This window comes from Monodon monoceros, unplaced genomic scaffold (genome assembly GCF_005190385.1).
Source record: "Monodon monoceros isolate NGI ecotype Baffin Bay Population unplaced genomic scaffold, NGI_Narwhal_1 Super_Scaffold_3, whole genome shotgun sequence".
In the NCBI taxonomy this organism is placed as follows: Eukaryota; Metazoa; Chordata; class Mammalia; order Artiodactyla; family Monodontidae; genus Monodon; species Monodon monoceros.
Genome location: NW_021703780.1, coordinates 65970247 through 66081270, shown reverse-complemented (window position 1 = coordinate 66081270; position 111024 = coordinate 65970247). Strand labels below are relative to the sequence as shown.

At 43.0% G+C, this 111024-nt stretch overlaps 4 protein-coding genes across 5 annotated transcripts in view; 2 read left to right on the top strand and 2 right to left on the bottom strand.

Annotated features, from left to right (window-relative positions):
• The first annotated feature begins 1198 nt into the window (after positions 1 to 1198).
• LOC114907921 (IQ domain-containing protein F5) lies at positions 1199 to 3337 on the top strand. Its single transcript, XM_029244032.1, has 2 exons — positions 1199 to 1459; positions 2880 to 3337. The coding sequence occupies exons 1-2, from the start codon at positions 1456 to 1458 to the stop codon at positions 3323 to 3325; spliced, it is 450 nt and encodes a 149-aa protein (XP_029099865.1). The 5' UTR covers positions 1199 to 1455; the 3' UTR covers positions 3326 to 3337.
• A 785-nt stretch (positions 3338 to 4122) lies between these two features.
• On the bottom strand, positions 4123 to 96084 carry LOC114907918 (IQ domain-containing protein F2-like). Its single transcript, XM_029244029.1, is given in 7 exon segments — positions 4123 to 4944; positions 12293 to 12424; positions 12669 to 13108; positions 13864 to 13961; positions 29677 to 29999; positions 61830 to 62110; positions 95922 to 96084. Coding segments are annotated over 4 exon segments (882 nt in total). The 5' UTR covers positions 61907 to 62110; positions 95922 to 96084; the 3' UTR covers positions 4123 to 4944; positions 12293 to 12424; positions 12669 to 12724.
• IQCF6 (IQ motif containing F6) lies at positions 56705 to 57366 on the top strand. Of its 2 annotated transcripts, none has more exons than XM_029244033.1 (2): positions 56705 to 56726; positions 56939 to 57366. In XM_029244033.1, the coding sequence occupies exons 1-2, from the start codon at positions 56712 to 56714 to the stop codon at positions 57305 to 57307; spliced, it is 384 nt and encodes a 127-aa protein (XP_029099866.1). In that variant the 5' UTR covers positions 56705 to 56711; the 3' UTR covers positions 57308 to 57366. The 2 variants fall into 2 exon arrangements, with proteins under 2 accessions (XP_029099866.1, XP_029099867.1); XM_029244034.1 differs by lacking the exon at positions 56705 to 56726 and adding an exon at positions 56811 to 56829 and having other exon boundaries at positions 56934 to 57360.
• A 7557-nt stretch (positions 96085 to 103641) lies between the features above and the next one.
• GRM2 (glutamate metabotropic receptor 2) overlaps positions 103642 to 111024 on the bottom strand; it is an 11409-nt gene continuing 4026 nt past the window's right edge. Inside the window, exons 3-6 of the mRNA XM_029243048.1 lie at positions 109223 to 110060; positions 106631 to 107706; positions 104452 to 104632; positions 103642 to 104206 (exon numbers count right to left, since the gene is read on the bottom strand). Of these exons, the coding sequence (XP_029098881.1) occupies positions 104133 to 104206; positions 104452 to 104632; positions 106631 to 107706; positions 109223 to 110060 (2169 nt within the window). The 3' untranslated portion in view covers positions 103642 to 104132. The remainder of the gene's footprint in view (positions 104207 to 104451; positions 104633 to 106630; positions 107707 to 109222; positions 110061 to 111024) is intronic.

Here is a 111024-nt window from a genome sequence, read left to right as displayed (position 1 = left end):
ATTCTCCAATTTACTCTTATCCTTTCCACTCTCCCATCCCATTAACTTCACATTGACACCCCCCTCCAGCCTTAAATGGCCTCCTCCTCTTCTCTACATCTGCTCTTCCCCTAGCCCCACACTGACTTCCTCCATACTCACTCTACACATTGCAAATGCATTTCTCAGTGACCCCTGGGGCTGCGACCCTGAGAGGGGACCAGGGCCTCACGACAGCCCGGTAGGTTTTCAGAGGCCAGGAGCAGGCAAGAGGTGGGGTCCTGCTTGTGCAGCGGCTGACCTTCACCCATCTCCTCACTGTGACCTTGAGGCCTCAGGGGAAGAAGACAGGAGAGTGCTTGAGTCCACTTGAGCCTGAGATGGGGGTCCTGGGCTGGTCCTGGGGGCTTATGGGCTTTCTGGCCTGTGTGGGTCTTGCTCTCCCAGGGGCCTGATAACTAGATGACTTACAGATAGGCAAGACATAGGAGGTTTAGCCACAGCAAGGGAGTTTACTCTGTTCTCCCAACCCTGATATCCTCATCAGAGATGCTCATTGTTAATTTTTGTGGATATCTTCCTAATTTCCACCACCTTTTAAAAGAATGACTTTATACGACATGTGTGTAAATCTATGCTTATATTTAGTTGATCTTGATTTGATGAACTTGCTAATCTTGCTAAATCTTGTACATGCTTCTATATTAGTAGATAGAGAACACACCCATTCTTCTAATTGTTATTTGGTATACCATTATTTAAATGAATTGAAATCCATCATACTAAGTAACGTAAGTCAGAAAGAGAAAGACAAGCACCATATGATATCACTTATATGTGGAATCTAAAATATGACACAAATGAACTTATTGATGAAACAGAAACAGACTCACATAGATAACAGACTTGTGGTTGTCAAGAGGGGGCAGGGGGGAGAGATGGACTGCGATTTTGGGATCAGCAGATGCAAACTACTATATATATAGAATGGATAAACAACAAGGTCCTATTGTATAGCACAGGATATTCTATAACCTGTGATAAACCATAATGGAAAAGAATATGAAAAAGTACATATATATATATATATATATATATATCTGAATCACTTCGCTGTACAGCAGAAATTAACACAACACTGTAAATCAATTATACTTCAATAAAATAAATGTAAAAAGATAAATGAATTGAAATCCATTTAATGAATACCAGCCAGGCTTTAATGAGTATCACTATACACATTTGTGTCAATGGGTCAGTATTTGAGGTATTCTTCTTTGTAGCCATTTACATAGGAAAGAAAGGACAGGTCCTCTAGGTTTTCCTTAGAAGGGGCTCAGCTATTGGGAGCCATCCTGGTGCCTGAGTCATAGGTGCCCTTATGACATCACGGCTCTCTCCCCTCCTCTTCCCTTCTTGCCACAGCAGTGGCTGGAGAACAGACTTGAGAGCGATGGGAACATCTAGACCCTAACCATGGGTAATTGAGTGTAGATCTGAGGGGATTTGACCATCCCCCAAAGCCATCGGCATTTAATGTTTTATAAGAGACAGTCAGATTTACCCAAGCTTTCTGGAGGGCAGTACATTTCCCATAGTTTCCTCAGGAGGGGATCCCTTCTCATGTTTGAGATCCCAGGGAAGTCCAGGAAGCCTAGTGTGTGGGTGACTTGGCACTTAGTGGTGGGAAGAGCACCCTTACTTTCATGTTTTTCTCTCTAAACTCTGATAAGGACAGCAAACCTTCCAAATTATAATCAAAGATAATGATGAAGTCGCATTGATAGAAGAGAGCTTGAAGGAGCAAAGGAGAGGAGAGCAAGGGACTCCACCTCCAACTGCCTACCCACACCACTGCCTCTGCCTTCCCACCCCTCCCTGCGTAGATGGATCCAGGCTGTACTGTGTTGGAGAGAGCCTTGACTTGTGACATCTCTGACCCTTGTGGTCCAGTGGAGTGACCCAAAGGTCTGTGACCATGCAACTTATTGTCCAAAGAGAAATGCTTCAGGGAGTTAAAGAGACACTTATCAAAATTATACCAGGACAATAGGCATAAACCCAGGGTGTGCCAGGCAAACTGGGATGAATGGCCACCATACACAGAGCAGAAAATGAACAGGGATCCACTCCTCCTTGGCTGTCCTTTCCCCCTATTTTCTCCTTAGGCTAAGAGCTGTGAGTCCAGCCAAGGTGTGTGCCAAGGAGGAGCGTAAAGAGTTTGAGCCCAGACCACACATGGTTGAGAGCTACAAAGTGGGGATTGTGGTTGGGGAATGCAAAGGCCAAGGTACAGGAAGACTGGATCGTGTGTGCGTGTGCGCATGTGTGCACACGTATCTTTGTGCATGCGCATACATCTTTGTGCGTGTGCGCATATGTGCACATGTATCTTTGTGTGTGCATGCATGCGTGCGGAAGCAGGACATTTACTTGATCTCTGAGGTCCAGCTGCTGCCCACAACAGCTCTCCTGCCACACCTTAGGGCCGAAATGTATGTTTCTTTTTTTAAAAATAAATCTATTTATTTATTTATTTTTGGCTGCATTGGGTCTTCGCTGCTGTCTGCAGGCTTTCTCTAGTTGCAGTGAGTGGGGGTTACTCTTTGTTGTGGTGCGCGGGCTTCTCATTGTGGTGGCTTCTCATTTTGTGGAGCACGGGCTATAGGCACGTGGGCTTCAGTAGTTGTGGCACTCGGGCTCAGTAGTTGTGGCTCGCGGGCTCTAGAACGCAGTCTCAGTAGTTGTGGTGCAGGGGCTTAGTTGCTCCATGGCATGTGAGATCTTCCCAGACCAGGGCTCAAACCCATGTCTCCTGCATTGGCAGGCGTATTCTTAACTACTGAGCCACCAGGGAAGTCCCTGTATGAGTTTAAGTGTCCCCTGTTTTCTCTTGCAAGGCCCCAAAGTAAGACTCATGATGATGCAAGAACAGAAAGCGGCTGTTTTCATCCAAGCCTGGTGGCGGGGCACCCTGGTGCGCAGGACTCTGCTGCACGCGGCTCTCAGAGTGTGGATCATTCAACGCTGGTGGAAACAGAAGCTGGTGAAGCTGCAGGAGAAGAGGCGGCGGACGTCTCTAGAATTCTACGCGCGGCAAGAATGGGCAGCTGTCAAGCTACAATCCTGGTTCCGCATGTGGTGCATCCGCCTTCGTTACTGCCGTTTGCTCCACGCTGTCCGCATCATTCAGGTCTATTGGCGCTGGCATAGTTGCCATACCCGTGGCTTTATTCAGGGCCATTACGACCTCAAAGAAAACCAACTGAATCTTCAACTTGAAATCTCTTTGGGCTCGCAAGCTTGTAGAGTACAACAGTGCATAGCCCTTCCAATAAAGGAATGACCAGGTCTGCTATATGTGTCCCCAGCTCTTTGTCAGACATACTTCAAGGAGGTCATTGAGGTAATGATGGCAAATACTTGGCATCTCATAAATCAGCTCTAAGGAAGTGGCAGGGGTTGCCTGGGGTCCAGTGTGGAGGATTCTGAGAGTCTGGTGCTCTATGAGCAGGGCCTGTAATTGATTAGCAATGTGTGCCATGGGTAGGAGAGTTGGGGTTGCAAGGCCAAGTCTTCCAACTCCAGGGAGATTCTTTCACAGTGTGGTCTATGTAAATGGTGCCCCGATGTAGTTGTGCAACGTGAAGTCCTGTGTCATCTTTTGCTCTTTCCCCCAAAGTCTTTAAAAAATACTATTTAAAAATTGTGGTAAATACACATAACATAAAATTTACCATTTTAACCATTTTTGAGTAAACAGCTCAGTAAAATTAAGCATATTCAAATTGTTGTGCAGCTATCACCTCCATCCATCTCCAGAACTTCATTTATCTTGCAAAATTTAAACTCTGTACACATTGAACAATAATTCTTCATTCTCCCCTTCCCCAGCCTCTGGCAACCACTATTCTATTTTCTGTCTCTATGAATTCGATTACTCTAAATGCCTTATATGAGTGGAATCATACAATATTTGTCCTTTTATGACTGACTTATTTCACTTAACAGAAGGTCTTCAAGGTTTAGTTGTTTTAGAGTATTTTTACATTAAGTCCACCACCTTGTCTTTCTCAGGGACAGTTTCTGTTGATTTACTTTTTTCCTTTGAATGGGCCATAATTTTCCTCTTTCTTTGTATGCTTTGTATTTTTTTGTTGTTGTTGAAGATTGGACATTTGAATCTCATAATGTGGTTATTCTAGAGGTCAATTTTTCACTCTTTCCCTGATTTTGCTGTTGTTGTTGGTTCGTTGTAGGGTGTCTCTGTGCTGGGGATCAGTATAGGTATAAACTTAAGGTCTTCTCCAGTCTTTTCTGGGCCTCCACCTTTCCCTGGGCATACATGGTGACTTTTAAAATTTCCTTGTATATGTGGTTACTTTTTTTTTTTTTTGCGGTACGCAGGCCTCTCACTGTTGTGGCCTCTCCCATTGCAGAGCACAGGCTCCGGACGCACAGGCTCAGAGGCCATGGCTCACGGGCCCAGCCGCTCCGTGGCATGTGGGATCTTCCTGGACCGGGTCACGAACCTGTGTTCCCTGCATCGGCAGGTGGACTCTCAACCACTGCGCCACCAGGGAAGCCCTATGTGGTTACTTTTAAGTGTCCTAGTCCTTAAGGGTCTGGCTCCCAAAAAGGGAAAAAGAGAAAAGGGGTGGGGGAGGAAGGAGAGGTCCCATCTCTTTAAATCCCCTGTAAGCCACTTCAGCTGGAAGGGGAGGGTGTTGCAACAACTGTGGTGGGGATTGCAACAATGGCTCCTGCCTCTGTTTCTGCACCTCTGTGATCACAAGTAGTCATCAGCAAAATGAGCACAGATCCGTAATATTTGAAGGACAGATTTTTTATTGCTCACCTTGGATTCTGCAAGCTTCATACAAATTTCTCCAGAACTCATTCACGGATGCCTGGAATAGCGCTGGGGGCTAGGGTGTCAGGGATGGATAGCCAGTACCATAAAAGCTGAAATTAACCAAAATTAATGACAGTTTACTGTCCAAATTTCTGGAACGATGCCTTCAATTAGACCCTAAAGACTCTACCAATAAACTGTTTGAACTAATAAACAAATTCAGTAAAGTTGCAGGATACAAAATCAACATACAAAAATCAGTTGCATTTCTATATAATAAAAATAAGCTATCTGAAAAAAGATATTTTAAAAAGTCTCATTTACAACAGCTTCAAAAACAATAAAATACCTAGGAATAAATTTAACCAAGGAGGTGAAAGATCTATACATTGAAAACTAAAGAAATTGAAGAAGATACAAATAAATGGAAAGATATCCCACGTTCAGGGTTCAGAAGAGTTAACACTGTTAAAATATCCTTACCAGCCAAAGCAATCTATAGATTCAGTGTAATCCCTATGATAATTCCAATGGCATTTTTCACAGAAATAGAAAAATTCCTAAAATTTGTATATAACTGTAAAAGACCCTAAATACCTAAAGTATTCTTGAGAAAAAAAGAACAAAGCTGGAGGAATCACACTTCCTGATTATAAAATATATTACAAAGCTATAGTAATCAGAACAGTATGGAACTGACATAAAAACAGACACAGACCAACTGGACAGAATTGAGAGCCCAGTAATAAACACATACATATATGTAGGGTGAAGTAATATTTGACAAGGGAGCCAAGAATATACAATTGGTAAAGAATGGTCTCTTCAATAACTGGTGGGAAAACTGTATATCCACATGCAAAAGAATGAAATTGGACCCTTCCCTTACACCATATGCAAAAATCAACTCAAAGTGGATCAAAGACTTAAGTGCAAGACCTAAAACCACAAAACTTCTAGAAGAAAATGGGAAATACTGCTTGACATTGGTCTTGGCAATGATTTTTTTGGATATGACCTCAAAAGCACAGGCAACAGGGCTTCCCTGGTGGCGCAGTGCTTGAGAGTCTGCCTGCTGATGCAGGGGACACGGGTTCGTGCCCCGGTCCGGGAAGATCCCACATGCCGCGGAGCGGCTGGGCCCGTGAGCCATGGCCGCTGAGCCTGCGACCCTGTGCTCCGCAACATGAGAGGCCACAACAGTGAGAGGCCTGCGTACCGCAAAAAAAAAAAAAAAAAGCACAGGCAACAAAAGCAAAAATAAACAAGTGAGACTACAGCAAATTAAAAACTTCTGCACAGCAAAGGAAACAATCAGCAATATAAAAAAGCACCCTACGGCACAAGAGAAAATATTTGTAAAATGTGTGTCTGATAAGGGGTTAATTGCCAAAATATACCAGGAACTCATATAATCCAATAATGAAGAAAAACAAAAACAAACAATAACAAAAACAAAACCAAACCTAATTAAAAAATGGCCAGTGACCTGAATAGACATTTTTCCCAAGAATACATACAAATGGCCAACAGGTAGATGAAAAAATTACTCACCACCACTAATAATGGAAATGCAAGTCAAAACCACATGTGATATAACCTCACACCTGTTAGAATCGCTATTATCAAAAGACAAATGATAACAAGTGTTGGCGAGGGTGCTGAGATAAGGGAATCCTTGTATACAGTGCTGGTGGGATATAAGTTGGTACAATCATTATGTTAATCAGTATGGAGGTTCCTCAATACATTCAAAATAAAACTACCATATGATCTAGCAATCCTACTTCTGGGTATATATCCAAAGGAAATAAAATCACTTTATCAAAGAGATATCTGCATTCTCATGTTTACTGTAGCATTATTCATAATAGCCAAGCTATGGAAATACCCTCTTTCTATCAAAGGATGAATGGATACACATATAAAATGAAATATTTTTCAGCCATAAAAAGAGAAAGAAATCCTTACATTTGTGACAACATAGATGAACCTGGAGGACCTTATGGAGGACATAAGTAAAATAAGCCCAACAGAGAAAGACAAATACTGTACAATCTCACAAAGTGGAATCTAACAGAGTTGAACAGTGGTTACTAGGGGCTGGGAGGTGGGGAAAATGGGGGGCTGTTTATTAAATGGTAAAAACTTTCAGTTATATGGTAAGTTTGGGGATCTAATGGACAGCATGGTGAATATAATAATAATATTGAACTGTATACTTGAAATTTGCTGAGAGTGGTTTTTAAGGGTTCTTGTTTTAAAGAAAAGGTAACTGTGAGGTAATGGATGCGTTAACTTGATTGTGGTAATCATTTCACAATGTATACATATATCAAACCATCATGTTGTACATCTTAAATATATACAATTTTTATTTGTAATTATACCTCAATAAAACTGGAAAAATGATAAAAATATATTCTAGATACAAGTCCATCAAATATGTGGTTTGCAAATATTTTCCCCTCTCACCCAACTTGTCTTTTCATTCTCTTAACAGCGTCTTTCATAGAGCAAAAGTTTTAAATTTGACCAAGTCTAATGTATCAATTTTCCTTTTGTGGATTGTATGTTTGCAGTCAAGTCTAAGAACTTTTTGCCTAGACTTTCTCCCATTCCCCCCACTATAGATCTGGCAGCCATTAAAAGCATAAGGGAACAGAGAAATGCAAATCAAAACTACAAGGAGGTATCACCTCACACCAATCAGAATGGCCATCATCAGAAAATCTACAAACAACAAACGCTGGAGAGGGGGTGGAGAAAAGGGAACCCTCTTGCACTGTTGGTGGGAATGTAAATTGATACAGCCACTAAGAAGAACAGTATGGAGGTTCCTTAAAAAACTAAAAATAGAATTACCATATGACCCAGTAATCCCACTACTGGGCATATACCCAGAGAAAACCATAATTCAAAGAGTCATGTACACAATGTTCACTGCAGCACTATTTACAATAGCCAGGCCATGGAAGCAACCTAAATGCCCATCGACAGACGAATGGATAAAGAAGATGTGGTACATATATACAATGGAATATTACTCAGCCATAAAAAGGAACGAAATTGGGTCATTTGTAGAGACGTTGATGGACACAGAGACTGTCATACAGAGTGAAGTAAGTCAGGAAGAGAAAAACAAATATCGTATATTAACGCATATATGTGGAATCTAGAAAAATGTTACAGATGAACTGGTTTGCAAGGCAGAAATAGAGACAAAGATGTACAGAACAAATGTATGGAACCAAGGGGGGAAATTGGGGTGGTGGTGGTGGTGGTGGTGGGATGAACTGGGAGATTGGGATTGACATATATACACTAATATGTATAAAATGGATAACTAATAAAAACCTGCTGTATTAAAAAATAAAATAAAATATTAAAAAAAGCATAAGGAAACACACTATGAGTAACTTTATTCTCATAAATTCAACAACTTAAAAGAAATTGATCAACTGTTTGAAAGTTACACAGTACCAACCCAATCAGATGAAACAGATAGCTGGGTCCCTTGGCCATTAAAGAAATTGAATTTGTAATTTAAAAGTTCTCTAAAAAGAGATCTCCAGGCCCAGATGGCTTCACTAAAGAATTTTTACAAAATATTTAAAGAAGAATTTTCACACCAATTTTACATAATATCTTCCAGGAAACAGAAAAGGAGAGAATGCTCCCAATTTTTATGAGGTCAGTATTACCTTGATATCAAAATCAGACAAAGGGAATTTTTTAAAAAGTGTACATTAGTATCTCTCAGGAACGTAGAGGTAAAAATCAAACCCAACAAGGTACAAAAGAAATTATACACCAGCACCGAGTATAAATTTATCCCAGGTAAGTGAGGCTACTTCAAACATTCAAAAATTAATCAATCCACCATATCAACAGGCTAAAGAAGAAAAATCATATGACTATATATAGTCAGAAACAGAAAAACCATTTGACAAAATCCAACACCCATTCATGATAAAAACGAAACTCTTAGCAAATTAGGAATAGAGGGAACTACCTAACTTTAACTTGATAAAGAGAATCCACATCTAACATCATACTTTTATTGGTTCTTGGTATGATGAGTGATTTTCTATTGTATGCTGGACATTTTAGATATTATATTAGGAGGCTCTCAATGCCATTTAAATCTTCTATTCTAGAAGGCAGCATCCTATTTAGGTTTAGTATGTAGATGCTGGCCTATTTTGTGGGCCCTGTTTCCAACGAGAATTTTCTTTTCTGGGCTCTTTCAATGCAATTCTGGTCTGCTTTGTTCTTTTGGTTCCACTGGATCCCTTCTGGTGCCACCTACAAGGTAGAAGCCATTTTCCTGGGTTCCCTCTTGCCATTAGATGGAAGGTTTAGGATGTTGGACTTCTGAGGTAGAGAGCAATATCCTGGCCTGTTCACTGGCCACCTGGTGTCAGTGGGTTTCCCACTCTGTCTCTGCTGGTGCCACTGGAGGAGAGAAGGGCTACCTGGACTGCATTTTGCTGTTGGGTGGAGAGACAGGAAGTTCCTGTTCTGGATCTTCTTCTGTGGCTGGCTGGATGGCCAGGGGCTGCTAGGTCTGGATTGCCTCTGCCACTGACTGGAAGGCCAGGAGATACTAGGCTTGTTGGAGCTGAGGTACAGGAGGATCCCCTCTCTCCTCCCATTTACTTTGGGGTAGGAGATGGGTTGATCTGCTCAGGTTCTGCTGTTGCTGCTGTGGGTAGATCAAGCCTGCTTCTGTTAGCAGATGATAAATGAAGTGTGTTGGCCCACATGCGTTCTGCTTTTACTGCTGCTGAGGACAGACTGGGTCACCACTGCTAATGGATGTGGGGTGTGGAGTGGGTGGATAAGCCTGGGTTCCACTGTTGCTGCTGTTGTGAGCAGATCATGCCTGTTGCTGCCAGTGCATGTGGGGCATGGGATGGGTTGGCTTATAAGGGTACCGTAGGCAATTCAGTCTGCTGTTGCCACTAGGCGTGGGTCTCCCTGCTTAGTCTCTGCTGGGCTTCCCCTTCTTTTGACCAGAGAGCATGCTTTTCTTGTTTTGTTTGTTTTGTTTAGCTTTCCCTATGCCTGTTGTTGGTTTTAGGTTGCAGACATATCTGGTGTCCAGTCTGAGATGTATGACAGATAAAACAAGAATTCATCTAGGTGTACCTTTTAAAATCTTGAGAATCCTAGATGATCCGCCATCTCTCCATATTTCAGAGTCCTTTTATGATTGCTGAATTATTTTCAGAGTATTTACTTTGTATTTAGAGGGGAGGAGAAGGGAAAATTAGTTGACACCATCTTGTACCAAAATTGGAAGCTCTCACTCCTAGGTTTTTAATCAAATAAAGTGCAAAACTTAGGTTCACACAAAAAAACACACATATACATAACAGATTAATTTGTAATCACCCCAAACTGGAAACAACTCCAAGACCCTTCAACTGGTAAAAATTTCTGATAACATCCATACAATGGAATACCACTCAGCAATTAAAACAAATGAGTACCCACAACACCACAGGTCTCAGACACATTATGCTAAATGAAAGAAGCCAGATTCAAAAGGCTACAAATTATTATTCCTTCTACATGACATTCTGGAAAAGGGAAAACAATTCGTACATATTACAGACCAGTGGTTGCTAGGGTTTGGTGGAGAGTAGTGGGTGACCCCAAAGGGGCACAGGGGAATTCTACTTTATGTATCTTGAAGCTCAGTTATTAGGTACATATATATTCTATGATATTAAGATATATGATATTACATATATATTCTATGAATTACTGTGACTGTTGATAGATATGATAATATTGAGGTTATATTTTTACAAAGGTCTCATCTATTAAAGATATATATTAAAGTATTGTGGATTAAGTGGTATGATTTTTGTTGTTTGCCTTTAAAAAATTATGTATTTCAATAAGAAGGGAGTAATTAACTCTGTAGCCTAATGTAGAGAGAATGCATAAGAACAGAGAAATAACCAATGGATTTGGTCAGTTGCAATGTTGGTGATGTTGATGAGTGCAGTGTCAGTGAAGTAAGAGGGGTAGAAGCCTGATTGGAATGGGCTGAAGAGAAAATAGTAGCAACAGAAGTGGAAACAGTAATGGCATGATTTGCTACGAGGAGAAACAGAGAACTGGAAAAGAAACTGATTAAGATCGTATTTTTTAAAGATGGAAGAGGTAGACATTGATAATTTGGATAGTGGGGTTATGAATGCAGGATCAAACACCTTGAGATGGCAGCAGGATAATGGAGGAGTTAACCTTTGATGGGATCAAAGACCCTTCATTTATTTCACTTGGAGGGAAGGCAGCAAGTGTGGTCCGGATGGAGCTGGGATGGAGAATGAGGTGGTAGGAAGATGGAGGTCCAGTCTGCTCCCGTTTCTTCCGTTAAGTGTGTGGTGACATATATCATCATTATGGAGTTCAAGGGGAGAAGTAGAATTGGGCATTTGGAGAGGAGGTGGTATGAATTATTCAATTCAGACAAAAGAAATGCAAACACACCAGACAAATTTATTGGGAAATTTGTCCAATGGAGATTTGCAGTCATGAATATGAACCGAGACCATGCCTCATGGGTGTTTTGCTCTAGCCATGCCACTCTTCTGCAGGCACAGAGCAGGTAGATAATTAAGTTCATCCCACATACGTTTGCAGAGAGAGGGCCAAGGGAAGTCAAGTTGTTCAGGGGAGAGATTACAATAATTAAGTATAGAATCTGAACTGGGTAAAGAGAGATACAAGGGTTTGTCAGGGTGATGGCTGTAAAAAAAATTGGTAGGGTCAATAGATTGGAAGACTTTATCACATCTGAAGAAACATTCTACTAGGGGTATTTGAAAGGTGAACTGGAAGGAGAGAATAAAATAAAAAGAGAATGAAACTCCAGAAAAAGCAATTTGGGCAACAGTACACTGATTGGTAATGGTAAGGTCCAGAGCCACACTATTCAATGGAATAGCCACTAGCCATATGTGGCTATTTAAACATAAATTAATTTAAATAAAATTTAAAAGTCAATTCTTTAGTTGCACCAGGGACATTTCAAGTGCTCCACAACCATGTGTGGCTAGTGGCTACCACACTGGACAGCACTGATACAGAACATTTCCATCATCACAGAAATTGCTACTGAGTATAGCACTGCTTTAGTATGACCATGGGAGTGAGAATGGAGACAAGGGTAGGGATGGGGGTAATATCAGGGGGAGCCCTGTTTGCTACACAGCCCTCAGGGAGAGGAGTTCTGGTAAGGGAATTGTGAAGATGGAGTTGAACTGCCATGAACTCCTGTTTTCTACCAGTCCCCAGGGTCATCACCTGCTCGTCAGCATGCCCAGTCACATCTATCACTAAGGCCAGCCTCCTGTCCTTTACCTGGGGCTGCACTGCACTTCTACCAGAAGAGTCAGCCACATGCTGACCTTTTCACTAGGTGATTGCCGAAGATACCTTGTCTGAGGCATCTGAGATCCCAGTCAATCCCCAACTGCAGGCGGACAGAGAAGACCCTCACTGTCTGTTCTCATGTGCAGAGGTACCCAAAGTCTTCAGGAAGATGTAGCTCACCTGTCTCGCAGATTCCTGGCAAGAAGAAAGGAATGGGGCTGGGGATGGGAGCTGGGATTTCTGGCTCTGTTATATTAAACTAGGACCTGGGTTTCTGTTTTGACAACTAAGTAAGTAGCATATGGAACTGTCAGTCCAGAACAGGGTTCATGGGCACGAAGGAAAAACCTCACTAAAGTTCTTTCCCAGGGAGAAGAGGAGGCAGCATGGCTTAAGTCCTAAAATTTCCATTAGCTGGTGGGGAGACCATGAGACATACCAGATCGGGTTAGACCTTTACTGAGGACAGGAGACAGTGCCGCTTCTTGCCATCCCTTAGGGGTTGATGATTTCAATGTGGAACTGCAGGTGAGTGGCTGTGACTACACAGTGGCCCCGGAGAAGAGCACAGGTCTGGTAGTTGTGGCCTTGCCAGTGGTACTGGATCATGTAGATGGCGTTGAGCACCTGGCAGTATCACCAGTGGATGTGCCACATACGGACCAAAGACTGGAGCTTGACCACTGCCCTCTCTGTGTGTGCGTAGGAAATCAGGGCTGCCCTCCGCTTCTTCTGCTGCAGCCTGTCCATTGTCAGTCTCCACCAGCACTGAATGATCCAGGCCTTGAGGGCTGCGTGTAACAATGTCTGGCATACCGGGGTTCCACGCAACCAGGCCTGGATCTTCTTGGCTGCTTTTATTCTTTCTTTTATATTTTTCTAGGCAGAGATAAGAGAGACCACTCAGGGAACTTCCTGCCACCAACTTCTAGGATATTCCTGGAAAGGGCCTTGATTCTTTTAATAGTCAGCCCTTCTTTGGAGACTTCAGGGGAGTTAGCAGGACACTGAGAGGCAGAAGTCCTGGGTGGTGAGTCCTCCTCTGCCAACATGGACACATCACCTTACCCTCAGAGTCATAGCATCCTCCTCTTGACTACCTCACAGGTACATGGATCAAGAGAAAAACCATTAGTAACTAGGAGGGTGCATTAAGAATGTGAGGGACTTAGTTGTACTCTACCTCTTCAGTGCTTATTGGGTTTGGGAGGTTTGGCCTCATAATGCTTTTGCCTGGTATTCTCTGCTAATTCTAGTCCCATTGGCTGATTTCTTTCTGCCACAACACTGTATTTCAATATGGCGGTGAGTTTTTAACACCGTCATCACATATTCTACTCCCAGACTCCCCATACTGTGAACATTCTACTTTCTAATTCAGAGTCCTCACATCCTCATCTCCCAGCTCATGCATTTCTTGATGGCTTTCCTTCTCGCCATTCACTCTTTGTGTCACAGTCAAACCCAGAGCCAGAGAGTTCATGCTGAGAAGGAAGTGAAGGAAAAATAAGCCGGTATTGAATTGACTCCTGATTACTTTAAACTCTGGATCCCTAAGAGGCACAATTCCACACCCTCATGACACTGACATAAATGTTCTGGATATCTGTTAATTATATGGAGATTTTACCTACCTCTTTTTTCTGTTGCTCCTTCTGCTTCTGCTTCTTCTTCTGCTTCAACCTAATTTCGTCTTCAGAATCCTCAATCACAATTAAAATTAAATTGCCGTCTGTCTGTCATGAGAATTAAACAGGAAATGAATGGATGAGATAAGAGTACTGTTTCTCTCTATGGCTCTGCACAAAGATACCCCCTGCCTCAGCATCCTCTTTTTTCCCAAAAGCTGTGAAGTCCAGAGTCATTCCCACCCACCCTCAAGCCTGCCGAGTGGATCTGGCCATGTCTCTTACACAAAATCGAACCCCCATGGCTTGTCTCTAGATGGTTCCTTTATTTCTCTACTTCCCAAGGTCTGATGAGTAATATGAGTGGGAGAGCTATGAGTTAACAATCGCTTTATGACATCAGGATTAGGATATATGCCACATAAGTTGAGTCTTCCTCACAAACAAGCTCCATGGGAACTTGTATTACCTGTCCACTTCCCTTCTGTCAGAGATGTATCCGAACTCAGAGTGGAAAGATAGGGCACTTGGGTGCCGTTCCTCCAGTGAGGCCCATCCACATCCTTTCTCATTATCAGTCACACAGGAGGGCAGGAGAGACCATGGCAGGATAGCTCCATACAGCTCTCTACTGTCTCTCAGACTTAGCACTTCCTGTCTTCCCTGGATTCAAGTTTCAGTACCTCAGTGTGCCATAGGAAACTAGAGAGACTAGATGAATCTAGAAAGCAGTAAAATAAAAAAAAAGCTTAAAATTAATTAAATAGGAAACAAAAATGAGTGGTGGAAGATAAATTTAAAAGCTGATATTTTTCAAATTACTTTCAAATTACTGCCTCTGTGCTGGGTCTCAGAGCGTGTGAGATTTTTCATGAGCGCTTTAAGAACAGTCTCTGTTTCCCACAGCCCTCCAGCTTTCCCCCACACGAGCCCCGCTGGACTTCAAAGCCAGAAATTCTGGGGGCTCATCATCCCGGTGCAGGATCCCCAGGCGAAGGAGCCCTGTGTGGGGCTCAGGCCCCTCACTTCTTGGGGAGAACCTCTGTAATAATTATTATCGTTTTGTTTGTGGGTTGTCACCCTGGAGTTTGGGTCTTGACTATACTGACTCCATTCCTCCCACCCATCTCGTGTGGTTCCTTCTTCATATCTTTAGCTGTGGAAAATCGTTTCTGCTAGTCTTTAGGTCATTCTCATAGATAGTCGCTTTGTAAGTAGTTTTAATTTTGGTATTCTTGTGGGAGGAGGTGAGCTCAGGGTCTACCTACTTCACCACCTTGGTCACACCTTCAGATTAGCATTTCTTAATGTTTATTGCCTGAGTTATTTATTACTATGATTATTTCTAAGCAGAGAATTTCTTTTTAAAAATTTTTTTATTGGAGTATAGTTGATTTACAATGTTGTCTTACTTTCAGGTGTACAGCAAAGTGAATCAGTTTTATATATATATATATATATATATATATATATACCCACTCCTTTTTTTTTTTTAAGATTCTTTTCCCATATAGGCCATCACAGAGTATTGAGTAGAGTTCCCTGTGCTACACAGTAGGTCCTTATTATCTATTTTATATATAGTAGTGTGTATATGTCAATCCCAATCTCCTCCCCTCCCCCTTATCCCCAGGTAACCATAAGTTTGTTTTCTACATCCGTGACTTTTACCTCTTTTTTTTTAAGATTCCACATATATGCGATATCATATGATATTTGTCTTTCTGTGTCTGACTTACTTCACTCAGTATGACAATCTCTAGGTCCATCCATGTTGCTGCAAATGGCATTATTTTGTTCTTTTCTATGGCTCAGTAATATTCCATTGTATATATGTACTATATCTTCTTTATCCATTCCTCTGTTGATGGACATTTAGGTTGCTTCCATGTCCTGGCTATTGTAAATAGTACTGCAATGAACATTTGCGTACATGTATCTTTTTTTTTTTTTTTTTAAAGATTTTCTTGATGTGGACCATTGTTAAAGTCTTTACTGAATTTGTTACAATATTGCTTCTGTTTTATGTTTTGGTTTTTTGGCTGCAAGGCATGTGGGATCTTAGCTCCCCCACCAGGAATCAAACCCACACCCCCTACATTGGAAGGCAAAGTCTTAGCCACTCAACCACCAGGCAAGTCCCTGCATGTATCTTTTTGAACTATGGTTTTCTCCAGGTATATGCCTAGGTGTGGGATTGCTGGGTCATATGGTAGTTCTATTTCTAGTTTTTTAAGGAAAATCCATACTGTTCTCCACAGTGGCTGCACCAATTTACAGTGCCACCAAAAGTGTAGGAGGGTTCCCTTTTCTCCACACCCTCTCCAGCATTTATTGTTTGTAGATTTTTTGATGATGGCCATTCTGACTGGTGTGAGGTGATACCTCATTGTAGTTTTGATTTGCATTTCTCTAATAATTAGTGATGTTGAGCACCTTTTCATGTGCTTTTTGGCCATCCATATGTCTTCTTTGTGGAAATGTCTATTTAGATCTTCTGCCCATTTTTTGATTGGGTTACTTGTTTTTTTGACATTAAGATGCACAAGTCGTTTGTATATTTTGGAGATTAATCCCTTGTTGCTTGCTTCGTTTGCAAATATTTTCTCCCATTCTGAAGGTTGTCTTTTTGTTTTGTTTATGCTTTCCTTTGCTGTGCAAAAGCTTTGAAGTTTCATTAGATGCCATTTATTATTTTTGTTTTTTATTTTCATCACTCTAGGAGGTGGATCAAAAAAGATCTTGCTGCAATTTATGTCATAGAGTGTTCTGCCTATGTTTTCCTCTAAGAGTATTATAGTGTCCGGTCTTACATTTAGGTCTTTAATCCATTTTGAGTTTATTTTTGTGTACGGTGTAGGGAGTGTTCTAATTTCATTCTTTTACATGTAGCTGTCTTATTTTCCCAGCACCACTTACTGAAGAGACCGTCTTTTCTCCACTGTATATTCTTGCATCCTTTGTCAGAGATTAGGTGACCAAAAGTGTATGGGTTTATCTCTGGGCTTTCTATCCTGTTCCATTGATCTATATTTGTTTTTGTGCCTGTACCATACTGTTTTGATTACTGTAGCTTCATAGTATACTCTGAAGTCAGGGAGCCTGATTCCTCCAGCTCCATTTTTCTTTCTCAAGATTGCTTTGTCTATTCGGGGTCTTTTTTGTTTCCATACAAATTGTAAAATTTTTTATTCTAATTCTGTGATAAATGCCATTGGTAATTTGACAGGGGTTGCACTGAATCTGTAGATTGCTTTAGATAGTATAGTCATTTTCACAATATTGATTCTTCCAATCCAAGAACATGGTATATCTCTCCATCTATTTGTGTCATCTTTGATATCTTTCATCAGTGTCTTGCACTTTTCTGAGTACAGGTCTTTTGCCTCCTTAAGTAGGTTTATTCCTAGGTATTTTATTCGTTTTGTTGTGATGGTAAATGGGAGTGTTTCTTTATTTTTTCTAATTTTTCACTGTTAGTGTATAGGAATGCAAGAGATTTCTGTGCATTAATTTTGTATCCTGCAACTTTACCAAATTCATTGATCAGCTCTAGTAGTTTTCTGGTAGGGTCTTTAGGATTATCTATGTATAGAATCATGTCATCTGCAAACAGTGACAGTTTTACTACTTCTTTTCCAATTTGGATTCCTTTTATTTCTTTTTCTTCTCTGATTGCCGTGGCTAGGACTTCCAAAACTATGTTGAATAATAGTGGTGAGAGTGAACATCCTTGTCTTGTTCCTGATCTTAGAGGAAATGCTTTCAGTTTTTCACCATTGAGAATTATGTTTGCTGTGGGTTTGTCGTATATGGCCTTAATTATGTTGAGGTAGGTTCCCTCTATGCCCACTTTCTGGAGAGTTTTTATCATATATGGGTGTTGAATTTTGTCAAAAGCATTTTCTGCATCTATGGAGATGATCATATGGTTTTTATTCTTCAATTTGTTAATATGGTGTATCACATTGATTGATTTGCGTATATTGAAGAATCCTTGCATCCCTGGGATAAATCCCACTTGATCATGGTGTATGATCCTTTTAATGTGTTGCTGGATTCTGTTTGCTAGTATTTTCTTAAGGATTTTTGTGTCTATGTTCGTCAGTGATATTGGACTATCATTTTCTTTTTTTGTGATATCTTTGTCTGGTTTTGGTATCAGGGTGATAGTGGCCTCGTAGAATGAGCTTGGGAGTGTTCCTTTCTCTGCAATTTTTTTGGAAGAGTTTGAGAAGGATAGGTGCTAGCTCTTCTCTAAATGTTTGACAGAATTCACGTGTGAAGCCATCTGGTCCCAGACTTTTGTTGTTGGAAGATTTTTAATAACAGTTTCAATTTCCTTACTTGTGATTGGTCTATTCCTATTTTCTATTTCTTCCTGGTTCAGTCTTGGAAGGCTGTACCTTTCTAAGAATTTGTCCATTTCTTCCAGGTTATCCATTTCATTGGCATATAATTGCTTGTAGTAGTCTCTTATGAGCCTTTGTATTTCTGTGGTGTCAGTTGTAACTTCTTTTTCATTTCTAATTTTATTGATTTGAGTCCTCTCTGTTTTTTTCTTGATGAGTATGGCTAAGGGTTTATCAATTTTGTTTATCTTATGAAAGAACAAGCTTTTAGTTTCACTTTTTTTTTATTGTTTTCTTTGTCTATTTCATTTATTTCTGCTCTGACCTTTATCATTTCTTTCCTTCTACTAACTTTGGGTTTTGCTTGTTTTTCTTTCTCTAGTTCCGTTAGGTGTAAGGTTAGGTTGTTTATTTGACATTTTTCTTGTTTCTAGAGGTAAGATTGTATTGCTATAAAGTTCCCTCTTAGAACTGCTTTTGCTGCATCCCATAGGTTTTGGGTCAACGTCTTTCCGTTGTCATGTGTTTCTAGGTATTTTTTATTTCCTCCTTGATTTCTTCAGTGATCCATTGGTTACCTAGTACCATATTGTTTAGCTTCCATGTGTTTGTGCTTTTTACAGTTTTTTTTTCCCTGTAATTGATTTTTAACCTCATAGCATTGTGGTTGGAAAAGATGCATGCTATGATTTCAATTTTCTTAAATTTACTGAGACTTGATTTGTGACCCAAGATGTGATCTATCCTGGAGAATGTTCTGTGTGCACTTGAGAAGAAACTGTATTCTGCTGCTTTCGGATGGAATGCCCTATAAATATCAGTTAAGTCTATCTGGTCTAACTAAATGTAAGGCCATACACTATAAAACTCTTAGATGAAAACATAGGCAGAACACTCTATGACATAAATCACAGGAAGATCCTTTTTGACCCACTTCCTAGAGAAATGGAAATAAAAACAAAAGTAAACAAATGGGACCTAGTGAAACTTAAAACCTTTTGCAAAGCAAAGGAAAACATAAACAAGACGAAAAGACAACCCTCAGAATGGGAGAAAATATTTGCAGTTGAAGCAACTGGCAAAGGATTAATCTCCACAAGTTACAAGCAGCTCATGCAGCTCAATATCAAAAAAAACCAAACAACCCAATCCAAAAATGGGTTGGATAAATAGACATTTCTCCAGAGAAGATATACAGATTGCCAACAAATACATGAAAGGATACTCAACATCACTTATCATTAGAGAAAAGCAAATCAAAACTACAATGAGGTTATCACCTCACTCCAGTCAGAATGGCCATCATCAAAAAATCTACAAACAATACAATCCTGCAGCCTGTGGAACAAAAACCACATTCACAGAAAGATAGACAAGATGAAAAGGCAGAGGGCTATGTACCAGATAAGGAACAAGATAAAACCCCAGAAAAACACCTAAATGAAGTTGAGATAGGCAACCTTCCAGAAAAAGAATTCAGAATAATGATAGTGAAGATGATCCAGGACCTTGGAAAAAGAATGGAGGAAAAGATTGAGAAGATGCAAGAAATGTTTAATAAAGACCTAGAAGAATTAAAGAACAAACAAACAGATGAACAATACAAATAACTGAAATGAAAAATACACTAGAGAGAATCTATAGCAGAATAACTGAGGCAGAAGAAGGGATAAGTGCCCTGGAAGACAGAATGGTGGAATTCAATGCCACAGAACAGAATAAAGAAAAAAGAATGAAAAGAAATGAAGACAGCCTCAGAGACCTCTGGGACAACATTAAACACAACAACATTTGCATTATAGGGGTCTCAGAAGGAGAAGAGAGAGAGAAAGGACCAGAGAAAATATTTGAAGAGATTATAGTCAAAAACTTCCCTAACATGGGAAAGGAAATAGCCACCCAAGTCCAGGAAGCACAGAGTCCCACGCAGGAAAAACCCAAGGAGAAACACGCCGAGACACATAGTAATCAAATTGGTAAAAATTAAAGACAAAGAAAAATTATTGAAAGCAGCAAGGGAAAAACGATAAATAACATACAAGGGAACTCCCATAAGGTTAACAGTTGATTTCTCAGCAGAAACTCTACAAGCCAGAAGAGAGTGGCATGACATATTTAAAGTGATGAAAGGGAAGAACCTAAAACCAAGATTACTCTACCCTGCAAGGATCTCATTCAGATTCGATGGAGAAATCAAAAGCTTTCCAGACAAGCAAAAGCTAAGAGAATTCAGCACCACCAAACCAGCTCTACAACAAATGCTAAATGAACTTCTCTAAGTGGGAAGCATAAGAGAAGGAAAGGACTGACAAAAACAAACCCAAAACAATTAAGAAAATGGTAATAGGAACATACGTATCAAAAATTACCTTAAACGTGAAAGTATTAAATGCTCCAAACAAAAGACAGGCTCGCTGAATGGATACAAAAACAAGGCCCATATATATGCTGTCTACAAGAGACCCACCTCAGACCTAGGGACACATTCAGACTGAAAGTGAGGGGATGGAAGAAGATATTCCATGCAAATGGAAATCAAAAGAAAGCTGGAGTAGCAATACTCATATCAGATAAAATAGACTTTAAAATACAGAACGTTTCAAGAGACAAGGAAGGACACTACATAATGATCAAGGGATCAATCCAAGAAGAAGATATAACAATTATAAATATATATGTACCCAACATAGGAACACCTCAATACATAAGGCAACTGCTAACAGCTATAAAAGAGGCAATCGACAGTAACACAATAATAGAGGGGGACTTTAACACCTCACTTACACCAATGGACAGATCATCCAAACAGAAAATTCATAAGGAAACACAAGCTTTAAATGATACAATAGACCAGATAGATTTAATTGATATTTATAGGACATCCCATCCCCAAACAGCAGATTACACTTTCTTCTCAAGTGCGCACGGAACATTCTCCACGATAGATCACATCCTGGGTCACAAATCAAGTCTCAGTAAATTTACAAAAATTGAAATCATATCAAGCATCTTTTATGACCACAATGCTATGAGATTAGAAATCAATTACAGGGGAAAAAAACATAAAAAACACAAACACACGGAAGCTAAACAATATGTTACTAAATAACCAAGAGATCACTGAGGAAATCAAAAAATACCTAGAGACAAATGACAAAGAAAACACGACGATCCAAAACCTATGCGATGCAGCAAAAACAGTTCTAAGAGGGAAGTTTATAGCAATACAATCTTACCTCTAGAAACAAGAGAAATCTCAAACAATCTAACCTTACACCAAAAGGAACTAGAGAAAGAAGAACAAACAAAACCCAAAGTTAGCAGAAGGAAAGAAATCATGAAGATCAGAGCAGAAATAAACGAAACAGAAACAAAGAAAACAATAGCAAAGATCAATAAAACTAAAAGCTGGTTCTTTGAGAAGATAAACAAAATTGATAAACCATTAGCCAAACTCATCAAGAAAAAGAGGGAGAGGACCCAAATCAATAAAATTAGAAATGAAAAAGGAGAAGTTACAACAGACACCACAGAAATACAAAGCATCCTAAGAGACTACTACAAGCAACTCTATGACAATAACATGGACAACCTGGAAGAAATGGGCAAATTCTTAGAAAGGTATAACCTTCTAAGACTGAACCAGGAAGAAACAGAAAATATGAACAGACCAATCACAAGCGCTGAAATTGAAACTGTGATTAAAAATCTTCCAACAAACAAAAGTCCAGGACCAGATGGCTTCACAGGTGAATTCTATCAGACATTTACAGAAGAGTTAACACCCATCCTTCTCAAACTCTTCCAAAAAACGGCAGAGGAAGGAACACTCCCAAACTCATTCTATGAGGCTACCATCACCCTGATACCAAAACCAGTCAAAGATACTAGAAAAAAAGAAAATTACAGACCAATATCACTGATGAATATAGACGCAAAAATCCTCAATAAAATACTAGCAAAAAGAATCCAGCAACACATTAAAAGGACCATACACCATGATCAAGTGGGATTTATCCCAGGGATGCAAGGATTCTTCAATATACGCAAATCAATCAATGTGATACACCATATTAACAAATTGAAGAATAAAAACCATATGATCATCTCCATAGATGCAGAAAATGCTTTTGACAAAATTCAACACCCATATATGATAAAAACTCTCCAGAAAGTGGGCATAGAGGGAACCTACCTCAACATAATAAAGGCCATATATGACAAACGCACAGCAAACATAATTCTCAATGGTGAAAAACTGAAAGCATTTCCTCTAAGATCAGGAACAAGACAAGGATGTTCACTCTCACCACTATTATTCAACATAGTTTTGGAAGTCCTAGCCACGGCAATCAGAGAAGAAAAAGAAATAAAAGGAATCCAAATTGGAAAAGAAGTAAAACTGTCACTGTTTGCAGATGACATGATACTATATATAGAGAATCCTGAAAATGCCACCAGGAAACTACTAGAGCTAATCAATGAATTTGGCAAAGTTGCAGGATACAAAATTAATGCACAGAAATCTCTTGCATTCCTATACACTAACGATGAAAAATCTGAAAGAGAAATTAAGGAAACACTCCCATTTACCATTGCAACAAAAAGAATAAAATACCTAGGAATAAACCTACCTAGGGAGACAAAAGACCTGTATGCAAAAAACTATAAGACACTGATGAAAGAAATCAAAGATGATACAAACAAACAGATATACCATGTTCTTGGATTGGAAGAATCAATATTGTGAAAATGACTATACTACCCAAAGCAATCTACAGATTCAATGCAATCCCTATCAAATTAGCAATGGCATTTTCTTTACAGAACTAGAACAAAAAATCTTAAAATCTGTATGGAGACACAAAAGACCCCGAATAGCCAAAGCAGTCTTGAGGGGAAAAAAATGGTGCTGGAGGAATCAGACTCCCTGACTTCAGACTACAAACCTATAGTAATCAAGACAATATGGTACTGGCACAAAAAGAGAAATATAGATCAATGGAACAGGATAGAAAGCCCAGAGATAAACCCACACACCTATGGTCAACTAATCTATGACAAAGGAGGCAAGCATATATAATAGAGAAAAGACTGTCTCTTCAATAAGTGGTGCTGGGAAAACTGGACAGCTACATGTAAAATAATGAAATTAGAACACTCCCTAACACCATACACAAAAATAAACTCAAAATGGATTAGAGACCTAAATATGAGACTGGACACTATAAAACTCTTAGAGGAAAACATAGGAAGAACACTCTTTGACATAAATCACAGCAAGAACTTTTTTGATCCACCTCCTAGAGAAATGGAAATAAAAACAAAAATAAACAAATGGGACCTAATGAAACTTAAAACCTTATGCAAAGCAAAGTACAAACACGACAAAAGGACAACCCTCAGAATGGGAGAAAATATGTGCAAATGAATCAACGGACAAAGGATTAATCTCCAAAATATATAAACAGCTCATGCAGCTCAATATTAAAAAAACAAACAACCCAATCCAAAAATGGGCAGAAGATCTAAATAGATATTTCTCCAAGAAAACATACAGATGGCCAAGAAGCACATGAAAAGCTGCTCACCATCACTAATTATTAGAGAAATGCAAATTAAAACTACAATGAGATATCAACTCACACCAGTTAGAGTGGACATCATCAGAAAATCTACAAACAACAAACGCTGGAGAGGGGGTGGAGAAAAGGGAACCCTCTTGCACTGTTGGTGGGAATGTAAATTGATACAGCCACTATGGAGAACAGTATGGAGGTTCCTTAAAAAACTAGAAATAGAATTACCATATGACCCAGCAATCCCACTACTGGACATATACCGAGAGAAAACCATAATTCAAAAAGACACATGCACCCCAATGTTCATTGCAGCACCATTTACAATAGCCAGGTCATGGAAGCAACCTAAATGCCCATCGACAGATGAATGGATAAAGAAGATGTGGTACATATATACAATGGAATATTACTCAGCCATAAAAAGAATGAAATTGGGTCATTTGTAGAGATGTGGTTGAATCTAGAGATTGTCATACAGAGTAAGTCAGAAAGAGAAAAACAAATATCGTATATTAATGCATATATGTGGAACGTAGAAAAATGGTACAGATGAACCGGTTTACAGGGCAGAAATTGAGACACAGATGTAGAGGACAAATGTATGGACACCAAGTGGGGAAAGCGGTGCGGGGTGGTGGTGGTGGTGGTGTGATGAATTGGGAGATTGGGATTGACATGTATACACTAATATGTATAAAATGGATAAGTAATAAGAACCTGTTGTATAAAAGAGCAAATAAAATAAATTCAAAAATTAAAAAAAAAACCTATAAGACAATCTACAAACAATAAATGCTGGAGAGGGTGTGGAGAAAAGGGAACCCTCTTGCACTATTGGTGGGAATGTAAATTGATACAGCCACTATGGAGAACAGTATGGAGGTTCCTTAAAAAACTAAAAATAGAACTGCCATATGACCCAGCAATCCCACTACTGGGCATATACCCTGAGAAAACCATAGTTCCAAGAGAGACATGTACCACAATGTTCACTGCAGCACTATTTACAATAGCCAGGACATGGAAGCAGCCTAAGTGTCTATCAACAGGTGAATGGATAAAGAAGATGTGGCACATATATACAATGGGATATTACTCTGCCATAAAAAGAAATGAAATTGAGTTATTTGTAGTGAGGTGGATGGACCTAGAGTCGGTCATACAGAGTGAAGTAAGTCAGAAAGAGAAAAACAAATACTATATGCTAATATATATGGAATCTAAAAAAAAATGGTTCTGATGAACCTAGGGGCAGGACGGGAATAAAGATGCAGATGTAGAGAATGGGCTTGAGGAGACGGGGAGGGGGAAGGGTAAGCTGGGACCAAGTGAGAGAGTGGCGTGGACAGATATACACTACCAAATGTAAAACAGATAGCTAGTGGGAAGCAGCCACATAGCACAGGGAGATTAACTCAGTGCTTTGTGACCACCTAGAGGGGTGGGATAGGGAGGATGAGAGGGAGACACAAGAGTGAGGAGATATGGGGATATATGTATATGTATAGCTGATTCACTGTGTTATAAAGCAGAAACTAACACACCATTGCAAAGCATTTATACGCCAATAAAGTTGTTAAAAAAAAGTCTATCTGGTCTAATGTGTCATTTAAGGCCTGTGTTCCTAATTTTTTTTTTTTTGCAGTATGCGGGCCTCTCACTGTTGTGGCCTCTCCCATTGTGGAGCACAGGCTCTGGATGCACAGGCTCAGCGGCCATGGCTCACGGGCCCAGCCGCTCCGCGACATGTGGGATCCTCCCAGACTGGGGCACAAACCCGTGTCCCCTGCATCAGCAGGCGGACTCTCAACCACTGTGCCACCAGGGAAGCCCCCTCTATTAATTTTATGTCTGGATGATCTGTCCACTGATGAAAGTGGGGTGTTAAAATCCCCCACTATTATTGTGCTACTGTCGATTTCTCCTTTATGGCTGTTAGTATTTGTCTTATATATCGAGGTGCTCCTATGCTGGGTGCATATATATTTACAATGGTTATATCTTCTTGGATTGATCCTTGATCATTGTGTAGTGTCCTTCTTTGTCCCTCATAAGAGTCTTTACTTTAAAGTCTATTTTGTCTTATATGAGTATTGCTACTCTTGCTTTGTTTTGATTTCCATTTGCATGGAATACCTTTTTCCATACCCTCACTTTCAGTCTGTATGTGGCCCTAGGTCTGAAATGGGTCTATTGTAGACAGCATATATATGGCTCTTGTTTCTGTATGCATTCAGCTGGTCTATGTCTTTTGGTGGGAGCATTTAATCCATTTACATGTAAGGTAGTTATCGATATGTATGTTCCTAGTGCCATTTTCTTAATTGTTTTGGGTTTGTTTTTGTAGGTCTTTTTTTTTCCCTTCCTCTTTTGTTCTCTTCTCTTGTGTTTCTTGTCTAGAGAAGTTCCTTTAGCATTTGTTGTAAAGCTGGTTTGGTGGTGCTGCATTCTTTTAACTTTTGCTTGTCTGGAAAGCTTTTGATTTCTCCTTCAAATATGAATGAGAGCCTTGGTGGGTAGAGTATTCTTGGTTGTAGGTTTTTCCCTTTCATCGTTTTAAATATATCCTGCCACTCCCTTCTGGCTTGAAGAGTTTCTGCTGAAAAATCAACTGATAACCTTATGGGGATTCCCTTGTATATTATTTGTTGCTTTTCCCTTGTTGCTTTTAATAGTTTTTCTTTGTTTTTTTTTTTGCGGTACGCGGGCCTCTCACTGCTGTGGCCTCTCCTGTTGCCGAGCACAGGCTCCAGACGCACAGGCCCAGAGGCCATGGCTCACGGGCCCAGCCGCTCTGCGGCATGTGGGATCCTCCCGGACCAGGGCATGAACCCGCATTCCCTGCATTGGCAGGCAGACTCTCAACCACTGTGCCACCAGGGAAGCCCCTGTATTTAATTTTTGTTAGTTTTATTGATATGTGTCTCAGAGCAATCCTCCTTGGGTTTATCCTGTACGGGAGTCTGCATTTCCTGGACTTTGATGACTATTTCCTTTCCCATGTTAGGGAAATTTTTGACTATAATCTCTTCAAATACTTTCTCAGGCCGTTTCTCTTTTTCTTCTTCTTCTGGGACCCCTATAATTTGAATGTTGGTGCATTTAATGTTGTCCCAGAGGTCTCTGAGACATTTTTCATTTTTTATGCTTTTAAAAAAAATTTTGGCTGCACTGCACAGCTTGTGGGATCTTAGTTCCCAAACCAGGCCCTCAGCAATGAAAGTGTGGCATCCTAACCACTCAACTGCCAGGGAATTCCTCTTTTGTCTTTACCCTGTTCCATGGCAGAGATTTCCACCATTCTGCCTCCAGGTCACTTATCCGTTCTTTTGCTTCAGTTATTCTGCTATTGATTCCTTCTAGTGTATTTTTCATTTCAGTTATTGCTCATCTCTGTTTGTTCTTTAGTTCTTCTAGGTCTTTGTTAAAATTTTCTTGTATCTTCTCGATCCGCCTCCATTTTTTTTCTGAGATCTTGGATCATCTTGACTATCATCACTCTGAATTCTTTTTCATGTAGATTGCTTATCTTCTCTTCACTTAGTTGTTTTTGTAGGTTTTTATCTTGCTCCTTCGTCTGCAACATATTTCTTTGTCATCTCATTTTGTCAAACTTACTGTGTTTGTGGTCTCCCTTCCACAGGCTGCAGAATTGTACTTCCTCTGGTGTCTGCCCCCTTGATGGGTGAGGTTGGTCCAGAGGCTTGTGCCATTTTCCCCTTGATAGGGGGTTTGATTGGTGTTATAGTGATCAGAGCCTGCCCTAGAAATTGAGCAGGGCCTCCCCTTTGCTCTGTGGTTGTCACTGACCTGTCAGGGGTGGGGTCTGCTCCCTAGCTGTTGGGGTAGAGGCCCAAAGATCTGTTTCTTAGCTGTGATTCTGATCTGCAGTGTGAGATATGTGGGATTGGAGCACTCCCACTGGGAGAGAAGCCACTGCGTATTCCTCCTCTGAAGCTGTTTAACTGTGAATATGCTCTGTTGTATCCCCTTCTGCCCATTGTGAGGGCTCACAAAGTATATTGTTGGCACTGCTCTCAGTCCCACCTTAACTGTGGGTATGCCGGCGATCAGCCCTGTTGACTCTCACGTGTTGTTTTCACCCGGCCACCGGCGCAGGTCCACTGAGGTCAGGTCCCAGGACTGCAGCAGTTGTACACCTGTACCCACTGTGGGGAGCTAAGGATGCAGCGCAAACTCTGGTCTGGCCCAACCCCCATGAGTACATGCCCACAGAGCCCACAGCTGCTAAAGCCAGACTTGTTGCAGCTGCAAGAGCACTTGTCCTTTTGGATGTTTCACAGGCGCTGAATTAGGGAAGGCATCAGTGGAGGTGTAACTCCGCAGTTTGTGCAGCTGCAAGGAGAAATTTCAGCTCTTCTTCCTTAGTCACACAGCCCCTGGGGATCAGCTGTGGTTTCAGCCCCTCCTCTGGGCAGATTTCCTAGTGGGGCTAGTTATCCACATCCTCCTGGGACAGCAGAGCAGGTCCTGACACCCACTGGTGAACTTCCTAGTAGTGAGAGCTATTCGTGCCCTCCTGGGACAGCGGGGTAGGTCCTGTGGCCCGCTGGCAGAATTCCTAGTTTCGGGAGCTGTCCACACCCTTCCAGGTCAGCAGGGGCGGGTTCTGTGACCTGCTGGCAGAATTCCTAGTTTTGGGAGCTGTTCACGCCCTCCTGGGTCAGTAGGGGTGGGGCCTGGTGTCTGCCTGTGGGTCTGGAAGAGGCAGCCAGGGCCCACCTCTGGAGCCCAAGATGGTGGTGGTTACTCGCACCTGCCCCCAGAACTCCTGTAGGCGGTGTCCTGTTGCCTGGGAGCACTCACAGGGATAGAAGTTCTTATGGTGTTCCCTCTCCTCTTCTCATGCGCCTCCCAATAATGGTTCCTTGCCTCTCTGGTGGGCCCAGGCTTCTTCCTAGTACACCCTCAGTTGCTGTGGCCCAACCTCTTCAGGCTCTTTCTGCACCTAACCCTGGCCCTCTCTCTGGGCCTGAGTTTAGGAGTCTGAGCTTTAGTACCTGACCCTCAACCTCACTAACAGAGGAGTATCTCAGGTTTGACAGTGCAGGGTGGGGGTGCTGACCCTCTGTGCAGGTTAGTCTCCATTTTGCCTTTCACAAACCAGTTGCCGCTTCCCCTTTTAGGCTCCAAAACTCCCCCTCCGTCTTAATTTCTCCACTTGTGAGAAACCTTCCCACGGTGCAGGAAACTTTCCTCCTTCACTGCTCCCTCCCCAGGGTGCAGCCCTGTCCTGATTCCTTCTTTTTCTTTTTCCTTTTGTCCTACCCAGTTACGTGGAGGTTTTCTTGTCTTTTCGGATTATCTGAGGTCTTCTGTCGGCATTCAGTAGCTGTTCTGTGTGAATCATTCTGCTTGTAGATCTATTTTCAATGTTTCTGTGGAGGGAGGTGAACTCTACTTCCTATCCCTCGGCCACTGTGATTGAGCAGTGACTTTCTAATACCTTAATTCTTCCTACATATATTAGTTGCTTTCTAAGGAAGATACTTCTCTTCTCATTAAATTTTTCATTTATTAATTTATATCAGTGTGAACTGATGGGTTCTTATTTAATTCTATAGGTTATAATCTGCTATCATCATAATTTTGGTGCTCAAATTGACCCAGATTTGGCCACTGGGAGCCCTTCAGCCTGGCTTCTGCTTTCTTTTGACATGTCCCCCTCACTTTTGATTATTTCTTACACCAAGATATTACAGACTTGGAAGAAATAGAAAATATATATTGGTCTTTGCCCCTAGACCCTGGCACAGAGCTCCTGAAAACCTTGTAATTTCTTTTTCTTAAATTGTGAATAATATTTTATTTAGTCATTTTTGTTTACAACTGAAACTATGGGAATTCAAAATTAATATACTTACCCATGAACTTCTTATAGACACCAGAAAATGTTTCAACTTTGTATTCCACATTGTTCTGCTGTGCTTTATCCAAATGAACCTTTATGAGCCAGCTGCCATCCAGTTTCTTGCGGATTCTCTTGCCCACAATCTCACTTGGGAAAACCAAGTCCTCCAGGATCACATCACGCACGGCTGTCAGAGTGCAGCTCCTGGGATGCTTGCTTATTTTTTGTATGGCTTTTTCGAGTTGGCTTAGGCAGAATTCTCCTCTGAGTGACAAAGACAACATGTCTCCTGCTGAACTTCTTCTCCAACTCACACAATAGCCGGACCTGGAGTTTCTGGAAAGATTTCAATTGAGGAATGAGAACAAAGGTTATAATAGCTTTCCGACCACCACTAACTTCAATGTCCTTGGCAATTTTGATGTTCAGCTCTCACAGCTGGGCCTTGAGGTCCGAGTTCATCTCCAGCTCCACGAGGGCCTGGAAGATTCCAGACTTGAACTCCCAGCTTCTCACAATTGGGCTTCATGACCTTCGCACTGGAACTGAACATGGCCTTGACCTTGCCAATGAGGCTAACTAACATTTGTTCCTCACCCACCCCCACATTTGGAGGCCTAGGTCTCAGGAGGGCTCGTTAAATCCGAGAGGCAAAGGGGAAGAGGTGGGAATGGCGCCAGTAGAGAAACTGGAAGAACCACAGAGAAACGGTGGAAGCCTAGAGAGTCCCAGGAAGCACCCTTGTATTTTCTTAAGTAATAACAGCACTAGGAGCATCTTGTGTTCTAATATTTGGTCTTTGAACTGGATCATGACACAGAGCTTCTGAAATTCTTATAATTTCCGGCATGATAGGCGTGTCCTTTGTTCTAATGAGGTGATTCTGAGAGAGCTCCTGGATGGACTAACAATGAAGGCTGGTCATTGAAAAGATCAATATATAATCAGAGGGTGGAATTTTCAGCTTTACACCCCCTTTTCTTGAGAAGGGAAAGGACTGAAATAGGGTTTTCCAAAAGTGTCAAAAATTAAGTGTTTTGTATGAGTAGTAAAGGAGACACACAGGAGAAAGACTCATAGGAGACAAAACTGACCGTTTCCCACTCAGAAGGGGAAGAATTGTAGATTTTTCTAACGTAGTGGTATTCCCTAGAAGAGTTGCCACAGTATCACCTGGAAACTTGTTAGAAATACTCATTCTTGGGAACATGATACACTGAATCAGAAATGGTGAGTGGGGGCTTCCCTGGTGGCGCAGTGGTTGAGAATCCGCCTCCCAATGCGGGGGATACAGGTTCGAGCCCTGGTCTGGGAAGATCCCACATGCCACGGAGCAACTAAGCCTGTGCGCCACACTACTGAGCCTGCGCTCTAGAGCCCGCGTGCCACAACTACTGAAGCCCGTGCGCCTAGAGCCCATGCTCCACAACAAGAGAAGCCACTGCAATGAGAAGCCCATGCACCGCAATGAAGAGCAGCCCCCGCTCGCCGCAACTAGAGAAAGCCCACGCGCAGCAACGAAGACACAATGCAGCCAAAAATAAATAAATAAATTAAAAAAAAAAAAAAAAAGAAATGGTGAGTGGGGCCCAGCAATCTGCTTTAATGAGACCCTCCACATCACTGGTACTGTTGATAAAGTTCGAAAAACATTGCCCTATTTCCCTCTTACATTCAACACCCATGATAGGATCTCTTTATGAGAAGACTGACCACTTTCTTCAGGGGGCAGAGCTAAGAGGTTATCTTGGAGTGAAGGCTACTACAGACATGCTTTGCATAAGTGGAGTAGAGAGCAAGGGAAGGACCTGACTAGTTCATCTATTCTCCTCATGCAGTTGTTTCATGAATGGCTGATGATTGCCCATGGTTTCCTCCTGCTGATTTGTTGAACTAGGCAAATGATAAAATGCCACATTGGCTCACAGGTGACCAATCCATGGTTAGATTCACACTCAGGCCATTCTAATTATAGATGATTAGCTGATTTATTCATTACTCCACAGCACTTCTCTTTTTTACCACACTACACAGCATTACAAGAATGTTCTGGTCTTCTGGGTGCATTAAGCATTAAGTGAGAGATAATCCCATGTTTATTGTAAGAATTTCCTAGGCATACCTTCTGCCAAGTTTCTAACTCAAAAAACAATTTTTGAAAACCCCTTCCTGAAAAGCAACTTACATAAAATTCAATCTCCTTCAAGTGTTTCTTAATTTGCTGAGATCTCCTACTCCTTTGCTACCTGTCTTATTAGCAACCCAACTTCAGTGAAAATGGAGGTTTATTGGCTCACAAAAGTAAGAATTCCCATAGTATAGTGGGTGGTAGCCTCAGGCATGGCTGGGTCCAGAGGCCCAAAGGAATCCTTAGGACTTAGTCCCTCTCTTTCCATCTTTTGGTTCTACTTTCCTCTGTGTTGGCTCCATTCTCAGCAAGCTATTTCCATGTGGTGTACCCCAGCAGCTCTGGTTTCATAATTCTTAGAGCCATCAATCCTAGTAGTTCTACCATGGCACCAGAACTAAGTCCCAGTGGCCTGGCTTGCATCATATGCATATCCCTGAACCAATCACTGTGGCCATATACATAAATTATTCCAACATTCTTCTAAGTAGTTGTACATCCTAGGCTGGTGCCTCCATCACCCAGGAGCAATCATGTGGGTGCCCTGCATGGGAATTCTCCACCCATCCTTGTGGAGCTTCTAGGGATGAGGGGTAATCAGGGCTCAGAAGAGCAGAGCTGTGTCTGAGGATGGACAGGTTAAAGAAAATGATCTCTGCCAGCAATTTACAGATCAGAAAATCCTGTGCGTCAGAGAAACCGCTACAAGGAGACATGACATTATAAGAGTTGACAGAGGAAGGCAGAGACTGAAGGAGAAAGATACTGGGGAACATAAAGAGATAATTATAATTAGAGTGAAAGACAAGATTATGAAGGATAGACAGAGAGGGAGACACAGAGACAGCAATGAAGACCAACAAAGCTAGAGAACAGTATGCCCAGATGAATGGAGACACAATAACAGCTCCTCCTTCCACCACCCAGCATGCACACACACACACACACACACACACACACACACTGTCAGAGAGAAATAAAAATTCAAAGAGTCTGAGAAAGACATGTCTTTTGGGTATGAGGGATTTGGGGTGGTTGATGAGAGAACCATTCATTCAGGGATGGTGGGACAGTTGTTTCTAGGGAGAAAGATTTGAGTCATGGTAAAGCCACAAATCCAGGGCGTGGATAGAACTGTGTATTCATTCATTACCTAAATATTTACTGAAACAACAAAAAGACAACCACAACCCAATTAAAAATTTTTTTCAAAACTTGAATAGATGTTTCTCCTAGAGAAGATACACAAATGACCAACAAGCACATTGAGATGACCAACATCACTCATCATAAGAGAAACGCAAAAGAAAACACAATGAGACACCACTTCACACTCACTAGGATGGCTAGAATTTTCTTTAAAAGGAAAATAACAAGAGTTGGCAAGGATATAGAAATATTGGAACACTTGTATATTGCTGATGGGCTGTAAAATGGGGTAGCTACTAAGTATTTATAGGGGCATTATTCACAACAGCCAAAAGGTGCAGACAGTCCAAATACCTATCAAGAGTGGATAAACAAAATGTGGTGTATGCATACAATGGACATATACTCTACTATAAAAAGTAATGAAGTACTGACACATGGTTACAACGTGGATGAACCTTGAAAACATCATGTTAAGTGCAAGAAACCAGACACAAAATATTGCATTACTCCACACTAGGTAAATCCATGGAGACAGAATGCAGATTGGTGGCTGCCAGTGGCTGGAGGAGCAGGTACTGGGGAGTGATTGCTTTTTGGGTATGGGGTTTTCTTTTAGAACAATAAAGATATTTTAGAAATTGATATACATAATAGTGGTTGCTTAACACTCTGAATGTACTAAATGCCACTGAATTTTATGTGGTTAATATAAAAATGGTTATGTGGATTTCACTTATTTGTGCGATGTGATGGTCAGTCAGGTGAGGCCACATGAGAATAGGAGAGGCATAGGAAACAAGGTTTACTGTACTTACAGATCCTAGAGAAGAGGTCACCACCTCATGTCACACAGGGTCAGAGGACAAGCATCAGGTACTGGGCAAGTGGCAGAAGACAGGGGTGAGAAAAGAACTTTTGCCATGGTCTTCCTTGAAGCAGGAAAGGCAAGGTCAGGCAGGGTAATCAGTTCAGGATTGGCTTGTTTGAGTAATTCGAGTGGGCTCTACGTTATCGGGGTGGTCCCCAGATGCCTGGTACCTGGACCTTGGATCTGGAATCCGGACTTGCGATGATTAAAGCATTGGAATATTGCCCTCTGGGGTGCACAGGCCCGAGAGAGGAGGTAAGGCTCTGGATTGGTTGGTTTGCAAATCATAGGCATGCTCCAGGCTGAGTCCTCTGCCATCTCAAAGAATTGGCCAGCCCTGGGAGGGGTAGTCTACCCAAGCCAGAAAGGAATGTTCAAAAATGATGTCAAAATGTCATAATATACAGAAAGTTAAAATATGTAGCCAATAATATACTGAAAGAGAGAGGGAGAGAGAACCAACTGTTCTAGATCCTGGGAACACAGCACTGAACCCAGAGTCCCTGCTCTTTTGGAGCTCACCTCTCGTGGTGGGGGGAACAGAAAACAGAGAGGTAAGATAACCTTGGTAGGGATGAGGACTGAAATAGGAAAGCAGAGTCAGGAGCTAGAGTATACAGTAGTGGGAGGGAAAGCTATTTCAATAAGGTGGTCAAATCAAAGGAGGCCTCCCTGGAAGGAATATGGAGCAGAGACAAACCTGAATGGAGTGAGGGCTCCACCTGCAAGAAGACAATCCAAGGAAAGGTGGCAGCAAGAGCAAAGCACTGCGATGGGAGGTTGCTGGGTTTTTTTTGATATTAGCAGAGCCACCAGGGAGGTCATTGAGAGACTGAGATGGCCAAGGCCAGACTGTGTGGGCTTATGTAGTCCCCAGGTGGGTGGGGGCATTTTGGAATTGGTCTAAATTGAATGAGAATGCTCTTGGATTGGAAGAATTAACATTGTTAAAATGGCCATGCTACCCAAAACAATCTACAGATTTAACTCAATCCCTATCAAATTACCCATGACATTTTTCACAGAACTAGAGCAAATAATCCTAAAATTTATATGGAACTATAAAAGACCCAGGATTGCCAAAGCAATCTTGAGGAAAAAGAACAAAGCAGGGAGCATAACCCTGCTACACTTCAAACAATACTACAAAACTACAATAATCAAAACAACATGGGGACTTCCTTGGCAGTCCAGTGGTTAAGACTTGGCTTCCAATGCTGAGAGTGTGGGTTTGATCCCTGGTCGGGGAGCGAAGATCCCATGTGCCTCGCAGCCAAAAACCAAAACATAAAACAGAAGCAATACTGTAACAAATTCAATAAAGACTTTAAAAATGGTTCACATATGGAAAAAAAAAATCTTAAAAAAACCCCGAAAACCCCATGGTATAGGAACAAAAACAGACATATGGATCATAGGAACATAATAGAGAGCCCAGAAAGAAACCTGTACACCTACAGTCAATTAAATGTCAACAAAGGAGGCAAGAATATATAATGAGGAAAAGACAGTCTCTTCAGCAAGTGGTGCTGGAAAAGTTGGGCAGCCCCATGTAAATCTGTAATAAAATAATTGAGGACATAAAAAAAAAACGTAACCCATGAGCCCCCCCCAACAAACTGGGGGCTAACAAATAAGCCAGAGCTATAAACAGTCCTAAATGCTTTGAGCACCCCCCGACAAACCGGGGGCCTAAAAAAAAGCATTGAGTGCTTTGGACACTAATCCATAAAATGTCTTCAGTATAATCAAAATAGTGAGAACACAAGGAAATGTCCTTGTGCTACTTCAGTATAATCAAAATAATGGTGAAAACTTTGTGCTGCTTTTGCGCTCAAGGACAAAACATGGCATGTTTTCAAGAAAGCCAATTATTGCTTGTATAATTAATAAAAACATAGGTTGCTGCTTTGGCATTTCTAAAATGTTAAAAAAACAAGTCTTAAAATGTAAACCTAAATAATACTTTAATAAAAACTACCACAACAGGACAGACGGCGCTGTTTTGCCTGAGCGAACGACAGGCCTCTACTGCTGTGCTTCGGCATAATTCATCTCGTGTGATGAGCTTACTTTCGGCCCTGTCATAAGATAAACTACAACATTTGGCGCCCGAACAAGGACTTAAAGGTAAGTAATCGCATAATCGCGAGACAGAAGGAAAAATTGGTCTGCTCAGAGTAAGCGAAACCTTCGACAACAGTAGAGTAACTGTAATGGGGAATTCCCATTCAATAAAATTTCAATACATTAGACTCCTAAAACAGTTATTAAGGAGTTCAGGAGTAAAAGTAAAACCAAAATCTTTTGATAAATTGTTTGCGCTGGTACGTAAACATTGTTACTGGTTTCAATCTACTGGTCATAACCAGTTGAATTTAAAAGTTTAAAAACAGGTTATGCGAGCCTTAAAAAGAGCTCATCAACATGGAAACCCTGTAACTGTCCGTATTTGGTCTCCTTGTAAATTAATTTCCCTTGCCCTAAAACCATTACAATCTAAAACTAAAAGTGACAATGGGGCACGCCCTCAGCGTCCGAATTCTGCTCCCGATCATTCTGCTGCGATCATTCTGCTGCTTTTCGTACTCTGTTTCATGAGTCTCCTATAGAGGACCTTCCTCCACCTCCTCCCCTTGTGTCTGAGACAGGAGAGGATTTTTCGGATTCCAATGATAAAGGGGCTTTTTCTGATGATGATAAAGGTTAAGAACAGACTAACAAACAAAATGAGATGCCACTTTCTCAACAAAATGAAATTTCTGATATACTTTCAAAGTTAAAAAATTTGATGGTTAAATTAAAAAAAAATAAAAACAATGCTACCACTCCTTTATATCAGGAGCCATGTCCTACTATTCCTTCAGCTCCTCCTTTAGAATTAACAGCTTATACTGTTGGAACCTCTCGTCAGTTTCGCTTTCCTCTAAAACCTGAATCTAATAAAATATTGTTAAAAGAAGAGATAAATAAAAAAAAAAACAATATTCTGAACCATTTTTTGCTTTCCCTATTGTTAGACAAGCTATGCCTACTAATAATCAATTTCCAAATGTATATATAAACGTTGAGTATAACCCTCATGATGTAAAGATTTAAAAAATACTAAAAAAAGCCATTAATACATATGGGATACATTCGAATTATGTTCAAGGTCTTTTGTCTAGGTATGCTTCCTAAAACATATTAATTCCTCAAGATTGGGAGGCGCTTACCAAGACTGTTACTTGGTGAAAAGAAGAAGACACCTCCATTGACCTGGGGGCAAATAAAAAAGTTTACAGACACTGCCAAAAATCTTGTCATTTCACAGGGTAAACCCCTCACTAGCACCAATCTTTCTGTAGCCATGCTGACAATGCTGTCTGCACAGGTAATAAACATACCAACCAATGAGATAAATTGTACTAACCATACTTATTGGACTTATATTCCTAACCCTCCTCTTAATATGGGGGGTACCTGATGGGATACCCCAATTCTTGTATATGTAAATGAGTCTGGATTGTTGCCTGGTCCTTTTAATGATAGAGGCCCTTTAAAGCCAAAAATAATAATAATAATAAATTACACGGTGGGTGTTAATAAACCTCCTATTTATATGGAAAAGGGAGATCATTACCTTAAAAAAATTATCAAGCATGGTTAAATGTTGTCAAAAATAAAAGCAGATATCATGAGTTATATCTTTTAAATGCTTAGTTTTAAAAGTTCTAATTCCACTCTTAATAAAAATGTTTCCACACCTTACTTGCCTCCATGCCAGATGCCTCTTGTAGATCGATTATCGGATTGGGTCCATTGGACTCGATGCCAAGGAGAAATGGCTCGGGTTCTTGTTAATACTTCTTAGAAAAGCGTCATTGATTAAAGCCCTTTTGGCTCCGCCCAAAAAAAAAGGGGTCTAAAAAATTTACACTGACATAGAGATGATAACACTATAACAATACTATTAATGATACCATAGTATGACACGCAGGAGGGTTTTCTCCTCCTGATCCTCATTTAAATGGATATCCTATCCAAAAAAATCTGTAAAAGCTTATGACACCTTTCAAAAAGATTAATACTTGGGTAAAACATATGGATAACAAATCTAAAAATTATAGTTTGACTTTTCATAAAAATGTTACTCGATATACTCATAGTTATGTAAAATTACCTTATATATTGTTAAAAGAACCAACTATATAAAATGAGACTCAAGATATTATAATATGTAAAAATTACTCTCTGTATACCTACATTAACTCTAGTATATCTTTTAACAAATCTACTAAAAGTATGTATATCTTACGAGCTCGGACAGGTCTTTGGCTTCCTGTCAATCTTAGAAGGGAATGATAAAAATCTCTTCCTATGGCTGTTTTACAATATTTAGCTGATACATTAAAAAAAGGTAAAAGATTTATAAAAATGTTGATTACAGCTGTCATGGGTATTATAGCCATAACAGCTACTGCTACAGTAGCTGGAGTTGCTTTAAAACAATCTATTCAGACCGTTAATTATATAACTGATTGACATAAAAATTCTAAAATACTTTGTAAATTTACAAAGACAAATAAAGCTACGTTATAACTAGAATCAAAGTGCCTTTTGTGTCACTTCGGTTCCATATAATCAGTCTACATTCCCCTGGACAAAAATAAAAAAACATTTATTACATCACAAAAATTTAACAAAAAAAATCGTAAATTTACAAGAAAAAATTCAACAAACTTTTCAAAAAAAATTACGACTTAATTCACAAAAAGTATGAACTAAAATTATTCAAAAACTTAATAATCTAAATCCCATGTCTAAATTACATGTTTTATTTGGTTCTACTACAAAATTACTAATACTCATTATAATAATAATCATATATTTAATTATAGTCCAACGACAAATAAAAACTACCCGCCACACAACATTACAACAAACTACTGTGTTTTCCTTAATACTACACAAACTACAAAATAATTCCATGTAGTTTAACACCGGGAGTAATGCTGCCATGTTCTCCTTGATACTACAAAAATTACAAAACAAAAAGGGGGAAATGTAACAAAATAACTGAGGACATAAAAAAAAAACGTAACCCATGAGTCCCCCCACCAACAAACTGGGGGCTAACAAATAAGCCAGAGCTATAAACAGTCCTAAATGCTTTGAGCACCCCCCGACAAACCGGGGGCCTACAAAAAAACATTAAGTGCTTTGGACACTAATCCATAAAATGTCTTCAGTATAATCAAAATAATAAAAACACAAGGAAATGTCCTTGTGCTACTTCAGTATAACCAAAATAATGGTGAAAACTTTATACTGCTTTTGCACTCAAGGACAAAACACGACATGTTTTCAAAAAAGCCAATTATTACTTGTATAATTAATAAAAACACAGGTTACTGCTTTGACATTTCTAAAATGTTAAAAAAACAAATCTTAAAATGTAAACCTAAATAATACTTTAATAAAAATTACCACAACAAGACAGACGGCGCTGTTTTGCCTGAGCAAACGAAAGCTCTCTACTACTGTACTTCGACACAATTCATCTCATGTGATAAGCTTACTTTGGGCCCTGTCATAAAATAAACTACAACATAAATCAATGAAGTTAGAACACACCCTCACACCATACACAAAAATGAACTCCAAATGGCTTAAAGACTTAAATATAAGATGCGACACCATAAAACTCCTAGAATGGAACATAGGTAAAACATTCTCTGTACCAGTGTTTTCTCAAGTCAGTTTCTCCAGGCAATAAAAATAAAAGCAAAAATAAACAAATGGGACCTAATCAAACTTACAAGCTTTTGCACAGCAAAGGAAACCATGAGCAAAATGAAAACACAACCATACACCACACTACGAAGGAGTTTCCCTGGAGCTGGCTGACTTGGCAGCTGGGCAACTTCATGTCTCCTACCCATGGCAGACATTACTAATCAACCACAGACCCCAGTCATCCAGCACCTGGCTCTTAGAATCCTCCTTTATATGCGACCCCAGACAACCTCAGAGCTGACCTGTGAGATGCACAATATCTGCCATCATTTACCTTGACCCTTCACTGAGACAGTGACCTCCTGAAGATTGTCTGAGATCTTGTGACACAGTGTTGGACCACACCCGATCAATTCTTTATTGGGAAGGGGATGCAGTCTGTAATCCAACAGACCTGTGACCCTAGAAAGATCTCAAGCTCAAGTCCTAGTTGGCTTGCTGTGAGTTCATAGCTGCCCCTGAAAAAGCCACGGGTATGGCAATTATGCCAGCGCCAATAGACCTGGATAATGTGGGCAGCATGGAGCAAACGGCAATAACGAAGACGGATGCGCTACATGCGGACGCAAGACTGTAGCCTGACCACTGCCCATTTTTGCTGAGCATAATGATCCAGCACAGCCCGCCGCTTCTTCTCCAGCAGCTCTGCCAGCTTCTGTTTCCACCAGTACATGCTCTGAGGGCCGCGTGCAGCAGCGTCCGGCGCACCAGGGTGCCCCGCCACCAGGCCTGGATCTTTATTGCTTGCAACTCTTTGTCAGAGGGGGGCGCTTCCACTAGGGGGTGGGGCTGCAAGGAAAAAGAAGGGACATTCAGGAAACATTCCCGACCCACCTGAGCCCTGGTGTAGCCAGGAAGGGGTCCTGATCCTTTATCAACAATGGCACCTTCCTCAGAAGTTTGTGAGCACTGGGCAGACCACTGGCTGCAGCCAGAGACCAGACAGGTGTCCCGTCTCTGCCACTCTTGGTTAACAGACACATCACAGTTGAACTCTGAGTCTCAGGGTCCTCAACTGTAACATGGGGCACACCTTCCCTAGCTGTCACCTGGTTCCTTGGACCTGGTTGGCCAGTCTAGAACAAGAACACCACGATCTATGGGTCAAAGGGTTATTCTGTTTGGTCTGGGCCTGACCACCTACCTGGGAAGCATATCACTTCCCTTCAGACCTCACCCACAGGCTAGAAAAGCGGCATCCTTTGCTCTCCTTTCATGCCTGACTCCAGCTCCAGTGCACAACCTGCTGTCTCCCTCTGTCAGCTCACAGGATTAGAAGTTTGTGACTTCCTTGGTGGCGCAGTGGTTAAGAATCCACCTGCCAATGCAGGAGACACGGGTTCAAGCCCTGGTCCGGGAAGATCCAACATGCCATGGAGCAACTAAGCCTGTGTGCCACAACTACTGAGCCTGCACTCTAGAGCCCATGCTCCGCAATGAGAGAAGCAGCCACAATGAGAAGCCTGCACACCGCAACGAAGAGTAGCCCCCACTTGCCGCACCTAGAGAAAGCCCACACGCAGCAACAAAGACTCAACTCAGCCAAAAATAAATAAGTAAATTTATTAAAAAAAAAAGAATTCTCTAATTTGTTTGAGTGACTACTGTTTAGGTTTCTTTCCAATTTGGATTCCTTTATTTTCCTTATCTGATTGCCGTGGCTAGGACTTCCAATACTTTGTTGAATAAAAGTGGCGAGAGTGGGCATCCTTTTCTTGCTCCTGATCTCAGAGGACACGTTTTGTGTATCCCTTAACTACCTATTGTGGATATAGATGGTTTTACTACTTTTGTCTTTTAACCTTCCTACTAGCTCTGTACGTGGTTGATCTACTACTTTTACTATATGTTTATCTTTACCAGTGAGATTTTTCTTTCGTAATTTTCATATTTCTAGTTGTGGCCTTTTCTTTTCCACTTTGAGAAGTTCCTTTTACATTTCTTGTAAAGCCGGTTTAGTGGTGCTGAATTCTTTTTGCTTTTGCTTATCTGTAAAACTCTTTTTCTCTCCTTCAAATCTGAAGGATAGCCTTACTGGGTACAGTATTCTTGGTGGTAAGATTTTTTTTTTTCTTTCTTTCATCACATTGAATATATTGTGCTACTACTCCCTTCTGTCCTGCAGAGTTTCTGCTGAAAAGTCAGTTGATAGTCTTATGGGAGTTCCCTTGTATATAACTAGTAGCTTTCTCTTGCTGCTTTTGAGATTCTCTCCTTATATTTAATTTTTGCCATTTTAATTATAATGTGTCTTGGTGTGAACATTTTAGGGTTCATCTTGTTTGGGACTCTCTGTACTTCTTGGACCTGGCTGTCTGTTTCCTTTCAACAAGATAGGGGAATTTTCAGCTAGTATTTCTTCAAATAAGTTCTCTGCCCTTTTCTCTTTCTTCTCCTTCCAGGATCCCTATAATGTGAATGTTGGTATGCTTAATGTTGTCCCAGAGGTCTCTTAAAAGTATCCTCGTTTTTTACAAATTCTTTTTTTTTTTTTAGTCTCACAAGGATTATTTTCACTAATCTGTTTCCAGTTTTCTGATCCATTCCTCTGTATCATTAATCTACTGTTGATACCTCTAGTGTATTTTTCATTTCAGTTACTGTATTCTTCGGCTCTGTTTGTTTCTTCTTTATATTTTCTAACTCTTTGTTGAAATTCTAACTGTGCCTATCTACATGGTCCGAGGGGGCTGGGTTCCTGGTGCTAACAGGCTAGAGAAAGGATTCCAAAATGACACTTACCAATGCAGGTATTATCGTGGTAGAATTAGCTCCCCAAATTGGCTGCTGCCAGCATCTCCATCCACAAGAAGATCCCCAGTTGCAACCTGCCCCTCCAAGAGGCTCTACAAAATCAGCAAGTGGGTCTGAACCAGGCTCTTTTCAAACTACTGCTTCTGTACCTGGACTTGGAATGTTTGAGATTTTGCATTCACCCTTTTAAGAGTGAAGTTTCTGTTTCCTATAGACCTCTGGCTCTCCCCAAAATAAGCCCCACTGATTTTCAAAGCCAGACGTTCTGGGAGCTCATCTTCCCAGTGCAGGGTCCCTGGTCTGCAGAGCCTAATGTAGGGCTGAGACTCCTTGATCCTTGGGGAGGACCTCTACAGTTGTGATATTTCTTCCATTTGTGAGTCACCTTCCCAGGGGTTTGGGTTCTGACTACACTGCATTTCTAGCCCCCTGCCCATTTTGTTGTGGTTTCCCTTTTATGTCTTTAGTTGTGGAAAATTTTTTCTGCTAGTCTTTAGGTCATTCTCATAGATAGTTTCTCTGTAAGTAGTTGTAATTTTCATGTGCCTGTGGTAGGAGGTGAGTTCAGGGTCTTCCTATTCTGCTATCTTGGCCTCCACCCACCCCTCAGGTTTTAATATTGATAACTATGTTGTTCCTCTCTAAGATCCATAAGTGGCTCTTTCAAATAATGTGTTGTTCTTTTTTTAAGGCTAAGTGGTCTTCTGTGAAAAATATTAACTTTATTTCTTTAAATTGTCTTCTTAAATCTTCCCTTTAGCTATTGTGTTTCTGCTTGTTGGGTTTAGGGAGGCTTTTTCATGCTGCTGGTTTCCCCTAAAGCTTGATGACTCCTGGTTGCGCACTCATCTTTGTTCTGAGATTCCCTTTAGCCTGTCAATGAATGCTTAGTCCCTGACTCCACAGATTACATGGGCAGTGTGGGATAAACTGTTGGGGTGAGGTGTCAGTGGGTGGTCACCTGGGCAGGAGTCTTCCTATACAAGAGAGTCACACAGTAGCAGGCCCTGCCTCTCCTTCCCAAGCCAGTCACAGTTCCTCCCTGAAGACAAGCCCTCTCTTGCCAACCGCATGACTCAACTGTAAAGGTGGCTCCTCCTCCTACAGATATACTCTAACTAGTCCCTGTGGTAGCCCACAGCCTCTGCTGCCCCCTGCACGAGGTACCTCCTAGCTTGAAGGGACTGCACGGCTCTGCACTTTTGTATGAGACCTTTTTAGAGCTTTGATTCATTTTCTTTCAGTCTTTTCATATCTGCCTCTGTCCTTTAAAGCAGCAGTCCCTAACCTTTTTGGCACCAGGTACCAGTTTCGTGGAAGACAATTTTTCCACAGACGGGGGGGTTGGGGAGGGATGGTTCAGGAGGTAACGCAAGCGATGGGGAGCAGCAGATGAAGCTTCGCTCACTCACCCACTACTGACCTCCTGCTGTGTGGCCCATTTCCTAACAGGCCATGGACCGCTACTGGTCTGCGGCCTGGGGGTCAGGGACCCCTGCTTTAAAGTGTCCATATAATTTCTGTCCACTGAAGATCTCTTCCTATTTTTTTAAGATACTATTAGAGATTTTTTTTTTTTTTTTTTGCAGTACGCGGGTCTCTCACTGTTGTGGCCTCTCCCGTTGCGGAGCACAGGCTCCGGACGCACAGGCTCAGCGGCCATGGCTCACAGGCCCAGCCGCTCCGCGGCATGTGGGATCCTCCCAGACCGGGGCACGATCCCGTGTCCCCTGCATCGGCAGGCGGACTCTCAACCACTGCGCCACCAGGGAAGCCCCTATTAGAGATTTTTTAAAAAATGTATTCCTGGACTTCCCTGGTGGCTCAGTGGTTATGAATCTACCTGCCAATGCAGGGGACACAGGTTTGAGCTCTGGTCCGGGAAGATCCCACATGCTGCGGAGCAACTAAGCCTGTGAGCCACAACTACTGAGCCCATGTGCCTAGAGCCCGTTCTCTTGCTCTGCAACAAGAGAAGTCACCGCAATGAGAAGCCTGTGCATCGCACCGAAGAGTAGCTCCCGCTTGCTGTAACTAGCCCGGGCGCAGCAACAAAAGACCTAAAGCAGCCAAAAAAAAAAAAAAAAAAAAAAAAAATTACTCCTTTTCTGTTATTCCCAGGAATTTGCAGTGGGACAGGAAGATCTGAACCTGTGCTCAAATATTTTAATCCATTTTCTTATGGACATTTTCTGAGTTTTCTTTGTGGTCATGTTTCCTTGAAGTTTGGGGTAAAAATGTTGAAGCAGATTTTAGCCAGTGATGAAGAATTTCCTCTACAGATGGTATGTCTCTATTTTTTTTTAAGTAAAAATGTAAACTTAGTTTCTTCTTGTTCTTCCTTTCTATTTCCTCACTTTCTCTCCTGAACATTTCAGTCTGAAAGTCATTAGGCTGGGCAGTGCGACACAGGTGTACTGGGGGAAGTGGGGAAGAGAATTCCCATGGCACAGAGCAAGACATGGATCCCAAGAGGATGAGGAAGGTGCTGGCATGAAAGGTCTACCCAGCATGGAACCCAGGCAGGGGTAGGAAGAGTCCACACAGGGATCCAAAGTCATGACAGTGATGTGCATCATAACTAGTGGGATGAGGAGGGCATCCTTAGTAGTATATTCAAGTCTGAATTTGAATACAATGAGGAGGATATCCACACAGGGTGGCCTGACATTTTGTGTGTTTATTAATGGTATTATTTTCTTTCTTTGCACTAAGGATTTGAAATCTGATGTATATTTTATATTTATAGCACTTCTCAATTAGGACTAGTCATATTTCTAAGCATCAACAGCCACATGTGGTTACTGGCTACCACACTGAACAGAGCAACCTTAGGGAATACAATATGTATCCTTAACTTATCAAAGTGTAATATAAATTTAGTACCAGACAATTCAAGGACTTCAGAACATTTTAACTTTGGTTAACTCCCTTTGCAAGTTAAATAATTACTGTTTTGCACAGTCCACATGCATTTAGATTTCCCCAATATTCTCTAGTTTCATTTCTGTTGCATCTCTGCCTGCCACCTAGGCTCATTTTCCTTCTGCCTATAGAACACCCTTTAGTATTTATTTTAGTGTTGGTCTGCCGTTGATCAATTTTCTGTTTTTGTCTAAAAAGTTCTGTATTTCCCTCACTATTGAAGGATGGTTTCAACAGGTCAGTAGTTATTATTTATTTTCTTTCAGTATTTTAATAATATAATTTTACTGTCTTCCATTCCTTCTGCTAAGGAGTCAGCTGTTAGTCTAACACTTGCTCTTTTTTTTTTTTTTTTTTCAGTACGCGGGCCTCTCACTGTTGTGACCTCTCCCGCTGTGGAGCACAGGCTCCAGACGCGCAGGCTCAGCGGCCATGGCTCACGGGCCTAGCCGCTCCATAGCATGTGGGATCTTCCCAGACCAGGACACGAACCCGTGTCCCCTGCATCGGCAGGCAGACTCTCAACCACTGCACCACCAGGGAAGCCCAGCTGTTGCTCTTTTGAAGTAATCTTGTTCCCTTTCTGAGAGTTTTCTCTTTGTCTTTGGTTTTCACCGGTTTTCCAATTATGTGCCTATGTGTGGTTTTCTTTTTATTTTTTCCTATTGGGCTTCCTGAATCTGTGGTTTTCTATCTTTCCTCATTTTTGGAAAGTTTTCAGCTGTTCTCTCTTCATATGTGGCTTTCACCTCATTCTCTATCCTCTTCTACTAGGATAGGAATCTAATTATATATTTGACTTTTCACTGTATCCCGAGTGTTTCCAATCCTCTCTTTTGTATTTCCATCTTTATGTCCCTCTGTGCCTCACTGTATATATTTTCTCGATTTATTTTTCAGTTAAGTAATTATCTCTTCATCCTTGTACAATCTTCCGTTAAACTTATGCATTGAATTTCTAATTGGTTGTTGTGTTTTTCTGTTCTAAAATTCTGTTTGATAGTTTTAAAATAAGTTTCAGTTTTCTGCTGAATTCTCATTTTGTCTTCTATTTTCATTAACATATTAAGAATATTTATTTTAAAACTTGTATCTGTACCTTCATTATCTGTCTCCACTGTCTTTTTTTTGTTTGTTTTTAATTTGGCTGCACTGGGTCTTAGTTGTGGCATGCTGGATCTTCATTGCTGCATGTGGGATCTTCAGTTGTGGCATTTGGGATCTTCAGTTGTGGCATGTGGGATCTTTTAGCTGCAGCATGTGAGATCTAGTGACCAGGGATCAAACCCAGGCCCACTGCGTTGGGAGCATGAAGTCTTAGCCACTGGACCACCAGGGAAGTCTCTGTGAGTCTATTTCTGTTGTCAGCTATTTCTCTTGTTTTCAAGGTGGGTTTTTTTTTTTTTTTGGTCTTGAGTTTGGCTATTTTTTATTGAGTGATGGATGCTGTATAAGAAGATTCTTCAAAATAAGCTGAAGTCTGAGATGAAGTTCTCTTTCTTCAGAGATGATTTACATTTGCTCTGGTAGGTGACTGGAGCATTAGAAATCTTGGGTTGCCTTAATCTAATTTCAGAGATTGAGATGATGTGAAACTGACCTTCCATCATTGGAAATGCTAGTCTATTTCTAATTCATTTTTCTCTTAGTATTGTAAGCCCTCTTGCCTTCCAACACTAAACATCGGGGATTTACAGGATGCCCTCATTCTTGGCAGTCCTGGTCTCCAAATTCTGTGCCTCCTCACAAAGAAACTCTCAAAAATTCTGCTCAAAATTTCAGCTTGTTGACTTTTCAACTGCCTCTTCACCATCCCTCGCACCACCTCTACCACTAACCAGGGAGGTGAATAATAAGATGCCAATGTTGAGTTGACCTTTTTAATTCTGTGTCCAGAACACTGGATGCTTGTGACATCAATAATCTAGCTTCTCTCATTTATATAGAACATCTGTCTATCTTCTGCTTCCCTAAAATGTTTCTTCAACTTTCTCAGCTTTAACTCTAGTTACCGTTTACTTTTTTATTGACATAAGATACACATAAAACTTACCATCTTAACCATTTTTAAATGTACAGTTCAGTGCTATTAAATATGTTCATAACGTTGTACAACTGTCACCATCATTCATCTCCATAACTCTTTTCTTCTTGTACAACTGAAACTCTGTGCCATTAAACAATAACCACCCATTCCTCCAGGTCCAGCTCCAGGCAACCACAATTCTACTTTCTGCCTCTATGATTTTAACTACTCTAAGTACCTTCTATAAGTGGAGTCATTTAGTATTTGTTGTTTTGTGACTGACATATTTCACTCAGCATAATGTCCTGAAGTTTCATCAATGTTGTGGCACAAATCAGAATTACCTTCCTTTTTAAGGCTAGATAATATTCCATTGTATGTATATACCACATTTTGCTTATCCATTTATCCATCGATGGACACATGGGTGCTTTGATATTTTAGCTATTGTGAATAATGCTATGAACATAGGTGTACAAATATTCTTCAAGACTCTGCTTTCAATTATTTTGAGTATATACCTGGAATGGAATTGCCATATAATAATTCTATCTTTAATTTTTGAGGAACCACCGTGCTGTTTTCCACAGCAGCTATACCATCTTACTTTCCCAGCAACAGCGTACAAGGGTTCCAATTTCTCCATATTCTCATCAACACTTGTTATTTTCTGGTTTTTTTTAAAAAATAGTATCCAACCTAATGGGTGTGAGGTGGTATCTCATTGTAGTTTTGATTTGAATTTCCCTAATGATCAGTAATGCTGAGCATTTTTATATGTACTTATTGGCCATTTGTATATCTTCTTTGGACAAATGTCTATTCAAGTCCTTTCCTCGCTTTTTGTTTTGTTGTTGTCGTCAAGATTTAGAAGTTTCTCTGTATTCTGGATATTTATTTCTTATCAGATATATTATTTCAAATATTTTGTCCCATTCTGTGGATTGCCTTTCTGCTCTGTCAACAGTGTCTTTTTTTTTTTTTTGCAGTACGCGGGCCTCCCACTGCTGTGGCCTCTCCCGTTGCGGAGCACAGGCTCCGGATGCACAGGCTCAGCGGCCATGGCTCACAGGCCTAGCTGCTCTGCGGTATGTGGGATCTTCCCGGACCGGGGCACGAACCCGTGTCCCCTGCATCGGCAGGCGGACTCTCAACCACTGCGCCACCAGGGAAGCCCAACAGTGTCTTTTGATGCATAAAAATTTTTAAATTTCATGTAGTCCAATTTGTCTATTTTTTCTTTTGTTGCCTGTGCCTTCGATGTCATATCCAAGAAATCATTGTGAAATCCAATGCTGTACAATTTTTGCCCTATGTTTTCCTCTAAGAGTTTTAGGTCTTTGATCCACTTTGAATTTATTTTTTATATGGTGTTGGATATGGGTCCAATTTCATACTTATGCATGTAGATATCCAGTTTTCCCCATACCAATTGTTGAAAACACTGTCCTTTCCCCCACTGAATGTTTTTGTCATCCTTCTAAAAAATAACTTGAACAGGGCCCATGTCTGGGCTCTCTTTTCTATTCCATTGGTCTCTATGTCTGTCTTTATGCCAGTACCACACTGTTTTGATTACTGTAACGTTGCAGTAAGTTTTGAAATTATGAAGTGTGAGTCCTTCAGCTTTATTCTTCTTTTTCAAGATTGTTTTGGCTATTCAGAGTTTCTAGAGATTCCATATGAATTTTAGGAAATTTCTATTTCTGCAAAAAACGTCATCAGGATTTTGATAGGGACTGCACTGAATCTATAGATTACTTTGGGTAGTATTGACATCTTTACAATGTTAAGTCTTTCAATCCATTAACAAGGGATATATTTCTATATTTTTATGTTTTCTTTAATTATTTTCAGCAATGTTTTGTAGTTTTCATTGTACAAGTCTTTCACTTTCTTGGCTAAGTTTGTTCCTAAGTATTTTATTGTTTTTGATGCTATTGTAAATACATTTGGGGGGATAATTTTCTTTTAGGATTGTTCATTGTTAGCAACTGATTTTTGTCTTCAATTTTTTTTTTTTTTTTTGCTGTACGCGGACCTCTCACTGTTGTGGCCTCTCCCGTTGCGGAGCATAGCTCCGGACACGCAGGCTCAGCGGCCATGGCTCACAGGCCCAGCCGCTCCGCAGCATGTGGGATCTTCCCGGACCGGGACACGAACCCGTGTCCCTTGCATCGGCAGGCGGACTCTCAACCACTCCGCCACCAGGGAAGCCCTGTCTTCAATTTTGTATCCTGCTACCTTGCTGAATTCATTTATTAGTTATAACAGTATTTTAGTGGAACCAAAACTCTGGTGCTGGTATTTTTCCTCCCTCTAGAGGGAGCTCCTCATCAGCCAAAATACAACGCCTTGGAAAATGCTTTTAAAATACCTGTTTTGAAACGTTTTCTTCTTCATGTGATTTGGTTGCAAAAAGGAAAGTAGTTCACTCATAAAAATTCTCATAGTTTTAACACTTAAAACTTTGGAAATATAATTTCCTCACCTACTTGTAACTTACTTATACTCCCCTCCCCCCACCAAACTGTATTGGTTTTGGATCTATTTGTTAAAAATATTAAAATGCAACACCTTCTGATTTGTTTGTAGAATAGCTGTTTGTCATTAGGAAATATAGACATTTTAAGGCTAATAAAACCTTTGCATAGTTGCTGGATACAACTGGAAAGTGTATTGAATTAGGAGGCAGAAACAAGAATGCTAACTTCCCTCCAAGCATCAGGGCTTTATGATAGTCTTTTCCAGTTTCAGCAGCCATTAAAATCAACGTCAGAGGGAAGTGAGCTTAAATTCCAGACCAGCATATCACTGTAGGACAAAAGGTTAAACCAGGACTTTGCCCAAATAAGAAGAAAAACCAATCACCTGCAAAGGACATGAACAGACAGTTCATAGATAAAGAAACAGTGGGGCAGGAGCAGGGGGGGGGGGGGGGGCCCGCACAGATTCTGAACATATGCAAAGATGCTCAACTCACACATAAAAGAGAAATAAAAAGTTGATTGCTGATGACAGGTTCTCCAGGTTGGTAAGGGTGAAGAGAAACTATTATATGTTGTTGGTTAGAATGTAAACTGGCAAAACCTCTCTTTGAGTAACAATTTAACAAAATCCATCAAAACAAAAAATGCACAGACCCCTTGATCCAGCAATTCTACTCTGGGAAGTTTTTTCTACAGAAATACTTCCAAAAGTTAGCATCCACTTGACATCAAAATCAGATTAGGTCAGCACAGGAAGAGAAAACTATAGGTCAATCTGACTGATGAACCCACATGGCAAATATTAAAAAACTGAATCCAGTGATGATTTCAAATAATACTTAAATGAGTAGAATTTATCTCATGAATGCAAGTGTATTGATCATTGCTCTTTTTAAAAAAAATTTATTTTATTTATTTATTTTTGGCTGCATTGGGTCTTCGCTGCTGTGCACGAGCCCTCTCTAGTTGCCACGAGTGGGGGCCACTCTTTGCCACAGTGCGTAGGCTTCTCATTGCGGTGGCTTCTCTTGTTGCGGAGCACAGGCTCTAGGCACGAGGGCTTCAGTAGTTATGGCTTGCGGGCTCCAGAGGGCAGGCTCAGCAGTTGTGGCACATGGACTTGGTTGCTCTGCAGAATGTGGGATCCTCCCAGACCAGGGTCGAATCTGTGTCCCCTGCATTGGCAGGTGGACTCTTAGCCACTGCGCCACCAAGGCAGCCTGATCACTGTCTTTAACTACAAACAACACAAGCTGTTTAATATTCATTTAAGCAGAAAATAAAAGTACTGAAACAATACTTACTAGCTCACCAGATTTTCAGGAAGCCTGAAGAGCAGGCTCAGAAACAGAGCAAAGAAAACCTACATATCCAGAACCACAGAAAACACCTCACCCTAGAACCAGCCTGATGAAGATTCCACCATGGGCACAAAGGATGCTCTCTTGATTTTCTGGATCCCAAGCCACAAGTTGAAAATCCCTAGTGGGTACATTTGACTGGCCAAACCTGTCACATGTCTGCCCAGCAGCTAGGGAAGCTGGGAAAGCAAGAAATTGGCATTTACAGCTCTATAATTAGAAGCAAGGGGCTCAGGTGCCAGGTAGTCTTAAATATGGCCAAGGCCCACCACTGTGAGGATATTTCCACAGTAAAAAAAAAATCTATTGATGTAATTTACAATATTAACAGATATAAGAGGAAAACCATGTAATCCTCTCTACAGCTGCAAAAAGAAAAACATTTAATAAAATTCTTCATTAAAAAAAAAATTAGGGACTTCCCTGGTGGTCCAGTGGCTAAGACTCTGTGCTCCCAATGCATGCGGCCTGGGTTCAATCCCTGGTCAGGGAACTAGATCCTGCATGCATGCCGCAACTAAGAAGTCTGCATGCTGCAACTAAAAGATCCTGCGTGCCACAACAAAGATCCCGCATGCTGCAACTAAGACCCGGTGCAGCCAAAATAAATAAATAAATATTTTAAAAAAATCATTTGTAATTCTATACAATAGCAATGGAGATTTTAAAAATGAAATTAAGAAAACAATTCTATAATAGCATCAAAAAGAATTACTTAGGGAAAAAATTAACCAAGCAGATGCAAGACTTGGACACTTAAAACTATAAAACACTGTTGAAATAAATTAAAGGAGACCTAAATATATGGAAAGATATTTTGTGTTCATGGGTCAGAAGACTTAATACTCCCCCAGTTGACCTACAGATTCAATGCAACCCTATTAAAATTCCCACTGCCTCCCCCATTTTTTTCAGGAATGGACAAGCTAATCTTGACGTTCATATGGAATTGCAAGGGTCCCAGAATAAAACAGTCTTGAAAAAGATAAAGTTGGAGGATAGATATATAAATCAATGGATGAGAATTGAGAAACCAGAAGTAAACCTATAGATCTATGTTCAGTTCATTTCAACAAGGGTACCAAGACAAAGGAAAGAATAATCTCTTCAACAAATGGTGCTGGGACAACTGGAAAAGCCCATGCAAAAGAATGAAGGTGAACTCTTAGCTACCTCACAACATATACAAATATTAACACATAATCGACTGAAGTCCTAAGTGTAAGAGATAAAACTAAAAAACTCTTAGAATAAAAAACACGGTGGGGGCTTCCCTGGTGGCGCAGTGGTTGAGAGTCCACCTGCCGATGCAGGGGACGCGGGTTCGTGCCCCGGTCCAGGAAGATCCCACATGCCGTGGAGCAAAAAAAAAAAAAACCACAGGGGTAAATCTTTATAACCTTGGATTTAGCAATGGATTCTTAGCTATGACACCAAAGCACAAGCAACAAAAGAAAAATACCTAAATTGGACTTCATCAAAATTTAAAACTTTTGTGCATAAAAGAACATTACAAAGAAAGTGAAAAGACAACCAGAAGAATGGGAGAAAATATTTTCAAATCATATATCTGGTAAGGATATGGTGTCCAGAATATATAAAAGACTCACAATTCAACAACAAAAAAGACAAGTAAGCCAATTAAAAATAAGCCAATTAAAAAGTGGAAAATGGTTTGAATAGACATTTCTCCAAAGAAACATATATAAATGCCCAAGAAGCACATGAAAAGATGTTCAACATCATTAGTCTTAGAGAAATGCAAATCAGAACCACAATGAAACACCACTTCACACTAGCATGGCTATAATAAAAAATAAATGGAAAACAACAAGTGGAGATGTGGAGATTGGTAGGAATGTAAAATGGTATAGCTACTGTGGAAAACAGTTTGGTGGTTCCTCAAAAGTTAAACAGAGAATTACCAGGTGACCCAGCAATTCCACTCCTAGGTATACACCTAAAAGAATTGAAAACAGGTGTTCAAACAAATACCTGTACACAAATGCTCACAACAGTACTATGCACAATCACCAAAGAGAGAAAACAATTCAAATATCTGTCAATTTACAAATATATAAACAAAATGTATCTATACAATGGAATATTATTTAGCCATAAAAAAGAATGAAGTTACTGATATATTCTACAACATGGATGAACCTTGAAAACATGCTAAGTGAAAGAAGCCAGACACAAAAGGCCATATAATATATGATTCTATTTATACAAAATGTCCAGGATAGGCAAATCCATAGAGACTAAAAGCAGACTAGTGGCTGCCAGGGTGTGGGGCAAGGGAAAGAAAATGGCAAATGACTACTTAATGGGTACAGGGTTTCTTCTGGGGATGATGAAATTAGAAACTGGACTTAGATAGTAGTGATGGTAGTACAACATCGTGAATGCACTAAAAGCAACCGAATTGTGTACTTTAAAATAGTTAAAATGGTTAATTTTACACTATATGATTTTTACCTCAATTAATTTAACAAGATACACAGAAACATACACGGTTTTCTATTTCTTTAGGTACATGGATGTTCTGTGTCCATAAATGCATAGCTAATTGTCCAGGATACCCTCCAAGCTGGGAACAGTAATAATGTAAGGCAGAAAACACTGATTGCCAAGCAAAATTTATTTTGAAGTGTATGAATTAAAAATAAATTATATAAACTATAATGGAAAAGACTCTAGAAAGAATATATATATGAATAAAACTGAATCGATCTGCTATACACCAAAAACTAACACAACATTGTAAATCAACTATACTTCAATAAAAAAATAAATAATTTTAAATAAAAAATTTAAGTCTGTGCATGGCATAAGGTCTGAAAGAATAGCTCTGGGGGTAAATTTCAAGGGAAATCCCCTTTCCACCTTATATGTCTCTGCATTTTTTGAAATTTTAGAAACAGACATACTATATTTATAATCAGGGGAAAAAATTAAGCAAGAAAAAGAGAAGCAGAAGCTGGAGAGGGGAGCAGTGAGGAAACATAGACCAAGGAGTGTTGTCTGTGAATGCTTAGTAGAATTCAGGGAATGCATCTTCCCCTTTGGCCCCATGTGCTGCCACTTTGTGAATAACTACAAAAGCGTGAACATAAAAGGGGCTGGCAGGTTTTTCCAGGGACTTTTAGAAGGAGACAAAGCCAGGATATTCTGGCAACAAACAGCCAGGCCAGAGTGGCGCAGGGGAGAGATCCACAAGGAACAGTGGGATCTAGTGTTCTGACCATGGCAACCCAGCCTGGATGGACTGAGCCTCAGAGTGCTGGCCACAACCACAGCCCCCTTCTAAGTGATTCCTTCTTCGGAATCCAGCAGATTGGGCTGGAAGTAGACACCTGACACCAGGACCAAAGGTTCAATGCAGTGATAGAGGCCTTTGAGATGGCTGATACCAGCACTCCGCTCACCCAGATTGCAGACGTTAAAGGAAGCAACAGGGTCCACTCTTGAGGACTTTTAATGTGATGCAAAGAGGTTGCTTGCTTGACAATAGCGCCAGAACCTGTAAGACATGCCAATGGACAGTACCATGGCAACTAGTATGAGTCATGGTAAGAGGGCTCAAATACACATAAACAGGAGCCACAGCACATGGCCCCACGAGCAGTGGGCACCCGGCAAATCCTCATGCAGAAAAATGAGCAATACCATGCATGCTAAAGGCAGAGCCAGAATGGCCTCCCAAATTCCAAAGGACTCACAGCATCTCTGCATCACCTGCGTCTGCAGTTCCAGTCCTAACTCTGAATCCTAGAAACACAGCTCTCTGTGAGCTCCCATGGGCCCTTGACACACAGTTGCATTCTTATAGCACAGCAGGGCAGACCTAGGTTTTGTGGGAACTGAAGCTTATATAATTTGGAAGGCCTACTTTAAGAAAAAGAATACAAAATTACAGACTTAAAATTAGGCAAGTGAATATTTAGGACAAGTAAAGAAATCACATCAAATTACACATTTTAGGGCTGCCCTGGTGGCGCAGTGGTTGAGAGTCTGCCTGCCGATGCAGGGGACACGAGTCTGTGCCCCGCTCTGGGAAGATATCACATGCCACGGAGCGGCTGGGCCCGTGAGCCATGGCCACTGGGCCTGCGCGTCCGGAGCCTGTGCTCCGCAACGGGAGAGGCCACAACAGTGAGAGGCCCGTGTACCGCAAAAAAAAAAAATTACACATTTTAAAAAGTTGGCAAACATAACAAACATTGTTATGTTTGTTATGTCACAAACATAACAATGTATATATTACTTAAGTGTCCTACCTCTATAATATTTTTCCTACATGTTTTGCTGCATAACCTTTGATTACTTCTTCATATGATGATTTTACAATATGATTTTCTATAGAAACTTGTTTATTATTGACATTTGAGATGCATAAAATGTGATTTCTTGTGCCAACATATGCACCATTCACAGCGGTTCTGGTTGGTTCCCTATAATCGCTGGAATTCTGATAAATTCTACTTCACAAAATTTATACCAAAAAAAGAAAAAAAGCTTAGAATGTTTATAACTGTGTCACTGCGTTATCAAACATATTCCTGACAAAGACAAAACTTCAATTTTAATCAGGCATCAATGAGAACAGAATCTACCTCTTACAGTTTAACATGCCTGATAAAAGGAAGAATTTTCTACAGACCGGTTTTTGTCTCCATACTTTTCAAATCTTGCTTTTCCTCCCCTGTACATATACTTCTGCTGCCGGGCACTGTAGGGAGTATCCATATCACCACAGCAGCACTTCTGTCCCAATATCCTCATACCATGATACAGGTGAATGGATGACGTAACTGGAAGGAGAACTCCTGGAAGCCATTGCTAGCAGAATGGCTAGCAAGAATTTACCTATTCCCAGGGGTGACTGTGAACCACATAAACCTATCACATTAACCCAAACTAAGTATATCCCAACTCAGCTTACCCTTAGTCACATTCCAAAAGAAACTGCAGTCATTCCATGGCACCCGACAAGAAAAGGGTGACAGAGGGGGTCAGAGAGGTGGAGACAGAGGCCCTCTCCAATTGCAGCTAAAATATCTTGCTTTCACAAACTTAACAAAAAACATACTAGCCCATGAACACACTGCTTGGATCCCTCCCAAAGGCTCTGACACTTAAGCTTCCATAAATCCACACTGGTGATGAGTAGTCCTAAGTAAAATCCCTTACTTGAAGGAAAGCTGCATGAATCTCTCTCTTCACTGCCACCAGCAGGAACAGATATAAGTGACTGGAAGGTGTAGAAAGAGCAAGACTTAAGACACCAGTTAAGTCTGAGAAATAAACTGAAAGCAAGAGATAACGGCAGGCCCCCAAAAATGATGGGAATCAATAAATAAGGTGACCGGTCAATCCCTAAGGAAATACAAACAAAAGAAGAGGAGAAAGAAATGTGGGTGAAATGTGGATGGACAGGACCTGATGAGGGGAGCCTTGTGTGCAGGTGGGCGGAGTCTAGTGATGGGGGTGCCTAACAGTTGAGGGCGGGGCTAAAGACTAGGGTGGCCTAACTGATAGATGAGTGGAGCCTAAAGACCAGGGTCATGGGCACACAAAATGTAAGTGAGGCCCATATAGAAGGGATCTGCCCAGCGGATAATGAGCAGTGTCTAAAGGTGAGTAGGAGTTTGGAAATAAAATGGATGGGGCCCAGAGATGAGAGGCCAGGGCTACCTGGGCCAGGCCCCCTTTCCTCCCAGCACCAGAGGTGGGTCTAGAAGTGGGAGGGTACCCCACTGAGCATCTCCATGTTCTTCCTTCCCCCGATCAGTTAGAGAAGGCAGCCATAAAGATTCAGTCATGGTGGCGTGGCAACATGGTACGCTGGACGTTACTGCATGCAGCACTCAGGGCCTGGGTCATCCAGTGCTGGTGGAGGTCGATGCAGGCCAAGATGCTGGAGCAAAGACGGCGCCTGGCACTAAGACTCTACACCTGCCAGGAGTGGGCAGTGGTGAAGGTGCAGGCACAGGTTCGAATGTGGCAAGCCCGCAGACGGTTTCTCCAGGTGCACCAAGCGGCCTGCATCATCCAGTCTCACTGGCGCTGGCATGCCAGCCAAACCCAAGGCCTGATCCAGGGCCGCTATGAGGTTAGAGCCAGCCGGCTGGAGCTCGACATCGAAATCCTCATGACCTAGGGTGCTGGCAGAGCCAAGGAGACTGGATCTCTCTTCCAATAAAGACATTTACTGACCATGGTCTTGCCCTCTGGAAATCAGACCCATAGATGAGGGATCAGCCCCTTACCTTCCTGCCTTCCACCCAAAGAAAAGATTTCCTGGCATCGTCTTAATGCCCATGCCAGGGCAACTCACACTAGGCCCTTGCTCCTAATGCAAACCTGACCAATCCTGTGCCCAAAAGAAACCTCAGGGCCCAGGTCAGTCTCTGACACCTCAGCCAGCCTGATCAGAGCTTCCTCCACAAGTTGGGGTAGGCATTGGGCTTTATTTTTCTGCAGCCCCTGCCCAGCCATCTCCATTCAGGGTAGGACTGGCTGCAGTCAGAGCCAGCTGGGAAGGCCAGGATTCCACAGGTCTGTGATTGGCAGGGCCCTCAGGGCCAGCACAGAGCTTAGGAGGGAGCCAGGAGGACAGGGTACCCCAGCTGAGCAACAGCAGGACAGGCGCTGTGCCTCAATGGGGGATGGCCAGCCAAAGCCAGCCCCTGGGGAAGGCCAGCACAGGAGCTGAGATGCTGCAGCTGTGCCTGCTGCCTCCCTCCCCAGGGGCTGAGAGACAAGGCTTCCCTTCCCTGTGCTGGCCACTTCCTAGGAGAACCACGCATGGGGTTGAGGAGGGGAGAGAGAGCCTGGGGATTGGAGTGGGTAAACAAGCAGAGGAGGATTAGGGGTGGGCAGGGGGGGATGGCTGTCCCTCTGCCATTGGAGGTCATTAGCTTGGGGACGCAGCCTCTAAATCCTACCACATCCTCAGAAGCAGCTGTGCCAGCCTCCCCTCAAGCTTCCCTCTCTTCCCCAACCCTCCCGCAAACTACCACACCCTCTGCTGGGCCTGCCTCAAGTGGGTACTGATGGAACTCTGCTTTGCTGAGTCTCTCATTATCTCTTGGCATTTATGTCTCAACCATCTCTGAACATGATCTCTCATTCTCTGCTTTGTCATCCATGCCCAAGATCCCTCACTCTCACCCTGTGTCAGATATAATGTTTGTCTGAACCTGCAGCCCAGAAGTCTGAGGTCCATGGCCCTCCCCAGAATTTTGCGATGGGTGGCCTTGCAAGGGATGGGAAGACCAGCTGGGGAGGTGTACAGAAGTCAGAGGTCTTCATGGGCCTTGCAACTGGGTAAGGTTTTCCCTCACCACAGGGCCTATTGTGTGTGTGTGTGTGTGTTTGGGATTCAGGGCAGGGTGTCCCTAGAAGCGCTGTGACAGATGTGAGAATTCAGGGTTCAGTTCAATATCCATCACCTCCAGTAGCTGCAGGTGACAATGATGCAGCTAGGTTCCTCACTCTTCCAAGGGATCCCTTTTAGGAGCTTTGGCCACAGCTCTCTCCTCCCATACTGGCAGCAGTGAGTGGTAGGAAACTGGTTAGGTCTGCAAACTGAACATGACAGGAATTCTGTGTGACCAGCCCATTAGGCGCCCACCCCTGCAGTGAGAGGTGTTTAAAACCTGTGCTGGCAAGAATTTAACTCTCTGATTCACAACCTACATTGGGCATTGGAATACTCTAAAACACACACAAAAAAATACTGATGCCTGGGCCCACCCAGAGATTCTGCTTTAATTGGCTGGGAAGTGGCCTAGGCACTGGAGTTCAATGTGCAGCCACAATTTGAAAACCGCTGAGTTAAGTCCTTCCCAGCCTGGATTATATGCCCGCCAATCAGCCTGTGTGGTCCCACCTGGGGACAGTCGTGCAGAATTCCAAGCTGAACGCTCAGTGGGCTCAAGGTAATCAAGGCTTTCTGCTCTCTGATGAGCTAAGAATGCAAAGTAAAATGTGGATCTAGAGGCAGAGCTGCTTTGGGTCAAAAACCTTTGGAAGCAGGAAGATGCAGCTCCTCCTGAGAGCTGGGCCTGAGATGGGGAGAGGCTGTTGGGGGAAAGTAGGCTGGGCCTCTTGTCCCAGGTAGAGGGGAATCCCAGGAAGATGGCACCACACAGGTGTGAACAATGGAGACGCTGGGGCAGCCCAAGAAAGCCAAGTTTCATCCAAAGTCTTCACCACCACCTGCAAGAGTCCCTTCAAAGATTAGGGGTCTTGAGAAGCCAGGGATGGTCTAACCCCATGGATGCTGGGCATCAGAGAGCCCCAGGCAGAGGAATGAAGCATAGAACAGGAGTCAGGAGAGAAGCTCTTTTAGCAGCAAGGTCTGTGGCTAGTTGCCTAGATTTGTGGAGCCATCTTTCTCTCCTTAGCAGGGATGAGGCCACATGTGGGATTTCTTAGAGGTAGACCTCTCAGAACCTCATAGATCCTCTTTTCTGTTCCCCACCATCACTGAGAACTGAGCTGCATAAGGAACTCTTCCTGAGAATACACTGAAACACTGAAGTGGGGATGGGAGGAGCATGCTTGCAGCTTTGAGTCAGAAGTGAGCCTAAGAGAACTCTGGGGGACTTGGTATCCCCATTCATGCTCCTCCCCTAGGTGACATCATGGCCCCAAGAGATATGTGACCCAGGCCTGTTCAACAAAGAAATAAACTGACCCTCAGATGGGCCTAGCCTCCTGGGTCCCTAAGAAGGTAGTTCAGTAAGTGAAGGCTCATCTCCTACAGGTCCCCTTCAGGCCTGGAAAAGGTCCCCAGGTTACATCTAGTCTCTTTGCCACAAGACGCCCACCCCATGCTCTCTAGCCCCTTACCTCATGCATCACCAACCTCAGATCTGATCCCACTGCTCCAAGGTCTCCATCCTGCCTTGTCTTCTTTCTCTTTCCCACATGTCAAACCCTAAATGAGATGCCCACAGCCACTGCCATGCATGTCTGGCAGCTTGAGTGGGCTGACCAACATCCCGCTGGATCACTCACACACATTCACACACATTATCGAAGGACACTGGTTCTGACCACTACCCCACCCACTCCCATTTTGCCGGGTGGATGTTGCTGGTGTAAAGAGGTCTTTGTTCAGCTTTGTTTCTAAAAATCAAATTTGTTCAGGTGCATCATAAATTAGTAGTCTGGAAATAAGTGCTTATTATGTAGAAGGGCTGGACTGAGTTGAGAAGAAAATTTGTTTTCTGGGCACTCCCAAACTGGGCTTTCATATCTTCAGAACAAAGAACTTAGGATAGAGTGTGACCTTAAAGAGGGTGACCACAGATTCTGACAGCAAAAGGGGGTAGGGCACAGGGCAGGTAGAGAAAGTTCCAGACACACAGGAAGAGACAAAAGCCCATTCACTGCCCCGAGACAGAGGAGTGTGAGGGGGCTTAGGTACTGCTGCAGCCTGCTGCCAGATCCTGCCCTTAGCCCCTCCCCTCAGGTCACTCCAGTAGGCACAGGGGAATCTGCGAGACGCTGCATGGTTCAGAGGCAAAAAGTAGTAAAAGCCAAGGAAGAGGGAGTTCCTTGGTGGCCTAGTGTTTCAGATTCTGGGCTTTCACTGCCATGGCCCGGGTTCAATCCCTGGTCAGGGAACTGAGATCCTGCAAACCATGTGGCGTGGCCAAAAAACAAAACAAACAAAAAAGCCAAGGAAGGTACCAAAGTAGTGGGTCTAAGGGCTGCCCTCATTGAGCCCGGTATGGGGCTGGGAAGTAGCCAAGAGTCCCTAGACCCCCAAGATGGGACAAGTAAGACATGCCAAAAGGACTGGTGGTCCCAAAGAGGCCTAGGACAGAGACAAGAAGCCACAGACTGTGGCGACCTCACCACCTGAGGCCAAGGCAGGGACCATGGGCATCATAGAAGGTGGATTTAGGTCTGTGGGTGGGGGACACAGTAGGATTATCTATTGGGGGCGGGCTAAAGACAACATGGTTTCCAGGAGAGCAGGCAGGACCACCCACAAGACCCAACCCAGGAGGGGAAAGTGGGAGGTATCAATGAAAGATGTTTGGCTATGAGTTGATAATTGTTGAAGCTGGAATGATGTCTACTCTGTCTCATTTTGGATGTGTTTGAACATTTCCACAATAAAAACATAAAAAAAAACTTTAGTATAAATAACAGAAGAATGAAAATTACTTAACTTCCATAACAGTTGGGAATTGTACTGGGCTCTTAGGAATAGAAACCTGAAAACCAGTGGCTTAAACAAAAGTTTGTTTTCTTCTCCCATAAATAAAGCCCAGCAGTGGCAAGGCCAAGGTACAGCAGCTGCATAATATCAGGAGGTCCCATCTTCTCTGTTTCCACCCTGCACTCCTAGGATGGGACTAGTCCTCTTACTCTAGGATGACTCCTAGAGTTCCAGCCATCATGTCTGCATTTCAGGAGAGTAGATGAAGAGCAAAAAGAGAAACACTTCTGCCAGCTGACTTCATTTCTTTTAAAGACCTTTCCCAGAAGGCTCACTCACGCAGCCCCCTCCACTTATATTTCATTGACTAGAACTGTTACCAGACCTTCCCGGCTACAAGGACACGCATTGCCGCCAGGTGTAACCAAAGAGGCTAGATTCTGCTGTGATGCAAACTTCCAAATCTCAATGGCTTAACGGAAATGTACTTCTCACTCACACAAATCTGCGGGGCTCCAGGCAATTCTCCATGCGGTGTCCCTCCGGGTGCTTGCTCAGTCTTCCAGGCTGCTCCATGCTTACACCACCTCCATGTGGATATGAGCTCCTGTGATTGCACTCCTTGAAGTAGGGGAAGGAAGGACTGGAGAGAAGAGCACCAGCGTTGTAGGTTTCCACTTGGAAGTGTCTTATTTCACTTCTGCTCACTTTTTATTGGCTCAACAGCCATGCAGCTGTGTCTAACTTCAAGGAGAAGGAAAACACAATCTTCCAACATGCCTGAAAGGAGAGGGAACAAGAATGTTGGTGAACGAGTCAGTATGCCCCATGTCAGGGTGCCGTTTACATGATAGAATAGAGAGTAGGTATGGAGGACGGGGGGCAGGCAACCAGCAGCCTCAGCCACAACTCCTAAAACGTTAGAGAAAAAATATGAAGAAGAAATCTCCATCAATTCAATGGAAGTATGAAACGGAAAAAAATAAGAAAGCAGGATAGAAAACCCAAAGACGGGAATAAGTCTGTATTAAATGGAAATGGGTACAATTCATCTATTAACAGAATCTCATATTAGGTTTTTAAAAATATCCAACCATATGATGTTTTATAATGGACACATCTAAAATAAAAGAAAGCTGGAGAATGAAACTAAAACAACAGAAAAACATAAAGCAGAAGAGAACATTTAGCTGTTTAAAAACACATTTACTCTCCTCTCTCCTAAGATCTAAGGAAAATGAAAAGAAAGCAATTAACTTCACCAAAAAAGCTCACAATTGGGAACAGAGTGAAACAAGGGCCGTCAGAGGATAAAGAGGACCACAATTCTGGAAAAGGGAAAGTAAGAGGAGATGGGTACCAGATGAAGCAGGAAGGAGGAAGCTGAAGAACAAATGCTCAGAGGGGCAAAAGGATGACGAACCAGACTCAAACACAGGCACCCGACTCCAGGACCCAGGCTCTTAACCATTCTCCCAACTGCCTCCTCCAGGAGATTTGTGGCTCTGGCTGTAAAAAAAAGTCCTGATAGGAAACTCCGTGGTGGCCCAGTGGTTAGGACTCCGTGCTTCCACTGCAGGGGGCACGGGTTCAGATCGGAGAACTAAGATCCTGCAAGCCGCGTGGTGAGGCCAAAAAAACAAAAAACTCCTGATGGAACGAAAGAATATGGAACTCACACTCCTACATTTAAAAGATAAAATGAGTATTGAGGGCAATGGGCAGTCTTGCCACCATGAAGTTCTGCAAAATATAAAACAACAGATCATTCCAAGTAATATAAACTATTCCAAAGTATAGAAAGAGCAGAAAGTTATCCAACTATCTTTATGATGCTGGCATAGCACTGTTATCAAACCCAGACAAGGAGAAATACATCTACACGTGGAACAACTCCTACATAACACCTACTGAATGCTGGCAGAAGACCTCAGACCTCCCAAAAGGCAAGAAACTCCCCACGTACCTGAGTAGGGCAAAAGAAAAAAGAATAAACAGAGACAAAAGGATAGGGACGGGACCTGCACCAGTGGGAGGGAGCTGTGAAGGAGGAAAGGTTTCCACACACTAGGAAGACCCTTCGCGGGCGGAGACTGCAGGTGGCGGAGAGGGAAAGCTTCGAAGCCGCGGAGGAGAGCACAGCAACAGGGGTGCAGAGGGCAAAGCGGAGAGATTCCCGCACAAAGGATCAAGGCCGACCGGCACTCACCAGCCCGAGAGGCTTGTCTGCTCACCTGCCGGGGCGAGTGGGGCTGGGAGCTGAGGTTCCGGCTTCGGTTGGAGCGCCGGGAGAGGACTGGGGTTGGCGGCGTGAACACAGCCTGCAGGGGGTTAGTGCGCCACGGCTAGCCGGGAGGGAGTCCGGGTAAAAGTCTGGACCTGCCGAAGAGGCAAGAGACCTTTTCTTCCCTCTTTGTTTCCTGGTGCGCGAGGAGAGGGGATTAAGAGCGCTGCTTAAAGGAGCTCCAGAGACGGACGCGAGCTACGGCTAAAAGCGCGGACCCCAAAGACGGGCATGAGACGCTAAGGCTGCTGCTGCCGCCACCAAGAAGCCTGTGTGCGAGCACAGGCTACTATCCACACCCCTCTTCCGGGGAGCCTGTCCAGCCCGCCACTGCCAGGGTCCCAGGATCCAGGGACAACGTCCCCAGGAGAACGCACGGCGCGCCTCAGGCTGGTGCAACGTCACGCCGGCCTCTGCCGCTGCAGGATCGCCCCGCACTCCGTGCCCCTCCCGCCCGGCCTGAGTGAGCCAGAGCCCCCGGAATCAGCGGCTCCTTTAACCCCGTCCTGTCTGAGCGAAGAACAGACGCCCTCCAGCGACCTACACGCAGGGGCGGGGCCCAATCCAAAGCTGAGCCCCTGGGAGCTGTGAGAACAAAGAAGAGAAAGGGAAATCTCTCCCAGCAGCCTCAGAAGCAGCGGATTAAAGCTCCACAACCAACTTGATGTCTGTGGAATACATGAATAGACAACGAATCAGCCCAAATTGAGGAGGTGGACTTTGAGAGCAAGATTTATGCTGTATAACTTTGCGTCCACCATTTGTCCTAGGGTTCTATCCGTCCGTTTTATTTTCCCTAATAATTATTTTTTATTTTAATAACTTTATTATATTTTATCTTTATTTTATTTTACTTTATCTTCTTTTTCTTTCATTTTTTCCTTCTTCCCTCCTTCCTTCCTCCCTCCTTTCTTTCTTTCTTCTTTCTTTCGTTCCTTCCCTCCTTCTTTCTCTCTCTCTCTCTCTTTCTTTCTTCTAATTCTTTCTTTCTACTTTTTCTCCTTTTTATTCTGAGCCATGAGGATGAAAGGCTCTTGGTGGGGCAGCCAGGAGTCAGGGCTGTGCCTCTGAGGTGGGACAGCCAACTTCAGGACACTGGTCCACAAGAGACCTCCCAGCTACAAATAATATCAAACGGCGAAAATCTCCCAGAGATCTCCATCTCAACACCAGCACCCAGCTTCACTCAACGACCAGCAAGCTACAGTGCTGAATACCCTATGCCAAACAACTAGCAAGACAGGAACACAACCCCACCCATTAGCAGAGAGGCTGCCTAAAATCATAATAAGTCCACAGACACCCCAAAACACACCACCAGATGTGGACCTGCCCACCAGAAAGACAAGATCCAGCCTCATCCACCAGAACACAGGCACTAGTCCCCTCCACCAGGAAGCCTACACAACCCACTGAACCAAGTTTAGCCACTGGGGACAGACACCAAAATCAATGGGAACTACGAACCTGCAGCCTGCAGAAAGCAGACCCCAAACACAGTAAGATAAGCAAAATGAGAAGACAGAAAAACACACAGCAGATGAAGGAGCAAGATAAAAACTCACCAGACCTAACAAATGAAGAGGAAATAGGCAGTCTACCTGAAAAAGAATTCAGAATAATGATAGTAAAGATGATCCAAAATCTTGGATATAGAATGGACAAAATGCAAGAAACATTTAACAAGGACCTAGAAGAACTAAAGATGAAACAAACAACGATGAACGACACAAAAAATGAAATTAAAAATACTCTAGATGGGATCAATAGCAGAATAACTGAGGAAGAAGAACGGATAAGTGATCTGGAAGATAAAATAGTGGAAATAACTACTGCAGAGCAGAATAAAGAAAAAAGAATGAAAAGAACTGAGGACAGTCTCAGAGACCTGTGGGACAACATTAAACACACCAACGTTCAAATTATAGGGGTTCCAGAAGAAGAAGAGAAAAAGAAAGGGACTGAGAAAATATTTGAAGAGATTATAGTTGAAAACTTCCCTAATATGGGAAAGGAAATAGTTGATCAAGTCCAGGAAGCACAGAGAGTCCCATACAGGATAAATCCAAGGAGAAATACGCCAGACACATATTAATCAAACTGTCAAAAATTAAATACAAAGAAAACACATTAAAAGCAGCAAGGGAAAAACAACAAATAACACACAAGGGAATCCCCATAAGGTTAACAGCTGATCTTTCAGCAGAAACTCTGCAAGCCAGAAGGGACTGGCAGGACATATTTAAAGCGATGAAGGAGAAAAACCTGCAGCCAAGATTACTCTGCCCAGCAAGGATCTCATTCAGATTTGATGGAGAATTTAAAACCTTTACAGACAAGCAAAAGCTGAGAGAGTTCAGCACCACCAAACCAGCTTTACAACAACTGGTAAAGGAACTCCTCTAGGCAAGAAGCACAAGAGAAGGAAAAGACCTACAATAACAAACCCAAAACAATTAAGAAAATGGGAATAGGAACATACATATCGATTATTACCTTAAATGTAAATGGACTAAATGCTCCCACCAAAAGACACAGATTGGCTGAATGGATACAAAAACAAGACCCATATATTTGCTGTCTACAAGAGACCCACTTCTGACCTAGAGACACATACAGACTGAAACTAAGGGGATGGAAAAAGATACTCCATGCAAATGGAAACCAAAAGAAAGCTGGAGTAGCAATTCTCATATCAGACAAAATAGACTTTAAAATAAAGACTATTAGAAGACACAAAGAAGGACACTACATAATGATCAAGGGATCGACAGTAACACATTCATAGTAGGGGACTTTAACACCCCACTTTCACCAATGGACAGATCATCCAAAATGAAAATAAGTAAGGAAACACAAGCATTAAATGATACATTAAACAAGATGGACTTAATTGATATTTATTGGACATTCCATCCAAAAAAGACAGAATACACACTTTTCTCAACTGCTCATGGAACATTCTCCAGCATAGATCATATCTTGGGTCACAAGTCAAGCCTTGGTAAATTTAAGAAAATTGAAATTGTTTCAAGTATCTTTTCCGACCACAACGCTATGAGACTAGATATCAATTACAGGAAAAGATCTGTAAAAAATACAAACACATGGAGGCTAAACAATACACTACTTAATAACGAAGTGATCACTGAAGAAATCAAAAAATACCTAGAAACAAATGACAATGGAAACACGACGACCCAAAATCTATGGGATGCAGCAAAAGCAGTTCTAAGAGGGAAGTTTATAGCAATACAATCCTACCTTAAGAAACAGGAAACATCTCGAATAAACAACCTAACCTTGCACCTAAAGCAATTAGAGAAAGGAGAACAAAAAAACCCCAAAGTTAGCAGAAGGAAAGAAATCATAAAAATCAAATAAGAAATAAATGAAAAAGAAATGAAGGAAATGATAGTAAAGATCAATAAAACTAAAAGCTGGTTCTTTGAGAAGATAAACAAAATTGATAAACTATTAGCCAGACTCATCAAGAAAAAAAGGGAGAAGACTCAAATCAATAGAATTCGAAATGAAAAAGAAGTAACAACTGACACTGCAGAAATACAAAAGATCATGAGAGATTACTACAAGCAACTCTATGCCAATAAAATGGACAACCTGGAAGAAGTGGACAAATTCTTAGAAATGCACAACCTGCCAAGGCTGAATCAGGAAGAAATAGAAAATATGAACAGACCAATCACAAGCACTGAAATTGAAACTGTGATTAAAAATCTTCCGACAAACAAAAGCCCAGGACCAGATGGCTTCACAGGCGAATTCTATCAAACATTTAGAGAAGAGCTAATACCTATCCTTCTCAAACTCTTCCAAAATATAGCAGAGGATGGAACAGTCCCAAACTCATTCTACAAGGCCACCATCACCTTGATACCAAAACCAGAAAAGGACATCACAAAGAAAGAAAACTACAGGCCAATATCACTGATGAACATAGATGCAAAAATCCTCAACAAAATACTAGCAAACAGAATCCAACAGCACATTAAAAGGATCATACACCATGATCAAGTGGGATTTATTCCAGGAATGCAAGGATTCTTCAATATACGCAAAACAATCAATGTGATACACCATATTAACAAATTGAAGGAGAAAAACCATATGATCATCTCAATAGATGCAGAGAAAGCTTTCGACAAAATTCAACACCCATTTATGATAAAAACCCTGCAGAAAGTAGGCATAGAGGGAACTTTCCTCAACATAATAAAGGCCATATATGACAAACCCACAGCCAACATCGTCTTCAATGGTGAAAAACTGAAAGCATTTCCACTAAGATCAGGAAGAAGACAAGGTTGCCCACTCTCACCACTCCTATTCAACATAGTTTTGGAAGTTTTAGCCACAGCAATCAGAGAAGAAAAGGAAATAAAAGGAATCCAAATCAGAAAAGAAGAAGTAAAGCTGTCACTGTTTGCAGATGACATGATACTATACATAGAGAATCCTAAAGATGCTACCAGAAAACTACCAGAGCTAATCAATGAATTTGGTAAAGTAGCAGGATAAAAAATTTATGCACAGAAATCTCTGGCATTCCTATACACTAATGATGAAAAATCTGAAAGTGAAGTCAAGAAAACACTCCCATTTACCATTGCAACAAAAAGAATAAAATATCTAGGAATAAACCTACCTAAGGAGACAAAAGACCTGTATGCAGGAAATTATAAGACACTGATGAAAGAAATTAAAGATGATACAAATAGATGGAGAGATATACCATGTTCTCGGATTGGAAGAATCAACATTGTGAAAATGACTCTACTACCCAAAGCAATCTACAGATTCAATGCAATCCCTATCAAACTACCACTGGTATTTTTCACAGAACTAGAACAAAAAATTTCACAATTTCTATGGAAACACAAAAGACCCCAAATAGACAAAGCAATCTTGAGAACGAAAAACGGAGCTGGAGGAATCAGGCTCCCTGACTTCAGACTATACTACGAAGTTACAGTAATCAAGACAGTATGGTACTGGCACAAAAACAGATAGATCAATGGAACAGGATAGAAAGCCCGGAGATAAACCCACGCACATATGGTCACCTTATCTTCGATAAAGGAGGCAGGAATGTACAGTGGAGAAAGGACAGCCTCTTCAATAAGTGGTGCTGGGAAAACTGGACAGGTACATGTAAAAGTGTGAGATTAGATCACTCCCTAACACCATACACATAAATAAGCTCAAAATGGATTAAAGACCTAAATGTAAGGCCAGAAACTATCAAACTCTTAGAGGAAAACATAGGCAGAACACTCTATGACATAAATCACAGCAAGATCCTTTTTGACCCACCTCCTAGAGAAATGGAAATAAAAACAAAAATAAACAAATGGGACCTAATGAAACTTAAAAGCTTTTGCACAGCAAAGGAAACCATAAACAAGACCAAAAGACAACCCTCAGAATGGGAGAAAATATTTGCAAATGAAGCAACTGACAAAGGATTAATCTCCAAAATTTATAAGCAGCTCATGCAGCTCAATAACAAAAAAACAAACAACCCAATCCAAAAATGGGCAGAAGACGTAAACAGACATTTCTCCAAAGCAGATATACAGACTGCCAACAAACACATGAAAGAATGCTTAACTTCATTAATCATTAGAGAAATGCAAATCAAAACTACAATGAGATATCATCTCACACCAGTCAGAATGGCCATCATCAAACAATCTAGAAACAATAAATGCTGGAGAGGGTGTGGAGAAAAGGAAACCCTCTTGCACTGTTGGTGGGAATATAAATTGATACAGCCACTGTGGAGAACAGTATGGAGGTTCCTTAAAAAACTACAAATACAACTACCATATGACCCAGCAATCCCACTACTGGGCATATACCCTGAGAAAACCATAATTCAAAAAGAGTCATGTACCAAATGTTCATTGCAGCTCTATTTACAATAGCCCGGAGATGGAAACAACCTAAGTGTCCATCATCGGATGAATGGATAAAGAAGATGTGGCACATATATACAATAGAATACTACTCAGCCATAAAAAGAAACGAAATTGAGCTATTTGTAATGAGGTGGATAGACCTCGAGTCTGTCATACAGAGTGAAGTAAGTCAGAAAGAGAAAGACAAATACCGTATGCTAACACATATATATGGAATTTAAGAAAAAAAATGTCATGAAGAACCTAGGGGTAAGACAGGAATAAAGACACAGACCTACTAGAGAATGGACTTGAGGATATGGGGAGGGGGAAGGGTAAGCTGTGACAAAGCGAGAGAGAGGCATGGACATGTATACACTACCAAACGTAACGTAGATAGCTAGTGGGAAGCAGCTGCATAGCACAAGGAGGTCAGCTCGGTGCTTTGTGACCGCCTGGAGGGGTGGGATAGGGAGGGTGGGAGGGAGGGAGACGCAAGAGGGAAGAGATATGGGGACATATGTATATGTATGACTGATTCACTTTGTTGTAAAGCAGAAACTAACACACCATTGTAAAGCAATTATACTCCAATAAAGATGTAAAAAAAAAAAAAACAGACAAGTATTCTGAGGATCTAATACTGTACTGAAATTGAAATTTGCTTACAGAGTAGAACCTAAATGTTCTCACCATATATATACATATGTTAACTAACTAGATGGGAAGAATCCTTTCATAATGTAATTATATATCAAATTATTAAAATGTATAATTTTATTTCTCAATTACATTTTAATAAAGTTTAAAAAACTCCTAAAAAAACCCCAGAGGTAAATTAAGACCACTGTCCGTAATGGTGGACTGTTAAAACCCTAAATAGAATATTAGCAAATTACAAACATCAATTTTTGTTTCCTCATTTGTTTGTCTGTGTTTGTGTTTGTATTTTTTTGTCACACCATGTGGATTGTGGGATCTTTGTTCCCCGACCAGGGATTGAACCCTGGCCCTCAGCAGTGAAAGCAGAGTCCTAACCACAGGACCGCCAGGGAATTCCGCAAACATCAATATTTAAATGTGTATACATAATGACAAAATAGGCCAGGAAACCAATGATGGTTCAACAGTGAAAAATCCATCATTGTAACTGATTAATTCAAAGGAGAAAAAAATCATATGATGAAAATTAAGCACTCATTCTCATTTTTTAAAAAAATTACTAGTAAAGTGTAAAGAAAAGAAACTATACTAAGGATACAAACAATAAAAAATATATATGGGGCTTCCCTGGTGGCACAGTGGTTGGTAGTCTGCCTGCCAATGCGGAGGACAGGAGTTCGAGCCCTGGTCCGGGAAGATCCCACATGCCGCAGAGCAACTGGGCCCGTGAGCCACAACTACCTAGCCTGCGCGTCTGGAGCCTGTGCTCCGCAGCAGGAGAGGCCGCGGCAGTGAGAGGCCCGTGCACCGCGATGAAGAGTGGCCCTCGCTCGCCGCAACTGGAGAAAGCCCTTGCACAGAAACGAAGACCCAACACAGCCAAATATAATAAATAAACTTATTTAAAAAAAAAAAAAAATATATATGTATATATATGGATCTCACATAACTCAATAGCATAAAAACCAAGCAACCTGATTTAAAAATGGACCAAGGGCTTAATAGATATTTTTTCAAAGAAAACATACAAATGGCCATCAGGTACATGAAAAGGCATTCAACATCACTAGTCATCAGGGAAATGCAAGTCAAAACCACAGTGTGATACCACCTCAAACCTATTAAAATGCCTATTATCAAAAAGACAATGGGCTTCCCTGGTGGCGCAGTGGTTGAAAGTCCGCCTGCCGATGCAGGGGACACGGGTTCGTGCCCCGGGCCGGGGAGATCCCACATGCCGCAGAGCGGCTGGGCCCGTGAGCCATGGCTGCTGAGCCTGCGCATCCGGAGCCTGTGCTCCGCAACGGGAGAGGCCACAACAGTGAGAGGCCCGTGTACTGCAAAAAAAACAAAAAAAAAGGACAAGAAATAACAAGTGGTGGTGAGGATGTGGAAAAAAGGGAACCCTTGTGCACTGTTAGTGGGAATGTAAATTGTTACAGCCACAATGGAAAACAGTATGGAGTTTCCTCAAAAAATTAAAAAGAGAACTACTGTATGATCCAGCAGTCCCACTTTTGGATATATTTGGGAAGGAAATAAAATATTCATCTCAAAGAGATATCTGCACCCCCATATTCATTGCAGCATTATTCACAACAGCCAAGACATGGAAACCACTGAAGTGTCCATTGACAGATGAATGAATAAAAACAATATTGTTTTGGCTATTTTGGGCCTTTCGACTCTACATACAAACTTAAAATCAGTTTGTGGATATCCACAAAACAACTTTCTGGGATTTTGTTTGGAATTGTGTTGAATCTGTAGATCAAGCTGGGAAGAGCTAACATCTTGCAATATTGTATCTTTCTATTCACACACATATTCTCTCCATTTATTTAGTTATTATAGTTTATATCTTCATCAGGGATTTACAGTTTTCCTCATATAGATCTTGTACATATTTGGTTAGAATTATATCAAGTATTTCACTTTGGGGGATGCTGTGTAAATGGTAATGTTTTGTTTGTTTGTTTGTTTTTGTGGTACGCAGGCCTCTCACTGTTGTGGCCTCTCCCATTGTGGAGCACAGACTCTGGACACGCAGGCTCAGCGGCCATGGCTCACGGGCCTAGCCGCTCCGCAGCATGTGGGATCTTCCTGGACTGGGGCATGAACCCGTGTCCCCTGCATCGGCCGGCGGACTCTCAACCACTGCGCCACCAGGGAAGCCCGGTAATGTTCTTTTAATGTCAAATCCCTCTTTTTTATTGCTTTTACGTGGGAAAACAATTGACCTTTGTATATTAACTTTGTATTCGTCAACCTTCCTATAATCACTTAGTTCCAGGAGCTGTTGTATTCATTCTTTCAGATTTTCTACATAGATGATCATGTCACCTGAGAACAAAAACGGTTTTATTTCTTCCTTCCCAGTATGTATACCTTTCCTTCCTTTTCTTGTCCTATTGCTTTAGCTAATGGTGTTGAAAAGCAGTGATCTTGGTCTTGATCTTAGCAGAAAAGCTTTGAGTTTGATTAAGTATGATGTTGGCTGTGGTTTTTTTGTAGCTGTTCTTTATCTAGTTGAAGAAGTTCCCCTCTATTTCTATTTTGCTGAGAGTTTTTCATCATGGATGTTGGGTTTTGTCAAAGTATTTTTCTACATCTTGATATGATCATGTGATTTTTTTCCTTCGCCTGTTGAAGTTATGAATTACATTAACTGATTTTAAAATTTGAACCACCCTTACATAGCTGAAATACACTCCACTGAATTGTGGTACAATTCTTTTTATACATTGTGAGATTTTTTAAAATTAATTAATTTATTTATTTTTGGCTGTGTTGGGTCTTCATTGCTGCGCATGGGCCTTCTCTAGTTGCGGTGAGCGGGGGCTACTCTTCGTTGCAGAGCACAGGCTTCTCATTGTTGTGGCTTCTCTTGTTGCAGAGCACAGGCTCTAAGCACACGGGCTTCAGTAGCTGTGGCACGCAGGCTCAGTAGTTGTGCCTTGCAGGCTCTAGAGAACAGGCTTGGTAGTTGTAGTGCATGGGCTTAGATGCTCCACGGCACGTGGGATCTTCCCAGACCAGGGCTTGAACCCATGTCCCCTTCATTGGCAGGTGGATTCTTAATCACTGAACCACCAGGGAAGCCCCTACACTGTGAGATTTGATTTTGTTAATATTTTGTTGAGAATTTTTACATCTATGTTTGGGAGAAATGTTGGTCTATAGTTTTCATTTCTTATAATGTCTTTGGCTTTGGTATTAGGGTAATGCTGGTCTCATAGAATGAGTTAGGAAGTATTCCATCTGTTTCTATCTGAAGAAATTATAGAGTATTGATATAATTTCTTTTTTAAATGTTTGGTAGAACTCACCAGTGAACCCATTTGAGCCTAGTACTTCATATTTTAGAAAGTTATTAATTATTGACTCAATTTAAATAATAGATATGGACCTACCAGATTATCTATTTCTTCCTCTGTGTGTTTTGGCAGATTGCGTCTTTTAAGGAATTGGTTTGTTTCATCTAGGTTCAAATCTGGGAGCACAGAGTTGTCCAAAGTATTCCTTTATTGTGTTTTTAATGACCATAGTATGTGTAATGATGACATTAATGTGGTATCTGACATTAGTTTGGGGCAATTATCAGACATTATTCCTTCAAACATGGCTTCTGTTCCTTCTCCTTCTGGCATTCCCATTATGCGTATCTTACACTTTTTGTAGTTGTCCCACCATTTTTGAATTTTCTGGGTTTTTTTCTTTTCAGACTTTTTCTCTTTGCTTTTTAGTTTGGAAAGTCTATTATCATATCCTAAGTTCAGAAACTCTTTCCTCAGCCATGTCCATTCTGCTGATGAATCCATCAAAGGCATTCTTCATTTCTGTTGCAATTTTTTTTATGTGTAGAATTTCTTTCTTTCTTTCTTTCTTTTTTTACTTATTAGATTACTGCTGTATTATAAAAGGATATAATTCAGGAACTGTCAGATGGAAGAGATGCACAGGGTAAGGTAGGGGGATGGAGAGTGGAGCTTTCTCTTCAGGTACCACTCTCTCAGAATCTTCATGTGTTCACCAGCCCAGAAGCCTAGAATTTCTTTTTTTAATTTTTTCTTAGAATTTCCATCTTTCTGTTTACATTATCCATCTGTCTTGGATGTTTTTTCATTAAAGCCAACAGCATATTAATAATATATTTTTTTAAATTCTTGGTCTGATAATTCCAACATTCCTGCCATATCTGGCTCTGGTTCTGATGCTTGTTTAGTCTCTTCAAACTGTTTTTTGTTGTTGTTTCTTTGTTTTTTTATTTGTTTTTGCCTTTTAGTATGCCTTGTAATTTTTTTTTGAAAGACAGACGTGAAAGCAATTGTGGTAAATAGGCCTTTAGTAATGTAGTGGTAAGGTGTGGAGGGAGGTAAAGCATTCTATAGTTCTGTGATTATGTCCCAGTCTTTTGGTGATGCTGTGTCCCTGGACTGTAAAGTTCACCAGTGCTTCTAAGTTTTTTCCTCCTTGCATGGAACAGATTGGCTGGAGGGACTGGAGTTGTGTATTTCTCTTCCCACATGTGTTAGCAGAGCCAACCAGAGTTGAGTATTTCTCTTCCCCCTTGTAGGTTAGACTGTGATGTAATGCCAGCAGGTTAGGCTCTGGTAAAAATAGTTTCTCCCGAGGACAGGCCTTGTTAAGGAAACAGAATGCTCTTGCATACTTCAAAATGATTTATTTCCCCTCCCCCTGTCAGAAGCACAAGGGTATATTTCTCTGATATTCACTGTGAGGGCCTGGTAGAGTTTCTGGAGATTAAACTCACAAAATGTGAGAGCTCCACTATGGCTAGGGCCCCCTGGTGTTTTTATCTCTCATGCTTGTCCACACTGAACCTCCAGCAATTCCTCAATTATATGTCAGGTTTTCCTACACTTACACTGGTTCCCATGGAGGCTTCTGCTCTGATAAGTTATGATTCTCTGTATCCATCTATCTGTATCTTCAATTTGGTGGGCAATGGTTTGCCCTGTGACCTTACTTCTCTGACAGAATAAGAAGAGTTTTTGATTTTTTAGTTTGTTCAGTTTTTTACTTGTTATGATGGAGTGAAGACTTCTAAAGTCCTCACATGATGGACTGGAAACCATAAATCTTATCATTAATTTTTTATTCTAGTTATTGTATTTCATTTCTGTAAGTTTTATTTGGCTTTTCTAAATTTGCTTGATTATTATGCATAATTTCTTGTTTCCTGATGAATGTTTTATATTTGTTTTTCACTTATTTCAAAATATTGCAATAGTTACTTCATTTCTGTGCTTGACCATATCAATATCTTAAGTCTCTGCAGATCCATTCCTGCTAATTCTCACTCTCATGGTGCCTTCTTTCCTTGTATGTTTGGTAGGGTTTTTAAAATGTGATCTGCTCATTTTACCTGTGAGAATTACTTGATTCCTGGGATGAATATAGGTTCCTACAGAGAGGATTTTGGTTTTCCTCTCAGATGGTTGGGCAGACAATTAGTCCAGAAGGACTGCAAACTAAAATCTCAGCTTGCATGTTTTTGGATAATCTATGTAGTGTGAATTTTGGCTGAAAACCTGCAAGAGGTTGGCTGAAAACCTGCAAAAGGGATGTCTTTGGTTTTAAATCCTCAGGAGCTATTTTTCTTCCTCTATACAGTCCCAAAAATCTACTCAAGAAATGTTCTCTGCCATGTTCAAGGGCTGGAGGCGGAGGAATGGTATTTGGGGGGTCCCAGATATATGGGAGAGGATCTCCTATTTGACTTCCCACCTTGGGCATGTCTTCTTGTCCCCTGATCCCTGTAATGCTGTGACAACCAGAGCTCAAATTCACATACTTTAGCAAATGTCCTCAAGACAAAAAGGAAACTTTAGAACTCCAGTTACTCTCTGAACTCCCATCTTTGATTTGGTTTTGAGTTTCAGTATTCTTTTACATCTTGCCATACTATCAATGCTTTTAAAATATAGTTTTTAAATTTTATTCAACATTTTAAATTGTTTTCAGCATGGAGACTGATCAGGATTCCTAGGCCACTAGATTTCTGGAAACCTATTAACCTAATGTACATCATTTTAAAACTCAATTTGGCCAGATCCATAACTGTTTTTAATAGATATATTTTGGTCAATAGACCCTGCAGATAGAAATATCCCAGAGCATCTACATTCTGTGCTATATTTCTCATGTCAATCAGAGTCCATAAAACCTGATCCATTATGAGATGGCATGGCATGAAAAACATCTGCCCAACAAGGAAGATCTGAATCAGTCAGAGTCTCATGAGCTAGAATTTGACAGTAAACAGGGAGCGAATCATTGAACATGTGCTGAGGCTTCACATGTCTTAGAGTCCATCAGATAGAGAACAGAACATGAACATTTGGAGAAAACAAAAGCTATGAAATAGAGAAGGCCCATAGAGAGAAGATGAGGACACTAGTTAGTTGACAGGAGGAGAAGGTAACAGAAGCAGAGAAAACCACAGGAGCCCAAGAGGTCAGGTCCACAAAGTCCTGAGTTCTGGAGAAGCATCCCATCCAGTTCAGGTTTCTGGGATGCCAGTCTTTCTACAATTCCATTACTTTGATCCCCAGGACTTATCTACCCTCTCCTTGATCCCTGGAATGGTCTCTCATCATGCATGTTACCTTTTGTGACACTCCTTGAAGCTAATGGAAACAGTAAAAACCTCCTATGACTACTTCATCACTGCCATGATGTAACACCACTTTTATGCTGAGCACATAAAAGTCCAGGAGAACATGGTAAGCAAGGAAGTCCTTGCAGGACTTATCCCTCCACCTGAACTAGCTGAGTTACATATAATCTTGGTATGGTTTCACTTCCTCTGGAAGGCAATGGAAGCACCATCCATATGGTGATTAAACAAGCAAGTAGAAGTCTTAGGTCCTGTTACTATATCAAGGGGACTAATAACCCAAAGTCTTGGGATATATGCTATATGAACACTATAAGTTTGACATGTCCCCTAGGTTGCTATCTTTTTATTCCCAGTTGTGCAGAAGAGAGTTAACATAGCAGGCCTGAGAATCTTATCCTTAGGAAGGCATGCTTGAAAAGTCAGCCATTCACTGGTGTCAAGGAATTCAGATTTTGACAGTATTCCTACGATTCCCTACCTGATAAGGTCATTTACTTCATCTAAACTGTTTGTACAGGCAATGTAGTTTATGCTGAATACCTGCTTTTCTTATGGGGCTCTGGAATTTTGGTATATGCTATCCAGAGGGTGCCTATGTGTCTGAACCCCAATAAAACCCTAAGCTCCTAGATTCAAGTTATCCTCCCTGGCATATGTGTTGTCATAAGTCATTGTTGGAGGAATCAAACACTTCCTGTGTTGACTCTAATAGGAGAGCACTCTTAGAAGCTTACATCTGGTCTCCTCTAGACTTCACCTACTTTGTCTTTTTCCTTTGCTGATTTTGCCTATATCATTTTACTGGAATAAATCTTAGCCACAGTTACATCTGTATGTGGAATCATATGAATCCTAGGGAATCACTAAACCTGGGGATGCTCCTGAGGACCCCCAACATAGCAGTGTACAAAATCCAGAAAACAAAAGTCATTAATTTATTGTACAAATACAAGGACACAGACTTAGAGGGTGCTGGTAGCCACAGAAGGAGGAAGGAACAGATGCAAGTTGTGAAACCCAGAGCAAGAGGAGACAGAAAAGGCCTGAACCTAATAAGGCCTGAGAGAGGATATGTGGCACCAATATCCCTGCTCTTCTAAGTAGCTGGTAACAGGGAAGGATTATAGATGGGCTACAAAAGAAGAGAATCCTGGTGTGGATGGGACTCAGAGACCCTATATTTCCATCCTGGGCTCTGCTCTATCTCTGATGGATGTGGAGTGGACAGCTGTCACAACCTGCTCCATGGCACTTGTTATAGAAGACACAGCTGTGTGGTAGGTATAAAACCCCCTATGTCGGGCTTCCCTGGTGGCGCAGTGGTTGAGAGTCTGCCTGCCGATGCAGGGGACGCGGGTTCGTGCCCCGGTCCGGGAAGATCCCACATGCCGCGGAGCGGCTGGGCCCGTGAGCCATGGCCGCTGAGCCTGCGCGTCCGGAGCCTGTGCTCCGCAATGGGAGAGGCCGCAACAGTGAGAGGCCCATGTAACACACACACAAAAAAAAAAAACAAAAAAAAACACCCTATGTCACAGTAATGATTATGATCTTGTAACTCACCTCTCCCTTCCTACCAGTGCCAGGACTCTCAGCAACCACATGAGTGTTGGCTGTCATCCAGAGCCATAGCCAGATCCACTCTGGTGGTTTCCACAAGACTTGGGGTATCATGTGCCTTCATAAGTCCTGAGATAGGATAGGAAGCCACAAGGAATAAAATGCCACATCTTCTACTCATCCACGTAATAAGAACAGAAAAGTGGCCAATGTATTAAAACTGAAGACATCAAAGATACAATCCTATGGCAGCAGGAGTAGGTAAGTGTATTTATTAAAACAGAAGCAAAAGACACATGGGAGCTCCACAGGAATAAATAGAATCTTAACTATGTAAATATGAACCCTTGGTATCCCAGGGCAGAGAATCTGGTCTTTTTGTTGGATCCAGAGTCTTCCATATCCAGAGCCTGACACTGTTCTCTTGCTCCCTCTTATCCTCCCCTTTCCAGACTAGGGGGAGGGTAGTTTCTGGATGAGAGATGGAGAATGAATGGTGGGAAGAAGAATCACCAACGTGTTAACAAGGAGGGGGAGAGGAGGATAAGACTAGGGATTAGAAGGAGCTGTATATGGAAAACCTGGACTAGAAATACATGGTTAGGGAATAAGAGTAAACGGGTGAGGATCAAGAAGAGAGAAGTTAGAGAAAAGATAAGAAAGGCCCAAAGTCTTCTGGGTGAAGAGGTGGCAGCATATAGGAAGCCACAAGCCTTGGCGTGGGACTGGCAGGGTTAGCCATAAAAGAGCAGGAGGGCCACTACATGGGTGGAATCTAGAGGGAAGGGATGTGACCTGAAATTATGAAGTCTGGCACAAGGAAATTCCTGAAACTCATATGGCATCCTCCAGATCTAACATGCAAAAAATAAAAAGAACAGGAAGCCCAAACTCAAAGAACAAGGTGATATACCCTTGGAGAGGGGTTACCACTCAGGGGTCCTGGCTCCAAGTCAGTGTCCTGCTAACTTCCCTTAACTTTGAGCAAGGACTGATTGTTAAAAAGAAGAATCCAGGTTGTTCCAGAGAGAGACCCTGGGGCTGAGAAGGGTGGCAAGAAATTCTGTCTCTGCCTAGAAAAAAACACAAAAAGAGCAAGAGCATCCATGAAGGCAACAAGCCCAGTGATGAAGTATACTGATGTGCTGGACATTGCTGCATATGGCTCTCAGGTAAATTCAAGTCAAAGCCACGATGAGATAGCACCTCACATCTGTTGGAGTGGCTATTATCAAAAACACAAGATAATAAATTCTGGCAAAGATGTAAGAAAAGGGAACCCCTGTGCACTGCTGGTGGGAATGTAAATTGGTGCAGCCACTACGGAAAACACTATGAAGTTTCCTCAAAGAATTAAAAATAGAATTAACATTTGATCCAGAAATCCCACTCCTGGGTATATAATCTAAAGGAACTGAAGCCAGGGTCTCAAAGAGATATCTGCACTCCCATGTTCACTGCAGCATTATTCACAATAACTGAGATATACACATAACCTAAATATCCATTAACAGATGAATGGATAAAGAAAATTACACATACACGTATGATATCACTTACATGTAGAATCTACAAAGAAATGATACAAATGAACTTATTTACAAAACAGAAACAGACTCACAGACTTAGAGACAGAACTTATGGCTACCAGGGGGGGAAGGATGCGGGAAGGGATAGTTACGGAGTTGGGATCGACATGTACACACTGCTATATTAGATAACCAGAGACTTCCCTGGTGGTGCAGTGGTTAAGAATCTGCCTGCCAATGCAGGGGACACGGGTTCGATCCTTGGTCTGGGAAGATCCCACATGCTACACAGCAACTAAGCCCCTGCGCCACAAGTACTGAGCCTGTTCTCTAGAGCTGGCAAGCCACAACTACTGAGCCCGCATGCTGCAACTACTGAAGCCCGCACACCTAGAAGCCCACTCTCTGCAACAAGAGAAGCCACCGCAATGAGAAGCCTGCACACCGCAACGAAGAGTAACCCCCACTCTGCCGCAACTAGAGAAAGCCCGCACGCAGCAACGAAGACCCAACACAGCCAAAAAATAAATAAATAAATAAAAATAAACAGCAAACTGGTTTTTAAAATAAATAAATAAATAAATAAAATAAAATAGATAACCAACAAGGACCTACTGTCCTTGTTGTTCCCTACAGCACAGGAAACTCTGCTCAATGTTATGTGGCAGCCTGGATAGGAGGGGAGTCTAGGGGAGAATGGATACCTGTATATGTATGGCTGAGTCCCTTTGCTGTGGACCTGAAACTATCACAGCATTGTCAGTCAGCTATGCTCCAATATAAAATAAAAAAAAAGAAAATGATATATATAAAGAAGATGTACGCGCGCACACATACACACACACACACATATATATACATTGGAATATTATTCAGGCATGAAAAAGAGTGAAATCCTTCCATTTGCAACAACATGGATGGACCTGGAGGACATTATGCCACATGAAATAAGCAAGACATAGAAGGACAAATACTGCATGATCCCACCTTTATGAGGAATCTAAAACAGTCGAACTCGCAGAGAGTAGAATAATGATTACCAGGGCTGGGAGGAGAGGGAAATGGAGAAGTGTCTGAGTAAATTCTGGAGGTCTACTGTAAACATAGAGCCTATGTTAATTAAACAATACTGTATTGTATACTTAAAATTTGCTAAGAAGGTAGATCTTAGGTTAAGGGCCCTTACCACAAAAGAAAAAATTATTTAACTTAATAAATAAATAAAGGGATGGAAGGAATCTTTTGGATCTGATGAATACCTTCACGGCCTTGATTCTGGTGATCTTATGGGAGTATACTTATCTCCAAACTCATGAAGTTGTATATGTTAAATATGTACAGCTTTTTGTATGTCAATCATGCCTCAATATAGTGGTTTTTAAAAGAATTATAAGAGAATACTAGGAACGACTGTACTCTAATGAAATGGATAATATAGATGAAATGGACAAATTCCTAGAAACACACAAATTATGAAACTTGACCCAAGAAGAAACAGGAAATCTGAATAGACCTATAACAAAGAGACTGAATCACTAATCAAAAACTTCCCAACCAAAAAAGTTTAGGATCAGATGGCGCTGCTATTGAATTCTAAATGAATATTTAAAGAATTAATATCAATCCTTTTCAAACTCTTCCAGAAAATAGGAGAGAATACTTCTTAGTCATTCTATGAGGCCACCGTCATAGCAAATCCAGAGAGGGACATTACAGGAAAAGAAAACTGCATATCAATATCCCTTATGAACATAGATGCAAAAATCCTCAACAAAATATTAATAATGGAGATCCTACAGCATGTTAAAAGGATTGCACACCATGACCAAGTGGGATTTTTCCCCAGGATTTAAGGTTCAACATACAAAACCATCCAAAGTAATAGAACACATTAATAGAACAAAGGGGGGAAATTCACATGATTCTCTCAATTGATGCAGTGAAAGCTTATGACAAAATCCAACATCCTTTCAGGAGAAAAACACTCAGAAAACAAACAAACGAAAATGGAAGATCCTCAACATGACAAAGAGCACTTATGAAAAAAACCCCAGCTAACATCAAACTCAAAGGTGAAAGACTGAGGGTGTTCCCCCACCACCAAGATTAGGAACAAGACAAGAATGCCCACTTCACTGTTTTTCAACACCGTACTGAAATTCTAACCAGCAATTAGGTAAGAAAAAATAAATTAAATGCATCCAAATTGGAAAGGAAAGAGTAAAGTTATCTCTGTTCACAGATGACATGATCCTACAGATAGAACATCCCAAATAGGGAATTCCCTGGTGGTCCAGTGGTTAGAACTCCGCGCTTCCACTGAAGGGGGCATGGGTTCAATCCCTGGTCAGGGAACTAAGATCTGGCATGTCATGTGGTGTGGCCAAAAAAAAGAACATCCCAAATAATTCTTTTAACTATTAGAGCTAATAAATGAATTCAGCAAAGTTGTAGATACCAAATCAACACACAAAACCAGCTGTGTTATTGTACATCAGCAATGAACAATCTGAAAAGGAAATTAAGAAAACAATTCCACAATTCACAATACTATCAAAAAGAATAATATATCTAGGAATAAATTTACTCAAGGAGGTGAAAGACTTGTACATGGAAACTACAAAACATTGCTGAAAGAAATTATACAAGACCCAAACAAATGGGAAAACATCTTGTATTCATGGATTTGAGGACTTAATCATTTTTGTTAAGATGGCAATACAGTTGGCCCTCCCTATCCACAGATTCCACATCCATGGATACAGAGGATATATCCATGGATACACTACATATCCACTATACTTTGCCATCTTATATAAGGGACTTGAGCATCTGTGGATTTTGGTATACAAGGGAGGTCCTGGAACCAATCACCCACAGATACCAAGGGACAACTGTACTCCACAAAGTGATCTACACATCCAATGCAATTCCTATCAAAATTCCAATGATCTTATTTACAGAAATGAAAAAGCAGATCTTCAAATTATTACGGAATTGCAATGAATCTTGAATAGCGAAACAATCTTTAAAAAAATAAGAATAAATTTGGAAGGCTCACATTTTCTGGTTTCAAAATTTACTACAAAACTACAGTAATAAAAATAGTGTGGTACTACCATGCACAAAAATAAACTCAAAATGGCTTAAAGACTTAAACATAAGACATGACACCATAAAACTCCTAGAAGAGAGCATAGGCAAAACATTCTGACATAAATCGTACCAACGTTTTCTTAGGTCAGTCTCCCAAGGCAATAGAAATAAAAACAAGAATAAACAAATGGGACCTAACCAAACTTACAAGTTTTGCACAGCAAAGGAAACCATAAAAAAAAAAACGAAAAGACAATCTATGGAATGGGAGAAAATGCTTGCAAATGATGTGACAGACAAGGGCTTAATCTCCAAAATATACAAACAGCTCATACAACTCAACAACAAAAATAAACAACCCAATCAAAAAATGGGCAGAAGACCTTAATAGACATTTCTCCAAAGAAGACATACAGATGATCAGTAGGGACATGAAAAGATGCTCAACATCACTAATTATTAGAGAGATGCAAATCAAAACTACAGTGAGGTACCACCTCACACCGGTCAGAATGGCCATCATTAAAAAGTCTACAGGACTTCCCTGGTGGTGCAGTGGTTAAGAATCCACCTGCCAATGCAGGGGACACAGGTTCGAGCCCTGGTCCGGGAAGATCCCACATGCCACAGAGAAATTAAGCCTGTGCGCCACAGCTACTGAGCCCACATGCTACAACCACTGAGCCCACATGATGCAACTACTGAAGCCCCTGCGCCTACAGCCTATGCTCTGCAACAAGAGAAGCCACTGCAGTGAGACGCCTGTGCACTGCAACAAAGAGTAGTCCCTGCTTGCTGCATCTAGAGAAAGCCCGCGCACAGCAACAAAGACCCAACGCAGACAAAAATAAATAAATTTTTTTTTTCTTTTAAGTCTGCAAATAATAAATGCTGGAGAGGGTGTGGAGAAAAGGGAACCCTCCTACACTGTTGGTGGGAATGTAAGTTGCTGCAGCCACTATGGAAAAGTGTGGAGGTTCCTCAGAAAACTAAAAACAGAATTACCATATGATCCAGAAATCCCACTGCTGGGCATATACCCAGACAAAACTATAATTCAAAAAGATAATGTATAAAATAGATAACTAATAAGAACCTGCTGTATAAAAATAAAATAAAATTCAAAAAAAATAAATAAAAACAAAATGATAACATGCACTTCTATGTTCACAGCAGCACTATTCACAATAGCCAAGCCATGGAAACAACCTGTCTATTGACAGATGAATGGTTAAAGAAGATGTGATACATAAACACAACGGAATACTACTCAGCCATAAAAAATAACGAAATAATGCCATTTGCAGCAACATGGATGCAACTAGATATTATTATACTAAATGAAGTCAGACAGACAAAGACAAATACCATATGATATCACTTATATGTGGGATCTTGACTATGGCACAAATGAACCTCTCTACAAAACAGAAACAGACTCATAGACATAGAGAACAGACTTGTGGTTGCCAAGGGGGAGGGGAGTGGGGGAGGGAAGGACTGGGAGTGTGGGATTAGCAGATGTAAACTATTATATACAGGATGGATAAACAACAAGGTCCTACGGTATAGCACAGGGAACTATATTCAATATCCTGTGATAAAACATAATGGAAAATAATATTTAAAAAAGAATTGAAAAAAGAATGTCTATATGTGTATAACTGAGTCACTCTCCTGTACAGCAGAGACTGGCACAACAATGTAAATCAACTATACTTCAATCGAAAAAAAAAAGAAAACACTGTGGTACTGGCATAAGGATAGACAGATAGACATAGTGCTGGGACACCTGGATATCCATATGCAAAATAATGAAGTTGGACTCCTACCAGCATATATAAAAATTAAAATGGATCAATGACCTAAATATAAAAGCTGAAACCATAAAATTCTTATAAGAAGACAAATATTTATGAGCTTGGATTTGGCAAAATGGATTCCTAGACATGACACCAAAAGCATGAGCAACAAAAGAAAAAATAGATAAATCACTTCATTAAAATTAAAAACTTTTGTGCATCAAAGGATATTATCAACAAAGCAAAAAGACTGGGACTTCACTGGCAGTCCAGTGGTTAAGACTTCACACTTCCACTGCAGGGGGTGTGGCCTTGATCCTTGGTCGGGGAACTAAGATCCTGCATGCAGCACAGCACAGCCAAAAATAAAGAAAGCAAAAAGGACAACCTACAAAATAGGGGAAAATACTTGCAAATCATATACCTGAGAAGGGTCTAGTATCCAGAATATATAAAGGACTCATAACTCAACAACAAAGATGCAAACAAGCCAATTTTAAAATGGGTAAAGGACTTGAGCAGACATTTCTCCAAAGAAGTTATGCAAATGGCCAACAAACTCATGAAAAGATGCTCAATACCATTAGTCATTACAGAAATGCAAATCAAAACTACAATCAGGGACTTCCCTGGTGGTCCAGTGGTTAAGACTCTGCTTCCACTGCAGGGGGGCACAGGTTCAAGCCCTGGTCAGGGAACTAAGATCCCGCATGCCGCACGGTGTGGCCAGAAATTTAAAAAACAAACAAACAAACAATGAGATACCACTTCACACCCATTAGGATGACTAAACAAAACAAAACAAGTATTGGAGAGGATGTGAAAAAACTGGAACTCTCATATGTTGCTGGTGGGAATGTGAAAATGGTTCAGCTGTGGTTCCTCAAAATGTTAAACATAGAATTCCATATGATCCAGCATTTCCAATCCTAGGCCCAAACCCCACAAGAATTGAGAACAGGTACTCAAATAAATATCTGTACATGAATGTTTATACCAGCACTATTTGCAATAAACAAAAAGTGGAAACAACTCAAATGTTCATCAGTGGATGAATGGATAAGCAAATGTGGTATATACATACAATGGAATATCATTCAGCCATGAAAAGGAATGAAGTACTAGTAAAACATGGATGAACATAAAAAACATTACGCTAAGTGAAAGAAGCCAAACACACAAAGTCACATATTGCATGATTCCATGTATATGCAATATCCAGGATAAGTAAATCAACAGAGATAGAAAGCAGACTGACTGATGGTTTTGCCAGGGGCTGAAGGAGGGAGGGATGGGGAGTAACTGCTTAACGGTACAGGGTTTTTTTGGAGGTGATGAAAATGTTTTGAAATAGATAGAGGTGTTGGTTGTGCAACATTGTGAATTTACTAAATGCCACTGAATTAATTGTTCACTTTAAAATTATTTACTTTAGGAACTTTCCTCGTGGTCCAGTGGGTAAGACTCCACCCTCCCAATGCAGGGGGCCAATGCAGGAGGCCGGGGTTCCATCCCTGGTAGGGGAACTAGATCCCACATGCATGCCACTACTAAGAGTCCGCATGCCACAACTAAGAAGCCTGCATGCTGCAACTATGAACCCGCATGCTGCAACGAAGATCCTGCATGCTGCAACTAAGACCCGGAGCAGCCAAAATAAATAAATTAAATAAATTTTTAAAAAATTAGTTGATGTTATGTTAATTTTACCTCATTAAAAAAAGTACAGACAAAAAATAGGGGAAATTTTCATAAACCTCGAGCAAGCATAGAATTTCCAGATAGGACATAAAACCACTAACAATTAAAAAAAAACTGATAAATTGTACTTCAGCCAAATTTAAGTCATTAACAGAGCAAGATAATTAAAAGCAAAGTTACAGAGTAGGAAAAAGATTCACAATACATTTATCTGATAAAGGACTCATCCTGAATATATAAAGAACTCCTACAAATCAATATTAGAAGATAAATAACCCAATAAAAATGGGCAAAAGACTTGAACAAATACTTCAAAAAAGAAGATCTACGAATAGCCAAAAAGTACATGAGATTTTTAATATAATTAATCACCAGATAAATACAAATTAAAACCACAGTGAGATACCACTACACACAGACAGGTGACAAAGAGGTGGAGTAACTGGAATTCTCATACACTGCTGTAAAATGACACAATTCAGAAATTGTGTCATTTTATTTGAGAAAACCATTTGGAATTTCTAATAAAGATTTTAAAAAAACATTGACCTTATGACTCAGCTGTTCCACTCTGAGGCATTTACTAGAGAGAAGTGAAAACCTATGTCTACAAAAAGACTTGACCATAAGTAGTGTTCATAGTGTGTATGTGAGTGTGTGTGTATGTATATGCATATATGTATGTGCATATATAAGTGTATATATATATGCAAAGCTTTAAAAATTGAACACAATCCAAAATATACATCAACAGCAGAATGGATAACCAAATTATGATATATTTGTACAATGGAATACTACTCAGCAATAAAAAGGAACAAAGACCTGATTCTCACAAAAACATGAACAACATGATGGTAAACAGATTGAGAGAAAATTCAGACACAAAAGTATATATGGTATGATTCCATTCATATAAAGTTCCGTAACAGGCAAAAACTCGTCTATGATGATCAAAATCAGAACACTGGTTGTCTCTGGGAGGAGGCAGTAGTTACTGGAAAGGGGCCTGAGGGAACTTTCAGGAGTAATGAGAAATTTAGATTTGAGTGATGTTTACATGGATGTACACATTTGTCAAAATTCACAGACTTATACCCTTAAAAATCTATGCATTTTATATATGTAAAATACTTCTCAATATTTGTTTTAAAATCAGACAGGCATCAGACTTTTCTACAGCCAACACTCAAAGCTAGAAGAAATGTCTACCAAGTTCTGAAGGAAAGAGTGTGGACCATGAGGAAGGTGGTCAAAAGGTACAAACTTCGGGCTTCCCTGGTGGCGCAGTGGTTGAGAGTCCGCCTGCCGATGCAGGCGACACGGGTTCGTGCCCCGGTCCAGGAAGATCCCACATGCCACTGGAGCGGCTGGGCCCGTGAGCCATGGCCGCTGAGCCTGCGCATCCGGAGCCTGTGCTCCACAACGTAAGAGGCCACAACAGTGAGAGGCCCGCGTACCGCAAAAAAAAAAAAAGGTACAAACTTCCAGTTACAAGATAAATAAGTACTAGGGATGTAATGTACAACATGATGACTATAGTTGACACTGCTATATGATATACATGAAGGTTGTTAAGAGAGCAGATCCGAAGAGTTCTCATCACAAGGAAAAATTTTTTTTCTTTTTAAAAATTTTTCTTTTTATTATAGCTATATGAGATGACGGATGTTAACTAAACTTATTATGGTAATCATTTCACAATATATGTAAGTTAAACCATTATGCTGTACACCTTAAACTTATATACTGATGTATGTCAATTATATCTCAATAAAACTGGAGAAAAATGGACATAAATTTTTTTTTTTTTTATTTAGAGGAGGCTGTTGGTTCACAAATTGGCCCTGTACACTGACAGCAAGGACCGAAGCAAGAGGCAGATCACTCCAGATTAGTATGTGGCAGGTTTAATAAGCAAGGGAACTTACTTGCAAGGCTGTCCTGGGCAGCTGCAGACAAGCAGATCTCTGCACCCACCCACCAGAATCTTAAAAGTTTATAGAGAGGCCTTAATGGGGTTTCGTCATGTATACCATCCAGATGTTCTCAACAACACATTACTCTGTCAAGGTTGCATCCTTGAAACAGCTCCCACTATGGGAATGGCAGACAGAACATACATTTCAAGGACAGAGAGGGGGTGAAGAGCCTCTGATTGCCTCTCTGGATGACCTCCTCCAACAGAGCCTAAGGAGACTCAAGAACTAAATATAATGTGGTGTCCTGGATGAGATCCTGGAGCAGGAAAAGGATATTAGGTAAAAACTAGGAAATCTGACCCCAAAGTATTAAAACCAGTCAACCTTTTATTCAAGTAAAAAGTCAGGAGGCAAACATCCCCATCACTAATCTGAGTTATGGTTATAAAGTATGCTCACTTTGTGAAAAAATCTGAGGTTTACCTCTATGAATTGTGTGCATTTTTCAATACAAATTTATTTCACATCTGTATAATGGGTATATTAATAAAATGTACTTAATACAGCTACTGGATAAAATGAAATAACCTATGCACAATATGTATAATAACATGTATATATACAATAATAGATTCCTGAACACAGTAAATGCTCAATAAATGTTGTATATTGTTTTAATTAAAAGGATAAGAATATACCTGATTTACATTTTTAAAATTCTGGGAACTTCCCTGGTGGCACAGTGGTTAAGAATCCGCCTGCCAATGCAGGGGACACGGGTTTGAGCCCTGGTCTGGGAAGATCCCACATGCTGCAGAGCAATTAAGCCCATGTGCCACAGCTACGGAGCCTGTGCTCTACAGCCCACGAGCCACAACTACTGAGCCCACATGCCACAACTACAGAAGCCCGTGCACCTTGAGCCTATGCTCCACAACAAAGAGTAGCCCCCACTCGTTGCAACTAGAGAAAGGCTGCGCAGCCAAAATTAAATAAATAAATTTATAAAAAAAAAATTCTGGAAGGGGAGGGAGGAAAAGAATGGGGGTATATATGAAAAATACTAGGCAGAAGTTGATAATTCTAAAAGGATGGGTTCATAGAGGTATTCTACTTTTTTATATATACAGTTTTTATAATAAAAAGGGAGAAGTATCACCGGAAGCAAGGGGATCTTTTTATTAAGAAGAAATTGTATTAAAATTGAGCAAAATAAACTAATAAAACCTAATCTTTGAAATCTTTCATGGGGGGAGTGGCCAGTGGACAGTGGAGTAAGAAAACCCTGAGCTCACGGGCATACGAAAATTACAACTCTACAGAGCAACTACTGATGAGGAAAACCAGAAGACTAGCAGAAAAGACCTACAACTAAGGAGATAAACAAGGAACCACAAGGAGATGGGTAGGAGGGACAAAGATGTGGTATAGTCAAGACCCATACCCCCAGATGGGAGAGCCACAAATGGAAGGACAATTATAATCGCAGAGGTTCTGCCCAAGGAGCGAGTGATCTGAACCCCTCTTTGGGCTCCCCAGCCCAGGAGTCTATTACATTTCTATACACTTAGAACAAATTATCCAAAAAAGAAATTAAGAAAACAATCCCATTTACAATTGAATCAAAAAGAATAAAATACCTAGGAATAAATCTAACTAAGGAGGTTAAAGATCTGTACTCAGAAAACTGTAAGAGGCTGATGAAAGAAATTGAAGACGACACAAACATATGGAAAGATATATTATGTTCATGGATTGGAAGAATTAACACTGATAAAATGACCATACTATTCAAAGCCATCTACAGATTCAATGCAATCTCTATCGATATGCCAATGGCATTCTTCACAGAACGAGAACAATTAATTCTAAAATTTGTATGGGAACATGAAAGTCCCCAAATAGCCAAAAAAATTTTGAGAATGAAGAACAAAGCTGGAGGTATCACACTCCGATTTCAAAGCTATGGTCATCAAAACAATATGGTACTGGTGCAAAAACAGACACATAGATCAATGGAACAGAACAGAAAGCCCAGAAATGAACCCACATGTATATGGGTTAATTATATGCACGATTATATGGACAATTAATCGATGAATCTATGACAAGGGAGGCAAGAATATACAATGGGAAAGGGTCTTCCCTGGTGGTCCAGTGGTAAAGAACCCGCCTTACAATGCAGGGGACGTGGGTTTGATCCCTGGTAAGAGAACTAAGATCCCACATGCCAGGAGGCAACTAAGGCCGCACGCCACGACTACTGAACTTGCATGCCTCAACTAGAGCCCACATGCCACAAACTACAGAGCCCACGTGCTCTGGAACCTGCGTGCCACAAACTACAGAGCCCATGCGCTCTGGCCTGCATGCCACAACTAGAGAAGAGAAAACCTGCATGCCACAACTAGAGAGAAGCCCGTGCACCACAATGAAGATACCACATGCCTCAACAAAGATCCCGCATGCTGCAACAAAGACGCGATGCAGCCAAAAAAAAAAAAAAAAAATCTTAAAAAAAATGGATTAAAGACCCATTATAGTATTGTATGTCAACTATACTTCAATAAAAAATAAAAATAAATATAAATGGATTAAAAAGTTAAATTAAGGGCTTCCCTGGTGGCGCAGTGGTTGAGAGTCCGCCTGCCGATGCAGGGGACACGAGTTCGTGCCCCGGTCTGGGAGGATCCCACATGCCGCGGAGCAGCTGGGCCCGTGAGCCATGGCCGCTGAGCCTGTGCGTCCAGAGCCTGTGCTCCGCGCTCTGCAACGGGAGAGGCCACAACAGTGAGAAGTCCACATACCGCAAAAAAAAAAAAAAAAAAAAAAAAAAGTTAAGACCTGAAACCATAAAACTTCTAGAAGAAAACACAGGCTGTAAGCTCTTTGACATTGGTCTTAATAATAATTTTTTTGGATGTGTCCCCTCAGGCAAAGGAAACAAAAGCAAAAATAAACAAATGGGACTCATCAAACTAAAAAGCTTTTGCACAGCAAAGGAAATTATTAACAAAGCAAAAAGGCCACTTACTAAATGGCAGAAAATAACTGCAAATGATATATCTGATAAGGGGTTAATATCCAAAATATACAAAGAACTCATACAATTCAACAACAAAAAAATCCAAACCCAATTAAAAAATCGGCAGAGGATTTGAATAAACATCTTTTCAAAAAAGACATACAGATGTATGTAAAAAAGAATAAAAAAGAATGAAATCTTGCCATTTGCAACAACATGGACAGACCTAGCAAGTGTTATGCTAAGCGAAATAAGTTAGACAGAGAAAGACAAACACTGTATGATTTCACTTATGTGTGAAATCTAAAAAACAAATGAACAAACATAACAAAACAGAAACAGAGTTATAGATACAGAGAACAAACAGGTAGTTGCCAGAGGGAAGGGGCTGGGGAAGGAAAGAAATAGGTGAGGGAGATTAAAAGCTACAAACTTCCAGTTGCAAATAAGTCACCTGTATAAAATGTACAGTGTGGGGAATATGGTCAATAACTATGTAGTATCTCTGTATGGTGACTAACTAGACTTCTCATGATGATCATTTTAAGATGTATAGAAATACCAAATCACTATGTTGTATACCAGGAACTAACATAGCGTTGTATGTCTATTATACTTCAAAAACAAACATTCAGAGAAAAGAGATCAGATTTGTGGTAACCAGAGGTGGGAGGTAAGGGGGAGAGGAAACTGGATGAAGTAAGTCAAAAGGTACAAACTTCCAGTTATAAGGTAAATAAGTACTAGGGATGTAAGGTTCAGCATGATAAATACAATTAATACTGCTGTACGTTATATATGAAAGTTGTTAAAAGAGTAAATCCTAAGAGTTCCCATCACAAGAAAAATTTTTTTTCTATTTCTTTAATTTTGTATCTATATGAGATGATGCATGTTCACTAAACTTATTGTGATAACCATTTCATGATGCAGGTAAGTGAAATCATTATGCTGTACATCTTAAACTTAACACAGGGCTGTATATCAATTATATCTCAATAAAACTGGAAGAAAAAAACTTAATCTTTGTAATAACAAACATGGAAAGAGGGGGAAACGGCATTGTCAAATATATAAAAGAACTCAGAATATGGGGACCATGAGCCTTTCGTGGAAAATAAAAACTAGTTAATAAAATTCCAACAATTAACAAGTAAATCAAGGGACTTCCATGGTGGCGCAGTGGTTAAGAATCCGCCTGCCAATGCAGGGGACACAGATTCCAGCCCTGGTCTGGGAAGATCCCACATGCCACAGAGCAACGAAGCCCGTGCACCACAACTACTGAGCCTGCGAACCACAGCTACTGAGCCCACGTGCCACAACTACTCAAGCCCACGCTCCTAGAGCCCGTGTTCCGCAACAAGAGAAGCCACCACAATGAGAAGCCCACGCACCACAACAAAGAGTAGCTCCCGCTCACCACAACTAGAGAAAGCCCGCATGCAGCAACAAAGACCCAACGTAGCCAAAAATAAAGAGCCTTCATGCTGCACCTAAGACCCGATGCGGCCAAAATAAATAAATAAATAATAAAATAAATGTTTTAAAAAAAAACTTTCATCTAAAAAAAAAGTAAATCAAAACTTTAAACTCAGGAATGAAAAAGCTGACATAAAAGGACTGGTGGTGTCTTGTGCATGCATTAGATATAGAATGAATATTAAATAACTAAGTAAATTAATGTTACAGAACAGAATTTAAACATGATTAAATTGATGAAATTGGACAGTGTAAAACTATTAATCAATGCTCTAATTACCATTTTAATGCAGTGTAAAAATACTAATTAATGAGAAACGTTCTCAATTTCTCAACAAGGATTAATCAATCAATATGGTCTACAATGAAAATATGGTTAATAAAAAAAAGCATAATGCTGCAAGACCACCAGGGTGAGTTTCACATTTTGTGAATCAAACTTACGAGACACAAGAGGCTGTCCCAGCACCAAAGTTATTTCGCTTGGAGAAAGGATCCAGAACAGGGAGCCCAGTGTCCCAGGGCCTGTGAGACCCAGACACAGTCCGTCAAGCCACCATCCCTGAGGAATGGGAACCAACATGAGTGCAGACCACATCACCACAGAGAAGCTGCAGCGCCTGGGCTCCCTCCCCTGAAATACCTCGCCAGCCCCTAGCACCTGTGGGTGTCTGCCTCACACACATCCGTGCATTGGCAGTGCATTAATGACGGGTTAGTCAGCAACCCCCAGACCAGGTGCAGTGTGCTTCAGGAAGAGCTAGCATCAGCTCACCCTCCTCCTATTCATGTTGTAAGAAGGCTGACCACAGGTCAAACTCTCTCTCCTCCCATTCCCTGAGACTAAAGGAAAGTTTACCTCTAAATGTCACTGTCTCTTTTCTTAAACGTACAGGGATCTTTCAGGGGGAAAAAATATCTTTAGTGATGAAGAAATGTATGAGAAGTTCTAAGTTTCTTCAGTTTCACTTCATATTCATTTTCTTCAATTAGAATCAAGTAAAATTAAATCTTTTGTTTTGTTTTTGCGGTACGCAGGCCTCTCACTGTTGTGGCCTCTCCCGTTGCGGAGCACAGACTCCAGACGTGCAGGCTCAGTGGCCATGGCTCACGGGCCCAGCCGCTCCGCAGCACGTGGGATCTTCCCGGACCGGGGCACAAACCCCTGTCCCCTGCATCGGCAGGCAGACTCTCAACCACTGCGCCACCAGGGAAGCCCAGAATCAAGTAAAATTAAATCTTAACTAAAAAAATAAACATATTGGCATGATCCCATTTTTATGAAAGTATTTCTATCTTCCATTCTTCCTGTAAAACCGCATAGAAATATGTCTAGGGTGCTATACCAGAAATGTCAATGATGGTTATATTTGAATGATAAAACTTGAGGTTATTTATTTATTTATTTTTGGCTGCATTGTCTCTTCATTGCTGCGCGCAGGCTTTCTCTAGTTGTGGTGAGCAAGGCCTACTCTTTGTTGTGGTGCGTGGGCTTCTCACTGCGGTGGCTTCTCTTGTTGTAGAGCACAGGCTCTAGGCATGGGAGCTTCAGTAGTTGTGGCACGCGGGCTCAGTAGTTGAGGCGCATGGCACGGGCTTAGTTGCTCTGGGGCATGTGGAATCTTCCAGGACCAGGGATAGAACCAGTGTCCCCTGCACTGACAGGCAGATTCTTAACCACTGCGCCACCAGGGAAGTCCAAGAGGTAATTAAGTTTCTTTTTGTACTTTCCTGCTTAAACTGTTCATGGGGAGCATGTACTGTTTTCACAGAAAGAATAAAGCGATTTTTCTTAAAAACAAACATACAAACCCTGATATCTTGGCAAGAGTCCTCAGGTATAAAACTTCCCTGTTTTACTCTCTTCCTCTTGCTCTTCCCCCCTCCCCCACCCCAAGTCTCCTTCATTTCCCTCCTCCCTCCCTTTTCACTTCCTTTTAACCACCCCCCCTCCTTCCCTTGCTTTCCCCAGTTCTAGCCCTCTTCCCCAGACTGCGAAAACTGCATCTTTCGTGCTGATGCCCCGCGCCCACAGGGGTGGCAATGGTAGGCTACTTACCTTTTTCTGCAGGAGGCTGGGGTGGGCACATTTTTTCAGACCCTCAGCGACCCCTCAACCTCTCAGGACCCCCCACACCAGGAGAGGAGGTGAGAGCTGCCACAGTGGGGCGGGAGGAACGGAGAGAGAGCGCTCTGGCTGAATAGAGCTCTGGGGCAAGGCTCTCCACAGGATTCCGCCCTGTGGACGAGCTTGAATCTTCCCGTCTCCGTGTCATCCCCTCAGCTCCATTTTTTGCCCCCAATACCTTTGCTCAGTACATTCCAACTTCGTGGGTTGCGATATTCTCTCAAGGGTCTACCTCTGCAGAGGGCTCACTATCCCCTACGCCGCGCCAGGAGGATCAGTGAGCAGAGTGGCCGGAACCACCTTCGCCCAAGCCGAGGGACCCCCTGTTGAGAGGGAGCTCCAGGACCACCCAGACAGGCTGAGGGCTACCTTCAGTTTACCACAAGAAGTCTCCCTCCAGAGGACGACTGGGTCGTGGACCGGACTAGAGAGACGATAGGTCTGCCCGCCCACCTCAAGGTAACTTCCACGCAACGTTTTAGGCGCGTTTAGTTAAAAGCATAACACCGCCCCCACCTCCACCCCCGGCTTCCCTTTTACTGGTGCATCTATGCCTCACTATCCTTGTCTCCTCTCTTCGTACCTACCTCACTCTTACTTTCGCGCCTTACTGCGATGGAAATGGGGGGAAAAAAACTCTGCCAAACATTTTCCAACTTCGCCGCTCCCGCTTGGAACTTCTCATTGCGCAGGGCACGTCAGGAAAAGTTTCCAGCCCTTCTCAGAGGCTACAGACCGCAACTACAGGAGCTTTGCCCTCAGGGGTTTGCCTCATCCACCACTTAATTAACAGTCATCAGCTACAACCGTGTGGAAATATAAAATGTAGCCTTACTTAAATAGACTGTAAGAGACTTCGTGCTGTGGTCTTGCCGCGGTCCCTTCGCGAGTTCCCTCGTGCCACAAGCGGTCTGCGTGTTGGGAGTGGGGCCGTCACGCGCCCCTCGGTCAGGGCCCACGGCGGTGGGACCGCGCCCAGACCGCCATCATTAGCTGCGCACCGCCTCAGTGGGCTGCCTCTTGGCGGGGATCCGGCCCCGCCCCCGCCCCCGCCTCCGCCTCGCCCTAAAGGCAAGGGAGCTCGGGCGGGGCTGCGTTGCCCTTGAGGCCACGCCCCCGGCGTACGTGCCCCAGAGGTAACCCGCGTGTGCTGGTGTCCTTGGCTCACCAGGGTTGCGGGATCGGGAGGCTCCGGGATTCTCCGTCTACTTAAGTGCAGTCACGGTGCCTCCGCCTGGCGCCGCCATATCCCCTCCCTTACCCGCCCGCCGCCCGCTGCCGCGAGCCCATGGCGGGGAGGAGAGGGCAGCCTGGCGATGGGGGCGCCGCCCACGATAAGGACGGGAAAAGAGAAGCTTTTTCACAAACCACCTCCCTTAATAGCCAATGCCTGTTTTCAGAAACTTATCACGCTTTTCGAGAAAGGATGGTTCCCTGACCAAATACGTCCTAAAACTATGAGGATGTCCGTTCCAGGAGAGCAAACCCTGGAACACAGGAATTAATCATTGGCCATAGAAGCTATAGAGAAGACTTCTGGAAGGTTGCTCATCCGGGTTACCAGGGACGCCAGGTTAGGACACGGCCCCCGGACGCTGGGGCCAGCAGGACCGCCATATGGGGGAGGAGATAACCCCTATTTTGGCTAGGGTCGAGGGGACTAGGTGAACAGGGACCTCTGGAACCAATCCTGTCTTAGGGAGCCCCCACAGGAGCTCCTAACGCTAGTGCTCCTGTTACAGAAGTACTCTCTCCCTGAAGGAACAATGGGAAACATCTCCATCCCCAAGGCCTCACCCCTTGGGATCATTCTGAGTCACTGGAACAAGTTTTCTCTAGATTTTTTTTTTATTATTACAAATATTGAAGATGATATCGGTATCAGACAACATCAATTGCTTAAATGCAAACGTTATTTTTAAAATTAACATTACTTTCTTTTTTAATTAATTAATTAGGCCGCCTCTGGTCTTAGTTGCAGCAGGCGGAATCCTTGCTGCAGCATGCATAATCTCTCCCAGCACGTGGGCTTCTCTCCAGCTGCAGCTTTCTGGCTCCAGAGCTCGTGCCTCTCTAGTTGGAGCACACGGGCTCAGTAGTTGTGGCACTCAGGCCTAGTTGCCCCGCCACACGCAGGACCCCAGTTCCCCAACCAGGGATCAAACCCACATCCCCCACATTGGAAGGCGGACTCTCAACCACTGGACCACCAGGGAAGTCCCTCTATATTCTTTAAAACGAAGAAATCTCGTTTTATTTTGTAAAACAGCCTGACACCAATATAAACTTGAGGACCATCAGGCCTGGTCAGAGAATGGAATCCTCAACTATAATACCGTCCTACAGTTAGACACTTTTGCAGAAGGCAAGGAAGATGGACAGAAGTTCCTTATGTGCAGGCTTTTATGACCCTAAGAGAAAACCCAGAGCTATGCAACTCCTATGTTAGGGAAACTTGCTGGCTGGGACCCCTTCAGGCTACACAAAAGCCCTCTCTATTGGCATTCCTGGAGGAACCCAAGCCCCCAGGCAGAAGACCCTAGCCCCAACACTCACCATCGTCAGCCCCTCCCCCGCCCTAAAAGCCCCTTTACCCTTCTGTACCAAAAGCACAGCCAGAGCTTCTTTGCCCCCTTCAGGAAGTAGTAGGTGCGCCTCAGGGAATTACCAGAGTCCACCCCCCTTTTCCTTTGTCTGACCTCAACCAGCACCGCACTCCCTTGGGTGGATTCTGGGAGGACTCTAGCCGGTTCACCCAAGAATTCCAGGGACTGACTCTCTCCTCTGACTTTACCTGGAAGGACCTAAATATTGTTCTTTTCCACTGCTGCACCACTGAGGAAAAGACCTGTATTTGGGCACAGCATCAAACATATGCTGATGGATTACACATTGCCCAACCTTATCAATACCCTGTGGGTATGACTGCAGTGCCTCTAATGGATCCCAATTGGGACTATCAGCCAGGCCAGCTTGGTATCACTAGAGGGGGCCACATGAGCCTTTGCCTCATTGAAGGGATGCATAATTAAACCTGTTAACTATAAGGTTAAAGAGATCACCCAAGGCCAAGATGGAAATCCAGCCCTATTTCAGGCCCAATTGGCAGTTGCCCTCAGAAAGTATACGAATGTAGACCCAAACACTTTTGAGGGACACACTGTATTTGCAACCCACTTCACTAGGCAATCAGCCCAACATCCGTCGGAAGCTTCAAAGCTTGCTGTGGGGCCCCAAACCCCTCTCAACCTTCTTGTTGATACAGGGCTTTCAGTGTCTTTAATAGAGGAAGAAAGGAAGGAACAGCATGACTTAAGAAATGGCAAGCCCCCTGGTGGTACAGTGGTTAAGAGTCCACCTGCCAATGCAGGGGACGCAGGTTCGAGTCCTGGTCCGGGAAGATCCCACATGCCGCGGAGCAACTAAGCCCGTGTGCCACAACTACTGAGCCTGCGCTCTAGAGCCTGTGAGCCACAACTGCTGAGCCCGCATGCCACAACTACTGAAGCCTGCACGCCTAGAACCCGTGCTCTGCAACAAAGAGAAGCCATTGCAATGAGAAGCCCGCGCACCACAACGAAGAGTAGCCCCCACTCACTGCAACTAGAGAAAGCCCACGTGCAGCAACAAAGACCCAACGCAGCCATAAATAAATAAAAGTAACAATTTAAAAAAATCCATCTTTAAAAAAAAAAGAAATGGCAAGCCAGGCTTTTGGCAGTTGTCATGACAAGATCTAATCCACCTCCTGGTCACCCCAAAAGTACTCTCAGAAGACCTCTGCCAGGAAAGGGAGCCTGTTTTACCTGTGGGAGCTCCAAACACTGGAGCAAGGAATGTCCAGGAAGCAGGTCCCAACCTCTACCCAAGACACCATGCCCAATCTGTAAGAAGATGGGCCACTGGAGGAGAAAATGCCCCCAGCTCTGAAGGGAGTGAGGAAATTCCCCCATGCCAGTCATGGCAGTGGTTGATTGACGGGACCTGGGACCTCCCAAGGCTTCCTAGAAGACAGTCATCACATGGGAGGAACCGCGGGTGACCATTGATGTGGCAGGTAAGCTTGTCCAGTTTCTAGTGAACACGGGAGCCATGTGCTCTGTCCTGACTTCTCACACTGGGCCCCTTGCCCTTGAAACCTGCTCTATTGTTGGGGTAGAAGGAAGGCCTAAGCTAAAACATTTCATCACCCCTCTCACTTGCACCCAGGGAAAGACCCTTATAACTCAGAAGTTTCTTTTCATGCCTAAATGCCCCAGTCCATTTACTGGGAAGGAATTTTCTCTCAGCCTTGGCGGCAACTCTTACTCTCCCTGAAAACCAAAAGCAAGGCCTACTTTTGGCTGGATTATGCATTATGGACAATCCAGCTCCAAATATTCCCCCCAAATTAAAAACAAACAGAAAAACGTATAGATCCACAGGTCTCGGATCAGGGAATCCCAGGGAAAACAAAGTTTGTCACTCCTTTAAAAAACACCTTAAAGGAGGCTAATGGCTTCCTTCCAGGTGTCAATACCCTCCCTTTCCAGTAAAGTCCCTGTATCTCTGCTCTTTTGCTTCTCATGAGGTCACGGCTCCTTTAACCTCACCCATCCTAATGGTCCTCCTTTTTTTTTTTTTTTAAACATGTTTAACATGGATTTTTTTTTTAAACATCCCCTAACATCTTTCTAGCAACTTCCAACCATGAGGTCTGACAGACCCAGCGTCACTTTTTTTTTAAATATTTATTTATTTATTTGGTTGCGCCGGGTCTTAGTTGTGGCAGGTGGGCTCCTTAGTTGTGGCATGTGAACTCTTAGTTGCGGCATGCATGTGGGATCTAGTTCCCTGATCAGGATCAAACCCAGGCCCCCTGCATTGGGAGCGCAGAGTCTTATCCACTGCGCCACCAGGGAAGTCCCTTCTTATTCACATAGTCACAGCTCCAGCTTACAAACGTCCACTATCTGACACCATGAATGCCATTGCTAAAGTTACTAACTCTTCTGATGGTTGGATCTGCCCCCACAGCTGTACCTCCCCAAAGGACCTACATCTTTTAGGACTCTCTACCTCCTTGAGGGACTTGATGGGGCAAACAGCAAAATATTTTGGTTATTTACCACCCCAGTGCAGTAAAGAAGGAAGGACTGGGGCAGAAACCAACTGGAGGCCAAGGTCTCTGGAACAGACACCCTCCTCCAAATCAGAGGGAAGGGTATTTCAGCTTTTAGACAAAGTTAGCCTCTGTTTTACTGGTATTAGCATCTGGAGACAAGAATTACGATGGCTTAATGAAACATACTACAATCACACTCTAATTTTTAGTAATCACAGTTAGGTGACAGACACCAACCAGACTGCCAATATCTAATATGTGGGGAGCGTCACTATCTGGTGGAAGAACCTAGTGACTGGAATAAATAAAACTAAAACTCACAATAAAAGCATAATAATAGAGTTAACAATACACGAGAGAAGGCCAGCAGAGGGATTGGACAATATTCCAGACTAATGTTTAATATAATGAATACACTCAGATATACTCCAGTTTCTCCCTGTTAGCTGCTATAGCGAAACCTGAGGTGCCAAGGGAAAAAAATCCCACAGCTTCAGAAAACTCCAGCTTCAAATGATGATACGTCAGGGATTTCAAACCATCCCACTTGAAGATGAGGACTATCAACATCCACTGGATAAGCATGCTGCCTCCTTCTACTCCCCACTCTCCATCTCCACCACTGTAAACAACCCCCAAACCCCTATCTCTGACAGACAGCAAGGAGACCTGGACCCATAGGTAGGGACAACACCCATGCTCAGCTTGAAGCAGTTACAGAAGATGGACCATCGACCCTTTGCCCCTTGAAAGACTTTAAGGGTCCAGATTCCTTGAAGGGGGAATGTTAGAGCAGGTAGATAGCTAGATGTGAACAGAGAAAGGCGGACACAGGCCAAATGGCAGGAAACCATACATCTTGTAAACAGTGGGGGTCCTTGGGCAGACAAAGAAAAGCAGGAACTTCAGGACTGACAGGAAACCACACATTTGGGGTGATAAGTGTCCTGGAGCCAGACAAAGAAAGGTGGGAAAAGGCGCAACTCTCTGGAATCTGAAGGTAACATTTTGCTCATTATGCTCTCATTACAATAAAATTAGCCTTGCAGCTAAGAAGTTCCTATCATGCACCGACACCATGACACTTCTGATCAAGACTAAAGGACAAAAATCCCTCCTCCCTTCGGGAACGTGGAGCTGGGATGAAAATCAGGGAATCCTCCCCAATGAATATTCCATTCCTTCACTTCTATACCCCACATAACTGGCTTGCCAAAGAAGCTCAGCCCAGCTAGTCACTTGAGCCTGCCTGCTCTCTGAGCGTTCTGTTGCTTAAGTAAATCCTGGCTTTGCTTTCTTGACCTCTCTGTCTCGTCTCCGAATTCTTTCTGCCATGAGACAAGAACCTACTCTCCAGTAACATCCGGAAAGGGCAGGGGCCTCTGAGCCCCCACCCCTTTCAGGGCTTTGTGGACATGAATGTGGCATTGGAGAAGAGAGCAGGGACATAAACCCAGAACACTTAGGATTGGGGGGGAGAACTGGGCGCTTGGTCTTAGTAATGTGTGATAAGGACTGAGAGCTAAGGAGTGAAGGACAAGAGATTCTCCACCTTCAACACTGTCGGGGAGTGGGGATGGCAAGGGAGGAAGGAAAGGGATGTGGTCCATAGACTTGAGGACTGACCTTTAGGAAGTCTTCACCGGCCTCCAGCTCCCAGGCCTCTGGGCCCTCTCCTTGGATGGGTGGCAGGGATAGGAGAGTCTTCACTGAATACACTTTGTACCTTTTTAGCTGTGAACCATGTTAATTACTACCTTTTAAAACTTATTATTATTACATTTTAAGGAAAATATACTTGAGCCATGCGAAGGAGGATTGCTTTTCAGTTGCAAGAGGAGTTGCAGAGTTGCTCAGTTGCAAAGTCCTGTCTTGGCCTGCCCAGGGCCTGGGAGGGTGGGCAAATGTTCCTTGGATTCAGTTTAACATGAAGACCCAGAAAAGGCCACACTGGAAGCAGGGAACAGCACCACAATTCCCATGGGGCGCAGCGCCCTGATGTCTGGTCACTAGGGGCTGCACCTAGGCCTGGGTCATTCAGGGCAGGGTCCTGGGGCAGAGACACCCCAGTAGAGTTGCCAAAATGAGCAAGTGAAAATACAGGATGCCCAGGTAAGTTGGAACGTCAGATAAACAATAAAAATGTTTAGTGTAAGTATGTCCCAAATATCGCATGAGATATACTTATACCAAAAAGGTTTCCATTGTTCATATGACATTCAAACTTGACTGGGCATTCTGTATTTTATTTGGCATCCCTACACCCCAAATATTGGCTGGAGAGGAAAAGCCACTCTTGCCATTTTCTTTTTTCAGTTTTCTGTTTTCATTTCTTAAATTGTTAACCCAAATTTCCACAGCCTTACCAGCCTATAGATGCAAATGAATTCACTTAAAAATAACAAATGTCGGGACTTCCCTGGTGGTCCAGTGGGTAAGACTCGGTGCTTCCAATTCAGGGGGCCTGGTGGGAACTAGATCCCACGTGCATGCCGCAACTAAAAGATCCCACATGCCACAAGGAAGAGCCTGTGTGCCGTAACTAAGACCCGGCGCTGCCAAAGTAAAAATGAATTTAAAAAACAAAAAACAAATGTCCCTGGTCTGCCCGTCTCCCAGTGCAGGACCTCGTCCCTCTAAGATACCACAGTCTGGGGCCTCCCCCAAAATGTCAGTTTCCTCTGCTCCTGTGGTAGCAGCGTGCCCTCTGGCCCCTAGGCCACAGGAGGGCAGCGGTTGCTTGGCTGAGTCGAGTCCGAGCCTGTGCCTCGGCGCCCTCTGCTGGTGAGTCCCAGACTGCAAACGCGGGGGCTGCTTGAGGGCGCTGGGCTCCACAATCCCACCACGGGGCGAGCGCCTCCAGGGATGGGAAAAAGGCCCCCTTCTCCCACCTCTCACCGGGTCCGACAGCAGATGGTCTCTCCAACTGCCCTCCCTACCTCACCTCCTCCCTCCTCACGCCCTCTTCCTGGCTTTGTTCGCACCACATGAACAGGCGATGCTCCAGCCTGTGCCTCCTCTTGGCTCCCTCCACCCCAAACACTCAGCCTGGCTCTGAGCTGACCAAAGGCTCCTCCAAGTGCCAGGCAGGCCAGACAATGGAAAAGCCCACAGTTCCCAAGGGTCACAGTCAGCTTCCCCGCCTGCTCCATCACCCACATCGTCCACGTCCTCCCCCAGACTGCCAGGTGAGCTTGTGTCCATTTAAATCTCCCATCCTCACCCCAGTAGTGCCTTGGCCTGTCTGTAGCAGCTCCTTTCAAGGAAGGATGGCTTATTCATTTTCTGTGTCTCCACCAGGCGGGACTGTGTCTGTCTTGTGGCCACCAGATCCTCCTAGCATAGGCACAGAGCAGAGTGAACAAATACTGGCAAAATGAAGGTTGAGAGGCTGTGGTGGGGGTGAGGGGCCTCCCTGGATCAGAGGCAAAGAGTGATTTTTTTTTTTTTTAATAAAGACACTTTATTTACAGATAATACAAAATAAACTACAGGACAAACTACTGTGCAGGAGGCGCGACGGCCCCCATTTTGACCCCCCTCCCCATCCCAGAATAACTTATATAAAAATTTTAAAAGGCCCTAGAAGGAGGGAGGGGCAGGGCTGGAAGCACCTTTGCTGATTGGGGATTGGGGCCTTCAGTCCTCATCCATCCTGTTCCAGTGCAGAGTGGACCCTGGCTTGCTCCCTTCCAAGTCCTGGGCCTGGCAAGGAGGGAACACAGTTGCAAGGGCAGTTGGTGGTCGTTACAGAGGCTCCCAGACCAAGGACTCTGACTTCTGACTCTGAAGGGTTTGAGTGAATAGGTTGGTAAGTGGCACTGGGGGCGGGCATAGGGTTGGCATTATTGCAGTGCTCCAGCCATCTTCCTCCTGGCCCTGGACACGGGTCTGCGCTGGCTTCTGGGGAGCAGCCGTGTCGGGGCAGGAGTGTGGGGATCCTCAAAGCGATGATGTTGTTGAGTCCACCACCTCGCGGCCGTTGCAAACAGTGGGGACAAACTGGGAGCCAGACCCTAGGGAAAGGAAGCTGGAGGTTGGGGCCAGTCCCAAGGTCCCTTATACAGTAGGGAAGCAGGGCGGCGGAGAGCAGCTCACCATCATCCCCCACACACCCTCTCCTGTCCAGCCTCATCTAGGGGGCACTTCACCCCCAGCCAAGGAATCTCAGCAAGCTAGGGAGTTGCCCCCATGATGAGGAACTAAGGTGGGGAGAGGGGGCACAGGTGGAGAGGGGTCTTAGAAATAGATGGACGCTGACCTTGGCCGAGGCTGGAGCTGGCTCTGGCAGCTGCACTGCTGAAGCGGCTGGTGGGTGTGCGGTGGCTAACCACATTCTTCTGTGGCTGGAACAGGATGATGTGCAGCTTGGGCGCGAAGAGACAGCCGAGCACCACAGAGCCGCTGAGGCTGACGGACACACACATGGTGGTGGTCTGCACCTGTGATGGGAGAGGTCAAGGATGAGTCTGTCCCACAGGCCTGGGCCTGGCCCCAGGGACCCTGCCCAGGAGGTGGGGTAAGGAGCAGGGGATACCGTAAGCATCCAACACTGGACCTTGGTCCGTCTGCCAAGCTCCAAAGAATTTTTAGGAAGGTTGGGCACAGTCCCAGCATCAGCCCCAGTGCACCGTCTTCCAGGACGACCAGCTGTGGGGGTGAACATGCAGAGTGCATGTGGGAGTGGGTGTGCAGGCATGTGTATGTGTGCGGGTGTGTGTAGGGGTGCAGGTATGGAGTGCATGCACGTAAGGGCATGAATATCTGTACGGGGTGTGTGTGTGTAGGGGGTGGTGAGAGTGTGCAGTTGTGTGTGTAAGTATAGGATGCATGTATATGGATGTGTGGGAAGATGTGGATGTTTGCCAGGTGTGCTGGTATGTGCACATGTGCGAGCGTAGGGATACGTGTGTGCACGCATGTGTGTGTGGGTACTGTGTGTGTACATGCCAGGTAAGTCCTTAGCCACCTATGATTGGCATGCAAATGCAAATCATATGCAAATACAGGCTGAGTCAGAGCAGATTCCCTCCCCAGCCCGAGCCTCCACTGCCCAGGCAGGTGGCCCAGCAGGTGCAAGAGCAGCCACACCCAGCCGTCCCTGGCCACCGGCACTGCCCACCATACCTCTGTCCTGAGGAAAAGGGCTTTTGCAGGGGCTCTTGCCTCAATTTTCCTGCTCCTTTAATTGTTAAAATTGTCAGCTCAGACCCTGCTCTATACTCCCAAGCTGAGTGACCTTAGGCAAGGAATTGAACCTCCCTGAGTCTCCATTTCTTCATCTGTAAAACGGGGAGAGCCACAGAATTTACTCCAGAATTGTGAGGATTACCCAAGATTAACCTCTTATTGTTCAGAGCTCAGCTCACCTGTCACCTCCTTGGGGAGGTCTGCCCTGACCACTCCATCTGAAGCAGCCATTGCCCCTTGAAGCTGAGGAGACGCATTGAGCACTCAGTGCCAGTTGGAATTTTGCTAGGAAGCCACCAACTGGGGTACAGTTTTCACCTGCTTTGACCTTCCTGAACCCTACACCCCAGATCTCCTCCCCCTCTTTGCTTCACCTTTCCTGACCTCCCTGGTTTCATCTCTCAATCCCAGAGTTGCACAGCTCTGGGGGCACCACGCCACACTGCACAGCTCCAAGGGGCATCAAAGCATTGTACCCTCTGGGGCTGCTGGTTTAATAGCTCTGCCATTCCCATTTCTGCTTCACTCTCACCTCTGCCTACCTTTCCACCATGTACACCCCCCCCACCTCAACTCCAGGCGAGGGGGAGGGCAATGCAGACCCTCTGCTCCAATCAGCTTCCGTATTGGCTGCCCTCCCCACCTCCTCCACCCTACCTATTCCCACCTGCCTGTGCTGCAGAGTCCAGTTCAAGGACCCCTCTTCCAAAAAGCCCTCTCTGACTTCCTACACACTCATACACACACCACCACCACCACCACATACACACCTCCCTCTTCTGTATTCTCACTGGGGCCTTTTGTCAACCTAAACCAGTCAGCAGCTCTTTGGTCAATCACCCTGCTAGTCTGGGAGCTCCACAAAAGCAGAGACCAGGGCTCCCCTTCTGCAGCCAACCCCTCAGTGGAGCAGGGTAGAGCCTCTGCTGATTTGGACACATTTCGGCACCGCCACCTCCACCCAGGTTAGGAGATAACATCTGAGTCCTGAAATCTCTTCTCAGCTCTAATTCCTCCACCTCCATGGCCATTTCCCCAGGCCCCACTCAACCTTCCCACCTTCCCCTGGGGTCCACTCCTAACTGGGCCACCACAAGCTGTGTGCTCCTGGGTGAGGATTTAACCTGTTGGAGCCTCAGAGTTATCAGAAGATTAAATGAGATATCAGGAAATAGAAGGTCCTGTGTCCCACTCCACCCTGCCCCCCACCCACCCCCAGGCCTCAGCCCACCCTGGAGCAGGTAGCTCACCCGGTAGTCACTGGAAGTGACATAGAAGATGGGCAGGAAGGCCAGCCAGATGATGCAGGTGGTGTACATGGTGAAGCCGATGAACTTGGCCTCATTGAAGTTTTCAGGGCACTTGCGGGTCTTGAAGGCATAGAGTGTGCAGAGCGCAATGAGGAGCACATTGTAGGCCAGCGAGCCCAGCATGCTTGCATCGCGGTGGTTGCAGCGCAATGTCACTACCTCCCGCCGCTCAGGGGCTGTCTCCTTGCCCGTGCCTGGTGCCTCCACCACCAGCCAGGCAGCCACGATGAGCAGCTGGCCCGAGATAAGGGCCAGACAGATGGCCACCTGCGAGGCAGGGCTGATGAAGCGTGGCCGCTGGGCTCCCTCCCGGGCCCCACCGAAGATGCGCGCAATGCGGTTGGTCTTGGTGAGCAGGGCCGAGTAGCAGACGGAGAAGGCAGTGCCCAAACCGAGGCGCCGTAAGGTGCACACCACTGTGGATGGCTTGGCAATGAAGACGAAGGTCATGCAGTAGCAGAGGAAGACACCACCCAGCAGAATGTAGCAGAGCTCCCGGCCAGAGGCCTTGACCACTGGGGTGGCATTGTGCCGCACGAAGACGCCCAGTACAAAGAGGGTGGCCAGGGCGCCTAGGCAGGCGATGGTGACAGGTCCCACGGCCCAGGCATCGCCCCAGCGGATGTACTCCTGGGGCAGCTCAAAGCAGCCAGTCAGGCTGGCATTGGGCCAGTGGCCCAGGCCACAGTCAGCACAGGTGAACTCATCCAGCCGGTACTCGTAGGGCTGGCAGGGGATGCAGAGCCAGCAGCAGACCTCCCCCGGCTGCATGCTTTTCACCTCATTCTGGAGGCAGGGCTCACTGCAGCGAGAGGCGGGCAGGGGCCCGGCTGAGAGGGAGGCCCATGGGATGAGGCTGGTGTCCAGGGTCAGGCCTTCTGCCCAGTAGCCCACCTTCTGGTAGCGATAGCGCCCACTGCCTGCCCGCAGATAGGTGAAGATATTGTAGCGACCAATACCGTCCCCAAAGCGGTCGAAGCGGACCTCACTGTGGGTGTCAGCTGGGCGGAAGGGGGCTGGGGTCAGGGAGGGAAGGAAGAGAGGGTTGGATTGGTGGGTCATCCTGATGTGACCTCAACCCTAACATAGAACTCAAACCCCAAAGCTTAGGTCAGCCCTCATCCTTCTGATCCTCAACCCAGCACTAAAGCCAGCCTAACCCCAGCCATTTTTCTAAATGAGAGGCTACAACAAACCCCAACCCTAAGCCCCAAATAGAACCCCAACCTTAAAATCCAGGCACCTCCACAAACCTAATGCCCACACCAATCCCCAACCATGACTCCCAAAACCCAGCCTTAGACCTTCCAACCCAGACCCCAGACCCCAACTTTATCCCAACACACACCACAGCCCTTTCCCCAAACCTACCATGGAGACCCCCTAAGGCTAAACTCGACCTTAGGTCTAGTCCTGGTCCTACTTTTAATCCCATCAATGACATCCCCAGCTCCAGCCCCGGACAGTCCTAACACTGATCCCAGTGCAAGCTGAATCCCAACCTCAGTGGTCACCTGGAACCACCAATATTCACCAGAATATGCTTGGCAGGCAGCACACAAATCACTCTACTCCCCATCCCCACTCCCCTGTGAACCTCACATCTCTCAGCCAGGCTCAGAAGGCAGGTACCCCTGTCATCCCAGGTCCCAGTGAGAAATGGTGTTCAAGTTAGCAGATCATGTACTTAAGGCCCTGTGGTGAATGGTGCAGCCTGGTGTTGAATGCAGGTCCCCCGCAGCCCCTACTCTTTCTACCCAAAAAAGTCTTCAAAATCCAACTTGAGCCCTACCATAAATTCCACTTAGCCCAGCGGGCTAAATTCAGCCTTGTTCTAATGTCAACCCAATCAGACCCAAATGCAACACTAACCCCCACTCTGATTCTCCCATAACTCTGAATGTCAGTCTTATTGGAATTACTATTCCTCTTGATCCTGGTCCAGTACTCCAAGCTTTGTCAGCCCTGGCACCCTCTCTCACTGTTCCCACAGTGATTCTTCCTGAAGCACAACGATGGTTCTGAGGCATTTATTTTTCTTGAAGCTGGAACTTCTATTAAAATAACTTTTGGTTTGAAGAGACTGTGGCCACCTTGAGTGGAAAACCAAGATTAGGAATAGAAATTTTCCTGGAAAATAGTGTGTCATCCTGATGCACCTTCCTTCTGACTCTCACTGATATTTTGCTGCCTGACAATGGGCTTGAGGTCTCCTGATCCCTACTCCCTGCATGATAAAGAGACAGGAGATAAAGGGCAAGGCCCAAGCAGGAACCAGAGATCCTCACAGTGAAGGACCAGGCCAGACATCTACTCTCTGGAAGGAACTCAGAAAGTGGAACCTTAGTCCTGGCTCCTGTTGGAGTCCTCTCTGCCTAGCTGTCCTTGTTCTGGCTCTGACACCAGCCCCTTGGGTAATGCTCTTACTTGCTATGGGCTATGTTTTCTTAGCCGTGTACTAGAACCTGAGGGCCTGTTCCCTTTCACCCTCCGAGGGCCAGCTGCCTGGTGGACACTGGCCAGCACCATTACCATCGAACTTGACGTTGAGCACGAAGTCTTTGTAGAGGCGGCGCCCATTGACAGGCCGCATTGCATCACAGAGGCGGGTGGTGTTGGGGCAGAGGGCGCGATGCATGTTGTGCAGCGCGTGGGCCATGGCATACACCGCATTGACCACAAACATGATCTTGGACTCTTGCTCAAAGGGCACAGCCTGCAGGGAGTGGGCTGCACAGTCTCTCTGCCGGAAGCTGCAGCGGAACCTCTGCTCCCAGAACTCGCGGAACCAGGGGTTCCGGCTGTTATTCCACGGGTCCAGGCTCCGGAAGTAGGAGGCAAAGTCGCTGATGGGGTAGGAAGCCAGCTCTATGGTGATGGCACCTTCAGCAGCGCCCTCGCTACCTGCCACCACGCTCTCCAGGGCCCCCCAGCCATCGCTGGCCACCCAGGTGAAGCTGGCATTGAGACGCTGGGTGGCAGCGAGGAGCTCGCGGGCGTCCTCGGAACGGGTGAATAGGACAGCCACACGGGCACTGGGTTTCTGCAGCAGGGCTCGCACCACGCCCTCGAAGGCTGTGCGGCTCATAGCACGGCCCACCTTCTCCGAGGTGGCCACACAGATGTTGCGGGCACGGGCCTCTAGCTCAAAGGCTTCGATGCCTGTCTCGCCATAGTCGCCCTCGGATGCCACAGTGGACACGTAGGTCCAGTTGAAGAAGCGGAGAATCTCAGCCATGGCTTTGGCTTGGAAGAAGTCAGGGGGCACCGTGCGGGCAAAGTAGTCATAGCGGGACTTGTCACTCAGCTTGGCACTAGTGGATGCATAGCTGATCTGAGGGATCTGAAATAGCCGCAGGAGGTTGGCCACCTGGGGGAGGGGTAGAGAGGGCGAAGATAGAGACCAAGTCAAATGCTGGAGACGGATGTGCCCCCACAGCTATTGGACCTTGGAATCAAGTGCCCATGTGGTTGGCCCTGAGGTCTCCCTCTCCCAAAATACCTATATCTTTCTTTTTTTGTGCGGTACGCGGGCCTCTCACTGTTGTGGCCTCTTCCGTTGCGGAGCACAGGCTCCCGATGCACAGGCTCAGCAGCCATGGCTCACGGGCCCAGCCGCTCCGCGGCATGTGGGATCTTCCCGGACCGGGGCACGAACCCGTGTCCCCTGCATCGGCAGGCGGACTCTCAACCACTGCGCCACCAGGGAAGCCCAAGACCTATATCTTGTCTTGATGTGTCTTCCCCCTGGTGGCAGGGAGTTTTCTATCCCTTCCCAAGGGCTGAGAAAGACCCAGGGCCAAGGCACCAGGGTCCTGAGCCACACCTGAACCCCTCTGCTGTCTCCCTTCAGACTCATGGCAGTAACAAAGAGAGAGAGCTAAGGGAAGGCCCAAGTCCTGGGTGGAGAGAGGTTGGCCACTGGCTGTACAGGGAAAAGTAGGCCCTAGATGGCAAGTGGGATGCTCAGGGCTCTTAAGCTCTCTACCCCGGAGTCAATTCTGATGGGATGATGGAGAAAGGAGGAAAAGACTCCCCCAGGAAGACCCAGATTTGAGGGCTCCATAGCTCTGAGAGCCCAAGAGTTGGTCTCCACTGGATGCCTGAACCTGAAATAAACAAGGCTTCCTGCCTACCACCGCCTGCCTGGCAGCCGATCTCCCACCCCCAGATTCCTGGGACCTGCCCCTAAGAGTGGGGTCCAGCCAAGGACCAGGTGGGATGGTGGGTAGGTGAGAGCAGGGCATGGCCCAGGTTCCACAAGCGGGAGTTAGGTCCTGTATTTGCAACTGGGACACAGGTTTTTACTCTGACAGTGTCAATGCCTTCCCTGT